Source organism: Pelobates fuscus, chromosome 3, assembly GCF_036172605.1.
Source record: "Pelobates fuscus isolate aPelFus1 chromosome 3, aPelFus1.pri, whole genome shotgun sequence".
Lineage (NCBI taxonomy): Eukaryota > Metazoa > Chordata > Amphibia > Anura > Pelobatidae > Pelobates > Pelobates fuscus.
The window spans coordinates 295,932,469-296,072,085 of NC_086319.1; the positions used below are offsets into that span (position 1 = coordinate 295,932,469).

The window sequence follows — 139,617 nt, forward strand, 5'->3', positions numbered from 1 at the left end:
TTTAAAAAGGGATTCAAAATTTGTGATTTTGGGGTAAAGATGTCTCCTGTACGTTTGGTCACTTTGTGTACTAGGGAGTGGCCTACTTTGGTTGCGGCATGGCCGCCACGTGGCAGTTTGGATCCAACTCTGGTACAGCGCTTACACGTGGCTGTATCAGGTAGGCCTGAACTTTACGGCCAGTTTCCTTATATTGACTGTTGGAGACAGGCCGTAAATGACTCGCCAAAATGGCTCCGGACATGCCACGAGGAGCAGTGTCGCCTCATGGTAGCTAGGACTTGTTCGTCCACTAGGACTGGTGTTAGGCCCATTTTGGACACGCCCCCTGAGTCCGAGATCCCTTTGCCGCCCCCTTACTTTCCGTTAAGAGGAAGTGACGCAAATACAGGAAGTCCTGCAACCCTTCCCTCACTACCCCCATCCACTTCCGCCTCCTCCTCCAGTACAGGATCCACCCCCCCTCGTACTAAATCTCCCCTTCCGGAACCAGATAGACCAACCCCCATTAAAAATGAATATCCTGATTTGGCGCCACTTCAGACTTCCGGTCAAGCTTCATCTAGCTCGGCCCGAAGTGTTCTATTTACCACCTTTTCCCAAAACCAAACTCCCACATCCCCACACCCTATTTCTCCCCGACTGGAACCTATGACTGACGCCCCTCCACGTAGCCCCATACAGACCCGACAGTTGACCGGTGCCCAACAATTAAGACACTATCAGATGCCTCTTCGTCTGAATCCCGGGTCAGCCTATATCGATGCCGCAGGCCAAATGGCACATGCTGACCCTGTCTTCGTATATGTCCCCTTCACTACAACCGATCTTTTAAACTGGAAGACCCACAATTCCTCGTATACTGAGAAACCACAAGCTATGACTGATCTGTTCACCTCAATAGTACAGACACATAACCCGACATGGGCTGATTGCCAGCAGTTATTAATGACTTTATTTAACAATGAGGAAAGGACAAGAATAAATCAAGCAGCCATTAAAGCATTAGAAGATAAAGCCCGTACTTTGAACCAAGCTAATCCATCAGCATGGGCCGCAACACATTATCCCAACACCGATCCCGATTGGAACGTAAATGGTGCTGATATGGTTCAACTCAGAGCCTATAGAGACGCTATAATTGCTGGCATGAAAGCCGGAGGAAAAAAGGCTATTAACATGTCGAAGACAGTTGAGGTGATTCAGAAAAGTGATGAAGCGCCCAGTGTCTTTTATGACCGATTATTGGAGGCGTACCGCTTGTACACCCCCTTTAATCCGGAAGACGCAGACAATTCCCGAATGGTGAACTCCGCCTTTGTCAGCCAAGCTTACGGAGATATTAAGCGCAAGCTACAAAAGTTAGAAGGGTTTGCAGGTATGTCAATCACCCAACTAATGGAGGTAGCTAATAAGGTTTATATGAATAGGGAAACAGAAAGCAAGAAAGAGGAGGAGCGCAAGATGCGTAAAAAGGCTGATATGCTAGCGGTAGCGATCGCAGGCGTAGATAGACGGGGCCCAGATAGAGGCGATAGTAGATGGAATGAGGAACCTCTAAGTAAAAATCAGTGCGCTTACTGTAGGGAAGAAGGGCATTGGAGAAATGAGTGTCCGCGAAGGGAACAGTCTGAGAGAGACAGACCTAGGACAGGTTATGGAAACTTTAGAGGCAGAGCGAGAGGTAGAGGAGGCCCCGGAGGGAGTAATGGTTATAGAGGGAGTAATGGGAACAGAGGAAGTGTTAGGGAAGACAGGTATATTCCAGCAGCGCAAAGGTCCCGCGATAGAGAAGGTAGGGACTTCGTAGGATTGGCTGACACGGTCATGGAGGACTATTGATACCGACCGGGCTCCATCCCCCTTGGTCGAGCGGAGCCTATGGTCGATGTATCAATAGGGGGGAAAAGGAGTGCGTTCATGATCGACACTGGTGCTGAACATTCAGTGGTGACTAATCTGGTTGCTCCTCCATCTGGAAGGACTATTACTGTGATAGGAGCAACTGGAAGAAGTGCTGAAAAACCGGTTCTTAAAAGTCGACTCTGTACATTGGGAGGCCACGTAGTAAAACATCAATTCCTTTATATGCCTGAATGTCCAGTCCAATTGCTGGGACGTGATATGCTATCCAAGTTACAAGCGCAGATTACGTTCCTACCAAATGGAACAACATCTTTAAAGTTTAATGGACCTTCAGGTATCATGACTTTATCCGTACCAAAGGAAGAAGAGTGGCGACTTTATACAGTGTTGACTAGCCAAAACCCTAGGAGTGATGAGACATTATTTAACATACCAGGAGTTTGGGCAGAGAACAACCCACCAGGACTGGCCCGCAATATTCCACCTATAAAAATTGAACTGAAACATGGGGTTTATCCAGTGAGCCTAAGACAATATCACATCCCGCAGAAGGCTAAGAAGAACATCCAATCCTATCTGGATAAGTTCATACGGTATGGTATCCTAAAATTCTGTACTTCCCCCTGGAACACCCCATTGCTGCCTGTTCAAAAGCCCGGTACAGATGAGTATCGACCTGTGCAGGACTTAAGAGCAGTCAATGATGCGGTTGTTAGCATACATCCAGTTGTACCCAATCCATATAACCTGCTTGCTTTAATTCCGGGCGGGGCTACTTACTTTACAGTCTTAGACCTCAAAGATGCCTTCTTTTGCCTCCGAATTGCCGCAGAAAGTCAATGTATTTTCGCTTTCCAATGGGAGAACGCTGTAACAGGCTCAAAACGCCAAATGACTTGGACAAGACTGCCCCAAGGGTTTAAAAATTCACCTACCCTATTTGGTTCAGCCCTAAGTCAAGATCTACTGGATTTCGAGTCCATCCCAGGAGAGTGTGTATTGTTACAATATGTAGATGACTTGTTGATAGCAGCAGTTACAAAAGAAATCTGTCAGCAAGCAACGCACGATCTACTACACATTCTCTGGAAGGCAGGATACAAGGTGTCTAGAAAGAAGGCTCAGTTGTGTTTGCCAACTGTCAAGTATCTGGGATTCCATATCTCTGAAGGTCAAAGAATTATGGGGCCAGAGAGAAAAGAAGCTGTCTGCCAAATACCAATACCCAAGAATAGAAGACAAGTGCGAGAATTCTTGGGGGCAGCAGGCTTCTGTAGGATATGGATTCCCAGCTATGCGATACTGGCAAAACCTCTGTACGCAGCTATCAAAGGTACAGAGCACGACCCCTTCCTATGGACCCAAGAACAGCAAACGGCATTTGAAGATGTGAAGAAGGCTTTGATGAGTGCCCCAGCATTAGGTCTACCTGATCACACACGACCATTCTACTTATATGTACACGAGCAAAGAAGAATGGCTGTGGGAGTATTGACACAGTACTTGGGATCATGGCAAAGACCTGTTGCCTACATGTCTAAGCAATTGGATGCAGTGGCCAGCGGACTTCCACCTTGTCTAAGAGCCGTAGCTGCAGCCGCCCTGCTAGTAGCTGAAGCCGATAAACTCACTCTGGGTCAAGAACTTTATGTACGAGTCCCACATGCAGTACAGACGTTGTTGGATTACAAAGGAAATCATTGGTTTAGTAATAGCCGTATGACCAAGTATCAAGCAATGTTGTGTGAAAACCCAAGAGTGCATTTAGAGACTGTAAACACCTTAAATCCAGCTACCCTTTTGCCACAACCTACTGAAAGTCAACATGATTGTTTGGAAGTAATGGATGAAGTATTCTCAAGTAGACCAGATCTTCGTGATTTTCCCATCCAGAACCCCGATGTTCAATATTATACCGACGGCAGTAGTTATGTGAAAGAAGGGATCCGCTATGCAGGATATGCAGTGACAACAATAGACAAGGTGATAGAAGCTCGGCCACTGGCGAAAGGAACATCAGCACAAAAGGCAGAATTGATAGCACTGACACGAGCATTACAATTGGCTGAAGGTTTAAGAGTAAATATCTATACGGACTCTAAGTATGCGTTTTTAACCACTCATGCCCACGGAGCTTTGTATAAAGAAAGAGGACTACTGAATTCAGAAGGCAAAGAAATCAAATACGCAGCTGAAATCCTACAACTATTGGAAGCAGTGTGGGAGCCGAAAGAAGTCGGTATTATTCATTGTCGAGCGCATCTGAGAGGAGATGGTGATGTAACCAAAGGAAATCGGATGGCAGATAGTGCAGCTAAGCGTGCTGCTGAATCAGGAAGACAGGAGTATGTGGGGCATATAGCTGCTCTTATACCAACTCCACTGTCCCAATGGACTCCAGTTTATACAGCTCAAGAAGAGGAGTGGTTAAAGACTGAACCGGGAAAGTATCTGGAGAACAAGTGGTATCAGCTAGAAGATGGAAGAATAGTTATACCAGCATCACTAGCGGTAGAAATTGTCCAAAATTATCATAACGGGACACATTCTGGGAGAGACAGTACTGAAGAATCTCTTAGAAAACATTTCTATATACCAAGATTGTCCAACCTGACTCAGGCCATTGTACGAAGATGTGTAACGTGTGCTAAAAATAATGCAAGACAAGGACCAGTAAAGCCACCAGGAGTCCAGTTTATGGGGGGACTCCCCATGTCCGATCTACAAATAGACTTTACAGTGATGCCTAAATCGGGTGGACATCGTTACCTGCTGGTAATTGTGTGCACCTATTCAGGCTGGGTAGAAGCATGTCCTACTCGTACAGAGAAAGCAGGAGAAGTTGTGAGATTCCTGCTACGAGAAATAATACCCCGATATGGACTACCCTGTTCTATAGGATCGGACAATGGTCCAGCTTTTGTTCATCAGTGCCTACAACAACTGACTCATATGCTTGGTATAAAGTGGAGGCTTCATACTGCATATAGACCCCAGAGTTCTGGTAAGGTAGAGAGAATGAATAGAACTATAAAGAACCAGTTGGCTAAAATGTGTCAGGAAACCCAACTTAAGTGGAACGTTCTCTTACCCATAGCTTTATTGCGAATCCGCAGTACCCCTACCAGAAGGATGGGCCTCTCTCCTTTTGAAATCATGTATGGGCGACCACCTCCCGTACTTGGTAACTTAAGGGGGGACTTGAGTCAGTTGGGAGAAGGAATTACCCGGCAGCAGGTTGTAGAGTTGGGTAAGACTATGGAGGAGGTACAGAAATGGGTACAAGATAGATTACCTGTGAATATTTATCCCCCTGTTCATAGTTATCATCCAGGAGATCAAGTGTGGATTAAAGAGTGGAATAATGTGCCGTTAGGGCCCAAGTGGAGAGGTCCTTATGTTGTTCTTTTGTCTACCCCTACAGCGATAAAAGTAGCAGAAGTGACTCCGTGGATACATCACTCCAGGGTTAAACCAGCAGCAGTCGATTCTTGGCAAGTTACAGCAGATCCAGAGAATCCCTGCAAGATCCGGTTAAAACGCACTACTCAGTCGGAGTAACGAGGAATTGTGTGGATTACAAATTTTATTGTTACAGGGAGTGAGTGTTTTAGACGGCCATAATAAAGCCTGTCCGCTCACCAACACATAGTATATAAGTCAGGAAAGTCTCGAAGGGACACCTGTGAAGACGAGCAGAACTCCATTCCCTGCAGCCCTCACATCCTGGAAGCTGAGGCGCCATCGCACGGACGAAGACTGAGGATGACGGCGAAAGATGTGCTTTTGATAGTGTTTATTTATATGTGTTTTTATATTCAGGAAGGTAGAGGTACCGACACTCCTAGCTGTGAGGTGTGCATTAAGACTACGAGAACAGGTAACCATATTTCCCAAACCCTAATCTGGCATTCACAATACGAGTGTAAAGGAGATGTATCGAGATGTAGATACTTAAATATAGACTATAGTGTGTGCCATTTAGGAGTAGGAGAACCTAAGTGCTTCAGTCCGGAGTATCAACCTCGTACAATTTGGTTGACTCTCAGGAATGGAGATCCTCAGGGGACCCTAATTAATAAGACGGTATTAGAATCCGTACATTCTTCGGGTGTTCTGCTATTTGATGCGTGTAAAGCGATATCGAGTGGTAGAAAGCCGTGGAATGTATGTGGGGATCTTAGATGGGAGAGGACGTATGGGTCTAACGATAAATACATTTGTCCCAGTAGCAAAAATAAATATGTGAGTCCTAGATGCCCAAATAAAGACTATAACTTTTGTCCATATTGGTCTTGTGTGGGGTGGGCGACTTGGGGACAGACAGTAGACAAAGACATGATAGTGACTAAGTTGCCGACTAGCCCATATTGTAAGTCTATGGAATGTAATCCCATCCATATACTTATAAATAACCCCGACAAGTTCTTAGACAAATATGGCAATTTATTTGGGTTTCAAATATACGGGACGGGTTTAGATCCTGGGACATTATTGTTTATAGGGATAGAGACTGATACGGTATCCTCCCAGACTCATCAAGTATACCATTCCTTTTATGAAGAGATGAGTATAGATAATAAGATCCCCCATAATGCTAAAAACCTGTTCATCGATTTAGCCGAAAGTATTGCCGGTAGTCTTAATGTTACCAACTGCTATGTGTGTGGAGGTACTAACATGGGAGACCAATGGCCTTGGGAAGCAAAGGAGGTAATGTCCGGTTCTGAGGCAGTTGACCAATTAATATCTACACAAGCCGATTATCATATGAGTGTTAGAGGTAAATCTGAGTGGAGATTAAAGACCTCCATCATAGGTTATGTTTGCATAGCAAGGAAAGGAATAATGTATAATACTTCTGTAGGAGAATTAACTTGTCTAGGGCAAAAAGCTTATGATGATGATACAAAGAATACAACTTGGTGGTCGGCTTCAAATGTCTCAGAACCATCTAACCCGTTTGCTAGATACGCCAATTTAAAGGATGTGTGGTTTGATCTATCCATCACATCAACCTGGAGAGCCCCAGCAAATTTGTACTGGATCTGTGGTAAGAAGGCCTATTCGGAGTTGCCACAGGACTGGGAAGGGGCATGTGTGTTGGGTATGCTCAAACCATCCTTCTTCTTGTTACCGATTGAAACAGGTGAGACTTTAGGTGTTAAAGTGTATGATGTGAATCATAGGAAGAAAAGGGGACCCATAGAGATAGGTACCTGGGAAGATAATGAATGGCCTCCCCAGCGTATCATAGATTATTATGGGCCAGCCACGTGGGCTGAGGATGGTACCTTTGGTTACAGAACCCCTATTTATATGCTCAACCGTATTATAAGATTACAGGCGGTGGTTGAGATTATCACTAATGAGACATCACAGGCGCTCAATCTTCTAGCGAAGCATAACACCAGGATGAGGACAGCAGTCTACCAAAATAGATTAGCCTTGGATTACCTTTTGGCAGTAGAGGGAGGTGTATGTGGGAAGTTTAACCTGAGCAATTGCTGTCTTCAAATAGATGACGAAGGGCAAGCAATAGCTGAGCTTACTAGCCATATGGTTAAACTAGCGCATGTGCCTACTCAGGTATGGAAAGGGTATAATCCAAGTAGTTGGTTTGGTAGCTGGTATGAGTGGTTTGGAGGGCTTAAGGCAGTGGTAGGAGGAGTCCTACTAATTTTAATGTTGTGTCTACTCCTGCCGTGTCTTATACCCTTAGTAGTTAGGTCTGTGCAAAGCCTGATAGGAAGTATAGCAGAGAGGAAGGCTGCTGCACAGATAATGGCGATTTATAAGTATAAGGCTTTAGATCAGGGAGAACTTATGCAGGAAGATGAGTGTTAAAAAGATTCACATCATAAGATAAGTCTGGTCTGGTTCAAGGTAACTTGCGGTGTAAGCAAACCAAGGTTAAGTGATGCCTCAAGTAATTGTAAAATATCAAGAGGCATCAAAGGGGGGAATGTGGTGGAATCTCGGTAAAAATAAATTTAGTAGGCCGAGATTACCACGTGGCATGTGTACGTGCATATGCTGACGTATCGATCAGTTGGTTGCACGAGGCAAGATACGATCAGTAGTGTACGGAGCATGTGCAAGAATACAGGATATAGTATTCCCCCTCCTCCATTGTGCTGGACAAGCCATGCGGTCAAACAGGAAGTTAATTCTTATTTGTGTTGATTGGTCAAGGGAATGTGCGGGTGGAGCTTAATATGGGAGGAGTTATGTGCCTATATAAGGAGCCTGCACTATTGTCCGGGGCTCAGACTTTGCTGTATTTTGGTGACGCTAGTCCCTCTGAGTCCCGATCGGTGATCCAATAAAGAATCTCTTCCTTCCTGAAGAAACCTGTGTCCATCTCTCTGTGCTTGGCTTCCGTCAGTTTCTCCGGTATCATTTTAGACGGCATATATTTTATACGTCACTAAGCCTGTGGACCCAGGTTCTGTTTTGTTTCCTAGCAGTCTTAGCATGTTATAAGGTTCATTTAGAGGCTTTCTTATGCAGATTGTAAATCATCACTGTCTGCCACTTCGTTTCCTGGCACAGGACAGTCGCTACCAGATATATACCTACAGCCACAAAGGTTGCCCCCCGCATAGAGGAAAATATAGGTACATAATTTGTCCACCCATGTTGCGGCAGAGAAGAGGCCCACCTTAAGTGCCTTCTCCTAGAAAGGCCTTTCCTGCTGACATAGAACAAAACTCACCTGTATAGATACACACCAGCATAATCGTAATCATATTTCATAAATAACCACTGACTTGTTTAAAATTTTTAATCATATTTTATAACTAACTACTGACTAGTTTAAAATGTTCACTATAAATGAAAACTGTGCAGCGATTATTGTAATTTTGATATTTGTGCCACGACATTGTTTCCTATGTACACTTGCTAGATGTTTATCTCGGCGATCGTGGCCACCTCTATGTGTCTGTATATTTTCTGCACATCACAAATAAATAATAAAAAAAAAAAAAACTAACAGTATTATGACATTCACAGCTAAAATGTCAGACGGAAATACAAATTTTTTTAAAAATCTTATTTTTCAATTTTTTTTAAAATTTTATTCATAACGAATTAAGTTCCATATATGAATAGTTAATGATAAATTAAAGCCCTGTTTCTCCTGAACAAAATGATATATAATAAGTGTGGGTGCATATAATATGAAAGAGGGGAACTACGGGTGAACAGACATATAGCGCAAATTCTAGTTTTTGTTTACGTTTTGTTTTGATCAGAACGTGCACTATTGACTCCGTCCTGAAGGGGTTAAACATATTTTGTTTTTTGGGGGGGGGGAGTGTGGGGGTGGGGTTTCTAAAGAATGCCAATAGTGCATTATTGTAAGAGTGGACGGGAAGCTGTAGAAACCCTTTAAACCAGGGCTGTCCAACCTGCGGCCCCCCAGATGTTGCTGAACTACAATTCCCATGATTCCCTGGCTATCTGTTTCATTGAAAGAATCATGGGAGTTGTAGTTTGGCAACATCTGGGGGGCTGCAGGTTGGACAGGTCTGCTTTAAACCACATTAAATATTTTTTAATGCCTAGGGTGTTTTCTTTGACTCCGACCTCTCATGTCCAGCCTATCGCCAAATCCTGTCGCTTCGATCTCAAAAACATTGCGCACATCTGCCCTTACGTAACGCCAGATGCGGCTAAGGTGCCGGTCCATGCCACTGTCCTTTCTTGCCTTGACTACTGCAATCTGCTTCTCAGTGGTCTTGCATGCTCCCAACTTGCCCCATTACTGTCTATAATGAATGCGGCGGCAAGGCTCATTTTCCGGGCCACCCGGACCTCACCCCTCTGTCAGTCCCTGCATTGGCTTCCCGTAAGATATATAGCTCAATATAAGTCTGGTTCTTGCTTTCAAATCTCTACATAATGTTACTCCCACCCAAGTATCCTCCCTAATGAGTGGTGTATTTTGGATATGTGCTGCCCTAGGCATGTCAAAATTCGGGCACCCCCCTACCTGTTTAAGACAAACACGCAGTTTGACTGACAGACACACTCTGACACACCCATTCACTGACAGGCAAACACTCTCAGATTCACATACAGTGACATACATTCACTGACGGACACACACACTCACTCGGACACACAGTGACAGACATGCACACATTCACTGACATACACACTGATACTGATACATTCACACAGTTACAAAAGTATTATATATATTTTTAAAATATTAATGTTAACCCCTTAAAGGGACACTGCAGGCACCCAGACCACTTCTGCTCATTGGAGTGGTCTGGGTGCCAACTCCCACTACCCTTAACCCTGCAACTGTAAATATTGCAGACAGCCACTAGAGGTCACTTCCTGGGTTCTAGCACAGGTTTCCTGTGCTAGAGCGTCGCTGGACGTCCTCACGCTGTGTGAGGACCTCCAGCGTCGCTCAAAACCCCATAGGAAAGCATTGAAATGATTTTTCAATGCTTTCCTATGGGGAGACGTAATGCGCATGCGCGGCATTTCCGCGCATGCGCATTAGGTCACCTCGGCCGGTGAGCGAGATTAGTCTCGCCCACCGACCGACGTAATCACTAGGAGGAGCGTCGCGGAGGCGGAGACAGCGGCGAGGGACATCACCGCTGTCCCAGGTAAGTGACTGAAGGGGTTTTCACCCCTTCAGTAACCAGGAATTGCGGGGTGGGAGGGAGAGGGACCCTCCAGTGCCAGAAAAACGGATCGTTTTTCTGGCACTGGAGTTTCCCTTTAAGGACACATGACGTGTTACATGTCATGATTCCCTTTTATTCCAGAAGTTTGGTCCTTAAGGGGTTAATCCACCCAGCATCTCTACCTTGGGGAGAGCTGGAGTGCATTATTCCCTGGCGTCCATTGGAGCTGTCTGGCTGGGCTGGTGGTCTGGCTGGGCTTGCAGGCGTGGCAGCGAGGGAGCTGTAATCCTCCTGCTCAGCTCCCTCACCGCTCAGTGATGCCGGGAGCCGGGTGACATCATATCCCGGCTCCCATCATCACTGTGGGGCACGAGGGAGCCAAGCAGGAAGAGCTCAGTGGGCTCATTCGCGCCCGCCCCCCAGGAGCACTGGAAACATTTCAAAGCCTCGGGAGGCCCTGAGGTGGCCAGCGGGCCAGCTCTTAGGCACCCCATGAAAGAGGCGAACAGGTAATCTGCCAGGGCGCTTATGGGGCATTTTTATTGCCGCCCAAGGCAAATGCCTTGTTAGACTCGTGGGAAATGCAGCCCGGTCCCTAATACACAAGTATGTCCTGTCTAGACCCTACCCTCTGCCGAAGACCTGCCGAAGTCCCAAAGCGCACACAGCCACCAAACATGTATGACATGATATTTTATTATGACAGAACACAACTATTTACACACACGGACTCATGCATACACCTTGACACACAGATACAGTCACTGACATATACACATACCCTCACAGATACGGACACTGACACACATACAAGGCATAACAATTTGATCTGCAGTCACCCTTAGCTTACCTTGTGTCCTGGCTGAGGCTGATGGGAGTGAGCATGATATGCTCACTGCAGCTTCCTCCCTCCCTGTTTATCACTTCATCATAGTCGGCAGATACTGCAATAAATTAAGGGCATTTAGCATATATTAAGAACCTCCCTCCCCCTGAATATTATTTCTGAGCAGAGGCCCAGCCGGGTGCCTGGCTCTTTAAGAGCCAGACTCCGCTCCTGCTCAGAAATAATAGCCATGTGGGGGAATAACACAAACAATCTGATATATATATAGTATGTCAGATTGTGTGTGATTACCATGATATTGTTTAACACTTGAGGGTGTCAGGGAGACAATCTACAAATACAGGAGCATTCCTGACCTACCGGGACACTTGGGATGTCTGCATGTTTGTTAGTCCACCCATCGTAAAGCGCTACGGAATTTGTTGGCGCTTACATAAATATAATAATAATAATATAAATCAGCCTGTGTAAATAAGATACATTGTTCTACAGGACATAATATTTTCGTTGCATAAATTATCAGTAAGTCGTCACCTCACGTTTGTCAGAACAGCCTTGGCCACACTGAAAACCCTAAAGTAAAAGTGTCCCTCCTTGTCCATTTGACTATTAAACCATTGAATAAAACGTTGAGAATCACCTTTAACCCCGTAAGGACCAAACTTCTGAAATAAAAGGGAATCATGACATGTCACACATGTCGTGTGTCCTTAAGGGGTTAATTAGCATTAATCATTTTACCCAATACTCTGATGTCTTTTAAATATTAGGGACTTTCTTTGAAACCCTTATTAGCTGGCACTGCATAGCTGCCAATGGTTTCACAATGGACATGCAATCCTGAGCCTCTCCTGTGACATGGTGGCTATTGCCAGTCTATCAGTGTCTCTGTGTACACAGGGCTTTATACTGAGACCACCGTCCACCTGCGTGACGTCACACTCCCGCCGAAAGGTGTGCCTGAACTGTTGGGAAAACTTCCCAGAGGAAGTTCCGCCCCCTAAACTTTACCACTCTGACGATTGGCTGAGAGTCGGCTCGTCTAAACGCAGAGAGCAAGCGGATTGGTTGAGGGGATAGGAGCGGCTCAGCGCTGAGGGCAACACTGGGAGAAAGTGCGAGTAAAGCTGGCGGAGTGAGACGAGTGAAAGGCACTGCTTGGCATGTGCCAGTGACACCCGGGGGGAGGCCACCATGAAGAGCTTGAAATCCAGGCTGAAGAAACATGAAGTTAATATCACAGTGAGTGCTGGCAGGGGAGAGAATGGGAGACAGGGGGAGCTGTATGGCTCAATCAGGGTGCACTGGGGAAAGAGCTGGGTGCAGGCATGGGGTTTGTACTGGGGGGACTATTGGGGTGCAGGCATGGGGTGTGTACTGGGGGGACTATTGGGGTGTGTACTGGGGGGACTATTGGGGTGTGTACTGGGGGGACTATTGGGGTGCAGGCATGGGGTTTGTACTGGGGGGACTATTGGGGTGCAGGCATGGGGTGTGTACTGGGGGGACTATTGGGGTGCAGGCATGGGGTGTGTACTGGGGGGACTATTGGGGTGCAGGCATGGGGTTTGTACTGGGGGGACTATTGGGGTGCAGGCATGGGGTTTGTACTGGGGGGACTATTGGGGTGCAGGCATGGGGTGTGTACTGGGGGACTATTGGGGTGCAGGCATGGGGTGTGTACTGGGGGACTATTGGGGTGCAGGCATGGGGTGTGTACTGGGGGGACTATTGGGGTGCAGGCATGGGGTGTGTACTGGGGGGGACTATTGGGGTGCAGGCATGGGGTGTGTACTGGGGGGGACTATTGGGGTGCAGGCATGGGGTGTGTACTGGGGGGACTATTGGGGTGCAGGCATGGGGTGTGTACTGGGGGGGACTATTGGGGTGCAGGCATGGGGTGTGTACTGGGGGGGACTATTGGGGTGCAGGCATGGGGTGTGTACTGGGGGGGACTATTGGGGTGCAGGCATGGGGTGTGTACTGGGGGGGACTATTGGGGTGCAGGCATGGGGTGTGTACTGGGGGGGACTATTGGGGTGCAGGCATGGGGTGTGTACTGGGGGGGACTATTGGGGTGCAGGCATGGGGTGTGTACTGGGGTGACTATTGGGGTGCAGGCATGGGGTGTGTACTGGGGTGACTATTGGGGTGCAGGCATGGGGTGTGTACTGGGGTGACTATTGGGGTGCAGGCATGGGGTGTGTACTGGGGTGACTATTGGGGTGCAGGCATGGGGTGTGTACTGGGGTGACTATTGGGGTGCAGGCATGGGGTGTGTACTGGGGTGACTATTGGGTGCAGGCATGGGGTGTGTACTGGGGGGACTATTGGGTGCAGGCATGGGGTGTGTACTGGGGGGACTATTGGGGTGTGTACTGGGGGGACTATTGGGGTGCAGGCATGGGGTGTGTACTGGGGGGACTATTGGGGTGTGTACTGGGGGGACTATTGGGGTGCAGGCATGGGGTGTGTACTGGGGGGACTATTGGGGTGCAGGCATGGGGTGTGTACTATGGGCATCATAACCACTATAATGAACTAAAAACCAAATAAGAGTTACTTGCGCACCATGCTTTAAAGCATTATCCTGTTAGTAAGCAGCCATCTGACATGTGATATTTTCCGTGCCACAGGGGATCTGTCATCATGTGTTGAATTAGGGTCTTCACAACCACAGTCCCATTGCTGCATGCATTTCATTCTTTGCTATAGCCTTTACAGAGCAGGTTTAAATCCAGGAACTGTTTATCTATTCTTTTTATCTCCAGGTGCTATATATTACGCCCCACCTCCCCCTTGCAGTGTTTGTCTCTTTCCAACATATTACTCAGGGACAGTGAAATTCAATTGTACTTCCCACTCCCCTGACTTTATTGATCTGGTGTCATGGTGTGTGCTGTTGTAAATAGTTGAATGTTTTGCATTTAATATATTTTTCACTAATCTCTTTAAATCTGCTCTGATGTTGGGGCAAAGTTTTACTTTTTATTTCTTGGAAAACCAGTTTCACATGTGTAAATGTAATTCCATGAAAAATGATACTCCATGCCTTTTCAAGCTCCCTGCTCATATAGCTGCGGGTATGGGAGTGTAGAAAGGAAAACATTTTGATTGATGGAATAGATATGGTAAAAATATTCTCAAACCTTTAAAGCAAGTACACAATGATGGCACATTATAGAACAATGTTTTTTTTTTTTTTGTTTTTTCTCCTCACTATTATAGTAATTTAATCTTTATTCGGTAGAAAATGCGATGATTTATTCGTAAAATATACATTGTTCATCATAAGTGTCAGACATCACATTATTCTTGTTTTCTTTTCACACAGAAAATGCCTGCGCTCTTTGAAATGCAGTAAATTGTGTGTATTTTTTAATATACTGCGTCAGGGTTCAATTTAAAACATTGGATACGCAAACTGCAAGGTGAGGAAGGTTTTGAACATTAACTGAAAAAAGGAGAAACAATGCTGTGCAGGAATTTTAAAATCACTTTGTGATAGCCGAGTTTACAGCATGTCTTCTGTGTACTTCTTTTTTTTTTTCACAAAAAGATTCTTTTGATTTAAGACATTTTGATATCATCCATATAACATTATTATTATTATTATTATTATTATTATTTTTTTTTTTTCTGTAACACCTGTTAGTGATGCCACTGTAGGGCAATGGAGGCATAGTTACAGATGTGCTTTTTCTTAATGTGTCCTCCCCTGCAACATACCATCAACATACTTGACGGTGACAGGCCTGCTTTCATCTTCATAGCTTCTAACTCTAGGAGAAACGTAGGTTAAAGCATATCTTGAGTTGTTTTTCAAGTCCTGCCACTTCTTCATTAATGCTCCAGGCTGTACCATTCAATATTCTTCCAAAAACAGACAGGTTAGGTAGGGGTCCATCTTGTAAACAAACGACCTTATGGATATAGAATCTCCTCTGCCACCGGCTTTTTTTTTTGCTAACTAGTCAAGTCCCCCACTTTTTGTCCATGTAAAATGATTAATTGTAAAATATTACCCTTGTTTGTATATGTAACCTAATAACATCGTATTGTTTCCATATCCTACGGAGGAGGTCTATGTAGGAGGGAGGAGACCCCTCTATCTATGAAAGCCAAATAGATTTCCTTTTGTTGATATGTTTTTTTTTCCTCTCTCTGAACAGAAATTTCCAGCCTGCGCCTATATATTTTTTCCCATTGCATTCCTAGCTGATAACTTACCTAAACAAATGACTCTTAGGATAATTTCCTCTATATTTATTAGTTATAGAGTGCTGTAAAACTTTTATTCATACTATAACACGCTCTATTAATGTTGACTAAGATATTAGAATGGAAGACTTTTTTTTTTTTTTTTTTTTTAAACGGTTTCCTTAACCTTTTTTTTTTTTTTTTCTCCTTCAGTGGTAGGCCATGTTCGTCACTCCAGATGTTGTTCACTACACCTCCCCTGATGCTTTGCCACCAACATTATGGCTTTAAGAGCATTATGGGAGATGTAGTCCACAACATCTGGACTGTTGAAGGTTGCATACCTCTGTTCTACTTCTTTGCTTTCTTCTTCTTCACAGTTCTTATCTAACCAGAGAGAAACAGACCTTTTGACTACAGGAAGATTTGTTATTCAATAATTATGCAATCATTTTTGCTCATTTTGTTGTGGTCTATTCAAGCAACATACCTTGCCAACATGTATAGTAACCTTATTTTCTATGGTCACATGTATTTTCCCCATCTGTCCATATATGAGTGTCAGCTATGTAGGACTCCTCTTTCTTTAGAGAGGTTCACATCCTGCAGCACCAGTTAGGTATTTGCTGCCTGTGACGAAGTGCCCTTCGCCACTTGTTCTTGGAGAGGACTGATGGCTAGCCTTTTACCATGTGACTATAGCCCCTGGGATGTATGGCCCTTTAAAAGCCCTTTTTGGGCATATTGAACTTTAATACACTGTTGCTGCCCCTTTAAAATATATGGGAACAGCTTTGCACTTTTGAAGTGGCACTTCGGATACAGTCGAAGTAGTCGGACATACGAACATGTGGCGGCGGCCATTTTAATTTAGTCGAACGCGGTCAGTGTTTTTTTGCCGTCGAGTTCATGGAACTCAAATCAGATACACGACGGCACAAACACCGCTGACTTCTTACCTTCTCTGGAACTTAAACACTTCAACGGAAATCGAGTGCGTTCAACTATTCGAACGCCATGTTAACATTGGATATTTGCACGAACGGCCCCCGTTTGTTACTGGAGGCCGCCATATAGTAGCGGTAGGGGTTCCCCCGAAGAAGGCGCCGGGTAACCGGACGGATCCATGCCTCCGTTTCTCTTAGCGCTTGCCTGTAGAGTTGTCTTCGGGAGCTCAGCTTCCCCCAGAGGTAAGCGCTGAACCTCTTGGCTGTCAGGCCCCGCCCCCCAGTGGTCACTATTTTTAAACTTCATTAAATAAAATTACATTTTTTAAAGACTGGTGAGCAGCCATTTCGTTTTGGATACTGTGTCATATAAAGCTCTGGTTGATGCGCCCGGCAGTGAAGCGGTTAAAGCGTGAGTGCAGGGGTTTTTTGTGTGTGTATGTGTGTGTGTGTATGTATGTATGTATGTATGTATGTATATATATATATATATATATATATATACATACGAGCCATCTCATTTGGATACATAATACAAAAAATCATGTACTCCGTATCAATCTCCGTATCCCTTTAAAGTCTAAAGGACTCACAATGTATCATGAGGAAATCTTCAAATGTGGTTTATGGTTGCCCTTCCCTTCTCGTGACTATAACAGAAGCGGTGGGCTTAACTGCATAATTTGTTAGATTCTGAGAAATACAAGGCTCTGCTTATCTTGGAGTCCATATGTTTTTTAAATGATCTCATGACTTGGATGTTCTAACTAGCTGGAATTGAATTAGAGACACAACTTTCAGTCTGAAGAAGCAAGCTCCCTCTGCACAATCACTTTAACTCTCCTTCCACCAGCTCGCCATATATCTTCTTTAAATTCTGTCTGAAAAAGGATTTGAGCAGTATCATCGTTTACAATAAAAAGGCAGTAACAGCAGTGCTATATAAAACGTAAATGGGGAGATGTAAGGTTTAAAATATTTAAAGCAAAATCCCATGTATACTTCCTGTTCCCATTAACAGCAAGAACGATCTAGTACAGTGAATTAAATCTTTTATTTTTTATTTTTTATTATTTCTTGGTCACATACTGTATTAGAATTGGTACTGTACTTAAAGGGACACTATAGTCACCCAGACCAGTTCAGCTCAAGAAGTGGTCTGGGTGCCAGGTCCCTCAGCTTTTAACCCTTCAGATACAAACATCGCAGTTTCAGAGAAACTGCTGTGTTTACATTTGGGGTTAATCCAGCCTCTAGTGGCTGTCGTCCGGACAGCCACTAGAGGTGCATCTGCCACGCTGGAGGCATATTATGCGTCCATAGGAAAGCATTTGCACTTTGAATGCATGCTGCACTTGCCACGCATGCGCATTCGGCTCCGCTGACGTCGGCGGGGGAGGAGAGGTCACCAGCGCCGAGGGAGCCCGACGCTGGATAAAGGTAAACTGCTGAATGGGTTTTAGCCCGCACCCTCAGGGCACTATTGTGTCAGGAAAACTGCTTTGTTTTCCTGACACTTTAGTGATCCTTTAAATAATAACTCCAAGCACCATGACCACTTAAGTGTTTTGAAGTGCTCATGGTGCTTGGCGTCTAATTTCAATTTGAAATGTTGCACATACTGAGGTATCTGAGGTTGCGGACATGTTGTAACTCCACATCCAGCAGCGTCACTAGTCGGCACGGAACAAGCTTTCCTGGCTGACTTATGATAATTCTATGCATATTAGGCATCTGTTGTCAGCACGCATAGCAGGTTGGCGACACTGTCTGTAGCAGCACAGACCCCTCCTGCCATGCTGTGTCCTTCTCTCACCCCTTCTTTCTCCAGTGAAGGAGGTAACATCACTGCAGGAGGACTGGGCTGCAGGAAAAACTTGGGACACCATATGAAAATTTGTAGGTAAAATAGAACTGTTGCAAGCAAAAAGGTAACCGTTCTGCTTTAAGGCTCAATTCAGGGTTATTCACTGATGTCCGAATGGAGCATTATCCGGGTATTGTCAACGGTATTTAACAATGTCTGAATTCTGCACTTCTGGCACTGAATAAGCTAGAATTATATAAGAAATTTTGCCTGCTGAACGAAAGGCATCAAAGCTTAAAATCCATAAACTGTTATCTTTTATTTTGTTATTTTTTACTTTATTTATTGCTTTTGCATCTTCCCAGTTCAGGTTAAAATATAAATACATGATGCTAATATCTGGGCAATTTGGAGTTTAACAACAGGATCCTTTAATTTGTAGATGTGCATAAAAAGTAAAATCCTATCCCTGCACATGGCAAGCAGAGTCTTTTCTAAAATTGTACTCCGCAATAGCATTTCTGATCTTTACAATGCTGAAAAACTGCTGCCTCGCTTCATAATTTATCTGTTTATTTCTGAGAATCTGAAGGCTGTGGTACCTCATGTATCACTCCTTGTTTTCACATTTTTCTTTCTATTAGAAACGGAAATCTTTTAGATAGAAAAGTCAATTTTGAATTTATGATTCAGAAAACGGCTTGTTTTTAAGTATGCACACAGTATAGAAAGTGTTGAGATTCATAATGTACAGTATTTGAAAGTTATAAGAAGTTGCTTTGTGTATATGTAAAAAGTATTTTGCACATGGATAGCCATGTGATCTGGCCCTGAGAATTGACTTGTTCTTCATGTCTGCTTGGGCAAGCTACAGAGCACCTTTTAGAGTTGTATCACTAGTTTATGGGAAAATGCTGTAGGGAAGGTAACTGGATAGATTTCAATCTTATTCTTGTACAGGTGCTGGTTGCTGATATATGTTCTCGGGCTGGGAAATCCATAACTCTGTCATCAGGTTGGTTGTCTGTTTAATAGGATTATGTAATAAAAAAAATAAAACATTAAGATATGTAAAGGAATAATATTGTATACAGTTTCATCCTATTAAATTATGTGGTTCAGCAATTTAGGGTTTAAACCTAGGAAACGTATAATTACAGCAGAAATGGATAGACGTGTGAAATGGCTTTCCTATAGTAGAAGAAATTGTTCTACAAAAATGCTTGTGGAAATGTAAAATACTAATTATGAGCCTACTGAGTAGGAAGTAAGTTGAAAAAGACACTCCAAGCACCACAGTCATGTATGCTTATTTTTTTTATTTTCCCTCCCATTAACCCTTGCCCACTCATCATATGAAATTAATGGAAGTACTAAGTTATGTTACCAGGGGTCAAGTCCTGGGGGGAAAAAAAATTACACTCGTATGCATATATAAACGCGTGCACACAGACAGACAGAAGCACAGACATACTCACACTCACACAGTGGTGTATTTTAATTTTGTGCTGCCCTAGGCATGACTAAACCTGAGCACATCCCTAACCTAAATTGACCACCCCTTCCTGTCAAGGGTGCACCTCTTCCTGATTAAGAACCCACCCCTTCCTCTTTAGACTCCACCTTTTCATGCTCCTTAAAAAAAAAACAAAAAAACTATCGTGCCAGGAAAACAATTCCCTATAGTGGTCCTCCTCCCCCACTCGACACTGAAGGGGATAACATCCTATGGGTTTTTAGCAGATGCTGGATGTCCTCATGCACAGCGTGAGGACGGCCAGCATCAGTTAGGCGACTTTTGGGTCACCGAACCACCCGAAAGTCCCTCTAGTGGGACAGCCACTAGAGGTGGAGTTACCCATCAAGGTAATTATTGCAGTTTCTGAGAACCTGCAATAATTACACTTGCAGGTTTAAGGGGATTGGGACACCGCACCCAGACCACTTCAATGAGCTGAAGTTGTCTGGGTGCCTAAAGTGTCCCTTTAAGCACACACATCCACTGACGGTAACACACTCATTGACAGAGACACAAAGAAACATTGACACACACACACACGCACTAATAGACAAACAGACTCTCACTGATTTTGACACACTCACAAACATACACATGCATACACTAACAGAAGCACACACACACACACACACACACACACACACGAACAGACATATATACAAATTATTATTATTATTATTAGAATTAACATTTCCCACCCAGCCTCCCTACCTTTTGGGAAAGCTGACATGGATGGGTCCAGTGGGGCTGCAGTGAGGCATGTTCTCCCTGCTCTGCTCCCTCACGGGCTGTTTACTGCTCCCGGCATCAGCAAACGACGTCTGATAGGTACACAGGCACCCGCCGGGGGGTCCATCAGGTGACCCCCCCCCATGACAGGGGGAACACAGGATGCCATTTGGGGGCAGCATTTTTTTTTCCCGCCCCATGGTTGGTGCCTTCAGGGGGGAACGGCGTTCCTGCTGTGAAAAAAGTGCAGGAACGCCGTTCCCACGCATTCCTGCAGGACTCGAGCCCTGTGTTACACTATGAATAATTGGCATCACATCGAGATGTGCAAATAAAATGATTCTTTATTGAAACCACATATTTCTCGATTCACAGTAAAAAAAAAAGCGTATTTTTTTTGTTTTGTTTTTTGCTGTGAGCCAGGCCATACGTGCTTTCAATAAAGAATTGTTTTATTTGTACATCATCGCTGAGATGCCCGTTTTTCATATTGCGTGGCCCTTCAGAGGAATGGAGGTCCACGAGTTATCTCTGAGTCCGGCACAGATTTTCTACTAATTTGGAAGTACGATGTAGTCTGTGCACACCCACGTACACCTTTTTTGTGAAACTGTCTGTGTGCACATATTTCCCAACCTGTGGACTGCACCTGCGTGTGGATGCAGTTCCTTCCCTCTTAAGACTTGAGGAGAGTACGACAAAGAAGTTTGTGCATGTTAAACCGCACAAGTTGTACAGATCTTGGACCACAAAGAGGAAGTAAAAAGCACTTTTGATGTTATGGCCTGAGGGAAAACTAAATTATTTTGCTCATTTACATTTGTGATTGTTTTACAGCACAAGCACTTTGTTTCACATTTTATAATAACTTGCATAATTTGCTAATGGTAGGCTGTAATTATTGATCATTTATTTATATTGTGTTAAGCATTTTTAGCAGAACTTGGTACTCCTAGTATAATACAGTTGTATAACTCCTTTGTTTGACAAACAAGCAGATACAATGGCTTTTAAAAGCCCTGCATCTAAGCATACAAATCTCCATAGCGGGACACTATAGGTACCTGAACAAATACAGCTTAATGTAGTTGTTCTGGTAGGTTTAGTCTGTCCCTGCAGGCTTTTTGCTGTAAACACTTTTTGCTGTTTACATTGCTTCCTAAGGACACCTCTAGTGGTCGTCACTCAGACTTCCACTAGAGTTGCTTCCTGGGTCAGTACTGCACAATGTGGAGATGCTGATTGGTGCAATGTTTTTGTTGTGCATGCACAATAGCCTCTCGATGCTCTCAGCAAAGAAGGCGGATCAGCTGAGGGACTAGCATGGGCAGGCCTGTGCGGTGATGGGGGGGGGGGGGGGGAGGGGGGAGGAGAGAAAGGGTATGTTTTCTACTTATTTAGGGGGTGGGCAAGGGGGTCCAGGAAGCTAAATTGTATATTTAACACTACAGGGTCAGGAATACACATTTGTATTTCTGATCCTATATTGTTCCTTTAAGAGATACCAGGTACAGATAATCAGTATTTTATATTAATCTCACAAATTCTAACAGGGTTATTCACTAAAGTGAGCATTTCAAAGTGAATTTCAAATTTAAGTTAAGAGTAGCTGATCTGAAAGCAAAGCTGACTGAGAATGTATCTAGTTTGGCTCTTTTAACTTCACTTTGTATTCACTCTGAATTCTCACTTTAGTAAATTACACTGCAAGTAATGATTTTTGATTTCTGGAATGTCTTTATAATTGGCAGTTTCTGGATCCTACAGTCCGATAAAGTGTAAGCACCCAGGTCTGCCTGTTTTTAATCCTCTATCTCTGCTTGCTGAGTGCTGACTCCCACATCAAGCAGGAGCGCTGCATGCTTTAGATTCCAGCTACAGGGTGTGTATGTGGGGGTTGTGTCCATTATTCTTTCTAATATATTTAACTTATCCTTTTCTGGAGAATATTTTTTTAGGAAAGATGAAATTCCCATACAGATAATAACATTAGGGGCCCACTGCAGGTTACCTGCGCGTTAATGGATATGTCTGTGCAGCCCTCCATTACTGTTGTGTGGGTGATTAATCTCAGGAATGTCTATATTCTTAGCATTACCTTCTTTAAAGAATGACTAGAAAGCCTGGTGAAGCCTCTGTGTAATTCTTGCTAAGAATTAAAGTTGTGGAAAGCCAAAACGTGACAAAGCTTCTTGCGAATTTACTGTTCTGATACAGTGTAGAACAGTTAACCAAGGGATAGCTTTTAGTCTGTTTGTTATTGAACTTGATAAATATGGGGATTATATATAGTTTGTAGGGCTGTTGGTTATTCTTGGTGTGTTATTTGTGCTATAAAAAATTGCAAATGCAGGTACCAATGTATATTATCTAGAGCAAGCGTGCCCAAAAGGTAGTTCGACAGATGTTTTAAAACTGTTTCCTCTCCTGCAACTGTCAAAAATAACCTACTAAGTTCTCAGTGATTTACTTTTAGTGCAACCTATTTCATTACCCCTACTTATACCCTTTGTGTCACTATACCCCACTCCCTCTAGCATGTAAGCACATTGAGGGCCCTCAACCCCTCTGTTCCTGTGCGCCCATTTGTCTGGTTACAATTACGTGTCTGTTAGTCCACCCATTGTACAGCACTACGGAATTTGCTGGAGCTGTATAAATAAAAAAAGAATGATAATTATGCTTTTGTTATTCCAAAGGCATGCAAAGCATCAATGGAGTTGTAGTTCTACAAGATCTGGGGATCTACCTTTTGGGCACCCCTAATCTAGAGGCCTTCTTGTAACCAGTGAGTATGTTACTCCCAGACTACACTCCCATTGCCTTTTGCATGTGCCTACTACTCATCCTGGGCTGATAAGAGAACTATTTTAGGTGAACACAGGGTAGCAGCAGAGTCTGCTCATTATTGCATTGCAATAATGCATTGGACTTTTTCATCCCTTTTAAGGGAATGAGATCTATTGAAGACAGACCTGTACACTGATTTAACAGTGTATAAAACCCTTTATTTATTTTTTGTTATGGTGAACATATTTTACCCCAAATCATCAGCAGAGATTAAGTACCTAATCAAAATATGACCACCACTTCTGTTGTCTCTGCTCTTTTCCTGATAAACATGCCCGCTCCTTTCCTGATAAACATGCCCCCTCCCTTTCACTTTCTGCACCCTGAAAGTACTCCGTGTGTGCAGGTATCAGCCCTAGCTGTGAAAGGTCACCTGGTATTGTAGTGAGGCTAAAATCACGTTTGCTCAAATCTCCCGGATTGATCGCTACAGTGTGCCACCCTCAGAGTATTGATTGCCAGGGGATGTGCCATCACTTTTTAGTTCTGCAAGTTGAAAACATGCCAGCTTATTGAAAAGGCATTTACCTAACAGGGATACTGACAGATTATTTTGCTGCGAGCAGCATGACCCGGGCCTGCTTTTTCTGCCATGACCTCTGCATGGCTGGCTCTTGCTGTGAGTTAATCACAATTTTTACAGGTATATATTAGAATACAGATCTCGTTTTACATTGTGTGTGGATGTTGTAATGTACTTCCTGCAGGTGGTATGATTGCAGCACCAAACTATCCCATCCTGTCTATTCATTTCTGAAATGCCTGGTTGGCATTCTGTGCTGTGGGTGACATCAGTTCCAAAGTATTCCACATTCAGCAGACAGAACCCGATCTGAAGGATTAGATGTTGCCATTCTATAAGTTACCAAGGGTGAACATTACAAGCTCATAAATCTAAGTTCTGTGTTTCATGTTACTTTTACATTTGGGCATTGTGATGTCTGCAATGTTACAGGCTTCTCAGATAATTATTTCCAATCTCTGGTATCTACCCTTGTAGTGCCCTATTCCATTGCATGTACATCATTTTCTTTTTGAACATTTCAGCCCCTAAACCAAAGTATGCTATTTTTTTTACCAAGAGGTGAAGAAAGGACCTAGTGTGGATTGAATTATTTTTCATTAACGTTCTGTTCTTTACAGCTGTACTTTAAACAACATCTTTTACATTTCACTTCTACATTCTGATACCAATTATTGCTAGCAAAGGCATAGAATTTGTATTGTAGTAAATAACAACAAAATAAATCCTTTCAGCTGTCAATCATTTCTTGTCATAGGAGTTAATGGCAAGATTGATTGACTGCTAGGTGTATGCAGTAAGGAGAACCCTTCTTTAGATGGATCTTCTGATTACCATAACTTTTGAATCTGCTACTGTGCAGATACAGCAAATTCCATGAGTAGCAATGATTCACTTCTCCACCCAAAGTGCTCACTCATACTGATCACGCAACAAGCATGAACAAACTGGCTTTGCCAGTAAGACTCACATCTCACATTTTGTACCAAGTCACAGTATAAACAGAACGTCCATCAATTTTATGATGATCACCTATTTATTAAAGGAAAAAGTAGTCGTAGGAATGCAAATTTAATCTATACTTGTCTGGGTATATACCTTTTTTTTTTATGAATCCACAAGTGTAAGATGATCATGAAGGAAGAGATGGCTCTCGAATAACAGCTCTCTGCATAAGAGCTATCCAACACTGGATCTAGTATCTGTCATGAGTTTCTGGCAGTCACCAGTTAGCAAAATGGATGATAAATCTATGAAAAAGGTGTCTAGTTTTGTTGGGTGTATTAATCTTTAGCAAGGTATATAAAACCGTATCCGTTATCACAGTCCGAGACTAATGTATACCTAAGAATCGCATAGGGTGAATTGAATGGTATTAAAGATTATTTTTTTATTTTTTATTAAAATGTTTTAATTAAATAATACTGCTGTACAACTCGCTTTAGAAGAATGGGGTGGATAGGGACTCCTCCATACAGGGGGTTTTGAGCTGTAGAATGGTTGGACTAGTGTATTTCCTGTAGGAATATGTTGGGATTAGTTTAGCAAGGTGGGTCACCTTTTCAGGGGAATTTAATTCCTCCATAGTTTTAGGTTGACACGTTGGGTTATTTGGCATCTGGTAAGGGGCAAAGTTTTGTGCATCCCAGAAAGGTAATAACAATTACCGAAGAGTATTGATGAATGTGTTTCGGTTCTGGACCTAAGCAGTGTATCCATTTGAGCGTTGGAAGTGACACTTATGGAAAGCCAAGGGTTTGGACAGCCACTCCGATACGAATTTAAAAAGGGATTTAAACATCAAATTGGCTTTACAATCCCCATTCCAGTGAGCTGTGTGCTTCTTGAAAGACTCACTGTTGGCTTATATCAGTAAATGGTTGCTTGTTGGGACAAGTCTGTTGTGAGAAAAGGCGACTGCTGCATTGCGGATATGGCTGAATATATACATAACTAGCCAGGTCTCCAGAGATGGAGAGAAAACCAATGAATATATTATTTCAGCTACACTTGCTTTGAAGGAAGGTTAACATGAAAATGTCACTTGTGTTGAGCTTGCGTGAATGTCTTTAAAAAGAATGCCTCACAAAGAAATGTTTTGTTGCCTTTTTTGCCTAGGACCATTATCCAGGTCCTGCATCTGGACATGCATGTGACAGGTGCTGTTTAATTGTGCTCTCATTCTATTTTCTACCTGTATGGCCAGCCCAGTATATTGCTGTCATTTCCTGAACCTTGCCATGTAAAACTGTTATACTACTAAAATAAAATGATTAGTTTTTTCTTTGTTCTGTATAATATTCATATTTATTTATTTTGTTTTCTCCCAAAAACCCTTATGGCTTATGTTATATAATGTTAGCTATCGGATAACAGAGGGTGTGTGGAAACAGCCAGGTTTTTGTGTGACTCCCTTATTTCAGTGTTTGTGTTTTAGACCTCTCTCCTTCTCTGTTCCTGTGAAGTTTGGGATTCAGCCAGTTGAACTGTACAGGGTCACTGTGACACATGCTGGCAGGCATTCTCTTTGTTTGATGGGGTGGTGGAGGGACGCTGTGATAGAATGCGTGTATCCTCCCCCTCTGCATGGAAAGGAAGAGGCGCTAGATGGTTATCTGAAGGGAGATTCTCTTTCAATTGTTTCATGTGTTTATCCATCTATCCCTACTGCTTTGCAGTTCCATCTTTCCTGCCAAAATAAATCTGTCCATCTGTCTCTGGTTAACTGTATTTTTAAAGCGTGTTTAGAGGCTTTGCTGTTTCAGCAGTACTGAGGAAACCATGAATAAGGAGTATGGTCCATCTTATTAAAAGAAAACTACAATTTATAGATAAATATATAATTCCGTCTTTAAAATGCACACCCCGGAGTCATTTAATTGCTGTCTTAACCTGCCCCCAGTGCAACCAGCCATCATTGTTGTCCAGACATAAGCTAAAGGGAAAAGGTCATGCAGCGTTAGCCAAGCCTCAGCAAATTGCTGGTGGGCTGGAGAGAGATTTATTTATTTATTATTTTTTCTTTCTTTTTCTTTTTTTCCTCAACTGCTGTATATTTGGGATCAGGCTCAAACTTGCACTAAGGCCACTTGGGTACTGTGGGTCTATTCACAAAATGCTTAATTGTATCTAAACAAGGCTGAAGACCAGTCAGTTGTCATAAATTACCTTATTTTAGCAATTTGTTCAATTTACAAAAAGCTAATTCTGTTATTTTCTGCCACATTTGCCCTTCCATTTGACCATCGTTTGGCCATCTGTTAATGACTAAATCAGCCATGTCATGTGAATATTTTCCTGAAATTAAGAAATAGTGGAATTGCCTTTAATTTGATTCTTCCAATTTCCCTCATGGAGTTATCATACTGTATCTAATTCAGAGGTGAGCTCAAATGGTTTGTATTTAAAAGGAACACTCCAAGCTCCATAACTACAGCATGCGGTATGTGATCAGGTGATGAAGTACTGCAGGGCTTCACTCAGGAAAGCCAACAGAAGCTCCTGCTTCGGACCTTCCGTCTCTCCGATGGAATTAGTTAGTGACACAGAGCCACACCTGGCTTACAGGTAAACTTTTTGACTCCTTACAGTGGGTGGGTGCCAAGATACTCTGAGAGCACTGTAACGTTTTGCTAATGTGTACTTGAGGTTTGCAGCCTTCCTGATTTTGGGCAGGAAACAATAGATTCTTAAAAGTGAACCTATTATGACAGATTCACTTTTACTGATCTCTCCTTAAGCAGTGCATATGTCTTTTATCATAGTGACAAATTGTATCAATGCTTTAGGGAATGTTGACATACTACACGCAACCAGTCCAACGCTGCTGCCGCCAATGGGGTTTCGTAGATGCTTTGCTTGAATGTCACTCACCCCTGCCAGTATGTTTGGATCAAGAGTAGGATTGTCCTGTTTATGGTAGTGTTCCCAATAAGGTCATTTATGCAGGTGACTGGTGAGAGCAAGGCATGAATGTGCTTTTGTTTCAAAACCGTTTGATATCGGATTATAGACGCGGTGGCACGCTGGAGTGGTATTTAGAAATTAACTTTAACCCCCTTAAGGACCAAACTTTTGGATTAAAGGGAAATCATGACATGTCACACATGTCATGTGTCCTTAAGGGGTTAAAGGGACACTGTAGGCACCAAGACCACTTCATCTCATTGAAATGGTCTGGATGCAGTGGTCCTTTTTAGTTTTAAGCCTGCAAAGTAAAATATTGTAGGTTTTTAGAAACTGGAATGTTAACATTGCAGAGTCAAGTCCACTCATACTGACAACCACTAGAGGAACTGCTGCACTGTTGAAGTGACACAGAAGCTCTCATATCAATGCAGTGATTCCATGCTTTCCTATGGAGATGCTTAGATGTGCGCGTGTTGCTGTCTGCGCATGTGCATCAGGTCCCCTCTATGTGGATTACGGAGTTGGACCATCCTTCATTACATTGCGGGAGGCGAAGAGATGAGCAGTGCCGAGGGAGCCTTTCCACTGGAAAGTGTAAGTGTGTAAAACAAACTTATTTTTTTTACGTTTGTTTGTTTTACATATTGTGTACATGTGAGTTGAGTCTTGCTCTGGGTAAATGCTTGTAGTTCCAGACTGTAAGGAGCCTTGTAACGTTAAACAGGACTATGTTGGCCTTGAATTCTATGAATCTATATCTGTAGCAGAGTGTACATGTAGCCGTCCTGGAATTCTTTGAGTTTTAGTTATATTTAAATATCTGTATCATTATATATATATTTTTTTTTTTACTACTAAAAAGCAAGGTGCAAAACACACCAGTACACAGCTAAATATGCCACAGTGTCATACCTCATGTTCTGAATGGCAAGTGGTTGTAAGAAAAAGTTACACAAATCTGTAATGGCTATATACTAGTATAAAGCATATAAAATCAATTACACAGCAGATCAGAATGAGTGAATTTTCACACAATAAAAGCATTGTCAATATGCACTCAATGGCAGCTTTATTATGTGCACCTTTCGAATACTGGGCAGGACTCCCATTTATCCCTGAATAGCCTGAGTTCTTCATGATATTAATTCAACAGTGTTTTAAATATTCCTCAGTGAATCTGGTCCATGTTTAGATAACATTGTTCACTGGCTGCAAATTTGTTGGCTGCATATTCATGCATCAAATCAACCATTTCACCACATCTTAGAGGTTCTCTACTACTAGATTAATATGTTGATGGTGGAGGACATTGTGTATATTGATGTGCATTGAACTCGCTGTCATGCTGGTATGTTGTCATGCTACAAGCAGCCATTAGAGGTTTGGTAGACTGTAGACCAAGAGAGGTTGCACATACTGATCAACAATACTTGAGCTGTATTCTTTCCATGAATGCTGTATGCATTCAAACCACGCTTACGTTCTAGTAAGGTGCCCAAACTATGCAAATAAAATATTCCTCAAACTATTATTCCACCACAAAGTACTGGTCTACAGATTCTTATTTACGAGAAAATCTGACCCTACAAGCTGAATGCTGCAGCAGAGATTGAGATACGTCTGGCCAGGAAGTTTTTCCTATTTTCCTGTTAGCTGACAGGAATGGAGATCGGTGTGGTCTAATGTTACTGGAGCCCACAGCTTTCCAAACTGTGTGGTGTGACACATTAGTGTGTTAGCTACACATTCTAAGTGTGTTGTGAGGAGGTGTCCGTTCGGATGGGGAGCGGTCACTCCATATAGGGTGGCTGAGCAGATGGACTGTGCTAGAGGAGCTTCTGTTTCACCTACCCAGTCTGACAGGAAGCACAGGGGGGGACGGACGACAAAAGAGAGGCACAGGAGAGGAGGAGGCACAAAGACACACAGGGGCTGAGTGGGGTCAAATAGACACACAGAGGGGCTGAGTGGGGTCAAATAGACACACAGAGGGGCTGAGTGGGGTCAAATAGACACACAGAGGGGCTGAGTGGGGTCAAAGAGACACACAGAGGGGCTGAGTGGGGTCAAAGAGACACACAGAGGGGCTGAGTGGGGTCAAAGAGACACACAGAGGGGCTGAGTGGGGTCAAAGAGACACACAGAGGGGCTGAGTGGGGTCAAAGAGACACACAGAGGGGCTGAGTGGGGTCAAAGAGACACACAGAGGGGCTGAGTGGGGTCAAAGAGACACACAGAGGGGCTGAGTGGGGTCAAAGAGACACACAGAGGGGCTGAGTGGGGTCAAAGAGACACACAGAGGGGCTGAGTGGGGTCAAAGAGACACACAGAGGGGCTGAGTGGGGTCAAAGAGACACACAGAGGGGCTGAGTGGGGTCAAAGAGACACACAGAGGGGCTGAGTGGGGTCAAAGAGACACACAGAGGGGCTGAGTGGGGACAAAGAGACACACAGAGGGGCTGAGTGGGGACAAAGGTGCGCACACAGAGGGGTTTGGGTGGGACAAGGGGACGCACACAGAGGGGTTTGGGTGGGACAAGGGGACACACTGAGGGGGGGGACTAAGACACACTGAGGGTGGGAAAAGAAACATGCAAAGGGGTTGGGGGAGAAATAGGACCGCCTGCCAGCCACTCAAGTCTGCCCGCTACAGCAACCAGTCAAAGCAGCCAGCACCAGTAAATACTTATGCTGGGTGTGTTATATTAGTATATTGTGAATAGGGGCCAGCATGTTAGGAAGACAGTCGAAGGATCACACATGTATTGCGCATGTGGAATCCGGTCAAAACTGATGATTCTGTCTCACTTCTGGTGACGTGGCTGCAACTGAAGTAATGTGTTAAAAAAATAGAACGCTGTCTTGACCGCCGCCGTGCCATGAAATGATGCATGTCTGGGAAGTGTCATCATCCTGAAAAGTCTGGAAAGCTCTGCTGTAGCCCATTCACTCCAGTGTTTGATATGTTGTGTTTGATGATCTTCTGCCCATGATTGTTGTAACTCATTCTTCTTATAGTTAGTGCCATTGTCCTGACATCTTGAACCTATCTGTTGATTCTCAACAGGCCCCTGTTAACAAGGTGTTTCTGTTCTCAGAACCCGCTTACTGAAGTGATTCCATTTATTTATTCCCCTTTGTACCATTCTCTGTAAACCTTTTGAGATACTTGAAAAATTCATATGGTTGGCTGTTTCTTATTGAAACCACTTCAGGTGTCCTCATGTTTCCCTTCTGGTGTGTGATTTGAACAACTGAACAATTTGTGCACGGAATCCTTGACATATGATTGACTGATTAGATATTTGCTTTAATGAACAAATATACCTAAGTGTCAGCTGAGTGCAGTATTCTTATAAAAGAGCACACATACAAACAAAGCCCTGTGCAATCTTTAGATTAGATACTCTTCACGTTTATATAGGTTCCCTTAAAGGGCTACTACCATTAGATAGCTCGTGCCAGAGCACATATTGGTATGTAAACTTACAATGTAATACAAGATTGTAGGTTTTTGGTTTGGTGACGTGGGTGTGTTGCTTATTCAACGTTTAGGATCTGAATCCAACGCACAGATAGTTTTACCCATCTGGTACTCCTCAGCAAGTTCCTAGGGTAGGGCAATATCAGGCTACCATTGATAAAGTTGTGATAGGATTAGCTGGTAACAAGTATGTTTCTCTTCAACTTTTACACATGACGACATAACCATATACTTACGTTTTGCCACACTTGTTTGTGAATTTAGCATAAAGATTAAACTAAAAGGGCAGATTTTTTTTTTGATATTGTGTGTTCTGTTTGGTGACTCGTTTTTCATAACACAAATCCCTTTAAGGTTAAAGGGAAAACTAGTGTTCGCAATACAAAGCTGTATTCATAACACTATAGTGTCCCACTGCCCCCACGTGGCACTCAAAGGGTTAAAAAGCTCTTTAGACACTAACCTTATTCCATTGTCTGACATTGTCTCCACCACCTCTGACGTCATTATAAGGAAGAATCTAAAGTGCATGTGAAGTGAGTGCCACACACATTAGGCCTTCCCCATAGGAAAGCATTGAATCAATGCTTTCCAACGGTAATTTCGAAGACACTGGATGTCCTCATGCAAAGTTAAACTCTGTGAAGCAGTCTTTACACAGCAATGGAAACACTGCAGTTTCTCTAAAACTGTGATGTTTTCAATTGCACAGCTGAGGGGACAGGGTCACTTCACCCAGACCACGTCAATGAAATAGTCTGGGTATCTATAGTGTCCCTTTAAGATTTTATTGAAGTTTGGCTAATATGTAACGCCTTAATGACTGGTTGTGGTATGTGGAATATAAATGTTCAGACAACTCATGGTTTCGTTTACTTGCTGAGCAAATGTTTGCAGGTTTTAAACTCTTAGTAGATATCAGAGTACAGTCTTTTTGGTTCTTTAGATTGTAGTTATACCTGTGAGTGTGGAACCATCACAAATTCAATGAGTAACTACAGCAGCTAGAAACTAGTATGCTTCTGTGTAAGGGAGAGCTAGGACTGAGAAATAGTGAAACATCTGAGGAAGGTTGTTCTGCATGAAACACAAGTGCATTGTTTGGGATCCAGGTCCTTCTGTTGCTTTCTTCAAAAGTTTGAAATGTTTTGTAATATATAGTTCCACTATCATGCTTGTTTGTTAAATCTGGTCCATGCGTTCCTATTTGTCTTGACCACAGTAGTAGAAGGTTCTAATCCACATATCATGGTCCTTGGTGGCTGGTGTTAATGGTGGAGGACACCATAGGTAGCTATCAAGATACGAAATTTCTGTTTTGAAATCAAAAATGATTTCCCCATCTGTTTTGGCACAAATGAAAAGGGCTTCAAAATGTTTGTGGGTAAGATTTGTCATGTGTTTTGTTTAGTTTTTTCTTCCGACCTAGATTATGATATTGTGTAAGAATCCGCGAGGTCATTTTGTAGTGCTTTGCAATTTTTTTGCAACCTACACTTTCCTGCAAAAGTGCCCTCCTCCAGGCCACTGAGATGGTGGGAGGGTGTACATACATGGTTGGGGAACTGACTGTAGGTAAGGGAGAGCAGATTGCAATTAAGTGCAAAGCGAAAGCAGATTGCTTTTGTAATATTGTTTTTAAGGTATCTGTGCTTGTCAAAAGAAAATCACGATGGTTCTTATCAGATCAAATCTCCCTGTAATTCAAACAGGGAGGTGCTCATTGATTTAAATGTGTGCATTATGTGAGGTTATTTTACACTATGGCTATTTAGCACAAGGATGAACCGTGATTGAAATGTATATTTTCCTCTCTACTCAACTGCCCAATTATAGAGCATCTGTGGTTTGATGTTGATGACTTGGGCTTGTCTGAATATCTTCTGAGTGCTTCGAGACACTTTCCGCAGCCTGAATCCTCTTGTGACCACTAGATGGGGATGCAGGCGAACATAATGTTAAAATAGGGAGTCCTTTGATTTTGGTTAATATTTTCCTCATCTAGACTTATCTCGAATTCGTCATTTGTGATTACAGTTTGGGTTTAAAAAAGAACATCTGACAACGCTTTAGAAGTCTATTACAATCTTGGCAGATAGGACTCTATAGACTTAAAATCATGGGTTTATTTGGGATTCAGTCTTCAAATGAGAAAAAATTAAATAAAACAAATTCAATGGTAGATTCCTCTTACGCATGAAGTGTATTCAAAAATAGCAGAGAACGTTTTACTGGTTGTGTACAATGAAGTAATTTTACGAAAAGTTACCATACAGATATGATTTTAAGTCTATAGAGTCCTATCTGCCAAGATTGTAATAGACTTCTAAAGCGATGTCAGATGTGCTTTCTTAAACCCAAACTGTAATCACAAATGACGAATTCGAGATAAGTCTAGATGAGGAAAATATTAACCAAAATATAATATATACATTCCTAAACTCTACACACACCAGTCAAGCCAAAAGACTTGCTTTTCCCACTGAAATTTCACTACAGCAAGGGATTCTGGGTAGGTGTATGCAAATGTGCTTAACAAAGAACCAAATTTTTGCCTCATGATTCCACTTTATACATGGATTCCTTTGAGTCAGGGCCGGCGCTACCTGTAAGGCGACCTAGGCAGCCGCCTAGGGCGCACCTTAGCAGGGGTCACCGGATCCCTGTGCCCGGAGTCCCCGCTGCGGCTCCTCATGCTGTGCCGCCTGAGCGTTTTAGCAAGCCCCAGGAGGCGCAGAACTGCTGTATGGAGGGCGGCCAGGTTTGAGTGACAGGCAGGAGGGAGGCGCAGAGCGCTCCCTCCTGCCGGTCTCTCAATGTAGCGTGGCCGGGCGGCGCGGGACAGGAACCTCTGTTTCCTGTACCCGGCCGCCGGCGGACTGACTCTATATATCTCCAGGGGGCTGCACTCACTTGAACATGCAGCACCCCATTAATGCATGTTCAGGTGAGTAAAAAAAAAACAAATATGAACGCTAACTTTGGCAAGCGTTTGTGGCTACTACAAAAGACTGGACATACCTCATTTTGAATACCCTGGGCTGTCTACATTTGACAATGGTATGCCATGAGGGGTTAATTCACATTCCTGGGCTACCATATGGTCTCAAAAGGCATCATAGACCCAGCAAACCAATCTGGCAAACTGAATTGGGCAAGCCCTATATTGACCATGTAACTTTCCAAAACACCATAAAACCTGTACATGGCGGGTATTGTTATACTCTTAAGAATTCGCTGAACACAAATATGAGTGTTTAACCCCTTAAGCACTGAGTAAAATGTACACATTGTGATCAAATCATAATTTGGAATTTGACTATATGTCTGTTCAACCGTAATTCGAATCTTTCATATTAAGTGCACCCACACTTATTATATATCATTTTATTCAGGGGAAACAGGGCTTTCATTAACATCAAATATTTAGGTATGAAACATAATTTTAATATGAATAAAATATAAAAAAAGGTTTTAGTTCTACGTGACATTTTAACTGTCAATGTCATAATACTGTTTGCTTTTACTGCAATAAAATACACATATTTGTATTCAGCGATGTCTGACGTGTAAAACAGTACCCCCTATGTACAGGTTTTATGGTGTTTTGGGAAGTTACAGGGACAAATATAGCATGTTAAATTTTTCAGTTTTTTCACATTGACATTTGCCAGATTGGTTACATGTGCTCCATACGATAGATTTTCTGCTCTGAATAAACTTCTTCCATAATGTAGAATGTTTCAACCCCCCCCCCCCCCCAAACCTTCTCTGTAATCATATGCAATGCACACTGCAGCCTTGCTTTCTACTTATGTATTCAGTAGATTCTGATCTGTCATATGTTCACTGACCTGTCAAAAAAGAACTGAATGTTCATGTAGGAAAATTGGTGAAGAGACCAAACCATGGGCCATATTTAGTGAGATTATCATGTCACTTGCTACGGTAAGGTTTTTATGATTCTTTCTATTGACATTGATGTTAATTATAGATTATTGTCCGCATGGTGGGGGGTCTTGACCCAACACAAAATAAGTTTAGCATCCCAGACAGTTCTCTTTGGGACTGTGGGTGGGAATTCTCTTCCTGCCTGCCAGACGCTTAAGGCAATTAATAATAAACATTGAAAGAAACCGACCTGTAGTATTTTTTATAATAAAATACTTGCAGGTGAGTAAATAATCTGCTTGGATGCCGAATTTCTCGGAGACTATCCCCTTCAGTCTCAAAAACCAAAACAATGTATGACACAAAGAAAAGAAATATATGAAACTAGACTTCTTCATGGCCTCATAGTGTTCACAAAACAAACATTGAAAGTCATAAATAAAACTTCTTAAACAGAATAAACACATTTAAGTTACAATTTCAAATTGTTTCTGACCATCTGAGCCATTGCCTCTTACTTGTTTCAGTAATATCCAGTAACAGGCTGTCACGTGTCAATGTATATACCTGTAAAACCTAAGCAGGAGCCCCTGGTCTGCCACTTTCTGTACCTGACATTTCTGAGCAGGGTCTGAATCTCCGGTCTGTTTGTACCTGTAGTATCTGGCTAGGCCATCCTCGCCTGCCACTGGCTGTACCTGTATTATCTAAGCAGGTGGCCCACACCTGTCACTTGCTGTACCTGTATTTTCTCAGCAGGTGGCCCTCACCTGTCCATGGTGATACCTGTATTATTTCAGCTGGTGGCCCTCACCTGTCCATGGTGATACCTGTATTATTTCAGCTGGTGGCCCTCACCTGTCCATGGTGATACCTGTATTATTTTAGCAGGTGGCCCTCACCTGTCCATGGTGATACCTGTATTATTTCAGCAGGTGGCCCTCACCTGTCCATGGTGATACCTGTATTATTTCAGCAGGTGGCCCTCACCTGTCCATGGTGATACCTGTATTATTTCAGCAGGTGACCCTCACCTGTCCATGGTGATACCTGTATTATTTCAGCTGGTGGCCCTCACCTGTCCATGGTGATACCTGTATTATTTCAGCAGGTGGCCCTCACCTGTCCATGGTGATACCTGTATTATTTTAGCAGGTGGCCCTCACCTGTCCATGGTGATACCTGTATTATTTCAGCAGGTGACCCTCACCTGTCCATGGTGATACCTGTATTATTTCAGCAGGTGGCCCTCACCTGTCCATGGTGATACCTGTATTATTTCAGCTGGTGGCCCTCACCTGTCCATGGTGATACCTGTATTATTTTAGCAGGTGGCCCTCACCTGTCCATGGTGATACCTGTATTATTTCAGCAGGTGGCCCTCACCTGTCCATGGTGATACCTGTATTATTTCAGCAGGTGGCCCTCACCTGTCCATGGTGATACCTGTATTATTTCAGCAGGTGACCCTCACCTGTCCATGGTGATACCTGTATTATTTCAGCTGGTGGCCCTCACCTGTCCATGGTGATACCTGTATTATTTTAGCAGGTGGCCCTCACCTGTCCATGGTGATACCTGTATTATTTCAGCAGGTGGCCCTCACCTGTCCATGGTGATACCTGTATTATTTCAGCAGGTGGCCCTCACCTGTCCATGGTGATACCTGTATTATTTCAGCAGGTGACCCTCACCTGTCCATGGTGATACCTGTATTATTTCAGCTGGTGGCCCTCACCTGTCCATGGTGATACCTGTATTATTTCAGCAGGTGGCCCTCACCTGTCCATGGTGATACCTGTATTATTTTAGCAGGTGGCCCTCACCTGTCCATGGTGATACCTGTATTATTTCAGCAGGTGACCCTCACCTGTCCATGGTGATACCTGTATTATTTCAGCAGGTGGCCCTCACCTGTCCATGGTGATACCTGTATTATTTCAGCTGGTGGCCCTCACCTGTCCATGGTGATACCTGTATTATTTTAGCAGGTGGCCCTCACCTGTCCATGGTGATACCTGTATTATTTCAGCAGGTGGCCCTCACCTGTCCATGGTGATACCTGTATTATTTCAGCAGGTGGCCCTCACCTGTCCATGGTGATACCTGTATTATTTCAGCAGGTGACCCTCACCTGTCCATGGTGATACCTGTATTATTTCAGCAGGTGGCCCTCACCTGTCCATGGCGGTACCTGTACTATTTCAGCAGGTGGCCCTCATTTGTTGTCTTTTTGAGAAGAGTGGTGTAAAAATGAAACTTGCGATAAATTCCCAACCTATTTTGTATATTATATCTACATGCAGGAAGGTAGCAGTCTCACATGGCCTTGATTTAATAAGCGTTCCGATTAATTCAGTATAGTTAGAAAATCTTTATACAAAAGTAATACCGTAATTAAAGTCTCTGGGAATTTTGTAGCTAAATCATTTTGGGAAAAATGTTTTCAAAAAATATTGAATCATTTGGAGACCTCCTATAATAAGATAGAGCTGAAAAGAAGTAACACCTCACCTGGTTAACATACATTTCTCTTTTAAAGCTAAATTCCTTCTCTAACAGTTGTGCAGAATGCCAAGTAAAGACTTGCAAATGGGTAGCCACTCTGAAATCCAATGAAGCAACACGGTTTTAGCATTTTATTAGTGTATTTGCCATATTTTTTGCAGCCTGTGCTTAATCTCTGTAATTTAGTAGTGGTTCTGTTTGCTAAAGTCTGAGTTGTTGACATTTTTGTAACACCATTGTCAAAAAATGACAAGGCTGTCATGTGTCCTACTTTGATCTTCCATTTCAAATTCCTCAGCTGTTTTGACGCGTGGGGATTGTCAGCATGACCCTGATCTTGGTTCACTGTTGGAAATCACTATGACAGTATCCAGCTAAGTGCTATTTAAGTTGTGGGGACATAACAGAAGTCCTGATTAATGTATATTTATAACCATTTGTACTTCTTGTATATAGTAGTAGGGATGCACCGAAATTTCGTCCGCCAACATTTTCGGCCGAAAATGGGCCTATCCCATTTCGGCCGATTAATGTGTCAAATTTGCAGAAAAAATATTTTTTGTACTGCATAGTTTAACATACATGCTTGCATTGACAATTCAGATAATTATATATCAGGATGAAAGGTCGTAATAAGATGAAAAGTAAAGAATACTGCACTATGGGACAGGGGAGGGGTTGAAAGAACATTATGGGACAGGGGAGGGGGGAAAGAACATTATGGGACGGGGGAAGAAAACTAAAAAAGAGGGAGGGGGGAGAGGAACATTAAGGGGGGGCACTAAGGTACAGGGAAGGGAAAAGGAACACCGTGGTAGGGTGGACCACTAAAAGTGAAGGGAAGTTTTTCATATTAGATTCATTAAAAAAAATAATCTAATTTTAATAAAATTATAGAAAAAAACTATTTTAAAATCAAATGGGGGGGGGGGGAGAAATAGTAGTTTGTGGGCAAGGGCATCTTGAATTTTCATTTTGGTGCATCCCTATATAGTATGTACACATTTGTAAAATACATTCACAAGACCGCTGAATGCTTTGAAAAAAATGTCATTCCTTGTTTCTGTAGGTTTTTAAGCAATTATCTGCTTGAATGGCACAAGCTAAGTTATGAAAGAGCCAGTTCCCCAAGAAGATAAAAAGAATGGTCCATCCACAGTTGCACAAGCACACATTTTTCCAAACTTATTTAAGATCTGTCATACGTTTAGACAAATGAGGCTACATGTTCATGGTGTCTTCCGAACAAAGATCTTGCAACCAGGAACCAGAGCTTCTACTAAAGCCAGATGTGTACTAGTGTGTCCAAGGAGTGTGCTAGATATGGATTTTTCTTTCAGTGAGAGAATATTTATGTTGATTCATATTTATCTACAGTAATTGGTGTAGAAAAGTGATGTATACTGTATGCAGATTGCATAAAATGAGACCACTGTTTACTATACTCATTTTAGTTTGTTTGCAGCAAGAACATAATTTTCATTATACTTTCTGTAATGACCTAGGTTTTCCACAGGAGGGCGTGTACGTCCATAGAATGGGGAATAGCACTAATATTGTAGCCAATTGGGACTCTGAATGTTGACTTTACGGTGTCAGTTTTTCAAAATTAATTTATTTATTGATTTTTATTTATTACTAGGTGTCATTCAGTGGTGTATCCTGGTTTTGTGCTGCCCTAGGCAGGACCCCCCCATGCGCCACCCCCACCCAACCCTCCCCCCCCCCCGCCCCACATTCTAAATACACACACACACACACACACACACACACACACACACACACACACACACACACACACACACATTCACTGACAGATACGCATACACTAGCTAACAGAAACACACACTCAGTAACAGACAAACGCACTCAGTAACAGACAAACGCACTCAGTAACAGACAAACGCACTCAGTAACAGACAAACGCACTCAGTAACAGACAAACGCACTCAGTAACAGACAAACGCACTCAGTAACAGACAAACGCACTCAGTAACAGACAAACGCACTCAGTAACAGACAAACGCACTCAGTAACAGACAAACGCACTCAGTAACAGACAAACGCACTCAGTAACAGACAAACGCACTCAGTAACAGACAAACGCACTCAGTAACAGACAAACGCACTCAGTAACAGACAAACGCACTCAGTAACAGACAAACGCACTCAGTAACAGACAAACGCACTCAGTAACAGACAAACGCACTCAGTAACAGACAAACGCACTCAGTAACAGACAAACGCACTCAGTAACAGACAAACGCACTCAGTAACAGACAAACGCACTCAGTAACAGACAAACGCACTCAGTAACAGACAAACGCACTCAGTAACAGACGCGCGCACTCACTGGCAGGCGCGCGCACTCACTGGCAGGCGCGCGCACTCACTGGCAGGCGCGCGCACGCACGCACACACAGACTAACAGACGCGCGCGCACACGCACGCGCGCACACACACACAGACTAACAGACGCGCGCACACACGCACACGCGCGCACACACACACAGACTAACAGACGCACACACGCACGCGCACACACACACACACACTAACAGACGCGCGCACACACGCCCGCGCACACACACACAGACTAACAGACGCGCGCACGCACGCACGCACACACACACACACAGACTAACAGGCGCGCGCGCACACGCACGCACACACACACACACACAGACTAACAGGCGCGCGCGCACACGCACGCGCACACACACAGACTAACAGACGCGCGCGCACACACACACACACAGACTAACAGACGCGCGCACACACACACACACACACAGACTAACAGACGCGCGCACACACACACACACACAGACTAACAGACGCGCGCACACACACACACAGACTAACAGACGCGCGCACACACACACACACAGACTAACAGACGCGCGCGCGCACACACACACACACAGACTAACAGACGCGCGCGCGCACACACACACACTAACAGACGCGCGCGCGCACACACACACACACAGACTAACAGACGCGCGCGCACACACACACACAGACTAACAGACGCGCGCACACACACACACACACAGACTAACAGACGCGCGCACACACACACACAGACTAACAGACGCGCGCACACACACACACACAGACTAACAGACGCGCGCGCACACACACACACACACAGACTAACAGACGCGCGCGCGCACACACACACACACAGACTAACAGACGCGCGCGCGCGCGCACACACACACAGACTAACAGACGCGCGCACACACACACAGACTAACAGACGCGCGCGCGCACACACACACAGACTAACAGACGCGCGCGCGCGCACACACAGACTAACAGGCGCGCGCGCACACACACACAGACTAACAGACGCGCGCGCACACACACACAGACTAACAGACGCGCGCGCACACACACACAGACTAACAGGCGCGCGCACACACACACAGACTAACAGACGCGCGCGCGCGCGCACACACAGACTAACAGACGCGCGCGCGCGCGCACACACAGACTAACAGACGCGCGCGCGCGCGCGCACACACAGACTAACAGACGCGCGCGCGCGCGCACACACAGACTAACAGACGCGCGCGCACACACAGACTAACAGACGCGCGCGCACACACACACAGACTAACAGACGTGCGCGCACACACACACACACAGACTAACAGGCGCGCGCGCGCACACACGCGCACACACACACAGACTAACAGACGCGCGTGCGCACACACACAGACTAACAGACGCGCGCGCGCACACACACACACACACACAGACTAACAGGCGCGCGCGCACACACACACACACAGACTAACAGGCGCGCGCGCACACACACACACAGACTAACAGACGCACACACACACACACACACAGACTAACAGACGCGCGCGCGCGCGCACACACACACACACACTAACAGACGCGCGCGCACACACACACACACTGACGGGCGCTCTCTCTCTCTCTCGGACGGGCTCTCACCCACCCACATTAACATGTTTTTGTAAAATTAATTTAAACACCCCCCCAGCCTCCTTACCTTTGGGAATGCTGGGAGGGGTTGTCTCTGCAGAGGTGTGTTTCCCTGGTGGTCCAGTGGCTGCTGGGCGGTCGGGCGGCGCGGGCGGGCGGCGAGGGAGCACTTTCTCTGAGCTGTCTGCTCAGCTCCCTCGCGCGCCGCCCGCAGAGTGAGGCTGGAAGGCGTAGCCGGAATATGACGTCCCGCCCAGCATGTCTGTTAGCTGCGAGGCTAACAAGGCATTTGCCCTGGGCATTTGGGGGCGGCGTTTTTTGCAGCCCCCTGGAAAATGCCGCCCAAGGCAAATGCCTTGTTTGCCTCGCGGCTAATACGCCCCTGGTGTAATTACCCACTTGCGTCAGCTGTCCCATAATGACCTCTTATGTTCTTTAACCCCTTAAGGACACATGACATGTGTGACATGTCATGATTCCCTTTTATTCCAGAAGTTTGGTCCTTAAGGGGTTAAAGGGTGCCAACTCCCACCACCCTTAACCCTGCAAGTGTAATTATTACATTTTTTATAAACTGCAATAATTACCTTGCAGGGTGAAGTCCTCCTCTAGTGGCTGTCTTATCAGACACCCACTAGAGGGACTTTCGTGTTCTTAGAATAAAAAGTTTTAAACGATGCTGGACGTCCTCACGCTATGCATGAGGACCTCCAGCGTCGCCAGAATCCCCATAGGAAAGCATTGAACAATGCTTTTACTATGGGAAGGTCTAATGCGCGCGTCCATTGCTGCGCATGCGCATTAGGACTCCCCTGATATCGGTGGGGGAGGAGCATGGGCGGAACCTTACCCAGCGCCGACAGACATCGGCGCTGGATTCAGGTAAGTCACTGAAGGGGTTTTGACCCCATTCAGCAACATGGAATGGGGGTGGGAGGCAGGGGGACACTGCAGGAAAATGGATATGTTTTCCTGGCACTGGAGAGTCCCTTTTAAGCTTTTTTCTTTTTTGCTGGTTGTATGAAAGGAACATGGCTAAGGGGCAGATTCCTGATGCTTGTGTTTATTCATTCAATTGTTTATCAGTTTCTAAACCGTGCATCGTAAAATACACTTCCATATGGGATATGTTAATTGAAGATTAATCCTTTAATCGAATCTTTAACAAGGTTACGTAGCTTTCGATCTATCAATTACGTAGATTTAACACCTTTAGGACCAGTGACAATCTGCCATCATAACTATCTGTTCTTAAAGGAGCCAGTTCCAAAATGGAATTCACTCCATAACTTACTGTAGGGCTGTATAGAGCTGACAGACAAAAAAAAAAGTAAACGCTAAACATTCTATTTTGGCATATGGTATATAGGGGCATGTGTAAAATCAAAATGGTAATAATTCTCTAAGTGTATTTTCCCAAGATAGATACATATGAATAATTACTATTTAAAAGATGGATACTTTGGTATATTAGCTGCTCTATACCCCCCCACCCCCCTTCCATGAAATTGATTTCATGAACTCCCTTTTCCATAACCCAAGAGACTGAGGGGCACAAAATGGGCATTTATCCAACCAGCAACCGTTTTAAAGTCAGCTCCTGGTAAACAATGAGTCTTTAGAAATGCAACGCTTATCTTTTGTATATAACATAAAAGGCCCATGTGACTGAACTCCGTAGGCCTCTTCTGGGGGTTCTTGGTTTAAACACAGTGGCCACTGACTACAAAAATATAGAATTTCTCAGCTCTACAAAAGAAAGATCCTGTGATGTTAATTGTGGTTTATAAAGGACTATAGAACCTTAATGTGGAATCTTCACTGTTTTATGTATGTTTTATATTTTTTATTTGAAAAGTTAACTGTAGGCTGCGTCAATTCAAAAATGTCTTGGTCTGTCTGAGATTTGTGGAGTTCCCAGGCAACGGCTATCTCCATGATTTCAGCTTTTTATTGGATATTGGTATGCCAGCACAGGGACTTGTGAGACAGATTCATACGGTTTCTGAAACCCATACCTTGTTTCCAAACTTACATTTCATTACAGGAACACTATAGTAACCCAGACCACTTCATCTCAATGAAATGATCTCCGTGAAGAGTACCTGTCCCCTTAACCCTTCAATGTAAACATTGCAGATCTTGAGAAACTGCAGGGTTAACTCCTCCCCTGTTAACTTCTGCGGCACAGACGGTAAAACTCCGTTACATGACGCGGATGACCCATAGGAAAGCTTTGACTCAGTGCTTTTTGAACGAGAATTTTGAATGCGTGTGCGGCAATTGATGCACAGTAGATCCGAAATGGGTTAAACCCCGCTGGAGGAGGCAGAGCCTCCTCTGTAAGTTCAGCTGGGGGAGGAGAGGTCAGCAGTGTCGAGGGAGCCTTGGCGCTGGAATAATTTTGTATCGTACTTTTTTGGGTTTGGTTTTGGTTTTGTTTTTTTGCTCCGATGGGGTGGGACAGTTATTTGGACAGATTTGTGTTCCTTTAACAAGAGAAGGCAGAATTGAAATGGTGGGAGCAGCAAACAGAAACTGCTGTCTGAAACTATAACTTCTACTGATTTTGGGCAGACCAGATCATGGAAATCTGGGCAGTGGCCTGAACCGATTTGTCCCTTTACTGTATAGTGCCTGTAAAAACTGTATTTGGCCGAATAATAGATCACAGGTTATCTCAAGCACATTGTGTTTGAAATCATCACTACCTACCCATTAAAACTTAGCTCCATCCAAAGTTCTCCTTTCTTCAATCAGCACTTGGAGGAACTATAATCATGTTGTCCATAATTGTAGATTATGCTAGCTTAAGTGTACCTATAATCTTAATTTTATTAATGACATGAGGCTTCATATTCTCATAAGTCACTCTTTACTAGAACTCCAAACCGCATATTAACACCAAGAAAAACAACCAATCAGAAAAAAGTTAGGTACTATAAAACTCCCCTCCCCACACATAACTTCCTTTTTTAAAGCTGCGACAAAAACAGAACAAAAGGCAGAAAAAATAATGTAGAGAAAAAAAGTCCTAGATACAATGAATATAACAACGTCCTCCATCCAAGAAGAAATGTCAAACCTGGCAGCACCGACTGACTGTAAACTGAAACGAGAGAAAACCGAATCGAAAGGGTTGGTTAGATAATGAAATGTACTCTGAACAAAAAATGTAGGCACCCAGTGCAACAACCAGAATACCGTAATATACAAAGATCCCAACCCTTCCGTAGGAAGCGGACACACAAACAAGTGACGGGTAGCAGAGACAACAAGCAGAGTTGCATACGTACCTGATTAACCCAAACTTATGAAAGTTAACCAACAAGGGAGGGATAAGAATGGGAGGGAAATATTCGCCTCCGGTCATTAATAAAATTAAGATTATAGGTACACTAAAGATAGCATAATGTATAATTTTACAACCTGACAGAAGGCTTCATATTTGCTGTTTTAACGCTCAGCCAACAAATCGAATGTTTGTTTCGCTGGTACCTAATCCGGGAGATAACTAGAGCAATCCCGAACCTTCCAATTGCGAGAAGTGACAGCAGATCGATCGATGAAGATACCAGTCGTCGGTGTTCCTCAAATTACGGAAAAAAACAATCCACTGTTAGATCCGCTGTACGTGGGAAGTTGCGACCTGGTTCCTAGAAGACTGTCCATGAACTGCAAAGCCAACATATTTTCCATTCTCCTGCAGGTGCAAAATTCCGAAGATCATTGGCAGGTTTGGACCCGCGAGAAAAACTGCCACCAGGTCTCGACCCTTGATGTGGAAGGTGGCTCCTCCGATTTGCCAGGATCACCAGGTGATGTGGTCGTGCAAGCAACCCTCCAACCTCAAGCTACGTGTCAGAGTCCACAACCAATTCTGTAACAGGACCGAATAGAGTCTTTCCGTTCCCTTATGGCCTACGAAGCAAGTTGTCTCATCTGAGAATGGATCTACTACGCTGGCAAGAGTGCAGGGGAAAAACTAGTCGCATACTAGATGTCTCCAGTACTCCAATTGGATTGCGGAACCTGCAACTGTGGTAGTTGAAGTACTCCCAAGTGAGCGTCTAATCAGGGTCCCAAAAACTGTATATGTGTGGCGAAACGAGGATCAACTACTCTGGGAGATTGTAAAGCCTTGAAATACAAAAATGAGGGGAACGTAAGTAGAGGTTGAGATTTCCGTCCGAAGGCATCCACATCGAAGAGCGATAAGCGGTCCAGATCCACGGGGTAATTGGAACCTCCATAAATGAAGAAGAGCCGTCACTGTGGAACTCAAAGGAGTTGAATGTGAGTCGAAGAGTAGGTTGGAAAAACAGAATCTGGCCATGTTGAGCGGGTCTGGGTCAGGATGTCCTTCCGTGGGACTGTCGACTGTATAGGGAGAGAGCGGAGTAACCCGAATGACTGCATGAACAATCCCGCTGCAGTCCAGCCCTGCCAAAAAACCTGTGGAGGGATTGATAGTATGCATGTCACACCGAAGATAGGGTATAATTGAGTGAGGCATCTAGATCCCTGTGTTTGTGACTTTCTGAAGAATGTTATTCTCAAGAGTAGGTCATAGGCCAAGGGACCCAGGTCTTTGAACTTTTAGCGTGTATATAGAATGTATAGTCCATTCACCAATGATGGCTGAATCCAGGGAATAGATATTGCGAAAAAAGGGAGCTTCAACCGCCCGAAGCAGGGACTGTGCCCGGGTTTCGAGAACGTCGAACCGGATCTGAGCCAGACACAGGTCGTGAGAAATACTCCAGCAGGAGGTCGCATCCCAACTTTGTGACATCTGTGTAGGATTCGGTCGAAGAGGGCTTCCCCCATAGAGTCCAAGCAGCCATCCTTGTTGGTGCCTGAATAGGTGGGTGAGATTGAAAGATCAATCCAGGACAGCCCTGTGAGGGGATTTGTGTACAGAGGGAGGGTCCTCCACATCTGAATCGTGTTCTCTGGGTACGTTCGCAGAGGAGTAGAGGTCGCACTGCAATATATCCCAAGATTACTAATGACTAGGGAACTCAAAGCCGACCCGGGACTCTGGTCTTTCCATGTGCCCAGTGCGTGCGGTGTATCTGCAGACCGGGTTGTGGGTTTTCCCCATTCCCGCCATTCGAGTGAGGCAGTGCATGTCTGCTCTTTGGAGGCATCAAAATCTCTTGCTTCCTTTGATATGAGAAACTGAATGAGGAGTTTGTCTCCAATGGTGTGAATAATAAAAGCAGTGTCCGGTTGCCTGCTCGATACAATGCAGATTATACCATAACATACACACCTGCAATAACTGGGGCTCACCCATTATCAGTACAACCTCCAGGAGTATGTCCAGTAGTGAGGTATAGGGGCACCAAAAAAGTGGGCCAATCATAGGAGCTGTACCAGAGACAGCCAGTTCAAACAGCCCATACCCTGTCCAATAAGGCATCAGGGAAAGTGTAAATATGGTGGGAGGGTCTCCCCCAGTAATACCTCAGTTGGTATATCCCTAGTGGGGATACAGTGGCACAGACCAAGCCACTTCAATCCCCCCTCCTGCCGCACTGTGCAGCACTGCACCAGGAAGCACCTCCAATGGCCATCTGAGGAGTAGTCACTAGAGGTGAACCTAGGCTTTAATGTAAACACTGCCTTTTCTCTAAAAAGACTGTTTACGGCAAAATGCCTGCAGATACGGACTATACTCACCAGAACAAATACTGTGAGCTGTAGCTATATAGTGTCCCTTTAACATTGCTGTGACTAATGCGTACCTTTAAGTGTTCCTGCGCATCTGTCTACATGTATGAGGAAGCGACAGGAACAGACTTGTGACCTTTCTCCACTATAAATATGTCATCCTTGCTGGGGGTATGTAGGATGCTTGTGGGGAAGCATTTGAAGTACTCCCAGCACTGTGCCTTACTTCACTGAGTTCTGTTGGCTGATAGCCAGAGATTAACCCCTCCTCTGCTGGAGGTGTAAAGCCAGGGGTGTCATCAGCCAACCCAGAGCTAGAGTGCGTAATGTTAAATCTGCGCAACGTTTGTTCCACAGAAAGTCAGCCGGTGGCTGAGAACAAAAAAGTAATGATAATACAGGCACTCAAGTTCAATGCAGTGGGCAGATTTATTGGAGCAGAATCAAACAACGTTTCGACCCAGAAGAGGGCCTTTGTCAAGCTTGACAAAAGGCCCTGTTGTGGGCCGAAATGTTGTTTTGGTTCTGCTCCAATAAATCTGCCCACTGGACTGAACTTGAGTGCCTGTATTATCATTACTTTTTTGCAAATTACATTGTGAGGATTGACCAACAAAAATAGTGGCTGAGAACAGTCTGCTGACTCTCTCAACCAATAAATGTCGACCACCGTGCCTCCCAGCTTCTTTAACTCTGCAGGAGCTAGAAGCCTGTTACTGGACCATGACAAAGCATTGGAGTAGTATGGGGACACAGCTAATCTGTTTGCCCCATTACTGGGCAACTGGGCAAGGGAACTCCTGCCATTATAACCATTACAGTGGGCTATGGTATTATAATGCTTGAAGTAACCCTTCAGTGACCTGTTTGAGGCCAATATAAGAGGTAGTTTTCAAATGGCACTGATGATCCTTCATATACAGTGGCACACTGGCTGTAGCTCACCTTCCAACTGGAACTGGCTAGTGGGACAGTGGTAATAGTGTACTGTACACTGATATCTGTACACTGATTTTATATATATATATATATATATATTTATTTTTTCTTGTTTTCCTCCAATGTATGCCTGTATTCTGAATATAAATGTACAGCCGTATTTATCTGTATATCTGAGTGCCGAGCAGTTCTGTGCAGTCTTAGATTAGGAGCAGAGGAAATGCTTGCTTGCTATTTCCTGGCTCTTTGTATTTGTAATAAAGGCATGGAATGATTCATTGTTTTAAGCTAGGCTAAGCGAGACCTATCCCTTCTTATAGTGCTGGTATCTGCTCCCTTTTCTCTAGGAAAATGCCATTTATTCTCTGTCTGCTCGCTAGGATTGCCATCCATAGGTTCTGTTACTCCTATCACTAAATGCCAACTCCTGTGTAACAGAAAAAGAAGCATCAACAGGTCTTCAATAAGGAATCACAGTAATGTCTACTCCAATAAGTTTAGAAAAAGGAAATTGTATTTTCAGAATGGTAAAAGGAAAGTTGAAAAACTGCTAATATATTGATGTTACGAAAAAACTTAAATCCAGTGAAATGCTTATTATATCAAGCTGATATTCCTGAATGTACTTTGTATTCCTAGTTTGTCCCCCTCCATCTCTCATTAGTCTCTCCAGATTCTTTTGATGCTTCTTGTATGGGGGACGTTGGAGAGGGGGGGGGGGGGGTCCATTACCTCATTGCTCCCATGGACAATGCTGCTACAATTACAGCTCTGATATGACTTCTTTCTCATTGAAATTCTGCTGCGAAAGGATTTCCACATATCCTCTGCCTGTGTATGTGTTTTTTCTTTTCATTGTCTTTTTAATAGAGGATTTTGTGTTTGTGTGTGTGTGTGTGTGTGTGTGTGTGTGTGTGTGTTTATTTTTTTGTTTGTTTTTTCCTGAGGAGGAATGGTGATAATGTGTACATATTTACAGTAAAGCCCTCCGTTATTTATTTGTAAATCTGAGTTGTGTTAACACGTTCTTGTGATAAAACTAGTGATTAGTGACCGTTATGATCTGTCCTCCTATATAAAATAGCAAGGGCCTAAAAAAAGAATCAGTAGCAAAACTGCACCTTTTTTACACCACATCTTTCACTGTCCTGTATATTAGATCATCCTTCTATGCAATGTGAGCACTGAGGCTTCAAAGCTGCCATTCTTTGCTATTAAGTATAAAGATCCTTCTGAGGTCTTTGTACATGCCATGCAGGATTATAATAGGAAGAATAGAATGAAGGTGCTATGCTTAATGCTTGAAATTGCATCACTCTTTATACAGCTCTTTAATGTGAACGTTCTTTACTCCCTCTTAGACAAGTTATGCTACTTTTTTTAGTCTTTCTATCATTTTTCCTGTAACAGTATTAAAATATTAACTCTTGCTGGTTACATTGTACATAACCTATCCCCATAGTACATTAAACTAGGATGTTTTAATAGTTGTGGAATTCGACATCATTGTGTCAAAGTCTGTGAATTTTTCCTGCTTATATTATGTTTGTAATTGCAAGTGTACAGACCTATTCTGTATGCTAGCACAATGCATTCCAGACATGCCTGAATTCAGTTCAGGTGTAGTCTAAGACCTTCTACCTGAGTGGTTAACGGCTGCATTGTTTGGATTGCTCGTGCCACATTCAAGGGATTTTAATTAAGGCTGATGTATTGAGGGTCCATGGTGATCAGTCAGTCTGCCTGTAGTATGAAGGACCTGTGCTGCAGATATAGCTATATATGGATTTCTCAAGTTGTCATTATTGGTATTTATATAGCGCCAACTTATTCCGCAGCGCTTTATAACATTATGAAAGGGGGCAGATTTTTCGATAAATGAGATTTACAAAATGCTACAGAAACCATAAGTAGATGAGGACTCTGCCCAAACGAGCTTACAGTCACGTCAAATATATAGATCAGCAAGTATCCAATCTTTATTAACAATTTGATTTATCATTTTACAATAAATGTTAAAGCTTCCCTGTGATTAGGAAACATTGGCAGCTTCTGCCACACATGTCACTTTTTTTATGTTTACTAACCTGCAATGGCTAATTTTACATTTGTAATAATGGCTGGTTCCTCTCATTGCCATACCAGACATAGAAATGTTGGCTGTTGTGTTTGTCTGGCATGAACCACTGGTAAGCTGTCCAGTGGATTCTTCTGAGCCAGCCTGTATTAGATTAATCACTGCAGCACTCATCACAATGATGCACTTTTGTAATATTTTACCATTGAAGGCAATGGTATCTGAAGCTCATAAACTGGTTCCTGTAGAATGCTGTTGCCAAGGAAGCAGGATGAATATATACTACTTATTATTATTACTATTATTCCTTCTACTTCCTGGCAGGTGCTAGCAGATAGCTTGAGAGGTGTCTGCTACACATTCTGAATATTGTAAATACTCCTAATTGTTATTCTAATGCTCCCTGCCCTAAATTATAAAGCTGACTGGCTCAGTGCATGGGAATGCAGAGCATGAGCATGTGTGTACGGATCCTGCTCACTATCTCAGCTGTTAACCTCCTCCTCGGCAAAAAATAGAGTTGCCCTCCCTCTGGGAAAGAGGCCAGAGACGCTGTGTTTACAAGGGGAGTGATTTGGGAGAAGCTACTATTCGTTTGAGGAGCAGAAAAGCAGAACCTCAGAGAGAGAGAGAACAGAGCATCACAGTGGGGGTGGGGGGTTGGTTAGGAGCTCAACTTCAGAGAGGAACAGAGGCAGCAGAAGAGCCATGGCTTTAGCATGTTAGGGCTCCTTAGTCGAAGGGCAGGTGATGGACGTCCCTTTTTGGGGGAGATGGCTTTCAGCATGCCATTCATGATGCCCCAGTCTGTGGTGGCATTGATGGGCACTGGTGCTGGCACTCTTGATTCTCCTTAATGTGTGTTGTGTGTGTGTGTGCGCGCTGTGGATATTGGTGGAGCTAAAATGACCCGTTGGTTTACCTGTTCTTCTAAACGCACAGTAAGTTTGTTTTATGGCATCCACTGATCTTCTTTCAGTATAAAGCAGTAGGCGAAAAACTCTGGGGAAACAATAGTTTTGAACTTTGTTTAGCGTTGCATCCATTATAGTCATAAAAACCATTTTCACTCCTTTTTTATTGCTTCTGTGTATTCTGCGACTTATGTTATTATTAGTCTTGCCTTCATTCTGTTCCAGAACACATTAATATACAGTGATTTGTACTCTTGCTTTTCTCTCTCTCTCAGCTTTATTCACCAAACTAGGAATTGTTTGGATCGTATTGTGGAATGGCAAAGATTAGGCTACATTTTAGTCAGCTGATTAGTCTCAGATTAGTCAATGAACCAACTTTATCTCTCTATATCTTAATTCCCCTTACTCAGTTCTTGTTTTCTCTTAAGCTGTTTTTCTTCACTATCTATCCTGTTTTGTTCCCAGGATTCCATCAGTGTGTTTTGGGTCTCTGTTTGCAGCTTATGCCTTGGTGTTATTTCGCTTTAGGACGTCCATTCTCTCCTCTTCAACATTCCAATGTTTCACCCGCCACATTCACATCCTTGCTCTGACTTATGTCATCATTCATCCATCTATACAACGAGATTAACTGTCTGTTACTAGGTGTGCTCTGGCACTGGCATACAGTTCAACCTGTTATATGCTCACCTGGTTTTACCTTCCCCATGCTATGCACATGGTTTGGTGTACATTAATACGTCTGATGTACCATTATGCTCTTATTAATCGCACAATTCACTGCACTATCTTTAAACCTGTTGTGTTGTTATATAAAAAAATATCTATTTGTGTGTTTTTTTGTCTTTGTTTATTTTACATGGATTTAAAACATGGATTCTCTCTAAAATCAGTTAGTTATGATGGGCATGATCAGTTTCAGACTAAGATGTAATTGCCATGTTCTGTGCATTGAAAGAGCTGGACTAAGATTCTGGGCACTTGAGCAGACTCTTTCTAGAAGATTTGCATGGTGGATCATTAAATGGTTAATACAGCATAGGTTACAATGCTCCAAGTTCAGCATCTGGACTTCATCATTTGTTTTCTCTCTCTTTTTTTTTTTTTGTTAACAGCAAACCTTTGATTGGAGTAAATATGATGACCGGCTGATGAGAGCAGCAGAACGAGGAGATGTAGAGAAGATTTCAGCCACCCTTGCCAAAAAGGGTGTAAATCCCAGCAAGCTGGACCTGGAGGGCCGTTCAGCGTGAGTTTACTGCTACAACTGTATTACTAATCTTAACCTTTTGGAAAAAACTGTAGTCCCTTCCACCTGTGCGTGAGCACTGACATTATTATTATTATTTATATAGCACCAGCAAATTCCGTAGCGCTGTACAATGGGATTAACATACAAGTATTTGTAAGACGAAAGACAAACATTGTATCTCTAAGCACGGGGGGCTCTATACAGGATCAAGCAGGAGTAGCCAACAGGTAGCACTCAAGCAGTTGCTGAACTACACCTCCCACGATCATCCACCAACATCTGTCCAGTCAAATCCTGAAAGAGGTGCTTCTGAGTTGTAGTTCAATTGCTGCAGAACAATAAAATTAGGTGCAATTGTTTTTTGCTTTGCATTCAAATGGTATTACCAAAATGTTATATATTTTTATTTTCCTTAAAGAAAAACTGTAGATGATACACATTTATTTATTGTGCTAGGTTTATGTAAATAAGCACTGATGTCACGTTTCATTCATGCAAAGTCAAGAAGTGAATGCATAGTCAGAAGCCATTGGTGGTCTTCTCCTCCCCCCCCCTCCCCCCAAGATTTATCTGCTTGTATGGTGCTGTTTGATTTAGGGGATAGCTGGTGCTTCCTATGTCTCATATTAGTTGTTTTTAATTCAAAATGAATGTAGATTCAATATAAATCTTTTATAAAGAATCTCTATGAAGTGGCACAGACACTGTAGAGTTTTTTTTCTATACAAATTACTAATGCGTCTCTTTGGTGTATTTGCATGTAAGTAGCTATATTGTTATCAATCAAATTTAGAAATCACCAATGAATTCTACAGTTCTAGGATTCTTTGTAATTGATGTACAAAATAACAATGACAGAGACAGGAGTTGGTGAGATTTAAGACTTACTATACATGTATGTCGCCATGGCACATTCTTATTTATAGATGATTCTGGGAAGAGGGAGGTGAGGAATTGTTGTGGCAAGCTAAAACCACACAAGTACAGCCAAGGGGAAGTATACCTTTTAAGCGGCATGACTTATTGCTGCAGCAATTTCTTCAAATAACTACAGTTCTCAAACACTGTAAGCATGGAGACAGAAACCATTCTTACATGCTTGGAGCTTCCTTTAAGGGAGATTCATACGTGTTAAGAACTTTCTCCATATTACTTATCGCACAAAGTTCTTTAATGAATGTTGGTGCAAAAAGTGGCATGGGACTGGATGCAAGAGAGGGGGCGTGTGGGTAACTCAGTCAAGATCGCTTCCTAGCTCTCCTCTGGAACACAGGAGTGCTTCAGGCCCTAGCCGCAGCTTGACTGGGGTCTCTCCGTCGCTTCCCACCCTGGAACAGGGTCCTGGGTACAGATTTAAGTGATTAAGCTCTCCTGCAGAGAGTATAGCTGATCCACCCAAACACTAGTCCAGACTAAGTGAAGGGTGTAAAGGAACTGGTTTATAATGGCTAAGTTGCCTGCTTTTATACACAGCCCCCAGCAGGGGGTCTCCACACAATTCAAGCCCCTCCCAAAGATCTCTGTGCCTGGGAGATAATTGCGTTAAAGAGAGGTAAGCTCATTATCTCCCAAGAACAGAGAGGCAGACCTAAAAATACCCCAAAACATCATGAAAATATATAATAACCCCACAAATAATACATCGCCAAGTAGCTCTGAACCAAGTAGCTCTGAAATAGGGCTTAGATCCATGCAGTGTAAGGGAAACGCCACCATGTTAAAGTTCTGAGCGGCCGCACATGTGGTCCTATGCCCAAAACAGATCCAGGCCGTTTGGTGCTTTGGCAGGTCAACTATCAGGAGCTCCTGCGGCCGCAATACAGGGTGCTCCGTCTGGCTCTTAGGTAGCGTTTGTTCCCCTTAGTTTCAGGCACCTTTCCTCCAAAAGCGATACCCTGGCAGATTTTTTAAACCGCGAACCATGTTGTCCAGGAACCGCACGGTCACCTCATGCCGAAAACCATTCGTGGCTAAGTCCCGCTGAGGTGACCCGGAACCCACGAAGTCCTCATGCCGAAATTAGTTAGAGCGGTCGCGGCTAAATACCGCTGGGACTGTTCATGGGTTTAGTTCACAGCCGCCAGAGCGAGAGCTTTCAGTTCCATTCGCATGAAGGGAAAGTGCCGAAGCTACTAATGGCAGATGGGGAGGTTTAACTCCCGAAAAGGGTCTTTGTAAATGGACCATAATCATTGGGTAGGAGGCTAGTTTAGCAGGCTCCTCCAGGAGCTCGTGCTACAGGGGGTGAGCAAAGTGATCTCTCCTTAGTGTTCAGTACAAATGCTGCTTTTCCTCTTTTACAAAGTTGTTGGGTCTGTAATTCTTACTTTGTACGCTAAATAGCTTGCTACATATGCAATTTGCAAGTTTCTTTCATCTTTACTTATGTTATAATGCTACTTATATCATTTTATTTATTTCACTTTATGTAATCTGATTCAAAGAATTTTGCTTTGATCCTGCTTTCTCGAATATCAACCTTCAAAAGTTACCTTCAAGCCACATTGTAATCTATGTATCTTGTATTGATTAATTCATACATTTTACTGTAATTGTGCCTTGCAAGGGAGGACCTTGCCCATAAAGGTGAGAGAATGAATGGGTTATACAAAAGCATATTTCTATAAAGTTTGTACTAAAATATGTTCTCTTTTACTATTCAGGTTCCACATCGTAGCTTCAAAAGGTCACCTGGAGTGTCTGAATGCAATCCTGTTACATGGGGTGGATCTCACAGCCCCAGATGCTGCTGGTATGTAGGTGGGAAGCACATGTGCAATATGAAGTGTTGTTAAAGGAAATTAAATAACCTGTCAACACTCTTTGGCATAGAGAACATGCAGGTGTGTTTATTTAGAGAAGCATGTGGGTGCGAAATAACATCGCCCTTTTGTATTAATTACTTGCTAATTAAAAAAAATCAAAACTATAATCATCAGCACTTAGCAGTATTTGTATGCAATAAAAGTGTATAGTAAAAGTCTATAACTCGGGTTGGTAGGTTTTCTTGCAGTCGTTAATCTCTGATGAGTAAGAAACATCAAAAGAAATACCAGCTGTTTTGCGTGTATGTGTATATGTAATTGTATTTATTATTATTTGGTAGATGTTCGCACTTTTGCAAGTCTTGTTGGAGGAGAAACACACCTTTTTGATTATTAAGTTATTTAATTGTTTATTTGCTATTCCAGGTTATTAACCAAAGTGTGAATTGTCAAGAATGTTTTGTGAAATTCACTTTAAATTTATGACCATTCACACTTTATCGTGTATCACTCTATATATCACACACTTGTACGTAGATTCTGCACACCATCATATTTGAGTGAGGTTCACCCTATAACATAGAGTCAATACTGGCCATATCCTACAGTGATCGCGCCAGGATTGAGAGCAAGCTTTATTAAACGAACTCCCCGACATTCCAGCTTTATTAATAAATGTATTTACGTAAAAGATTGGAGTGTCCTTTAATTGCAGTCTACAGTAGCAGATTTTTCTAAGTTTTCCCCCAGTGGATGTTGTATTACCTGTACATGCTCTAAAAACTCTTTCTGGGTGAGAATGGCTTGATCAAGGTCACACAGTGGCACACCTACACTCACAATGTGATATGTAAACAGATTTCCTTTTAGCTTACATTCACCTGTTTAAATTGAAATTCTAAAATATAAAATAATAATAAACAGGAGCACATAGGAGGGACATCGCTTACCTCTCTGTAATCAGCAGTTTGGGAAATAAACATCCCTGTTCACAATATTGTGAACCAAGCTAATAAGCAGCAGAAGTATGGCTAATCCAGCAGTTTCACACATTGAATGTGATGAGAGGGGCTGAAGTACTTATCCCATAAAACCCTGTCCAGCTTATAGAATGATATCCGACCCCATACAACAGAATGAAAGACTTTTGACGCCAGCTGTAGCCTTAACACATTTAAAACCTGTACTGTGTGTTTTTATTTTATTTTATATATTTAACTTTCACGCTCTCCATTTAGTTTAACTTTAATACCTTCAGTGATTCCAGAATTAAGTAATGTGCATTTACTGTTTTTTATTTCCAAATAACCATATTTTTGCTGGACACAATATATTTAGCGTTTTATACAGATCAATTCTAGGACGGCATTCCAGATGTGGTGCGGTCACCACGGATACAGATGCAGATTTATTTTATTCTGAAACTTTACCCAAGCATTGTTGATTTTATATAACAGTTTAGTTATACTTTGATGTGTTTTCTCTCAGGTCGGAATGCTCTGCATCTGTCTGCAAAGTACGGTCACTCCTTGTGTCTGCAGAAACTGCTACAGGTTAGTGGGATGTTTGCACTGGATCTATTTGATTTATTCTTTCAAATGATTACTAGCAAAAATGCATCATAACAGGTGCTCACATTGAAAGGACACTGCTGGACCAAATTCCCACTGTTTTGTGCAATAAAACAAAATATACAAAAATTGTGAATGGGCCACCAACATATATACAGTCAATGCTCAAGTGATTTTTTTTTGATTTTTTTTTAAGTGACGTGTAAAATAAATACTAACAGGGTTATTTACCAAACTGAAAATTTCTGTGAATTCAACATGAATTTCAAATTTAAGGACAAAAATAGCACATTTGAAAAATTCTGCAAAATTCCCAGTAATTCTCACTTTAGTGGATATCCCTGTCAGTATAGAGCTGCCCCATGCTATTCCACATGCCAGATACACAGCTTATACCCATCTCAAATAGTCCTGGATGTTGGAAGCAAGAATAGTCTATTCCAATGCCCTCCTCTGTGCTTGCCTGGCCCTCCCAGTGATACGTTTCTCATCATTGCTTTTTTGGATTCTTGTTGACTTCTACCTCGATTCCCATTTTATATCCCCTCAAAGGACCTACAATTTATCTTACCGATTTAACCCTTTTGTCCCTTCCTATTATAACATCTTTGATTTTTGCAGTACTTCATAACACTGTAGCTTTTAAAAGACCATACAATACATTTAATGTCTTCAACAATACATTAACTTGAAGCTCCTTTTGTTGTTTCTCTCCAGTTCAATTGCCCCACAGAGAATGTGGATCTCCAAGGCAGAACTGCTCTCCATGATGCAGGTGAGAACGCAGAAAGTTCCATGGTGGTTCCATGGTGGTTCTGTGTTTTTAAAAGAAGGGCTGGGCTTTGAGCCCCCATATTCCTTAATGAGAACCTGATGGAATGCATAGTCCTGCAAGAGTTCCACTGTCATAGCTATATATATATATAATAATATAATAGGTGTTCACCTCATCATTTTTAACCCCTTAAAGCGGCACTGTCATGCCGAACTTACCTTTCCTCAATCTCTTCCTCTTCTCCCCCTCTCTCAGGATCTGTTATTCTTTTCTTCCTGTCTTCTTTAGTTTTCTTTAAAATCATAAGACAAAGTAGGGACTCTGTCTTATGGAGGATTCCTCCGCTTGACCAGCTCTGACCAGCGGAGGAGCAAAGTGTGCTTCATTTCCGCTGGTCAGAGCAATTTTCCCATGATCCCTAGCTTTCCTCCCAGTTCCCACAATGCTTCCTGTCAGTATTGCCGAAAGTCCTGTCACTTAGACAGAACTGCCGAATTGCATCCTAACAGAATGAGCACTGTTTCTCCATTGGTGTTAGGATGCAATTCGGCACTTTGTTCGGATCGGAATTTCATTCAAATGAATGAAACTCCGATCCTATTCATTGCTGTGGCTGCATCTTGCAGCCGCTTAGTAGATAACTCCCTAATTCCCACGGTATCAGGGAGCTATCTACTAAAAGGCTGAAAGACCTAAATTGGTCTTTCAGCCAAATTTACTAACACCAAGTAAAAATGACTTGGTATTAGTAAATAATATGCCCCTACTCGCTATACCGCGAGTAGGGGCATGTCTAGTAAGCAGTGAGCAGCCTGTGGCTGCTCACTGTAGAAAAAAAATAAAAAAAATATTGCCCCCCACCCCTAAATGACGGGTGGGGGCCGTAAAGTAAAATAAGGGAGGGAGACCTATTGTCCCCCCCCCGGCCCCCAACCCTGAGCGGTGGGTGGGGGCCATAAAGATAATGAGGGGGGGGGGACCTACTGTCCTCCCCCCCGGCCCCCACCCCTGGGCGGCGGGTGGGGGCCATAATAGTAGTAGGGGGGGGGGGACCTACTGTCCTCCCCCCCGGCCCCCACCCCTGGCCGGCGGGTGGGGGCCATAATAGTAATAAGGGGGGGGGACCTCCTGTCCTCCCCCCTGGCCCCCACCCCTGGGCGGCGGGTGGGGGCCATAATGGTAATAAGAGGGGGGGGGGACCTACTGTCCTCCCCCCTGGCCCCCACCCCTGGGCGGCGGGTGGGGGCCATAATAGTAGTAGGGGGGGGGGGACCTACTGTCCTCCCCCCCGGCCCCCACCCCTGGCCGGCGGGTGGGGGCCATAATAGTAATACGGGGTGGGGGGGGGACCTACTGTCCTCCCCCCCCAGGCCCCCACCCCTGGGCGGCGGGTGGGGGCCATAATAGTAGTAGGGGGGGGGACCTACTGTCCTCCCCCCCCCCCCCCGGCCCCCACCCCTGGCCGGCGGGTGGGGACCATAATGGTAATAAGAGGGGGGGGACCTACTGTCCTCCCCCCCCGGCCCCCACCCCTGGGCGGCGGGTTGGGGCCATCATAGTAATAAGAGGGGGGGGACCTACTGTCCTCCCCCCCGGCCCCCACCCCTGGGCGGCGGGTGGGGGCACTAAGTAAATTCCCCCCCCCCCCCCCCCCATCAAGGTGACTAGGGGTGCCCAAGCCCCTAGTCACCCACCCCCCACCCAAATAAAAAATGCCCCTACCTACCCCCCTCACCCTAAAAAATAGTGAGGGGGGAATAAAATTGCTAACCTGTAAAGTAAAATTAAACTTACCATTCGACGTCTTCTTTTTTCTAAAATCTTCATTTTTCAGCCCCAAAAAAGGCCAAATAAAAAACCATCATAGCCGTCGAACTAAAAATAAAATAAAAAACCCGAGCGCAAAAAAAAAAACCCGACGAAAGAGAAAAAACCCGAGCGCACAAAAAAAATAATCCATCTTCACCCATGGAGGGCTCCGCGCAGACTGAGCTCCGCAGGGCGGGGCAAGGCTTATAAAGCCTTGCCCCGCCCTGCAATTAGCCTAAGAACACTCTGATTGGTGGGTTTAAGCCAATCAGAGTGCTCTTTGTCATTTTACAAGCGTGGGAAAGTTCTTTGGAATTTTCCCACGCTTGTAAAATGTCACAGAGCACTGTGATTGGATGGCTTGAAATCCATCCAATCACAGTGCTCTGTGTCATTTTACAAGCGTGGGAAAGTTCTTTGGAATTTTCCCACGCTTGTAAAATGACACAGAGCACTGTGATTGGATGGCTTGAAATCCATCCAATCACAGTGCTCTGTGTCATTTTACAAGCGTGGGAAAGTTCTTTGGAATTTGGGGGCCGGGGGGGGGGGGGGGGGGGGGGGACAGTAGGTCCCCCCCCCCCCTATTACTATTATGGCCCCCACCCGCCGCCGAGGGGTGGGGGCCTGAGGGGAGGACAGTAGGTCCCCCCTCATTCCCATTATGGCCCCCACCCGCCGTCCAGGGGTGGGGGCCGGCGGGGGAGGACAGTAGGCCCCCCGTCCCCCCCTTATTACCCTTTTTTTTTTTTACAGTGAGCAGCCACAGGCTGCTCACTGTTTAGTGGACATGCCCCTACTCGCGATATAGCGAGTAGGGGCATTGGGGAGATTTTAATCTCCCTTGTGCTATTATGGGGGTCATATTGACCCCCATAGAGTGAGGTGGGGGCATGGGGGGCTTAGGAAGTGGCGAGGAGCACTGCTCCCTGCCGCTTCTATAGTTACATATTACAAGGAGGGAGCTGCACGCCGGTAGCTCCCTCCTTGTAATAAACCGAACAAACAAACGAACACTGATACACAGTGTTAGTTTGTTCGTCTGATTTTTTCTATTCATTCATTCGTCTGTCTGATGAATGAATGAATAGGTGAAATTCCCGTTCGCATGTCCAGATGTTTCACTGGGCATGTGCGGGAATCTCAGGGCTATCTAGTGTGGGTAGATGACGTGTCCCACAGGGACTTCACCTACCCACACAAAGATGGCGGCGCCCTGAATATAGATCGGGGCAGAAAATAAAGAATAAAAAATAGGTAATGTGGGGGGCATAGGGGCATTTGGGGATGACTAGGGGGTCGATTGGATGTAGTTGAGGCGGGAGGGGGGTTAAAAAAAAAACGGAATTCGGCATGACAGTGCCGCTTTAAGGACACATGACGTGTGTGACACGTCATGATTCCCTTTTATTCCAGAAGTTTGGTCCTTAAGGGGTTAAAGGTATTCAAGATTTTACGTTTATATTATTGTCAAAAATATTGGTTATATCTCATAACTGGCTGTTTCTCTCTCGCTCTCTCTCTCTCTCAGCGATGTCTGATTGTTGCTCCTGTGTGCACCTTCTCTGTGACCATGGAGCGTGTGTTAATGCAAAAGATGGGGTAAGAAATAGCTTCTCCTTATGCAATTCTCTTCAGACCTGTTAAAATTGTGTTCTCTTCCTTTCCGTTTCCCCTCTCTCCCTCCATACATACCTTTCCTGTCCACCAACACACATTGTTTCTTGTCTTTTTGCCCTATATGCTCCATGTCCTTTTCACACACTTCAATCCAGATCTTTATTTCTACCTAACACCTCTGTCTGCTCTGCAGGATGGAGGGACTCCCCTGTCTTTGGCCACTCAGATGTGTCATCCAGCGATCTGCCAGCTCTTAATTGAGAAAGGAGCTGAGGTAAATGCCAGAGACAAGCAGCACAGGTACGTTAAATAGTGAATGTGTACATTTAATTTGTACATTGGGATACCTGTATATAGTGTGCCCTTCTGATAGTGTGTGTTTGTTTTGCACAGAACTCCTTTGATGCTGGGATGTGAGTATGGGTGTAAGGAGTCTGTGGAGGTACTGCTGCGGGTTGGAGCAGATGTTGGGATGGTGGACTCCCTTGGCCGTGATTGTGCTTATTATGCCCGCATTGGAGACAATATGGAAATTCTGTCTCTAATCCGAACTGCAATGGAGAGCTCCCCACGAGGTAAGTGTCTATCTGTGCTCTGTATCTTTCTACCTTATAGCCACTTCTGGTCTACACCTTCTAAATCGAGTTCACAAGGTGAACAATATCTCTGGTTTTCATAAAGCCTGATGGGAGTTGTGGTCTTAATCTATGTAGCTTTCCCCCTTTTTGCAAGGTGATAACTTTGAATTCTGATTTCTGTGTATCTATATGCAGGGCCAGAACATCTGAGGAGCGGTGTGTATAAGCGCACGGTAAGTTTGGGTTAATTGACATTATTAACGGTTTGTATATGCTGGCAACCTGTCTATTAGCAGCTGTCCTTCATAGGACTACTCTGGCCTCCCTCATTGAAATCTACCCATGCATTTACAATTACAGCACTCGCTCTCAGGGTGTGCTGATACTGACTCTAGTATAATGACTCTGTTCACATCTACACCTGTAAAACTACTAGAACCAAACAGAGCATGGACACCAGGTAGATAGGGTAGAGCACTGATTCCAAGAAGAGGGAACTCCGGGCCCATTCCCACCTTCAGTATTAAAAGTACAGAAAGATATACGAAAGATAAATTAGGATAAATACATGAAAATTTTATTTTTTATGGAATGATTTCTGGACTTCCATTCAAAAGCAATGGGAGAATCAGGACTGGCTGAGGGATCACAGCTTTTATGGTTTTCTGCCTACATTACTGCAAAAGTATTGTCTCCAAGGAATTTGCTGGTAATGAAGGGACATTTAAGTGTGTTTTTAGATCTACAAAAAGTTTTCCTCTTAATGAATATTAACATTTAATTCAGTTTTTCACTAATTGCAATTAAACAGGAAATGAAAGAAAAGTATTTTTGCGTCTTGAAGTTCTGCTCTCCCCTCAATACGAGAGAAGATAAAGTGCTTTCCTGAATGTCTTCGCACACATTGAATGTAATATGTAAAAGTCCACTGCCCAGCACTGAATGTATGAAGACACATCTAGACCTCTAGATTAAAGGTTATGGTTTATTAACTAAACGCCAAATAATCGTGAATTGCAAAGCTGCGATTATTCTTTGTCTATTTTAGTCTAAATTTTGTAGTATGGTTTTCGGCTCACTTCTGTGTTTAATGAAAAAACTTGGTCTGAGAACCTTAAAATCTAATTTCTAATGATAAAACGTGCTGTTAACTAGTTTTATTTTTAAGAGGAATAAATGAGTAATGTATATCCCTTACCATGCTACATAAATGTCATCTAGAATACTGTGTGTATAAAATAACAGATTACCGCTACCCTTATAGGTTTATGTCACTTTGTGTTCTATATAATGATGTAAAAAAAACTCATCCATTTTCTTCTACACAGAAACAGGTGAGACAGAATTCAAAGTCAGAACCCAGTACAAAATCAAAGGAACAAGGGCAGGTAAGTTGTGTCCATCCTCTGAAACTGGAGCTGGTTGAGTACAGATCTGTTCTATGCAGACACTTTCCCCCACTATTTTGCACAGGATTTGGAAGTAGAGAATGAGGATCTTCGGGATAAACTGCTGAAGCTTCAACATGAGCAGCGTGTTCTAAACGAAAAAGTTGGGGGATTGCATATGCAGCTCAGTCAGGTACAGATCTGTGTGATGCTTGTCCCATTGGGGGTTCTGGGTGACAAGTAAACTGCTTGAATCAACCATCTGGTCTGTGTGGATGACTCTTAAAGGTACACTATAGCATTAGGAATTCAATATTCCTAACACTATGTATATCCCATGTCTTAAGTAAAAACATTTTTTTAAAAAAGACATACTTATATTTCTTTTAGTCTTTGTCAAGCTGCTTTCCTTGCCAGTCCCACCTTCTTGACTGGGATTGTCAATCTGGGGGATTTCAGCCAATCCACTGTTCCTCCATTGGAAAGCATGAAGGCTAGTGCACATGCACGTCAAAAAATTAAAATGCACCAATCAACCTCTCTTCATAGAGTTGCATTGATTCCATGCAGGGTGTGGATATGCTGAACGTCTGTCCTGCAAAGGCTGCAGAGTCAAACTCAGAAAGCCCTCTAGTGGCTGTGAGAGTGACCATCACTAGAGGTGGACTTGGGCAGCAATGTGAGCACTGCCTTTCTTTTCAGAAAATTCACTGTTTACACTGCTGGGCCACCAAGGATGACTATATATATTTATAGTAGTTCTCGTGACTAAAGGATAAGTGATGATTATTATTATTATTTTTATATATATAGCAACAAAATGTGTGGTTTTATATAATCTAACGTGTATATTTAAAAAATTGGAGAAAATCCACATGTAAACCACTCCATTTTCAGTTCCATCTTGCTGCTCCATGGGTCAACAGCTATCCATCTGTTTTTTTGTTTTTTTACGACTGGATGGAACTTTGCAGAGAAATCGCAGATAGAAGCCTTTTTGTTTCTGACAGTGATCCATTGCAGTGCAGGGTGATAATGTATGTAAATAAACTACAGCAGGACAGAATCCGATCATAAAATGTTTGGTAGCAGTAAGATGGAGTTTGAAAAAGGATTTTCTCCAGTTTTTCAATATACATTGTTTAAAATAATAAATAAATAAATCGTATTGCATAAAAACTTTTTTTTATGACGGTTATCCTTTAACTCACTTTTGTCTATAGAGGTCTTACCAGGCTCCTCCCTCCAGTGTCTCCGTGTTTACAGGCAGGGGGATTCCCCTGCCTGCAGGATCCAACTGCTCAGGGGCTGGGCTCTCAGTAACATGGAGGGAGCCCAGCGAGCAGTAACTTCATTTACAGTTGGGGGGGGCACAGTCTGATCTAGGGGGGTGCATGGCCCCCCCTTAGTGACGCCACTGCTGGGCCCAGACAAGATGGCGGCACAGACACGGCCTACTACAAAACGCTTGCAAATCAAGCCTCCCAGGCACACATGGGAGTTCTATGACCAGATCTGCGCCAGCCTCTGGGCCAAGCTCCATGCCCAGAAATGGTCATTCAGGAGGGCGATGAGAGAGGTGGAAGCTTGGATCCGCCCGGCAACCCGGCGATACCTCAGCGGGAATGCCCTGAGCACCCCCAGAGCAGCTCTCGGACAGCGCCAGAGGACAGCACGGCGGGAAACAGCACAAGGTACTGGGGCCCCAGCAAGTGCATCCCCACGCCTCAGAGAGGGACCCGCCAACACGCACGGCTCACCAGCACCTCAGCGTCCCCAACAACCCTCACCCAGCAAGGCGCAACTCCGCACCTGAAAGCTTGTGGCATCGGCAGTAACGGTGACCGGGAGGCAGTGAGGCTTGATACCAGCGGGAGACACAGGCGGGGTTCCCCTCCACAGCACACGAAAGGGAGGATGCTGATCCAGGAGGCCCACACAACGCGCCAACAGCCTAGCAGAACAGGCGTCGGCTGACAACGGAAGACTCTGCAGACTGAGGCCTAGACACCTCTACCAGGCACTGAAAGGCTCCTACACAACTACACAGACTCTCGGTACACTGCAATATATTGCCTTGTTGACCCCTCTCTATCTGGACACTCATGTGTACTCTGGACTGGCTGTAGGCTGGGTGTAGGGATTTAAAAGGAGTCATCCTTCTACCCTGAGCTTCTTGGCACAGCATACACCATACTAATTTTGTTATGTTTTGTTATGTTTAGTCTACTAATTAATTTTTGCTTAAGGTGCAAGATAGGCATTTACCCTACTAGCTTTCTATACTAGCCTCTCAATTTGTCAATCTCACCGTTAGACTTTTGAGGCGAAAATAGCGCACTAAGCGCAAAATACCTATGTATAACCATAAGCGCAACTACTACAATTAGCGACCCTACCCTAGCAGGTTTTTCCATATAAGCGAACCGTTTCACATCAAACAGGTACACAGGCATTAGCTAAACAAAATAACTAGCGCTGTACCGCACTACCTGTAATATATATATATATATATATATATATTGGTACTACTACAGCTCACGCACGAACCAACCCTGTTTGTAAACATATATACTTACATGTAAATTGATGATTTAATGTTATGTTAATTGAGCCTGATAAAATACAAAAATTGTGCCAGTTAATCGTACACACTCCGCATGTTAAGCGTGGGAAAAGCCTGAGGACTGCTTTCGGGGCACCTCAAGCATGCCTGTATTATATACGTGCACTACAAAAATAAAGGATTAAAAAAAAAGAGGTCTTACCAGATTGATTGACACATGATTGATTTATGTGTTTCAAATGACACCTGGAATTCTAAGGATTGCTGAATCTGTGGAAAACCCATTGGTCTTTTTCAGGCAGCTGAGTCGTACTTAATGCATGTCTAGTGTGGTCTGTTTTATAAAATCTCCGAGGAGATCTACTTTTTCAGCAACCTAGTAATAGGATGTGGGCGTGTCTCTTAACGAAGTCTTGTTTTTTTGTGGTCATTCTGGTCTTATTGATGCTTGGGAGAAGTTGTGTGTGGACACAAGTCATTTGTTAACTTTTACTCTGCTTATGGGAAAATGCTGTGATCCTGATGTTGGAAACTCACAGACCTAATTATTGACTTTGGTTACAGGAACAGATGATGTCAGATGACCTTGAGAATGAGGTAAGAATTTTCCTCCTGGATGTTGAATGTAAAGGAAATGGTTATATCCTCTGGTGGGAAGGCTAAACCTCTATACACATATATTGCTGTCACTGAAATACTTTCTCATTCCACTGACCCAAACAGAGAGAGGAGTTCAAAGCACTGCTCGAAGCGAAAGAAAAAGAATTGGAGGAAAGTCTGAAAACAATGGAAAATCTTAGAGGAAAAGTTAGGTATTATGAGGTAAGAATCCATCTGAATGGTTAAATAAAGGGTGGAAAGGAAGGGAGTTAGAGATCTAGTAGTGCTTGGTGCAAACAGTAGACTTGAACTGAACTTGGGGAAAAGGGTATTAAAAAAAGGAAGGGTGGCTTTTGGTAAAGGAAACATTTCTGATTTCTGTATTAGAGTGAATATTCATTTTGATTTAAATGTTTTAATCGGGAAAAGAATGGAGAGAAAGTAGTAACAGAGTGACATTTCAGAGAGGGACCCTGATCGTCCCAGTAACAATTAGTGCTGTTTTACATTGTTGAGCTCAGAGCATTTTACAATTCCAGATCTTTCTTTGCAGCAGAAGAACAGTTCTGTCCCAAGCAGCCCATCCACTGGTAAGTATGAATAAGAGCATTAAAAAAAAAAACCTTGTAAAGGCTTCTTCCAGTCATCAAACAAAGTATTTTTAACTTTCTTTCCTACAAGGTAAAGAAGACTTTGTAATGAAGCAGGTTCCTCTTCTTAGTGCAAATCCCCAGGTAATGAGTGATGGGGAACATGGGGGACTGGGCTTGTTCTCATGTAATCAGGTGTACATTACATCTGTTGGCGGTTTAGAAAATAGCTCTATTTCTACTTGAAGTGAGGGTTTAGTGAATATATATCCACGTTGATACCCTGTCTGCCCCTTCTGCCTCTAAGGTTCTTTCACACACATCCCCCTTTGATCTCTTACAATCCAGCCAATTCCCTACTCCCCGTGATGGACACTCTGCTGTCCTGTTATTTACCTACCTCTGCTCTACATCTGGCTTTACTTGCAACCCTTTTCCCATTTATATATAGCAAAAGGAGAAACTTTAAATAAAAAAGTGCACACCTATGTGAAAGAAGGTATGAATAACCTACACAATATAATACAGGTGGTCCTCGTTTTGCGACCTACTTGTTTTATGACGGCTCGCACTTGCGACCAGCTCTCTCGCGGGGTGGTAAGTGCGAGCTGTCGTGGAAATTAGAGGGATTCCCTGCTCTTGTGTGTTCGTCTATGTTCGGTGAAATGTCCCTGAACACTTGTTAAGTGAATAAGCATCTTGGGTTTTCACTGATTTGAACAACTTTTTGGAAATCTCATTTTAAATAATTTTTGTTAAAAGACCCCATTTGTTAAACCTGTGTAACTATTTTGTTTTACAAGATAACTTTAAGAAACTGTTTGGAAGTATATTTTTGTGGATTGTTTAGATCTAATCTACTTTTTGTGGATTTTGTATCTTTTATTAAGCTTGTAGCTCACCTGCCGGCCAGGTCTCAGCTGCGGCCTTTGGAGCTGCCTGGGGAAACTGTGGATCAGCGCCAGGAGTTGGATACAGTACGCAGATACTATGAAGCGGCAAGGGAAGAGACTATGAGATTGCAACAGGAACTGTCCAGAAGATCATCTGAGTGCCTTGCGCTAGCCTCCGAGAGAGATCGTTCTAAAGCAGAGTCTGATCAGCAGATAAGACAGCTGGAAGAAGCCCTCCGCGATGTGCAGAAAAGAATGCTAGACTCTGAAAGTAAAGTAAAGCAAATGCAATCACATTTCCTGGCATTAAAAGACCACCTGACACAAGAAGCTCTAAGTGGAAGTGCCCGAGCGGAGGACTTGAATGAGCAACTGAGAGACATAAAAAGCAAGTATGAAGGCGCGTCTGCTGAGGTGGGAAAACTGCGAAATCAGCTTCGTCATAATGAGCTTCTGGTACAGGAACTACGGAGGGAGGATTCACGCTTGCGTAAGGAAAATCGGAGGTTGCAAGATGAGCTGGCGGTGTGTGAAGAAGATAGAGAGAGAGCAGAACGTAGAGCAAAGGAAGCCATGGAGCAAGTTGGTCTTTCAGTCACTGCAGAGAAATTTGAAAATATGAGATGCCTTTTGACCAACGAGGTAAATGAGAAATCTCGAAGTTTAACAGAGGCTGAACGCGAGCTGACTCTGATACGAGAGAAGCTGGATAGTAGCCAAGGTGAAAAGAAAAGATCAGACAGTAAGTGGGAGCTAATGATAAAGGAGTTAGAGGAGGTGAAAATTAGGAATATCAGCCTGGCCCGGGAAGCAGAGAAGTTACGGACTGAGAAAGTTCTTCTGCAGAGGCAAGTTGAGGATCTGATGGGACAAATGAGAAACCAACATGTACCTGCACAGCTTCATGCAGAGACAAAAAGAGCTTGTGAGGAAACCATAGCTCGACTGAGCCAGAGTCTGTCTGATTCTGAACAGAGTCTGCGAAAGGCTGAGCTGGAACAAAAACAGTTGCAGGAAGAAAAAAAAACACTTCGAGAAGATATAATGCGACTGCAGGCATCTAGCATCCCTCGGGAGGAGCATGATAAGATGCTGCAGGACATGCAGTCAAAAATTACACAACTGGAAATGCTGCTTAGTGAGGCACTTAGGAAATGTGAGGAGATAGAAAGTAAAGCCCGCACATTCCAGTCTGAGAACACCAGCATGAAGGAAAGCCATGTGCCATTGACAACTCATCATCAGACCACCACCAAACTAACCACTGAGCTTGAGAAATGTAAAGCAGAATTGGCCACATTTAAGAAGCAAATTGAGAGTGGGACTGAAGAGCTAGCAGCTCTACGTGCACAGCTGGAAAAAGAGACTACTAAAAGGACAGCACTTCAAGCACAGTTAGAAAGTGAAACTATGGCACAGGCCGGATTGAAGTCAAAACTGGAATGTTCAGCAGCAAAGCAGGCAAAATTGCAGGAACTTGTGGATCGTAAAGCTGTAGAATGGACAGGATTGCAGATTCGGCTGGAGAAAGAGATTACCCAGAAGACAGATCTGCAGTCATTATTAAACAACCTGAAGGTGGAAGTGGACACAGAGTATGTTAAACTGAAGGATCATGAAGCAGTGGTGTCAGGGTTACAGAAACAGGTGGAACAGAAGCAGCAAGAATGGACCCAGACAAACGCAAAGTACCATAAAGCACAAGATGAGGTGCAGAAACTGCAGGCGGCTATTCAAGAACAGAGAGAAGAGCTGGACACACTTCATCAATGCATCACTGAGAAATATGCACCGTTAACCAGCATGGAGGAGAAGGAGCGTAACTTTCAGACCACGAGAATGGAGCTTGAATTAGAGTTGCAGGAACAGTGCCAAATTAGCAGTGAAACAAAAATTAAGCTTGATGAGCAGCAACAAGAGATGCAGAAGATGCAGAAAGAGTTGCACAGTGCAGAGTGTGCCTTAAACGAAGAGCGTGCCTCATGGAATCAGGAAAGGAATGCAATGCTAAGACAGCTAGAAGATCTGCAAAGCCATTTACAGGAGGCACAGAAGTCCCTTGCAGAGGCTAAGAATAAAGAGCGAGAACTGCAAGACGAATGTCAACAGGCTGCTAATAGGCTAAAGACATTGCAAGAAACTGTGAACAGTCAGTATGTTCCTATAGTACAGCATCGGGAGCTTCAAGACCTGCTCAGTAACACCAAGGCATCCTTTGAGGTTGAACTGAGAACCCAAGTTAACTTGTATGAGAATGTACAGGCTCAGGTTAAAAGGTTAGAGAAAGAACTGGAAATGATAAAAGGAAGCTCTATCACAGTGACTCTGCATGCTCAGGAGAAGGCAACATGGGAGAAAAACATGGTTGCAACACAACAGAAACTGCAGGAAAAGGAGGAAGCTGCACTTCTGATGGATCAGGAAGTTAAGAGGCTTAGGGAAGAAGTGCAGCAAGCCAAACATAGTCTGCGGGAGTTACAAATCTGCAAGGACAGGGAGAATTCTGACCACCAAACGGCAAAGTTAGGGTTAGAACAGGTAATTGCTCAGCTTGAGGAATCTTGCAGAATGCATGGAGAGGAATCCAGGAGGATGGCCAAAGACCTGCATGCAGCACAGGAACATAGTGAAAGGCTGCGGAAGAAGCACGGTGACATAGAACATGATATCGCTCAGCTGAAGTTGAAGTATGACCAGTCAATGAACACCGTAAAAGAACTGAAGGGACGCATACAATTGTCATCCAGAGACATGGAGGGCAAAGACAAAGAGGTAAATTGAATGGCTGGCTGCAGGCGCTAACCTGTCATCACTTGTATTGCTGTACTCTCCTGTGCCTCTGGAATTTAGTTCTTGCGTTTTCCCATTGTGATTCTGCCTCTCCCTTTTGCCCTGTCTCATTTTTCTTCTATATCCATACTTCAATATCTCTGTCCATGCATCTAACCTGTATCCTCTCTGCATCTTTAAGATATGCACTCTCCACAATGATGTAGAGAAACTGAAACTGTCCTTGTGCCAGTTCACTGGTGGTCCTGGGAAGAACCAGTCTCTGGAGGCCTTGCAGACCCAGATCACAGCCCTACAGTGCCAACTGGATGTAAGTACTGTTATCCCTCTGTGTGCTACTCTTATACTGCCAATTTGTGGAGAGCAGTCATTGTTACTTCTCTAACACATGTCTATCACAAACCACTGCTCTGCTTTCTACATATCACTTACTGCTACTTTACTCTCCAAAAAGTATACTACACTTATCATGCTCTGGTGTTTTTGCCCAGTATAGTAAATCTTGTTACAATCAATTTTCACAGTAATATAATCTGCATTGGTTAGTTTTGGTTGTGTAATGCCTTTCTGGATCATTGCAGGACTCTCAACACCGACATCAAGAAATTATCTCCATCTACCGTGCACATTTGCTGAATGCTGTCCAGGTACTAGACCGTAGTCCTTAATCTGCATTAACTTCCAGAGTTTACACGTTGATGCTGTAGTATTTATATTTTGGTAACACCATTTTGTGTTGTTTACAGGGTCACATGGATGCTGATGTACAAGATGCCTTATTACAGATCATACACATGCGACAAGAGCTTGTCTGCTAATTTCTTAACTGCCATGTCTGTCAAGCGAGGAGAAAAATTTGTAACGCAAAAAAATGGAACTTAAGACTCGTACTCCGTATATATACAAACTTTAACCTACCGTACAGTCTACTATCGCCAGGAAACCATGACTCTTAAACCGTTAATACAGACCGGATACACTGGGTTGAAGAAAGAGCAACATGCATGAAAGAAACAAGTAAAAGTGTTGAGAGTGATATAAGTGAACAGGCAAATAATCTGTTGAGATGTGTATGTGGGATGGATAAAGGGTCATGATATGAGAGCCTGAAGAGGGGGGAAATGTAGAGGGAGAAGAACTTGGGATATGGTATGAAGATAATCTATGTTGTAGATGTAGAATGCGTGGGTGTAAACAAAAGGGTGTTCTGCCATAAAGCTTTACTGAAGGAGCTGGTATGTGAGATGGGAAGGGGGATGTGAAGAGGTGGCTTTTAAGAAGACTGTGAAGTTACAAGGCATCGGGAATGATGTGTAGAGGAAGAGAAGAAAGCGAACATGCAGGTGGAGAGGAAATGAAAGCTTGGAGGGAGTGGAGGAACATGTGAGGCAACAGAGAATTGACTTGGGAAGAATGTAGTATAGTAAGTCGGTTATGTGGAGCAGAGGAAGAGGAGTTGTAAAAGATAAGTGAACTATTGGTTAGAATGTGATGTGATAATGAGAAACTGAAGGAATGGGAAAGAGGAAAACAAGTTTGGAATAGACCCAGTTGGGTCAGACTCACTCAGAACATCTGTTATAAGGATCTAATCTGACTGCCGCGTGAACAGTGACTGGTTGAGTGACATTGATATTCTTTTTAATTGGAAAAATAGTTCAATGTAAATCTGTATTATTATTATTATTTTTTGGCCAATCGCAGGCTGGATATCTGATGTGAACAGTTACCATTTGGATTTCTGGATTAAATAAAAACATTTCTTCGTAGAGAGGTGGGAGAATCAGGGCAATTTACTGAGAGATTAGTGTCTGAAGAAATTGCTCGGTGAACCAGTGACTTTATTATTTAATATTCCAGAATTTTACTAGTAGTTGGCTATTGGCCATTGTGCTATGGGGTTGGGACCGCTAAGACACACATTAACCTGTAAAAAGCAAGAGATTTTATAATGATCGAGCTGGGAAGAGATTGGGATAGAGAGATTGAAATAATTAGAACAGAGATGCAAATGCAGGAAGAATTCCATGCGACTTTGTCACAAAGCGTAGTGACAGTGTTACAGGTTAGTGTGTCGTTAATTAAAATTAGTCCTTTTGTTTCTACATGGACTTGGCTGGCCAGGTTCAAAAGTTTTTACTTTTTGGTTCAAGTAACCATTTACACATTCAGATAGCAGTTTACAGTCACAGTAATTAGAGATAGAGATCTATATTTATATAAGTATATATATTTTGTATGGATATTTTGGATCGCTTATACTACCATGGGAAGGTCAGCAGGTCTGACGCGTTCCGTGGAAACTAACAAAGCAGCATGTACTCTTCGAGGTGCTGGGATGATATGCTATCCCAGTGCTATGGTATCTGCCTTCTAGTCCCAGTGATATTCGCTAGTTCCTCTATTGGAATGGAATATCTGTACATGGTAGCAGTTTGAGGGAGTTAGGCATTGTTTGAGCATAAGGCTATATATAGATTGCCTAGCCTTGATTACACTGTCTTTGAGCTTAATATGCAATAGAGGGTTGTGTACCCAGCCCATTTACTGAACTGGATTTATGTAAACTGCAATAAAGATTTACTTTACTCAGGTTGTCTGTCTTGTCACGTAATTGGTTGAAGCTTTCATTTCAAATATATATATATATATATATATATATTTAAGGGGTGTTTAATACTGACCATGGTTATAGATGTTTTTTGTTTGACATTGCTATGGTAATTGTCCCACTCACTTACGACATCACAAATTCAATCATGGCTGATTTTACAATACAAGCTGCACTAGGAGAAAAGATCAGATGCTCTGTATATTTTGAGTACACGAAAATCATTTCAGAATAAAACGATTTATGTCACACGATATCACATTGCCCCTGTTAACATGCACAACTCAGCAAGAGGAATCCTGAGCAGCCTGCCGAAAATGAGTGGTGGTCTTTCTGTATCCAAATCTCAAGTAGGAGATTCCACTGGCAGTATTACTTTATCTTCTGCCAATCCTGTATATATGATCCTTGGGTAACCATTATCTGCACACCAAACTGTTTGTGATTTAATATTTTGGTAGTTGTGTTTTTGTTTTTTCATAATATAATAGTAACTCACAAAATTATGCCCCGTGCTCAAACTTCTACAATGGCTCTTAAAGAATAAGCTCACCTCCCATGTCTTAGCCAATGAATAGACTGTAAATTCGCGTGTATGAAAAATGTCAGCATTCGGCAAACCGTGCCAGTCTTCTGTTGCGTAGAAAACATGGTTCTTGCATAACCCCTACTGTAAGTGGACTGGGGGGAGAACCTGAATATCAAACTATCTATCTTGCTGCTCAGGGTCCTGAATCACACTGGCTGCATAGAGTAGTACTTTAAAATATCAGAAAGACTGCACTCACCTAAACATGGATACATTATAAGGGTGCTGCTGGAACCAGTTAGCACAACATAGACAATCCAGGGCACGTACGCTCTTAACAGCAGCTTCAAAACTCTCTAAGTTATATAGTTTAAAAAAACTGACTTGGGTAATAAATAATGCGGGTTTAGTTATAGTATATGGTCATATATTGCATAAGCCTGCCACAACATCAATGTACCCTTTAAAAAAAAAAAAATCGGGTCCTATGAAGTTTAATTCCAGGACTAGGATTTGACAAAGATGGGTTACATTGATGTTGTTGCAAGCTTATGCAATGTATGATCATATACCTTAACTAAATCCCCATTATTTTAAACAAAAGGGGAAAAAAAAACTTACATTTTCTGAGTGTTGAAGCTGTGTTTAATATTAAATTAAATTAATATTTTAAGTATGGAATTGATGCTCTCTGAATTGGCCACCTTCTTACTATGGGGAAAATAAGTAAAGGACTTTGCAGCATCACACAACACTACATATACACAGCAATCTGCATTTATATCACACATGTATGGATCAATTCACAGTTTTGTAGTGTAAAAAAAAAAAAAAAAACCCTGTCAAAATAAATAACTTCCTGAATCTATAGAATATTGGATTGTGTATACGTTGCCAATGATTGTGTGTGTGTGTGTGTGTGTGTGTGTGTGCATCTGTATGCTAGCGTGTCTGTGGAGTCTATTCACATAACACCGAAAGGCATATGAATAGCAGCTGAAAGGAATTTGGTCATCATCATCACTTATATAGTGCCAACACATACTGCAGCGCTTTACAATTCTAGAATTGTCAATATTCTGTATGTAAAATATTCTCAGAGACAAAGGGGAAAAAAGGACTTGCTCAAACTAGCTTACAATCTACAATTAGGCAGTTTTAACATTTGGCTATTCACAAAATATTTTTTTTAAATCGGCCAAGTCTCCATATAATATGGAAGATTTGGCTATTTACAAACAACTGAATTGCAACCACATTGCTACCGAATTGGCTTAGTTCAGCTGTCCTGATGCCCTTGATCCAGACCAGAGAATTGCATCTATAACTCTAAACGGTCTAATCCTAACACCCCTGATGCTACCTTAACACTAAGGATACCCCAACCCTAAATTTCCCCCAACCCCCCCCTTCCCAAACCAAACTGGTCCATTAGTGGACCTTTTTTCTGTTTGTAGTGGGAAAACTCAGTTACAATTTGACTGCAAATGAAATGAAAGTGGCAGGAATCAATTTGGCTCAATTCAGTTAGAGAATGCAATGAACCACAGAGTAATTTTAATTACCAAAAGCGAGTTGAGCTGAATTCAGTATTTAGTGATAAGACCCCCATGTGTGCTAGTATGTGTATTTGTTTCCAATATATACTAGCATGTGATTTACTGCTTCAGTTTGTAGAAAGTTTGTGTCTGAGAGGTTTATAAGATGAAAGTGAATGCATAATTCTGTATGCATTTATAATTAATTAGATGTTTACAAGTGGCTAAGGGCAGCACAAAACCAGGATACACCACTGGCCTCGAGGCCTGTTTTGGCAGCACGAGGGGGATCTACACTGTATTAAGTAGGTGGTTTTAATGTTGTGGCTGATCATTTTAGATGGTCAATATTTTGCAGTTTTACACTGAACATAAATTAGTTGGAGTCAATATGTATCGCTACATACAGGGTTAGAGTATTTCGAGCGGAGCAGAATTTTTTATATTTTGCTGAAGCATTTTACCCATAACAAGTCTTGGCATTAAGCATTAAGTAGTACATGGCCATAGAGGATTTTTCCTCTGAAGTCTGACCACTCACTTTGTAATATAAGTGATATAACCTGTGTCTGAGGGTAGAGCCTGTGGCTGCAGCACTGTAGTGTTAGGCCTTTGGCTGAGGCTGCCACCATAATTTGATACTGCAGCCACAGACCCTATCCTCAAATGCAAGCCCTGAGAGAAAGAAGCAACTGGCCAGACAAACTACAGCCAACTAATTGCTATTCTTATGTGATCTAGAGACTAATATGTCAGACAGTTCTCATTCCACTATCTCCTTCTAGTCATATGGAGTGGTGGCTAATTATGGGACAGGTCTCCTGTCTGCTACTGAACTTACGTACGTGGTTCAGTTATTTTGATATTCTTTACTTCAGCTGTTTCTAAACTGGGGATACAAACCAGACGTTACACAACATCTGCTCACAGATATAGACATTACTCTGTATAATTGTATTTTGAAGACCATTTTGGGATGATGACTTGATATGTAGTGAGACATGGTGTATTATTCCACATGGTCCATTTGCATTTGGGATGTTAAATTGTTATCACTCCATCGCTTTTTTTCAGTCATTCATAGACGAGTGGGCTCCACTCCATATAACTGACGCCTTGTAAATACAGGCATGTTTTCTTAGGAAATTAAAACTGAATACAAGTATGTACAATTTGTCTTATATATGGTATTCTTTCTAGTAATGAGCCCTGATAACTGTATTAAACTTAATGATGTATCTAAACAATGGGAAAAGCTGTGCAACATCTTTATAATTAACCCAATTGGCACGAACTCTATTATACCTAGATGTCACTTAACACTTTCACTGAAAACAACAAAGTGCACCAATGGAATTAAAAAAAAAAAAAAAAAAAAGGAAATTTACCGTGTTGGGGGGGGGGGGGGTTAGAGTGGTTAGAGCCAGACCTCCTGGCTGAAGTCATAGTTAGTCTCACAACTATAAACATTTTTTTTTTTTTTTTTTTTTTAATAAAGTCTGTATTGAGACTTGTGTACAGAACCTGTGCAAGACTATTCAGCACCTTAGGCAAGACCCGCTACTTGCACCTCCCCCAAAACAAATCTTGTGGGTGTCTCTTTTTTTTCTGCCTCCTCTGTGTGTCTCCCCCCCCCCCGGTCCTTTGTCCCTTCCAGCCTCTTTGTGGTCTCGCCACTGTCTGTGTGGTCTCAACCGCCTCTCCCCCCTTTCCTCACCAGAGGTCTGACCAGAAGCTGTTTGGTGTTCCCTGATGACACTTCCTGTCTGCCCGGGCATTGCATTGTGACTGGGTGCTCCCCTCCTTCCAGTCACATGGAGACTGCGCTCCCGTCTCGGCTGGTGCACCATTTGCAGCTGCCTACTACACTTACCAGTTGCACTGGCCCTGCTTCTGTTCTTCAGAGGGCATGGCATCAAACTGCCCAATTGTGTCATGAGGACATGTCTGGTAGCCACTGGTATTGGTCTAATCCACTTAGTAATACAGCCAGCAATGTACACTGCTCAAAAAAATAAAGGGAACACTTAAACAACACAATGTAACTCCAAGTCAATCACACTTCTGTGAAATCAAACTGTCCACTTAGGAAGCAACACTGAGTGACAATCAATTTCACATGCTGTTGTGCAAATCAGATAGACAACAGGTGGAAATTATAGGCAATAAGCAAGAGACCCCAATAAAGGAGTGGTTCAGACCACTTTTCAGTTCCTATGCTTCCTGGCTGATGTTTTGGTCACTTTTGAATGCTGGCGGTGCTTTCACTCTAGTGGTAGCATGAGACGGAGTCTACAACCCACACAAGTGGCTCAGGCAGTGCAGCTCATCCAGGATGACACATCATAGCGAGCTGTGGCAAGAAGGTTTGCTGTGTCTGTCAGTGTAGTGTCCAGAGCATGGAGGCGCTATCAGGAGACGTAGAGGAGGCCGTAGGAGGGCAACAACCCAGCAGCAGGACCGCTACCTCTGCCTTTGTGCAAGGAGGAACAGGAGGAGCGCTGCAAAATGACCTCCAGCAGGCCACAAATGTGCAAGTGTCTGCTCAAACAGTTAGAAACAGAAACCCTCCTACATAGGGTCACTTGGCAGATATGGATTGACACCTGTCCTCAGAGACCCTGATACACACTGACACAGAGCAGAATAGGGACTGTCCCCCCTACATAGGGTCACTTGGCAGATATGGATTGACACCTGTCCTCAGAGACCCTGATACACACTGACACAGAGCAGAATAGGGACTGTTCCCCCTACATAGGGTCACTTGGCAGATATGGATTGACACCTGTCCTCAGGGACCCTGATACACACAGACACAGAGCAGAATAGGGACTGTCCCCCCTACATAGGGTCACTTGGCAGATATGGATTGACACCTGTCCGCAGAGACCCTGATACACACTGACACAGAGCAGAATAGGGACTGTTCCTCCTACATAGGGTCACCATTTTTAGCCCAAGGCAGCTCATCTCATCAGGCCTTTTTTAGTCGAATGTATCGCCCACTGTCAGTCCCTTCGGGATCCATCCCTCATTCATCTTAATAAAGGTGAGGTAATCTAGACTTTTTTGACCTAGGCGACTTCTCTTCTCAGTGACAATACCTCCTCCTGCACTGAAGGTCCTTTCTGACAGGACACTTGAAGCGGGGCAGGCCAGAAGTTCTATCGTAAATTGGGATAGCTCAGGCCACAGGTCAAGCCTGCACACCCAGTAGTCAAGGGGTTCATCGCTCCTCAGTGTCGATATCTGCAGTTAAGGCGAGGTAGTCTGCTACCTGTCGGTCGAGTCGTTCTCTGAGGGTGGATCCCGAAGGGCTGTGGCGATGCGTAGGACTTAAAAAGCTCTGCATGTCCTCCATCAACAACACGTCTTTAAAGCGTCCTGTCCTTGCCGGCGTGGTCGTGGGAGGAGGAGGATTACTTTAACCTCTTCCCTTGTTAGATTCCCGTTGTGCTTTGACATCACCCTTATACGCTGTCTAAAGCATACTTTTTAATTTATTTTGCAAATGCTGCATCCTTTCCGACTTGTTGTAATTTGGTAACATTTCAGCCACTTTCTGCTTATACCGGTGGTCTAGTAGCGGGGACACCCAGTACAGGTCGTTCTCCTTCAGCCTTTTTATACGAGGGTCCCTCAACAGGCACGACAGCATGAAAGACCCCATTTGCACAAGGTTGGATGCCGAGCTACTCATTTCCCGTTCCTCCTCCTCAGTGATCTCAATGAAGGTATGTTCTTCCCCCCAGCCACGTACAACACCACGGGTACCAGATAGGTGACAACGAGCACCCTGGGATGCCTGTTGTGGTTGGTCTTCCTCCTTCTCCTCAAAGCCACATTCCTCCTCTGACTCCTCTTCCTCACAATCCTCTTCCAGCGTTGCCGCAGGTCCAGCAAGCGATGCTGATAAGGCTGTTTCTGGTGGTGATGTGGAATTATTAAAAATCTTTATTGTACTTGTATTGAATTATTGTACTAACTCCATTTTAACTTTATACTGTGACTTCATCCTCCATTTTGTCCTCATAACCTGACTTCTTCAATCCTCCATTTTGTCCTCATGACTTAACTTGTTCATTTTAAAACTACATTACGTGACTGAACTTCTCAACCCAATTAATACAGTAGACAAAGACCGTGTTTCCTTCAAGGACAAGTACCAGGAGGTGCTGGCTACTCCTTAAGACTTGCTGGCTACTCCTTAAGAGCTTGTAAGATAGTATAGTTTGAAGGCCACAGAACACAGTAGTAATGAAATGTTCTATTCATAAGAGACCTTGCACCTGGACATAAAGCCTGATATCACTGACCGTGTAAAATGACGCTTAGGACCCCCTTGTCCCCCACCCGTGTCCAGAATAATCCCACCTCTGATGGGTGGGCACGGGACTAACCTCTTAATTTCACTAACCAATAGGTAAGACACTAACTCCGTCACTTAACAATTAATCCAATTGATGATGTTTATTTGCTGATATTCTAATAATCAATGATGACGCAAAATGCCTCTTAAAAGGGCCTGCGCGCCCGCTTTTACTTCACTTGCCAATAAACTTTCTCGAAGTTATTTTAACCTGAACCTCGTGTGTCAGACTTAATTACTTCAGCGTATATACGCAATTTAATTTTATTGATTTGGACAGGAACAGATAGACTTTAAACATTTTGGTTTACTTTCAAAAAGTACCATAACAACTTGGCGCCCAACGTGGGGCACCGGGCTATGTCTGGCCGGTGAGCCGTCCTAAGGAAGACAAGGGTGGACGGAGGAATCCAGGGGGAAGGAAGGGAGACTGATCACCTCCAGATACACGGTAGAGACTTCTGCAGAGCCACCGGTACGTTCCAGCCCCTTTGATTGACCCGTCCACGTGTCTGTGACTGCTTCCCGGGAGGACATCAAAGACAGGTAATATCTTGCCCGGTGTCTCGTTACTCACTTGTTTACCTGCATTTTAGTCTATCTGTTGCCTGGGTGTGTTTGAATTGTTTGCCTGTTTCCCCATTTTGAGATAAAGGGGGGGTGGACCTGCAGGGGATTTGCCTGGGGTTCTGTCTTGCTTGTTTTCCCCTTTTTGGGATAAAGGGGGGTGGACCTGAGGGAATTTGCCTGGGTCTTCGGTTTGTCTGCTTATCTATTTGTATTTTGCCCCTTTTTGGGATAAAGGGGGGGGTGGACCTGTGGATGTGTTCCTGGGGGTCTTCTGTTGCCCGTTTTACAGTCTAGCTAGCGTTTTGGTAACCCACAGCTTTGGCTGAGGGGAGTCCGGTTTTGGTAACCCACAGCTTCGGCTGAGGGGAGTCCGGTTTTGGTAACCCACAGCTTTGGCTGAGGGGAGTCCGGTTTTGGTAACCCACAGCTTCGGCTGAGGGGAGTCCGGTTTTGGTAACCCACAGCTTCGGCTGAGGGGAGTCCGGTTTTGGTAACCACAACCCTGAGCGCTGGGGTTTGTGGAATTCCAGTTTTCTGTTTTATTTGTGAGGGGGACTCTGTTTCCTGGGGGGATTCAAGTAGGCATTGCTTGTTTTCCGCATCACGTGGTAGTGAGACTTATAAAGTGGGTTTTATAGGGGCACTACGGGAGTGAGGATAGACGTGGCCACATTCTTGTGGACTGCAGAGTAGAGAGAGGCTGACGGAACTCGGACCGGTGTCAGTTGTTTTCCGTGGCCGCTGGTAGTGAGACTTACGAAAGTCGTTCTCCGAGCGGAGACACTACGGGGTTGAGGGAGGTGACTTTGGAGTAAGCACACGAGTAAAGGAAAGGGATTATTGTTGATTTCATTTGAACTGCGATGCATGCACTGTATTTCAATTGTATTGTTGTCTTGTTTGTCTAATTAGGAGTCTCATGAACTCCTGTGTCTGTCTCTAAGGATTTTCCTTGTCTTTCATCTTTTCTGTACTTCCTATATTATTATACTATCCACTCCCATTCCTCTTAAAAGAGAAGTGATTGGTCACACACTTCTCACCTCGCTCCAATCCGTGTCTACCACCCCGGGTAGGCGGATTCAGTGACTAGTCTACGTTTTGGGAAGACGCACCTGAGAAAGTCCCACGATTCTCGGGTGGCAGTCGAGCATTGTAGACGTTCTTGTTCAGTTTTCCTTCTCTCTCCCTATATCTAGGACGCTGGTATAGGGATAAAGGGATTATGGGACAGGATTTAGGCAAGCCCAGTAAGGGCTGGTTAGCATGTGATTTAGTCGAAGACAGAGAGGGTGAGGAAATGGTTAAAGGTGTTGAAAAGATTGCAAAAGTATGTAGAATTGCTGTACCGACATGTGGAAGATTGCAACCAGAAAGTTGGCGTAGATTACTGACAGAAAAGAAAGGCAAACTTACAGATAATGGTTTATTAAAGACTGCTGAAGCATGGTATAGAGTAGCGAAGGCTATTCAGCTAGAAGGTTGGGTTGAGGAAGAGATAAATCACAAAGGTGTGAAATTGTTTGTGTATCATAATAATTGTGTTGCTGGGGTCTATCCTCAGCCAGCGCCCAAAACCGGCGCCCAGGGAATGTCTATCCCCAAGGTTCAGTCAGCAATTAGTGATAGCCAGCTGACTATGTTCCCCACTCCCAATACCCATCCCATCACCTCCCCTGTCTGCCCGGTCCTGAATTCTGATGGATCTTTCTTTTCCCCTGCCCCATCTTTAACATTCCCATCATCCTCATCCATCCCTACGCTACCTGCTATACCTTCCCCTAACATTTCATCTGCCATTCCTGCCCTACACTCTCTCTCTGTTCATGACCCCCTCCTCTCTTCTTCCACCCAACTAACCACCTCTTCCGCCCTTGCCCCGGCTCCTCCCTCTACACCCACCCCTACCAATCCCTCTCCGTTCCCTCCCATCTCCACCCCAGCTCAATACCCCACCTCCTTCCCCTCCCCAGCCTGGCCCTACCCCTTCCCATATCCCATGGCCCTGCCCTATCCCGGATATCCACTCTCCACTCCCCAAGCCACGCCCCAGGTTCCGGTCATGCCCAGTCCGGCACAGTCTGTCCCGGATGTGCCCTCTTCTAACATGGCCACCACTTCTTCCCTTAACCCTAATGTAGTACCTTCTCCGGCCACCAATATGGCGGCCCCCAGTTCGGCCCTGATGCCGGTAATTCCCGGTGACTACCTATCCCCAGGTTATGACTCGCTAGCTACCCCTGCATCTGGGGCTCGTTCCCAACCACCAATCCTTTCACCTCATTCAGGCCCTGCTCCACGGAAAAAAGCCAATATCATAGAATTCGATGATGACGAGATGGACAGGGTGTCCCATGTCTCATCGGAGCTTGCCGCGGGAGCCCCAACTCATCGTTCTATCGATGACCCCTTTGGCCACAAGGGTCGAGGAGAACAAGCCCCTCCTAAATATGTTGCTTTCAATCCCACTCAAGCTAGTGCTCTAATGAAATCACTCCCTGACCCAGAAAAACAGCCTATGCCCTTCTACCGAGGGATAGTTCAAATTCAAAAGACTTATTCCGCAGCATGGCGTGATCTACTGAGCATTTGTGCTATTAAAGCAGGGGATGCATATTGGCCGAGCATGGCCCGACACCTCAGTACTAATCTACTCAGCAGTGATGTTGATTACCCCTCTGGAGTAACTTTTTGCACCCAACTAAGAGAATGGGCTAAGGACAAACTTGCGGATCAGGCTGCTGGCCTTACTGATGTTATTCAAGAAAAAGGAGAATCAGTGGAAAGGTTTCATGCAAGACTGTACCAAATGTTTACAGATTTGGGGTTTGATCTCACTGACAAGATTCATTCACAAATGTTATCCGGTGCGTTCGTCCAAGGTGTTAAAGACCCAATACGCAAGGGAATCATTGCTGCACGCCCCGAATATAAGGTTGTTCCCCTAGATACTTTACTCCTAGTTGCTAGGGGCCTAGAGTCTGTCCAGACCCTTAGAAGGCCAAATTCTGCTCCCCTCATGGTGGCACGCACTACCCCTATTCCCAAGGGTACCAGACCAGAGGAAGGTGTTTGTTTTAATTGTAAGGTCAAAGGGCATTTTAAGAGCGACTGCCCGGAACCCAAGAGAGAGCCAAGAAAGCCACACAGGCCTGCCCCGGCCCCTAAGACTGAGAAGGGGGTTCCAATAATTGAGGAACCAGATGACTAGGAAATTGGCAAGCCTGTGTCACTAACCCCTGTTATGGCAGTGTCTACAGGGGATAAGGGGGGGCCACTTGCTACAGTAACTTTGCCCATTGAAGGCCACCCTACCACATTTCTTGTTGACACAGGTGCAGCCCGTAGTGTTCTACGAGAACGAGACCTGCCAGACCCATCTTTCCTGTCCAATATTGATGTCTCTTGTGTTGGAGTGGATGGCCAGCCAAGACATAGCCCTCTAACAACCCCGCTACGAGTTGGCTCTAGCCTGCTCGCTCGCTTTGTAGTATCCTCCACATGCCCCATTAACCTGTTAGGTGCTGATGTCCTCTCACGCCTGCAAGCATCCATCACTTTTACCCCGGATGGGCAGGTAGAAATGTTTACACCCCTGTCTGTATCAGACACCTCAGCCCTATGCTCTTTGCCTCTGATGCTGCATTTAGAAAAGCCCCGTGAGGAGACAGCAGAATTAAGGTCCAATTTCCCAGAGGAATTAAAAACACAGGTGCCCGCAAAGTTATGGTCCTCAGGCCCAGAGGACATAGGTCACCTAAATGTTCCCCCTGTGGTGGTAAAGCTTATTCCAGGAGCTAAGTTACCAAGAAAACCACAATATCCATTAAAACCAGCACAGTCAGCTGCAATTTCTGTCCACATTAAGGCACTCTTGGAGAAGGGTGCCCTTGTCAAATGTAAATCTGAATGCAATACCCCGTTATTTCCTGTGAAAAAGAAAACTCCAAAGGGTGAACCAGAGAAGTACAGGATGGTCCAGGACCTCCGTGCTGTTAATGAAGCTACCGTCCTGGACACCCCTCTTGTACCAAATCCTCATACTCTGCTCTCTGGAGTCCCACCATCTGCACAATTCTTTACAGTTATTGACCTGGCCAATGCCTTTTTCAGTGTCCCACTGGACCCTTCCTGTCAATACCTGTTTGCTTTCACTCATGAAATGCAACAGTATACCTGGACTGTCATGCCCCAAGGGGCACAAAATTCACCAAGTCAATTTGCAAAGGCCATGGCCACCATCCTTGACCCATGGCAAGCCGAGCACCCAGAAGTTGTCCTGCTTCAGTATGTGGATGATTTGCTGCTCTGTGGAGATGACATACCCACTACCGAAGAGTGCTCAATTAGTCTGCTTTGTTATTTGGCAGAACAAGGATGCAAAGCTTCGCTCATCAAGCTACAGTTCTGCCAACCTTCAGTAATTTTCCTTGGACACTGCCTATCTCAAGGTACCAGACATCTTACTCGGGACCGGGTAAGAGCTGTGCTGGATATTCCGCCTCCAAGGACTTCTAAGTCTCTTCATGCCTTCCTAGGCCTCATTTCCTACTGCAGAGCATGGATCCCAGAAGCCTCTCTGCTCATGCAACCTCTCTATGACGCACTTAAGTCTGACCCTTTCTGTTTAACTAAAGAAGCTATGGACAATTTTAATGCTCTCAAACGAGCCATTGCTTCCGCTCCTGCCTTGGGCCTACCTGACTACTCCAAAGCTTTCAAATTGTTTGTCTCTGAAAGACAAGGCCACGCAACAGGAGTGCTCACCCAAACTAATGACTTAAGAGGCCGCCAGAGGCCTATTGGATATTTCTCATGTCAACTGGACATTGTGGCCAGAGGGACTCCTTCCTGTCTCAGGGCTGTTTTTGCTGCGAGAGAACTCATAGAGAAAACCTCAGACCTGGTCCTTGGCCACCCTCTGGTTGTTTTGGCCCCTCATGACATCTCTGCCATCATCAACCAAGTCCAGCTCAAGCACGTGTCTCCAGCCAGACACCTACGCTTACAGTGTCATCTTCTTTTGCCTGACAACATTTCCATCCAAAGATGTCAGGTACTTAATCCGTCCACTCTTCTTCCACTCCCTGAGGGGGGTATCTACTATGGATTTATCACGGATGAAACCTACATTCACCTGCTCTGTGGATGTATCAAGAAAGTCATGCATCCACATTTGACATTTTATGAAGGTGAAAAACCTCTCTGTGAAGGCCCAGATTACGCCTTCTGCACCATGTGGTACAAACCGAACATTACTCCTGAACCTTGCTATGAAGATGAGCTTTACCACCGGACCGATGTAAAGCTCACTGCACAAGACTTCTATTGTGACTCTGAAGGCAATAGCATGGTCTTGGTCCAACTACCTCAACAACTTAACTACCTTTACCGTCATTGGGATACTGCTATCCCACATATTCCTGTTACCAAGTTGAAGACAAAGTCATGGAATGACCTTGGGCCCATGGCAAAACTATGGGCCACCATGAATGAAGAACAGCTACAGGAAAATGGTATTGTCAAATACCCAACAACTGACCTTCTAGAAGCATGGCCACGCCATTTCCTGGAAAAGGAATTTCAAGATCTGGTCATAAAGAATGATTATGACCCAGAAACACCTCATGACTGTTTTGAACAGATGAAAATGGAAACAGTGCACTTACCAACTGTGCATGAGAACCCATTACCAGATCCGGATTTTACCCTGTTTGTGGACGGATCGAGATATGCCGATGAAGGTGGAACATATCACACAGGATATGCCGTAACCACAACAGATGAAGTTATTAAATCATCATCCTTACCACCAGCAATGTCTGCACAAGAAGCTGAATTACAGGCTCTGACTTCAGCCTGCAAAATTTCCGAAGGAAAACGTGCCAACATCTATACAGATTCAAGATATGCTCTAGGCGTGGCACATGACTTCGGCCTAATTTGGAAGACTAGAGGATTTCTTACCACCGCCGGTACACCAGTCAAACACAGCACTGCAATCAAGGAGCTAATGGATGCCCTCCTACTCCCCAAAGAAGTGGCCGTTTTGAAAGTAAAGGCCCATGGGAAATTGGATACAGATGAAGCAAAGGGCAACCATTTGGCTGATCAGGCTGCTAAGTTAGCGGCCAGGGATTTGCAGGAAGTGGATGAAGAAGTGTCCGGACAAGAAGAAGAAGTCCCTATTTTTGCCCTGCAAACTCTTCCTACTGATTTGCGAATTTTACAAGAACAGCAAGCTGCAGTCACTCCTGAAGAAATCCAGAAATGGAAAAGGAAAGGAGCTGTCCAAAAGGACGGAATATATTACAACAACTTCAAATTTTGTCTTCCCAGAAATTTGTATCCAGCAGTTGTCCAATGGGCACATGGGCCTGCACACCTGTCAAAGGAATTGATGGCCGCCCTCATACAGAAGTATTATGAAGCACCTGGAATCACAACATTGATCAATAGCTTCTGCAAGGCCTGTGTCATCTGTGCAAAATGCAATCCAGGAAGACCAATTAAGGTGCCTGCGAAACACCTGGCAAAGCCCATGTACCCCTTCCAACGAATTCAAATTGACCACATCCAAATGCCCAAGAGTGGGCCCCATGAATATGCACTAGTCATAGTGGACATGTTCTCAGGATGGCCAGAGGCATACCCAGTGGCCAATATCACTGCAAAAACAACCGCAAAGCGCCTACTTACAGATATTGTATGTAGATTCGGACTCCCAGAAGTTATTGAGAGTGATCAAGGCCCAGCCTTTACAGCAACTGTGACTAAAGAAATTTGGACTGCTCTAGGGGTGACTCTAGCCTTCCATACCCCTTACCACCCACAAAGTAGTGGTAAAGTGGAGCGCATGAATGGCACTCTAAAAACCAGAATGTTAAAAATGTCACAAGAAACAAAGATGCCCTGGCCAGAAAGCCTACCAATAGCTCTATTCAGTGTTAGGCACACACCTAGAGGGAAGCATTCACTGTCCCCATATGAGGTTCTATTTGGGACAGCACCCAGACTAGGTTGTTATTATCCGCAGCAGTTGCAACTCCAATCAGATGTTTTAGTAGACTATGTAACTGAACTTGCAAATGTCCTAAACAAAATACATGCCCAAGTTTTCTCTTCAATTCCAGATCCCGAATTGGATACAGGTTCCCATAACCTACTCCCCGGAGATTGGGTCCTGGTTAAGAAGTTTGTGCGGAAAAATACCCTAGAACCGAGATTTGACGGTCCATTCCAAGTTCTCCTGATTACCGCAACCTCCGTCAAATTGGCCGGTAGGCCAAATTGGATCCACGCTTCCCACTGCAAGAAATCTCCTGCCCCAGAGGAAGCGAATATCGCACAAACATGTATCTCTGGTACATCTTCTCCTTAATTAGCCTTATGAAGGCCCAGCAAGTAGCCATTACCAAAGACATTAGTGGGTACACCTTCTGGTATAATTCATCATGCACCCAGGTGGCTACTTATACCTTTGACTACTGTGATATTGTAGAATGCCCATTTCCCACACCACAAATCCAGAGCATCTATAGAGATATCCCTCATTCGAAAGACCCATATGTTTGTGTAGTTGACAAACAATGGGGGCACAATTGTGACCATTGGGGGGCGGCGGGATGGAATGCCGGGCCTGCCTGGGGTTACAAACCAAAAAGTGCCGTAGCTAAAGTAGATGATCATGGTAGATCGCTTCTCCAGAGAATGACTTTAAGAAAGCCTGGAGGGAGTACACCAATGAAATTAATTCTTAATATTGAGCATCCAAGCCCAACAGATGCAGACCAATATGTGATGGGAATGTATTGGAAAAAGGGTTCCTATAAAAAGTTAGGGCATTTCTACCTAAAAGATATGTGCAACTCTTCTGAGTGGCAAGGGGCCACCCATATGGTCCCTAACCCATTAAAACCTCATATCCAGACCTTTCAAGACATGATGGCCATTGCTAACCCCACTTTTGAAGATACCATGGCCGCTGAAACAGGTTTTAATGATGTAAATTTATGGTTAGAATGGATGAAATATAATGCTAATAAGCATAATAGAACCGCATGTTATGTGTGTGGAGGTGCCCGGCCTCACCTGGGTACCGTACCTTTAATCCTACCCGTAGATATAGAAGAATGTGTTTTAAGCCTTTTTGCCTATCACTATAATTTTAACAGGTCCATATGTATTGCATGGACAAAGGAGTATCCTCTTCTAGCCAAAGATGTCAAACCCCCTGATGGTATTACCGTATATAAAGGTAATTACACTTGCTATGCCATGTACGATGGTATTGGTAAATTTGTAGGTAACTTTTCCAAAGGCTATTGTGCTACATATAGAACTGTCCCTGTACGTTTGTTGCAACATCACACTAGGTCACTAGGGGACATTTATTGGTTGTGTGGGGATTTACAGCTAAGATCCAGAATGGACACAGAATGGTGGGGAGAGTGTACTTTGACTAAGGCCATTATGCCTATACATATTATTTCTGACACACACCTCAACACCCATGAGTTTAGCCACACTAAGGTTAAACGTGACGCCCCAGTGAAAGGAAGTTTTGATCCTCATGTATATATTGATGCCATTGGAGTGCCCAGGGGGGTGCCCAACGAGTTTAAAGCTAGGGATGAAGTTGCTGCAGGATTTGAATCAATTTTTACCATAGTTACCGCAAACAAGAATCTAAATTGGATAAATTACATTTATTATAATCAACAGCGTTTTGTCAATTACACCAGAGACGCCCTCCAGGGGTTGGCCGAACAGTTGCAGGCCACATCCCAAATGACTTTCCAGAATAGAATGGCCCTAGATATGATCTTAGCCGAAAAAGGAGGGGTTTGTAAGATTTTGCCCGACACTATGACATGTTGTACCTACATCCCAGAAAACACGGGCCCTAATGGTAAAGTCACACTAGCTATAGAAAAATTAAATGACTTGTCTGAAGAGCTAAAAAGGAATTCTGGGATAAAAGATCCCTGGGAAAGATGGTTTGGTTGGATGACAGGATGGCAAAAGGCTTTAATGCAGATTGGTATGGCTATACTAATTTTTCTTTTTATTTTTGCTCTTCTCTTTTGTTGTGTCCTCCCATGTCTGAGAAAATCCCTCATGAAGACTGTTGACCAAGCAGCACCCACTTTGACCCATCTCGAAGTTGATGACCAAGAATTCCAAGACATCAACTCACCCTGTCTGCCGCTGCAAACATTCCCTTTTGTCGATAAAGTGCAGGAATTCTAGGAAGGGACTAGCTCAGGGACAGCATCTGTCAGTGAATGGTAAAGGCCCCATGTGGAGAAGTGGTGGGTTAGCTGCCATGGGATACCCTTGGGTGTGAAGCGTTCGAGAGCCATACTGACGGATGGTTAGCCTATTAGGGTCAGATCTAGGGACAGCCTTGCACTTTGCATTAACATCTAGCTAGCAGCCACGGGGTTTCTGTGCCTTTGGGTTAACACGTCTTCTGATACTAACATAATAAAGTTTTATCTCTTAGAATCTAACATTTCATAGGGGGGACTGATGTGGAATTATTAAAAATCTTTATTGTACTTGTATTGAATTATTGTACTAACTCCATTTTAACTTTATACTGTGACTTCATCCTCCATTTTGTCCTCATAACCTGACTTCTTCAATCCTCCATTTTGTCCTCATGACTTAACTTGTTCATTTTAAAACTACATTACGTGACTGAACTTCTCAACCCAATTAATACAGTAGACAAAGACCGTGTTTCCTTCAAGGACAAGTACCAGGAGGTGCTGGCTACTCCTTAAGACTTGCTGGCTACTCCTTAAGAGCTTGTAAGATAGTATAGTTTGAAGGCCACAGAACACAGTAGTAATGAAATGTTCTATTCATAAGAGACCTTGCACCTGGACATAAAGCCTGATATCACTGACCGTGTAAAATGACGCTTAGGACCCCCTTGTCCCCCACCCGTGTCCAGAATAATCCCACCTCTGATGGGTGGGCACGGGACTAACCTCTTAATTTCACTAACCAATAGGTAAGACACTAACTCCGTCACTTAACAATTAATCCAATTGATGATGTTTATTTGCTGATATTCTAATAATCAATGATGACGCAAAATGCCTCTTAAAAGGGCCTGCGCGCCCGCTTTTACTTCACTTGCCAATAAACTTTCTCGAAGTTATTTTAACCTGAACCTCGTGTGTCAGACTTAATTACTTCAGCGTATATACGCAATTTAATTTTATTGATTTGGACAGGAACAGATAGACTTTAAACATTTTGGTTTACTTTCAAAAAGTACCATAACAGTGGTGATGGTGACCACAACTCTTCCTCTTCACGCTCATCTACGGCCTGATCCAGCACTCTTCGCAGGGCACGCTCCAGGAAGAAAACAAATGGTATGATGTCGATGATGGTGCCTTCGGTGCGACTGACTAGGTTTGTCACCTCCTCAAAAGGACGCATGAGCCTACAGGCATTGTGCATGAGCGTCCAGTAACGTGGCAAAAAAATTCCCAGCTCCCCAGAGGCTGTCCTAGCACCCCGGTCATACAAATATTCATTAACGGCTTTTTCTTCTTGGAGCAGGCGGTCGAACATTAGGAGTGTTGAATTCCAACTTGTCGGGCTGTCGCAAATCAAGCGCCTCACTGGCATGTTGTTTCGCCGCTGGATATCTGCAAAGTGCGCCATGGCTGTGTAGGAACGCCTGAAATGGCCACACACCTTCCTGGCCTGCTTCAGGACGTCCTGTAAGCCTCTGTACTTATGCACAAAGCGTTGTACGATCAGATTACACACATGTGTCAACTTGCCCAACTTCAATGCCGCCAACAAATTTGTTCCGTTGTCACAAACCACTTTGCCGATATCCAGTTGCTGCGGAGTCAGCCACTTTTCCACCTGTGCGTTCAGGGCGGACAGGAGTGCTTGTCCGGTGTGACTCTCTGCTTTCAAGGAAGTCAAACACAAGACGGCGTGACCCTGCCGTATCCAGGATGTGAAATAGTAGCTGGGGGGGTGCCGTTGATGTGGAGCAAGATGCAGCAGCAGAAGAGGACTCAGCCGAGGAGGAGGTTATGGAAGAGGATGGAGTAGAGGAGGTGGCAGCAGGCCTGCCTGCAAGTCATTGCGGTGTCACCAACTCCTCTGCAGAGCCACGCATTCCATGCTTGGCAGCCGTCAGCAGGTTTACCCAATGCGCAGTGTAGGTGATATACCTGCCCTGACCTTTGCAACACTGTGTGCCAGACATGCCATTACATGCCATTGCCTTTTGTGCAAAGAAATTTCGTCCGGGTACCTTCCACTGCGGTGTCCCAATAGCTACAAACTTTTTGAACGCCTCAGACTCCACCAGCTTGTATGGTAAAAGCTGGCGGGCTAAGAGTTCAGACAAGCCAGCTGTCAGACACTGGGCAAGGGGGTGACTTTCTGACATTGTTTTCTTACGCTCAAACATGTCCTTGACAGTGTCACGGTTCTCGCCGCGACTTTCAGTCTGCCAGACGAGGTCACCCCAGGAGTGCCCAGCAGGGGTTTTGAACCCTGGACTTTGGCTTCGTGAATCTTGCTCTTTTGCCACTGTGCTATCCAGCCATTCATAGTATTGCTGTAATAGGTGTCCTTGCCTTGTTCTAGCACTGGGAGCTGAACTTACCCGTGGCTACTCTAGCACACCTGTATGCCATATTAATTGGCTGTATATAAAAGCCTGTCACACCCTGGGAGGGGTGTCAGTTCATTGACTCTGGTTCCCTTGTTTGGTTCCTGTTTCTCCGTACCTGCGTTCCAGTGTTTCCGGTCTAATTCCGGCTTCTGACCTTGGCTTTCCTCCTGGACTTCTCTGATCTCTGGCTTCCCTGATTTTGGCTTCCCTTGACTACGCTTCTGCTAATCCCTACTGTACAGCGTCTTGGAGCACTTTTCCAGGAAAGTCCCCGTGCACAGACTCACAGGCCAGGTGGCGTCTTACCTGGTCACCCTGGTCTGTGTCTACTTTGCAAGGGTGAGCGTATAACTCTGCGAGCTGGACTCCCGATCAGGTAAGACTCATTACAGACAGACACCTGACTGTGGGCAGATGAGCGGGAACTGCTCAAGGCGAGAGACGGAGTGGCGGATGGTTGAGAGGGGGCAAGAAGGACAGCAGTGGTTGACGTGGCTGAAGATGCTGGATCAGGAGGAGGATGGCGGCTTTGCGTTTGTGTGCTGCTTGTACTCATGTGTTGATCCCATAGGCGTTTGTGATGTGCGATCTTGTGCCTACGCAAAGCAGTTGTACCTAGGTGGGTGTTGGACTTCCCACGACTCAGTTTCTTTTGGCACAGGTTGCAAATGGCATCGCTGTTGTCAGAGGCAGACACACAAAAAAAATGCCACACTGCTGAGCTCTGCAATTACGGCATTCTGGTGGTGGACACAGCATGCGTTGATTGGCGTGCTGTCGGGCTGACCCCGGGTGCCGATGCATGCTGTCTGACTGTGCCACTAGCTCCTTGTGACGACCTCCCCCTGCTTCCAACTTGTCTCCTCCTCCTCCTCTCTGCCTCCCCATCTGAACTTTCGCCCTGTTCTTCTTCTTGCCGAGCGGGCACCCACGTGACATCCATGGACGCATCGTCATCATCAACCGCTTCACTTGTATCTGACAACTCAGCAAAGGAAGCAGCAGCGGGTACAACATAATCATCATCACACCGTACATCCATGTGTGTAATGCTGCCTGCCTGAGACATATCCCTGTTATCTACATCCTCTGGCAATAATGGTTGCGCATCACTCATTTCTTCAAACGGATGTGTAAATAACTCCTCTGACATACCAAGTGAAGCGGCTGTGGTGCTAGTGTTGGTGGTGGCGGGTATCTTGAGAGGTGCCCGAAGCTAAGCTGGAGGAGGATGGTGCGTCAAGGTTCCGAGCGGAAGCTGTAGAAGATTGGGTGTCCTGTGTTAGCCAGTCAACTATGTCCTCAGAACTTTTCAAGTTCAGGGTACGCCACGTTCAGGGTACGCCACGTAGAATAATGCCCAGTTTTCAGAGGCCACCTCTGAAAACTGGGCATTATTCTAGGGCAAAAGGGAATCACAGCACCACGACCACGATGGCCCCTGCGGAGTGGCCTGCCTCTGCCTGTAATTTTTGGGGGGATTAGTGGTACTATGCGTGCAAGCTACTGTGAGACCAGATAGGAGTGGCACTGTGCAGTGGCAGAGGTTGGCAGAGTACACGCTGTAGGCCCGACACACCCGCTTGAAGACCACTAACTGCTATTCAATCTATAACAGTGAAAAAGGTTTTTTGGTTTTAAATGCACGCTATTGTGACACCAGATATGAGTGGCACTGTGCACACTGGCAGAGTACACGCTGTTGGCCTGACACACAGACGCTTGCAGACAACTAACTGCTAATTAATCTATTACAGTGAAAAAAATGTGTTTGTTTTTAAATGCAAGCTATTGTGACACCAGATATGAGTGTTGGCACTGGGCAAGTGGGCACAGTATCCACTGTGAGCCTGACACACAGACGCTTGCAGACAACTAACTGCTATTCAATCTATTACAGTGAAAAAAAAGTTTGTGGGTTTTTAAATGCACGCTATTGTGCCACCAGATATGAGTGGCACTGTGCACACTGGCAGAGTACACGCTGTTGGCCTGACACACAGACGCTTGCAGACAACTAACTGCTAATTAATCTATTACAGTGAAAAAAAAATTGTTTTTAAATGCAAGCTATTGTGACACCAGACATGAGTGGTGGCACTGGGCAAGTGGGCACAGTATCCACTGCGAGCCTGACACAGAAGCTGTCAGGCAACTGCAATTAGATTACACACAAAAAAAAAAAAGCAGACTGATGTTCTAGCCCTAAAAAGGGCTTTTTGGGGTGCTGTCCTTACAGCAGAGATCAGATGAGTCCTTCAGGACTGTAGTGGACACTGAATACCCTAGCCTAGCTATCAATTTCCCTATCAAATGAACAGCAGCTACACTTTCCCTCCTCTAAGCATGCAGCTTCAGAATGAATCTAAAATGGATGCTGTACAGGAGGTGGGAGGGTCTGGAAGGGATGGTCTGCTGACTGTGAGGCACAGGGTCAAAGTTTAGTCAATGATGACGAATAGGGGGCGGATCGAACCGTGCATGTGTTCGCCCGCCGTGGCGAACGCGAACACGCTATGTTCGCCAGGAACTATTCGTCGGCCAACAGTTCGGTGCATCACTAGTCAGCACATTCAACTATGTAAAGAACAAAGTATTTCAGAAGAATATTTAATTAATTCAGACCTAGGATGTGTTATTTTTGTGTTCCCTTTATTTTTTTGAGCAGTGTATTTAGCGCAAGCCTTTCCAGGGGGCACTTTCCAGGGGGCACCAAAAACTGCCACCCCAAACACCCAGGAGATGCCTTGTAAGCCTTGTTTTAAGTGGGCCGTCTGGCCACCTTTGGCCCTCCCCTCCCAAAGCAGGCGGCCAGTTGTATTACATGCGGGTGGTTAGGAGTACTGATCTGTGAGCTCCTCTTCCTCAGCTCCCTTGTGCTGCCAGGCGCATGGAATATGACGTCAGTCCAGCTCAGAAGCCCCACTGGACCTCCAATTATATAATCCACCGAGCTGTGTGAGTGTTGGGGGAATGTCTGTCTGTGTGTGTCTGTGAATGTGGGTCAGTGAGTGTGTTTGTTACTGAATATGTGTGTGTTACTGAATATGTGTGTCTGTTAGTGTGTGTTTGAGTGATTGTCTGTCAGTGAAAGTGTGTATTGGTTAAAAAGTGCATGTGCCAATGACGATCTGTCAGTGAGTGTATGTCAGTGCATGCATCAGTGAGGGCGTGTGCTTGTCAATCGAAGTGTGTGTTGGTCTTTAACAGTAAGAGGTGTGTCCTTGACAGGAAGGGGTGGGGCAAATTTAAATTGGGATGACAGCATATTGCCTGGGAGTGGAGGCATATATGGATACTTTCAAAATCCATACCAGATGTTAAGCATATATGTAGCTTTCAGAAAAGCTAAAAAAAGGCAAGAGACCCAACAGACAGTGGCGTACATACCAGGGTCGCAGGGGTCGCGGCTGCGACCGGGCCCGGCCCACCAGGGGGCCCGGCCGCCCTGCGACCCGGTATGTACCCACTGTGGCCAGCCTCTTCCCCTGGGGGGCCCAGGAGCCGGCCACCTCAGGGCCCCCAGAGGCTGGCCGTGGTATCACCGGGCTGGCGGGCGCGCGAGGGAGCACTTTCCCCTGAGTGCTCCCTCTTCAGCTCCCTCGCGCGCTGCACTGAAACCGGAGCCGGAAGATGACGTCATCTTCCGGCTCCGGTATCAGTACGCGGCGCGCGAGGGAGCTGAAGAAGGAGCACTCAGGGGAAAGTGCTCCCTCGCGCGCCCGCCAGCCAGATAACCCGCCCAGCAGCAGCACCACCACCACTGGACCCCAGGGAATCCCCTCAGCACTTCTAAAGGTAGGGAGGCTGGGGGGATTACATTTAAAAAAAAAGTGTGTGTGAGTGTTAGTGTGTGTGTGTGTGTTAGTGAGTGTGTGTGTTAGTGTGTGTGTGTGTGTTAGTGAGTGTGTGAGTGTGTTAGTGTGTGTTAGTGAGTGTGTGTGTAAGTGTGTGTGTAAGTGTGTGTGTAAGTGTGTTAATGAGTGTGTGTGTGTTAGTGAGTGTGTGTGTGTTAGTGAGTGTGTGTGTGAGTGTGTGTGTGTTAGTGAGTGTGTGTGTGTTAGTGAGTGTGTGTGTGAGTGTGTTAGTGAGTGTGTGTTAGTGTGTTAGAGAGTGTGAGTGTGTGTGTTAGAGAGTGTGTGTGTGTTAGAGAGTGTGTGTGTGTTAGAGAGTGTGTGTGTGTTAGAGAGTGTGTGTGTGTTAGAGAGTGTGTGTGTGTTAGAGAGTGAGTGTGTGTTAGTGTTAGTGAGTGTGTGTTAGTGTTAGTGAGTGTGTGTGTCTGTTAGTTTTAGTGAGTGTGTGTTAGTGTTAGAGTGTGTGTGTTACTGTGTGTGTGTGTTTTGTAAGTGAGTGAGTGTGTATGTCACTGAGTGTGTGTGTCTGTTAGCTAGTGTGTATGCGTCTGTTCATGAGTGTGTGTATGTCTTAAACACTTACCTTTCTCCAGCGCCGGACACCCTTGGCGCTGGGGATCTCTCAGCTCCGAATGCGCATGCAAACCGCCCATAGGAAAGCATTACTCAATGCTTTCCTATGGACGTTCAGCGTCTTCTCACTGTGATTTTCACAGTGAGAATCGCAGAAGCTCCTCTAGCGGCTGTCAATGAGACAGCCACTAGAGGCTGGATTAACCCTCAGTGAAACATAGCAGTTTTTTCTGAAACTGCTATGTTTTCAGCTGCAGGGTTAAAACTAGAGGGACCTGGCACCCAGACCACTTCATTGAGCTGATGTGTTCTGGGTGTCTGTAGTGGTCCTTTAAGTGTGTGTGCATCTGTATGCACTGGTGTACATACAGGGGTCGCAGCCCTGCAACCCCTGCGACCAGGTGCCCGCCGCCAAGTGTTGCGGCCCTGGCCCGCGCTGAGTAAGCGCGGGGGGGGGGGGGGGCCCGGATAAATTTTCGCACCGGGGCCCCATGGGTCGCGTGTACGCCACTGCCAACAGAGCATGCATATGATCAATAAATGGAAAAACCTAAATGTTTACAACAACCACCATGACTACTTCTACTTTTAGAATTGGTTATCGTGCTCGAGGTCTGTATGTGCAGCCTTTTTGCTCATATAGAGATATTTGCACTTGTTTTTTTGTCAATCTGTATTTTATTGAGGCATGGTAGTTAGGGTACAGAATAGAGAAAGGGAAGTGTGCATTTAGAATACAGTATAGGGTTCGCTAACAATGGTAACTAACATTTCCTGAGTATTCGTGCCTCTTTTTTTATATATTATGGTTCAACGTCTGCAGGCAAGCAAAACAGTAAATAGTATTAGCAGAGTCAAGCATGGTCTCGGCTAGCTAGTATTAGTGAGTGTTCCAGTAGCTGAAGGGTGATATAATTTGTCGCTTTAACTTTGTCGCTTTAACTTTAGACGCTTTTAACTTTAGTCGCTTATACATTCGTCGCTTATACATGTGTCGCTGTAACGTGTGTCGCTGTAACGTGTGTCGCTGTAACGTGTGTCGCTGTAACGTGTGTCGCTCTTAACATTTGTCGCTCTAACCTTGGTCGCTCTAACATTTGTCGCTCTATCTATTGTCGCTTAAACATTTGTCATATTATCGTCAAACTTTTTAGTAGCATCAGAGCTTAAAATAAAATAATAATTCTGGTCCAAGCTATGATGTAGCAGAGAGCGGTAAACAACGGTTATATCCAGTTACCAATAAAACAAAACAAAACAGAAAAAGGGAAATAGGGAAATACAAGCACAAAAATCATAATCATGCATGGCAGGTCAAAATGCTCGTTAGTTTCATAGTCCATACGGGACCGGTTGTCCACAGCCGCGGATCGGTAAGTCCATGGGACGCATGGTGAGACTGCCCTGCTACACAAGTGAGCCGTCAGCCTATGCCCTGGGTCGTGAAGCTTAGCGTGGGCAGGTGTGTATTCCGGGTGGTGCGGTCTCTGTGGGTGTTGGCGCGTGTTTGCATCTTTGTTGGGATCGCTGTCGGGTTTTGTGATGTCTCCAGCATGGATAGTTGTGCAAGCCGGTTTCCCCTTTCAGGCTGCGTAGTGGGTTGCAAATTAAGTCCGTTCTCTGGGGTCGACAATGCCCGCGTGTTCAGTGACTGCCACCGGTGCGTTGTATGTTGCTGTATGTGCCACCATGTCGGGGCGTTCTCCCTTGCCGGTGTCCGCCTCTGCAGCAGGTGGTTCCGACCACTTGTGGGTGAGTTCTCGCTGCTATGTTGGTGGGAGGTCAGGCCGATGTGCGTCCGCCTGTGTACTTGCCGGTTCTCTGGGGCCTTTGGCGTGATCCTGTAGCCATGTTCAGGTAGAGTGCTGGGCCTTGGGGCCTGTTTGGTTGGGTTCTTTGTCTGTGATAGGAGGCAGGTGTGTGTGCCTGGTTCGTGATCCCGCCGTGCCGGCCTTTGATGTTTGCGCGGCCTGGTGGCCGCCTGGAAGGCCAGAACTGGGTGTGCATAATGACGTCTGCGGGTGGTTGGTCTCAGCCACGAGGCCACTAATTGTGTAGCCCGCTGGTAGGTCACCCCCCTGTCCACCAATGTTGTGCAGAATTTCAGGCACAGCTGATCTAGGGCCACCAAAGGATGGAGTGCGGCATGGCTGACCGCTGGCTTTTTTCTGTGTCTTAGTTGGGCGGCCATTTTGGCTGGGCCTCAGGTGCCTCGTGCGTGTGCAAGTTGTGTGGTCTGGGTATCTCGCTCACCGTTTAGGTTTGCTTGGGTCAGACGTATTGTGTCCGTCGCTTGGTGGTACCGGGATATCCCTCACCGGCCAGGGGGGGTGAACGGGGTCTGGAGGGTTGCAGCATTTTCCCGCTGAGCTGTTGGCGCGGAGGTCGGCCGCCTCTCTCGCGCCTGCATAGGTTGGTAGGCCGCAATCCTATATCTGCCCTATGCTGCTTCTCCGAGCTCGGCGATCCGGCAAATTGAGTTTCGGGGGTCACCCCACTACTATGCTGTGTCGTTGTGGAAGGTTTGGTATGGTAGTTTTGGGGGAATGTCGCTTGTTAGCCGGTTTTCGCGGGAGCTCTGGTTGAGTGCGACCAGTCTGCTCGGCAGTCAGGCCCCGCCCCCCGATATTTGCACTTGTGTGTCGGAGGCTAGTTACTCCCCCAGCACAATTGACTTAGGCAGCCCAGAACTCTGTTCCAGTCTTCCAAAGTCAATATTGTACATATTTTACGTTTTTCTCCCTTTCAGGCAGCACAAGGGGAAAGGTTGATCTCCCCTCCCTGCCTTCCTATGCCCTCTGTTAAAGTAAGTCTTTAATATTCAGAATAGTTTTGTAGAACACTGTAATAAAGATCACTACAGATCCTCCCGAGGTTATTCACTAAAGTGAAAAGTTTAGACTGAAATATCAGAAGTGACAAATTCCCAAAGCCTATTTTTAGTATGGCTATTCTGACCCAAAATTTGAAACGTTTAATTTCCAGACAGCTCACACTTTAGTGAAAAGCCCTGTCATTTCTACTGTTTACATACCAGTAAAATAAAGTACATATGCAGACAATATTTGAGATGTAAAAAATTACTTTAAATAAATAACACACCGGTAAAGACAAGCTTGGATCATGAACATGAATTTGTTTGTTGGTCAGTGAAGTTCTTAAATATTTAGCTGATGTCAAGGGCCGAGATCAGCAATCTTTAGACTCTTCTTTCTTTGATCATAAAAGTTTTTTATACATTCACAACCTGTTTCTTCAGAGCTATTCTGACCACCCATGTAGCTCTGACACGTCCTGTAATCCAATTTTAAGTATTTATGTCACTTACTGACGGTTTAATGACAGCTCTGTCCCTTGACTGGTGCCATGAATGCAAATTCCAGGATAACGCTGCCTGCTGGGTCTCTGTTAGAAGAAAGGGATGTGAGGGACAGCTTATGTTTACCAATGTTCCTTGCAGAGGGCAAACACTGCAAGAATGAAACTATAGTACAGACACTACTTTTTTGCCTTCTGCTCAGGATGTAAATTTAACGTAAATGATTAGTTGGCATCTAAACAGCAACAATCCAAGAACTGCTCACTGTCTAATTTTACAGCCAATGTGTATCTAACCCTCTCCAGAGTATCCAATTACTACACATCTACAAAATAAGTTTATATAAATAATATAGTCCAAGTCAGATTAACGCTTCAGTCAATGAACTCTAAATGGGGTCATAGAGATCACTGTATAGAACACATTACATGGCAGACTAACTAATCACTGTTCTGGACCCTTATTTAGAGGAACAGTCCAAGCACAATAGCCACTGCAAATCAATGTGGTGCAGGAGTGTCCCTGCCCTTGTAAGAAGTCAAATCATTTTCGATAGGTTGCTTGGTACATTCCTGTTCATTAACATGAATATACAATAGACTAGTGACCATTATTATTTATAAAGCGCCAACAAATTCCGCAGCACTCTATAATGGATCCACTGAGACTGGAAGAAAGAGTTCTATGCAATAAGAACAAATTATTGGAATTCTCTACCTTAAAAGCTGGTCATATATACATATATATATATTTCAGTTTCTCAGAAGCAGCAGTAATTACCACTGTAGGGTTAAGGAATGAGCAGCAGTGGTCTGGGTGCCTACAGTGTCCATTTAGGCATGCAGCATTCATAGACAACCTGGACAAAAATGGCATAGACAGCCCTAAAGATAGAACTCCAACTTCCTAATAGACCGCTCTTGGGGACTTTCTTAACCCCTTAAGGACCAAACTTCTGGAATAAAAGGGAATCATGACATGTCACACATGTCATGTGTCCTTAAGGGGTTAAAGGTGAGGAATTTGAAATGGTTTGATTTGTAAGTTACTCTTATCGGGGAGAGTGAGTGCACGGTACGCTCTACACCAGGGGTGGGGAACCTTCGGCCCTCCAGATGTTTTGGACTACATCTCCCTTGATTCTTTGTCAGCATTATGGCTGTCAGAGCACTATGGGAAATGTAGTGCAGAACATCTGGAAGGCCGAAGGATCCCATCCCTGCTCTACACCATGAAATGAACAAGATAGTGTACAACAAATTAAAACTTAAATGAATACCAGTCACCAAAACAACTTTAGCTTAATGAAGCAGTTTAAGTGTACAGATCATGCACCTGCATTCTCACTGCTCAACTCTGCCATTTAGGAGTTAAATCACATAGGGGGCATAGGGGCTGATGGAGCTGCAGCTCCAGGCCCAGGCCCAGGCCCATTGATTTAAAAAAAAAAAAAAAGTTTTGTACTCTTAGGGATTCCACCTGGCTTTTATTTGATTGGCACAGCCAGTATTTGAGGCTGCCTGGCTGGTGCCAAAATTACAGTGATATTGGCAATACAAATGCTGGTATTTTTCTCAGTATAAACAAGAGATTACTATGCAATACCAGCACTGGCCAGTAGGGGTCACTGTGTGTGGAGACAGGCAGGTATAGGAAGTTCCAGCATATCCCTCCTTACCTATCTATACTTACTGATCTGCAGGGGTACAGCTACAGAGAGGCCAGACAGCAGCTTCCAGCCTGCAGAAGTAAGGGATGGGGGGACATTGGGAGACATTATAACACAGACACATGGGGACACAGTGTCTCTCGGTGTCCCCGGTGTCTCAGTGCCCCCTAGTCTCCCAGTGCCAGATTTAATTATACAAATTAGCAAGGCCGGTATGTTTTTCCAAGAAAGGTGGCAACCCTAACTACTTTTCACATACTCTTACTTAAGTATGGAAACTTAAGAGGGATGTATGGGAACAAACATTGTGTGGACTGGCTGACAATGAATATAGTTAAAGGGACACTATAGTCACCAGAACAACTACGGCTTATTGAATTTGTTCTGGTGAGTAGAATCATTAGCGTCAAGCTTTTTGCTGTAAACACTGTCTTTTCGGAGAAAATGCAGTCTTTACATTACAGCCTAGTGATAACTTCACTGGCCACTCCTTAGATGGCTGTTAGAGATGCTTCCTGGGTCATGGCTGCCTAAAATGCATCCAAACATTCAGTATCTCCTCCCTCTGCATGCAGACACTGAACTTTCCTCATAGAGATTCATTGATTCAATTCATCTCTATGAGGAGATGCTGATTGGCCAGAGCTGTGTTTGAATCATGCTGGCTCTTCCCCTGATCTGCCTCTTTGTCAGTCTCAGCCAATCCTACGGGGGAAGCACTGTGATTGGATCAGGCCACCACTTCTAATGATGTCAGCAGACTGCTTGTTTTTCCGAGTCTAACAGCATGCAGAGTTACAGTTTCAGGCTTGAATACAATAAGATGTTGCGATATTTATGGAGGCATGAGGGGCCCAGAGGGCTAGATGGTGGTGTTAACACTATAGGGTCATGAATTCATGTCTGTGTTCCTGACCCTATAGTGATCCTTTAACGTAATGCTGACTTTAGTCTCTCTAACACTGTGGCATGTTCCCTTTCTTCTACACTCACTACATACAGATTTTCTCTGTCCCAGACTATATACCAGGAGCTTCTGCCTGCTATTAAGAAAGTAAGGAGACAAGTGGACCAGCGAGTGCTAGGGGACAGTCCTTAGAAAGCGTTGAGCGAGCACATCATTAGATGCATTTATGCCAAGCTCAGGGTGCTGTCTGCATAGTATGCCCTTAGTTGGCCAGCTGCATGATTGGCAGGCAGCCTGACCTGCATTCATGCCAGGCTGGTCTTCTAATTCTTTGGGCAGACATGTCCCTTTTTCGCCCCTTTTGGCAGGTTACGTGATTTGTGTCAGTGGCACACCCTTTTACCGTGCCCATTGACTTCCTGCTTGACTGGACACTGCTGTTAGGGGGTTATGGATTTACTTGAAAGATGAAAACATAAATTAGTGAGAGATTAGCCTAGGGTATGTGTTTTTTTTTCTCTCCAGCACCATCTCCATCAGATACATGACGCTTGGGAGTGTTTCTGTTTTTGGTCGATATGATTCTGTAATTAGGCCCATCATAATTGTCAGCACCAGGCCCAATGGGTTCTTAATCTGGCCCTGGGTGCGGGTGTGTATTCTAAATTACTGTTTAGTAGATATACCTCCAGTGAATGCATGCATGCATGAATTTTTCAATGTATTCATTGAGGGTATACCTTAACAGAGCTCGCAAAGGCTGCAAACCCTCCCCTTTTTTTTCCCTGGAAGAGTAGGAAGGAATCCCACCTGGCTGTTTGATTGACAGCCAGGGGGGAGTTCCTTAGTCAATTTCTAAAATCAGCACTTTAAAAAACTGGAGTTAAACTAGGGTAAGCAAGCTGAAGTGCTTTTGGGATGTGGAGTAGTCCTTTAGTACAATGGTTCACAATTTTTTTTTTTTTTTTAACTTGAGTACCCCTTTGCAGCCCACTTCCATAAATTGCACCCCTCATATTTGCAAAAGGTTTGTTATTAATATAGTTGCAATTTAAAGTGTTGTGTTTTTTGTTTGCTTTTTTTTTAATGCCCCAGGCTCCCCCTGCATCTCACAGTGCAGATACAAAACACTGACACATACAAATGCACACTTACACCGATCTGTAAAATCACACAGACACAAAAACACACACATATATGCAGATGCACACAGATACATGGATTCACATATACAAACACTGACACATACAGTCACACATTGAATTGCAGACACAAATCAATACAATCACCTACATATAGACCCACAGATGCAAATACAGACACACAAATGCGACCATTGCCATACATGCAGATACACATACGACAGCACAGACAAAAAGATACAAACATTGCCACATATGCAGACACACAGATACAGGCAAAGACACACCGAAAACACATGCAGATACAAAAGATACAATCACTAACACACATACTGATACAGATTAAACATTGACAGACAAATAGATACACAAATGCACAGTCAGACTTACTGATACACTGATAAAAACCACTAACACACAGGTGGTTGTACAGACAAATAGATACAAAGATAGCCACACATGCAGACACAGATTCAGACATAAAGACACACAAATACTGATACAGACATACAGATACAAACACACTGACATACAAGTATACACATTGACAGACATACAGATATATATATATATATATATATATACACACTGACAGAAATACAGAGACACTGCCACACATACAGATAGGTGCAAGAAAAATTGACCAGGGGCCTACTGAGCGTTCCATTAGGTTTGGCACTAGCTGGATGGAATCAAAGAACAAAATGGACAATACTGATTTGTATAATCTGGAAACATATCCAACCAGCCCATTACAGAAGAGCAGGTAAGTAAATATTGGTGTGTGGTGGGGAGGGTTAAACATCACACAGAAAGGCCAGTGACTACACTATACAGACAGCCCAAATGTTATGTTATCTTACAATGAACTGTACAGAACCCAAGAAGCTAAAATGGTGCTTCTGTTCCTTTGAAGTTAGGCACCTTGTAAAGTGTATCAGAAGCAGTCATGCATATCTCCAGTCAGTAGATGGCACTAAAACACTATCAGGGTTGTAAACACTTAATTTAGACTTCTTACAGAAATGGCGTAAAAAGTCCCTTAATAAGGTGGCCCGAAGCAGGGGGGGGGGGAGAATCATTGATCACATTGTGAGTTTTTCACTAAATCGGGAATTGTAAACATTTGAGAAAAGGTAAATTATAGACATTAAACTACCCCCCCCCCCTCCAGTTCACCTATTGTGGCCTAAAATGTGCAGTCTCTTTCTAAATTACAATTAATTTCTTAACTAATTATTCTATAAAGTTAAAATTTTCACACAAAGTAAATCAGATTTTATTCCCTTAGTACTATTGAAAGCTAACATTTTACCTTATTTCCATTACCCCTTACACTTATACTGCTGGAAGCATCAAATCATGTTTCCAGTGCGGTGTTACATTTGCTGTAAGACATCTCTCCTACATACTACTGTTTGGGAAGAACATAACAGGTTAAAAGTCCAAACACTATGGTAAGTAATTAAAAAGAACTTAAAAAATCTGTTCTGTCCAAAGCTACTGCAATACATTATCTAGGCTGTAGCACTCACCAGAACCTGCCCCACCTCCCTTCTTCCCCTTGCATCTATTGCTTTCTTATGGTGAACTCAAACAGAAGACACGCCCAGGGGTGGGTTTCCATGATAACAGACGTGCAGAGCCTTCTTATCTGTGTGCATTGGCACTGACTGATCGAACAGGAGGGGTAATGCGCAGTTTAAGCTCTGATTTTAGAGAAATCTAGAAATTTGATTCTGTCTCATTTAAAGGGACACTCCAGGCACCCAGACCACTTCAGCCCATTGGAGTGGTCTGGGTGCCAACTCCCACTACTCTTAACCCTGCAGGTCTAATTATTGCAGTTTTTATAAACTGCAAAAATTACCTTGCAGGGTTAACTCCTCCTCTAGTGGCTGTCTACTAGACAGCCACTAGAGGGCACTTCCTGCTCTATAGCACAGAAAACCTGTGCTAGAGCATTGCTGGACATCTTCACGCTGTGTCAGGACCTCCAGCGTCGCTCAATTCCCCATAGGAAAGCATTAAAAAGCATGCGCATTAGGTCTCCTAGCCAGTGGGCAGGATCAGTCTCACCCACCGGCCGACATAATGACTGGGAGGAGTGGCGGCGAGCAGAAACCACCGCCGAGGGATACCGACGGCAGGGTCTCGGGTATGTCTGAAGGGGTTTTCATCCCTTCAGCAACCGGGGATGGGGGTGGGAGGGAGAGGGGACCTGCAGTGCCAGGAAAACTGATTTTCCTCACACTGGAGTTTCCCTTTAAGATAAAGTTGTATTTTGTCACAACAAGCTAAGCTTCCAGTTTGGCTACTCTGGCCTTAAATTTGAAATACACTTTGAAAACCTAACAATTCTTACTTTTCTAAATAATCCTGTCCGTTAGTAACCCTGGGTTGTCTGAACAAATACATAAATACAATATATACACACATATATACATATATACATATATACATATATACATATATATATATATATATATATATATAAAAAATACATAATACATATTTACCTCCATAAAACAGCATGCACACAGTTCTATAGCAGAAACCCACACAAAATGAATTGGGAGAGAAAAGTGCAGATCTCTCTCTTTTTTTTTTTTAATCAACACTAAAGCTTCCCAATAGATACAGAAACACATTAAACTGGTATGGTGGCACCTGATTTGAGAATCTTAGGGCACAGTGTCAGCTACTGTTTTTAATGAACATAGGCACGATATCTGTGGCATCAGTTTTATTGTATAGTTCAAACAAAATTTCTTGATTACCCACAGTAAAGATCAGAAGACTTCCCACAACAGATATTTAATTCTGGTGTCCGTAAGATGAGTGAAGTCTAGGAGCAGATCACAGTTTGTCCACAGCTATGCCCCCCACCCACCCACAAAAACAAAAAGTAAAATGTAAAAAAAAAACCAAAACAAATTTTTCTGACATTTCCAGTAAACACATCAAGTTTACAACATGCATAATTACATTTGCCCCCCTCACCGAGTGCCCTCTTCATTAAAATGTGTGAAATGTCTTCATCCTGGGGGCTTAGGGTATTTAGAATTCAGTACGAACAGTCATGCATTTCCAACAGTGACCTGTACAATGCAAACTCAGCAACACCACGCATGGTCATGAAAGACTTTTAAAGTTTATTCACAAATTTACTAAAACTAGCTTGTATAAAACAAACCAGTTACTAGATTCCACAGCAGGTTAGTTAGTATGGTATTCAGTTGCAATAGACAGGGCTCCGTGTTAAATATACTTGGTGTGTACACAAATGAAAAGCTTTGGTAAAGTGCATTGTTGCTACTAACAGACTAGCAGCAGTTTTCTAAATAACAGTATGACCAGAAATATATATATTTAAGATACTAAAAAATGTTCATGTTTAATGTAGAAAAAAAAAGCATATTAAAGTACAGTTCAATATCCCACTGTCCATAGATACTGATGACTTCATAAAATAGGAGTATAATTGTCAGCAGCATAACAGTTCAGACTGTCTAGCATTAAAAACATGAAAGTGTGAGCAGATACAGTAGAACGTTCGTCACGCAGGCCAGCTGTGCAATTTACACAGTGAGTCTCCTCACACTATATACAAATTGGCTCCGCAGAGGCTTCAGATGGTACGGGGAAGGGAAGAGTTCACAATATGGAGATCTTCAAGGTTTACGGCGTCTAGAAGAATATAAAAAACGCATTATAAACGAACCGACCTGTTACCTTTATATGTAATCCGATAACAAAAACTCTACAACTACAGAATTATTACACAGAATGACGACGGATAGAAACAGTTGAAGAGATGCCGTTTGACGAACATTTTCAATATTTAGGGGTGTCCTAGCTGCACGTGGCGATTTTAGAACGTGTATAATAGACACACATATAGCCACTGATGAATAATAAAATAATTTATTCCCTATATTGTGCTTTGAATTCCTAAATATTGACACATAATGTAAACAAATGCAAGGTTGTATTGGTTAAAATACAAGCCTTTAAGAATGTTTAACGGAATGAGAATTTCAACGCAAAGTTTATTTTCATAGCTAGATTACATATGAAAGGTCTTCTTATAGCAGGAATCAGGCTACATATGATTCTGTTCAGGCTTCCAACATAGAATTCTAGTATGGAGACTGGTTGTGTGAGTACACAAACTAGAGATGTGGGGAGTGACTGTGTGCACTAAGAAATAATTCCAAACCTCTTACTAAAAACTTAAAATTAATTGAAGTTGTCACTTACTTGGGTATTGCATGGTGCTGGTATCCAGCACCCAAATTCGATCCAGCCCTCATCTCCACAGCAACAGAACACTAGAGAGGAGGAAGATTTAAAAAATAAAATATAAAAAAAGTCAATGGTCCAGCCACCAAAAGCCTGAGAGATCATACCTTACAAGCACAGAATCCATATGCCAGAACCTGTAGCATGAGCAGCATAGATATCAAAATAGTGATCTTTATTTTGCTAGCTTACATGGAACACTCCATTAAATTGTATTTAACTATTGAGTAGATCAACAAGTGACAGAATCGAGACACACAAAGCATATCAACAAGCCTCATACCAAACAGTTTTACTTTATTAGACTACAGTAACCATACTGCAATCTGATTCAAGTTATTTACCACTGTGTCCCTATGAAGAAGGGATTAAAGCAAAACACAAAAATCCACACATTACTACTGAAACCATGCATAATTAACATGGGGTTATGGCGGTTTAAACAATACTCACGCACAGTTTAAAAAGTCCTAGCCAGATAGAGCATGGCCAATTTTCACATAAACACAGCATAGGTGGCCTTGGTCACTATGCATGTCTACCATGTTTGCACTTACTCTGGTTTCCACGTCTGTCCATTCTGATTCTGTTTCTTCCTGTTGAGGGTGTCTAGTTGGGGAGGATTTGCGTTTGCGACTGGAAGGAAAAAAACAAAACTAAAACATCAGATGGCATGCTTCAAGTGTGCTGAAGGAGAACCTGCAACAATCAGGACTGATTCAGGCATCTAAGTTAAGAGCTGACGATTAAAGTGACACTCCACATCCCTAGAGCACGCTCATTTGCGGAAAAGCTTTGTGTGTGAAGAGTGCATCCCATTTCTTTTTTTTTTTCATTTTGGAAAAAAGTGCAGAGTTCAATAGAAATTGACACTTTTAGAAAATTATACTGGTTACACACACCTGGCTTTTCAAGCAGACTACTGGTCATGTTACTTCCTGGTTTGTCTAGCTTAGTTGCACTGAACTCAAAAGGCAGCAATTGCTCAGAGCACCTGCCTTGGGAAGTCTGTGATTAGACAGGTCCAGAAAGTCTGGGCGGGATTTGAAGAGGCAGGTTTGCAAAGACAGCAGACAAGCAGCAGTTTTCACAAGTTGGTTTTAGATATAACCCCAATGAAAAAAAAAATGCATGTTTTCATTTGGTGTATATCTACTAAACAGTAATTTTGTATTTGGGTAGTGGAGTGTCCCTTTAACCATTGGACTAGGCTCTTGGCTCACCCGCTTCCTGGAGGAGATTCTTGCCGTAGTGTTTCAACATCTGTGAACTGGACTGATTGACCACCACCACGAGTTCGGAAGACATCACCCTATGAGAAGAAATTTGGAGAAGTCTAAGAAGCCTAATGAGGTAGGTGTTGGACCTCTTCCCCTACACCTCAGAGTGACCACCAAAATGTGACGAGAGACAGAATCCGCACAACACACACAATGACTCACATTGTAAAATGTATATTTCCATTAAGAAAAATTCACTACAGTAGACAAATGAAATACAAACATTGAATACAGAAGAGGATTTAGGGATAGTTCTGTTAAAACAATTTACTTCATACTGACATTTTGGAAAAATTTCTGCCAAATGTTAAACAGTATAAGGGAACCCTCTCCCACCAATACCCCATGACTATTACCTTAATGAGTTTAGTCTCAATCTCCCCATCCGAAGCCAGTTGCTGGTGTGTCAGCATATACTTGTCACACTTTGCCAGCGCTTTTTCACTGGCAACGGCAACTTTGATGGAGTTGGGGACATGGGGCTGCATGACTGTCTCAGTCTCCACGTTAGTGGGCGGTTTATGGTCTACCCATCTCTCCGCCCCGGCCGAACGAGAACGACGGTGCCTGGCATGCACCGGAGGAACATTCTAAGCAGAACCAGAGAGCAAATCAAGACAAACAAGTATAATCAATGAGTAATTAATTCCAGTGCAGGGACAAGAGCATTCAAAAGGCTTGATAAAAAGGGAATTCAATTGTGAAAAGTTTCACTTAATAAATGTGTTTCAGACAACTGATGTAGCCAAAAAAATAATTACATATTACACACACAAAACTAATAAATACGAGTAGGCAGGGTGCAAGAACAGGACAGACAAGCGACCATAAAACCTGGGCTATCGGAAGCTTAACAATGCCTGTCCTCAAGTAACCCACCACTTCTGGTTTCAGGGAGGTAAAGCTGGAACACTAATCCAGTGGTGGTAAATCTTGGCAACCCAGATGTTTCTCCATCACTAATATACAGTGTATAGAGGTGGCAGAGTATCATTGGAACTGTATTTGGCAAACATTTGGGGTGAAGATACCACCAATGGACCAACCCATATGCGGTCAATCACAATACTGACCGAATTCATGCATGGAGTGTACTTGAGAAGACACACTGAAAAACTGATCCAGTTCGAGCGCAAAAGCTTGGCAGTGGCAGCCTTTAAAAGTTTAATTCCGCAATATCCAATTAAAGGCATATAGCCAACGTTAAAGACTACACAGTTGCTGAAACATTATCAATCATGTATTTGGCCAGATCTAGTGAATGCTCGAGCCCAAAACAATTTGTATGAATTCAAATAAATATTTTGCAGACAGACAAGTTATCACATAAAGCAAAGCACCATGCACAGAATAACCCCAATTAAAGCAATTCCATATAAAATGAGCATTGGTCATAAGAAAGCAGAATCTAACAAGGATCTTAACATGCAAAGCAACTAATTTCCTTAATGCACACATCTACCCCTGTTGTAAAGGCAGAGGCTAGAGAATTATGTATTTGAGGACTGAAAACTGAAGATGTCAAAAAGCAATTTGTACAAAATAGTAGTTATAAATATTCATATCTGGTATATTTTATTTATTAGCAACAACACGGATGTTACACACAGAACTTTAAAGTTGCAGATTTCAACTGCAGCTCATCCAGAAGGTGTCAAGTCAAAACGCCAATTGAGTGGTATCGGCTCGGAATTTGTTCTACATACTGCAATGGAAGCGTTTTCAGACATTGCCTCACAGCATGTAGAAGTTTTATGTAGGAACTGACAACTTTACCCAAACTCCAGCACAAAAATACTGGAGAAGGGATTGTCTCTTCAGGGCTGTGATTCACTACACTGTTGCTGAACCCAGAAAAGGAGGCCATCAGAGCATTAAGACAGAGCTGTCCTTTAAAGGTATACTTCAAATACAAAGCTCCTTAGCTTGCTATAGTGCTTTAAGTGTCAAAAATGGGTCGTCGTCCCCCCATTTTACAAAATGTGCAGATTTCAATAGAAATTGTTACATCCCCCTGACTGTCAGATAACAGGTCCTGTTACTTCCTGGTTATTTTAAACATTTTGGCTTTAATCGGCACACCAGGAATATATACATTTAAGATTTGAAGCTTGCTCATTCTGTTCGAAAATGTGCAATTCACTTGACAATTTTCTACATCTCACAGTTTAGTTAGCAATGCCCTAAGTGTGTTAGGTAACTGCTTGCTCACTGTAAACTGATAACAATAGTGAGACTGAGATAGACCAATTTGTTGTGAAATCTCGGAATGCACAGCGTGAGGTTTTGAATATGCATTTTGTCTCGGAGTCTCATGGTTTAGAGACAAACTGCAGGTTTTAGAAATGTTGATTCTGTGAATTTTCAGCTATTACAGAAAACAAGTCTAAAATGTATTTTCTGCAGCATTTTGTTTGTTATCGAATGTACCAGTTAGAATAGAGCCAGCAATACCCTGAATATAAAAGCATGCGAATGGTGTTCTAATTGTGCATGTTTGTCATTGAAAGCATATTTGCAGTAACCATGCTGTCAGGGCAAATCATAACACTTGCATAGGGGACGGCAGAACCAGGACTGATTGAGCCTTGTTATTCCAAGTGTTTGGCACCTGCAGTAAGCTTACTAACCCTGCAACATTGCTCCTCTTCTATCTCTGCCTGCTGGCTGGACATAGCATATGGTGGAATGTTCTCTGCTGAATTCAACTTTCTAGCTGTATCTGGCTCCCGCCTCTTGCGGCTGGAGCACACGTTTCTCATGGGATCGTGCTGCGGAGTTTTCTTTTCCCACTGTGAGATGCAGGAAGCCACGGATAAACTTTCACAAGAGTTTGAGCGCCTGTGCAGCTGCAGCTCTGCAGGGGAAGGCTGACTGTAGAGTGACTAGGGAATAGGGAAACCAGTCAACCGGAGAGACCACAGAAGATTAATCCAAATACAATGAACACTTAACCCCACATTCCAACCAGCACTGCAAACACTCTCCTGATATGAGATTTCTCAATTACCAATTTGCTATGAGTACGATATCCACATTGGTGTATATATAGTCTATACCAGAGGTTCTCTCACAATTATTCCACATGGACACGGTCATGTCTTAGTGGCTGCATTGTAACTTAAACACGGTTTCTGGTGACATGGTGCTTGAGGGCAACGGATCATATACAAACTAACAGTTTACAAGACAAGTGTGACCTGTAAACCAGAGTGCAGATTTCATTGTTGACCGTAATCTCTACATCCCCTGAGGGACCAATGAAGTTGCCTGTCATCCACAAATCATGTTCAAATTCAAAACTATACAATGTCCAGGCAAAATCACCAGTAAGTGCATGGATTAAGATATACTTACCTAGCTTTCCAAAATGGGCAAAAGAGAAGTGTGCACAACCATATGTCAACCCACAACACCTAACGTATAGCATGTGTGTGTAGAGCAGATATTGTGGGGTGCTGGCCCATAAAAGGTTCATGGGTGAACAACATTTAATCAATTTCATAGCAGTTTGTCTCATGGATCGCATGTTAAATGGGTTATTGATTCAAGGTTTTTTGTACACATCTTATGTGTATGAAGCCTGTACTTCAAAGACTGTGCCCAATCATGAATTAAATATCTAATAAGGCCACATTGTGCCAGACGAAGCAACTATAACTTACAAAGTAGGCACTGACCTACGCCATGTGTTAACCCTTGAGTACAGAGCTAAACCAGCACACACATCATGCACAATAGACCAAAGCCCTTCTGGAGCTACATATTGTAGAACATCAACAGCAGCCAACTCCAGGACCAGGGGATCAATAGATTTGTACTTTTAAAATAAATTTCAGCTAGAAAATGGGAAGGAAAAGTCAGTAAACCTTCCATTCAATAGAAATAATATTTCTCAATGCTATTTTTTTTTTTAGGGTTCTAAAATAGTTCCTAGTGTGAACCATTTTACAAACGACAACCAGCTCATTACATAGCTGATCTTATTACAGGTTTCAAATTATGGTTTTTAGCCATACTGCCTACCTTTGGACAAGACGCAAAACATTAATGACCACAGAAAGGGGAAATGATGAATGCAAAAGCATGACGGTTTGCACAGACAATCCTCACCAGTGGTTAGCCACCATCACCCTCCACCCCCTCTAGACCATGTGACCATGAACATGCAGCAACACATCACAAGTGCCCACACCTGTCCCCACCATCATGCAGAACAGATAGAAAGTGTCACATACAGTTACAGGGGATGGAGAAATGGATCTTATTGGAACCTTTGGCTCTCGGTCTCTCTCTCGGGATGGCCGTTGGGGCTTCTCTCCTTTTGTTTCTGTTACAATTGCTTTGAGTTGCTTCAGTTTTTCATCTTTCACCCACAGCTTATTTTGCATCTCCAGCTGCTTGGCTGCCACACGTCGTTCCTGTAGAAGAATGGTGGCAAGTGGATTTCAGACACATGAACAAAAATAAGAAAACTATACAAAGAAACAATATATTGGGTTGTTGGCAATTGGAGATATCCAAATGAGAATTTTAAATAAAGGAGTGATATAGATGGCATTGGTATTGCACATAGAAAGAATAGAGCACAGGAAAGGCCCCATTAAAACAAAAGGCGCATAAAATTTCAATTACACATGGAACAGAACTGCATCAACTGTATGGAGAGAAAAAGAAAAGTGCCCAAAAATTCAACACACCCAAGAAGCAGGAAACTTCTCTCCTAGGAATTTCTTGCTTTCAAAGCACTATGGTGTATGTGGCAGCAAATTAATATGGCGTTGCATTGCAATTCTTTGTGGGGCATGGCTAGACGTTATCTAGTATATGGAGCTCCACACATACAACAGCCCTTTTGCCATGATATTCAAGAACATTTGCCGAGGAGCAAAGTACCCCACTCTGAGGGCTCCCACCTGCCTGATATAAGTTTAGTCTTTGACAGGTCGCAACTGCATTCCCAACCCAAGATGGTGCCCAGGAAATCACAAGCATTGAGATTCCTAGTGGTGCCCCATGGAGAAACAGTTGTGACTCTGTCGGATGCAAAGGACTTTGTGGATCTCCTGCGTAATCTAGGGGGAGGACGCTTTTTCCAATTGCAAAAATAAAAATATAGCTGGGCATAATGAAATGTTGATTAGAAAGTGTGAAACTCCTTTTCAAGAGAGTTTGACACGAGTTCCTGGAGGAGCCTGCTTGCCAGCCTCCTGCCTCCAGACTATGGACCATGTAAACTGTGATATAAAAGTCTCCGTTCGTGTAATTAGACTATATGGTTGTTCGCATGAACGCAACGGTGTTTGGTTGTTGAGTTCATGGAACTATTTTCGGATACTGAAACTCCCGAACACCGCTGGACTTCCATGATCGCCTGTGTATGGTTTTATAACCCTTAGGAAGACACCGTTCGGTGGAATCATTTGTCTAAATAAGGTGAACAAGCTCCCGTGAACTATGGATTCTGTGCGGTAATTTTTTTCACTTTTTTTAACCCCTTAAGGACCAAGCTTCTGGAATAAAAGGGAATCATGACATGTCACACATGTCATGTGTCCTTAAGGGGTTAAACTACCGAACTAGACTGACTGCAAGCCCTGATTCTCTGGAATGGTTTTGGGCATGGGACCATGTGTGCGGTCGGTCAAACAAATGACTTCCAGGAAATTCCTTAACAGATCTGGGTGATTTTTGGATATGTTGGTCACCCAGATCAGGAGCTGTAACTTTGTGGGGTTTTATGCATTTTTGGGGTACTTTTGGGGTGTTCAGGAAAAAGTTTTTTTTTCTGTGCTTGGAGATTAATGGATTAGATTAGTACAGTTCCTGATTATCTCCAAGGCACAGAGGAGGGATTATCTGATTTGGTTTGGCAGTGTCCTGGACCTAAGAGCCAATGTAATTGTGTATTTGTTTTTACTGTGGTTTATGCTCAGGTTCAGGGGGGAGTGCCCCTTGCATGGGGACATGCATATAAGGCCAGTTGTGACTGCCATTAAAGGTATTCCAGCTTGTACTCCCAGAACTATGTGTGTCTGGTTACTGGGAGGGGAAAGGGCTACTCATTAATCACTGTTCCAGTGTGGAGGATTCAATGGGGAAAGTCCTTGTAAGGACTAGAGCTCCCAGGACTGAGTGTCGTCCAGAGCGAATTCCCCCTTCGGCTCCAGGGCCCCAGTCAAGCCACTGCGACTGTGGGCAGAAGTGCTGCGGTTTGTCCCCTGATCCATCTAGGAAGCAGTCCTTGGCGGAGGTAGCCAGCCAGGGGTACAGGGAGCTCCGTTACAGAAAGTAAATGTGCCATCAAAAAACGAATGGTGGTAAAGATTTAAAAAAAAAAAAATATATATATATATATAAATAAAAACACTGTATTTTTAAAGCGGCATAGTCACATTGACTTTCGAAATTTCACTGAAATTGCAACTCTGACCAAATAAAACGTACTAAACACTAACCCGGAACTACTTTGTCTTAGTATTTTTCACTATAGTTGACAAAAATAGCAGAGCTTCCTTTTGTCAAGCCTTAAAGGACCACTCTAGTGCCAGGAAAAGAAACCCTCCCTCAGTGCTGGGGAAATCTCCCTCTTCCGACGTCAGTACTGAATGCGCATGCGTGGCAAGAGCCGCGCGCGCAATCAGTCCATAGGAAAGCATTTCTCAATGCTTTCCTATGGACGTCAGCGTCTTCTCACTGATTTTCACAGTGTCACTGTCACTGACATGGGGGAGGGGAAGGAAGACTGTCTATGGAGGATCTCTCTGCTCCACAAGATCCTTCATAGACCTGCATTTTAAGCATATGAAGTGCCAGGCATGATTCGTTAGCAAGTTTACAGTCTTAGTTTCATTTCACAGATTAAGTGTGTGAGAACACTTACACACTCCTTCTCCCATTTCAAAGCATTCTCGGATGCCATCCCCTGCAGTCGGACCTCCATTCTTCTTTTGTCTGAAAGCTGACGTTGCAGCTTCTGGCTTTGATTCTCCAGGTCATTCTGCAATGCACGTTTTTCATCTTCATAAATGGTGGTAGTCTTCTCCAGAATATCTATCTGCAAGAAAGACACATTCCAAATTTTTAAAAAAACACATAAATAGGGACAAGAGAAAACAAAACAAAAAACAAACAAACACACAACCATGCAGAAAGTTCATGCAGATGGCCTGCTCACCTTGTATTCAAGGGTTTTGATTTTTTTCTCCAATCGCTCAAGCTCAGATTTCTGGGATGTTATAAGCCTATCCTTCTCGGTCATTTTGCCTTGAACAAAGTTTTCCTTTGCAGAAACTGCCCCATTAGCATCTTGTAGAATTGCTCTGAATGAAGATACTGAATGAAGAACAAGTTTGAGTATACATGTCAATTCACCAAATGCAGGAAGTATATAGTGGTTATTACATTAATAAGTGGGTAGGAAGACGCTGGAAAGAATTAGAAAATCGTGTATAATCAATAACAAAATAATTTCAGAGATTAGAGGACCACTCTAGTGACAGGAAACAAACTTGTTTTCCTGGCACTATAGGGTCTTTAAAAGTCCCCCCCTCCTGCCGGGCTTAAGGGGTTAAACTCTTGCCTTTCTCTAGCGCCGGGGAACTCGCCTCCCTCTTCCGATGTCGGCGTTGAATGCGCATGTGCGCGCATTCAAACAGTCCATAGGAAAGCATTTCTCAATGCTTTCCTATGGACGTCAGCGTCTTCTCACTGATTTTCACAGTGAGAAGCAAGGAAGCGCATCTAGTGGCTGTCAATGAGACAGCCACTAGAGGCTGGATTAACCCAAATGTAAACATAGCAACTGAAACTACTATGTTTAGAGCTGCAGGGTTAACCCTAGATGGACCTGGCACCCAGACCCCTTCATTGAGCTGAAGTGGTCTGGGTGCCTATAGTGGTCCTTTAAGGAATTTCTAACACTGTTCACAGAGGAAGAAAAGCAAAATTACTTTGCCATCCAAGACAACCAAGGGCTGTTTTTCCTGTCCGTTCTGCCTCTTAAAAATAGCTAAAGGACCCAACATCTCACCATTTTTATTGAACTCCTCAGCCATCATCTGCCGGATCCTCCGTCGTTTCTCCAGGACCTCAATAAGGTGTGGAAGTGTATGCTCATCATTCAAATCCAGTAACTCACATGATGGGATTGGAGGAAAGCTTTGAATGAGCACATCCATCACAGACTGTTCCTCAGGCTCTGTTTGTGAAGAGTGATAAGATGAGTTGGAGGGCAAGGGTAACAACACCAACCACTTGTTACAGTTTAACACTTACCCCCAACTACTGGCCCACCACGCTCCTCCAGTCTGCGAGAAAGCTCCTCCTTAAATGCCTGGTTTCTATAACGCCGCCCTGGAGTCAAACCACAGATTGGTTTATCGACAGGTCTGGCAACTTCAACCTCCTGTGTCATCTCGGCAAACCGCATCACTTGCTGTGACAAGAAGTGACATATATGCATGAGTTCAAAGATTGTCTTTACAAGACAATGTAGGTCTCAATTTCTCAACGGACTCACCAAACTCTCCTCATGATCATCAGCCTTTGGATTGACACACACTATCATGCGAACTTTGCCTTCTCCATCAAAGTAGTTCTTGAAAAGATGAGTCAACTTGGAATCTCTGTAGGGAACCATCTGTGGGGTAGATGATAATTTTTTTTGCTTTTCTTCCCAAAAGAAAACTGACAAATACACCATTGACATTTCACATATCCTAGTCAAATGATAGCAAAACATTCACAGGACAGTGTTTGTGTGCTGTGTTTCCTAGAATGCCTAATGAGTAGTGCCAATAAATTGGCATTGCTGCGCTAAACATACCTTTTTTCGGCTTGGCAGCATTGATGCTTAAAGATGACAAACTATATAACATGCAAAGGACTAAACGTTGAACACCAGTCAGAAAAGCTACAACAAGCAGCCCAGCTTGCAATTATGAAACGGTCTTACCTTGTTTGTTCCATAAATTTGGTTCTCTCGAAGAATTTCTATACATGTCCTTAATGTCATCAGTGACTGATTGATGTTACCTGTGGACGAGATACCATTTTATAGGTCATGCCATTTTGTAATGTGTGGAATCGATGGTATTTTAGCACAAGAATAGATCAGGGATTTAACTGGCAAAACTGGTACCTGCTTCTCGCAGTCTGTTACCCTCAGCCTTGGTGCGATTTGTTCTTTCACTTCCAGCCAAGTCCACAAGTGATAGCTGACTTACAGTAATCTGTTCCTTTTCCTAATCACCACAAAGATAAAACCTCATGGTTATATAACAGGAATCAAAAAAATAAACGTTCATAAAAACGACTGAACAACTTTCAATCCTGGACGCGGGTATATATATATACATTTATCCATCTCATAACTTTTGATGAATTTTCATATGAGCAAGTCTTTCTTTAAATTGGGGGATGGTGGTAGAACCAAAACCTACCTAAACACAGACTCAGCACTGGGAGACACTGAACTAGTATCAAAGCAGGAAGTCTGGTATTTTCTTTTCATACCACAATGTATATTGTACTGTTTTCAATATACTTGCGACTACTTTTATGTGAGACATTTTATTCAATTTTAAATTTTCATTGCACACCAAACTATACAAAATAAGCAAAGTAATGATGAGTATGTTTTAGAGTCATGGCCACCAACTCAAATACTCTGCTTCTAGACATGGAATCCAGCAGATTGAATGAGCACTTGTTACCTGAAGTACATTGTCTCCATCTGCATCAAGTGGGGCCTGTGCCAGTTTAATCATGAAGACACTGTGTGAGCGACTGGACTCGCGGTTTAACTGTGTGTTTGCTATTCTTCTCTTTTTCTGACCTGAAACAACAAGTGTGGTTAAAGCTTACACCAAGATGCATCAAAATATACATTGCAACCAAACACTGTCTGCTAATTAGAAGGACGCACTCACAGATTTCACAGCAGAATCATTACATGCTGTATACACTGATAGTATTTGGTATTCTGGGACTAATCCAAATGCCAGGGATGAAGCTTTATTAATAGTCCAAATATTACAATATAGAGTTTCTAGGAATAATCTAGACCAGGTGTAAAAGAACTTTCGGGACTCCAGTTGTTGTGGACTACATTTCCAATAAAGCTAATGCAGCAATAATACTGGCAAAGCACCAGGAGAGATTTAGTCAACATCTGGAGTATCAAAAGTTGCCCACTTCTGCTCTAGGCAGCATAGCCATGCCATATTATTCAAGTGGTTATAGTCTATGATAAGATCCCTCCAGTCTTAGGCTTTAGTGTTCTCTCAAGGGGAGCTTGTAGTCGACTTACAAGCCTTGTCAGTAATCTGGAAAGGACACTCCTCAGCTACCTATGAGCTATCAATGAATTAGTAAGGCAATACTGATGTAAAGGGACATCCACAATAAATTACAGAGCCAGTGTTTGGATTTGCAGATGTGGCTCCCCAACAGTGAGTGCTTGCAAGTACCTCTACATCAGCATGTTAGGAATGCAGGTGTCACTCATAATGCCCGAGTGACAGTGCTTGAACGCAGACCTACAATCATCAGCTTTAAAGCCCTATTTTGAGAGAACTGAAGTCTAAGACATCAGGACTCTTATCAAATACCATAACCACTTCAACGAGATACAAGTTGCTGTGGCGCCTAATGCATCCCTATAAAAAGTTTAGGAAAGCAAAGTTTTGTGGAATCTAGAAAATCTGGCTAGGAAGATACCTTAAACAATCCCCTCTTTGTAAATAAATCTGTTTAATGTGCATATACATCTGCATTCTGTTTACAGACACTTCTGGTTTGCCATGTGAAATTCCATATAATTTGACTAAAGATTGAGTTAGAAGACCATCGGGCGAAAAATGTTCTCCCCCATGTTCATATTAAGGCGAGTGTTAAAACACATCAACACTTTGCACAGTACTCCAAGGAAACATCACAATATTTAATCTATCCCTATTCTAAGTCTATTCATTTTTGGTATCTGGCTAGCACAATAAATAAATAGATTTCCCAAAGAGACCAAGTCACCCACACATTTATGCATAGGAGAACCACCCATAACAGACTATTAGAAGTTATACGCTCACCTTTCCAGAAGACATCAAATGCCTCTTCTGTAGACTTCACCTCCACCTCTGTGCACCCAGCTATATACATGTTGTGATTCTGGTCTTCACGTAGATTCTTAGATTGTGGTGGTCTGCAAACAGAGTAGCTTATGCTGAAGTCAGATTGTATGACAAGCTATATTCAGTATGAAGTTACTAACTAAACAGAAGCATTAGGCGTAAAGAAGGCCAACATGCAACACAAGGCAAAAAGTCTAAAAACAGTTATGGTGTATAAGAGAACATAGAAATGATGGCACAGGGCAACCTACAACATCAAGCACAGGGCTTAGGGAAAAGTACAAACTGTACAACATACATAAACTCTGCGTTCTTCCCGGGGGTGTTCCACCTGACAAAGGAATAGGAACAGGTTATAATCTCTACATTGCATTGCATCACATTGGTGCATTGTAGTGAACAGAACCCGTACTGAACTATAATGGAGCCTGACAAAATCGGATCTGAAGTAAGTATAACAAATATCACATATTAGAGTGGATTTATCACAAAATCAGAAACACTAGTTCCTTTTGCCAATAAACCTCTACCAATGCAGACAAGAAGGAAGAGAACAAGATGAAAAAAAGGAAGACAATTGATTTTACAACTAGACATATCCATATTAAGAAAATAGGACTTTCAACCCCAAATTGTAGGCTCCACGTTAAACTCCTGCACAGTTAAGAGATCAGATTCACTGGAAAATGATCAAAACATCTTTAAGAGTACGTTTTGTCTGCATTACACAAACGCAGCAGGATAGACATAGATAATATTGGCTGAAAGTACACACACAACTCATTCACAAGTACATACACAGTCTGTATGTTGATATACTAGTGTAACGTGTGTGTGTGTGTGTATGTGTGTATACTTTCTAACATCTATACAGCAAGATATTAGATACCAGGATTTAAAGAATGAAAGTGCAAAGTCAGGAGATCCAATGTAATATCCCCTTTAGGAAACTTCAAATCTGCTATACATGTCTAATCACTGAAGAATTTTGGCAAAGTGAACCAAGCATTGTGATTGGCTAGAAGCATGGGTATCAGTTGACAACATGAGATGAAATTCTAATATTTTTTTTTAGTGTTCTGTTTAGGTAGAATGCTAGTATATTGCTTTGGGATATGATTACTATTTGAAGAGAGGGTCTTTATGGTTTTTAGAATGGGCCCATGATTTTACTACTCAGACTTAGTTAAGTGAACAGAGGCACAAGGCATATCACCTGCCATCACTCAGCACACTGATGCCACTTATACCCTCAGCAGACCAGTGATGAGAAGAGGGGGAAGCAACAGGCAGATCACCATGGTTCAAAGGAATACTCCAAGCAACTTAACCACTATAGTCTGCTAGCCACCTCCCCAGTGTAAGCAGTCAAATCGTTTTAGCATAACCCCTACCTGAATACTGTTGGGCAGCCACACTGCTTATAGAATTCTCAAACAATATTAGTCGGATGCTGATGTTTGAACATTCAGCTAGCACTGTTAGCCAATGAATAGTCAATAAATTAAAATTTAATGTATTGCTCAGACATTCACAACTTACGCCAATATACTCCTGGCATAACCACTACAACCATCTATGGGATTTTTTCCCCCTCATTACATGGCTACTTTGCAAATTAATTTTCTTAAAATATATTCATTAAGTTGTTTTGAGTTAGAGTTTTGAGTTTAAAAAGGAAATGTGGTTGATACATTTCTGTGAACAAGCTCTATGTGAAAAAGAAATCTCTCTTAAACGAGTTGTAAGGCATTTTGATGTGTGCGAGTGAGAAGATGCTGCGTCACATGTCTATGCATGTAAATTCTAAAATAGATCAAACAAAAAAGAAGAAGTAGTAACAATGTAATGGGTTCACGTGGAACACTGCTCACTTTGGCTTGATTGGGTCTATAGGAGTCTCTTCCAGGAGGTCATAGATGTAATTGTTGTAGATCTCAATGTAGGATACAAAAACACTGTATACACTGTCTTCATCCACCTCTTCAACTTTGCAATGATCCTGAATGTTTATCATGTCAGCAAATTCAGGTTCGATCCTCTGCCTGTGGATAACATACGTCATTCAATAAAAAATACAGGCCAAGACTAAATTACTTACAAGAAGAGAGCTGAACTTACCGGTTTAGAGGCGTTCTACTGATCTGTGTTGGTGCATCACGTTTTTGTCTTTCCAACAAAGCATCCACATTACTCTGTATATCCATGCCATTTCTATCATCTGTCTTAAAAACCTACAGATCACAGGGGGGTTGTTTTAATGCCAGCTTTATGGACAGGTAAGCCTAGTATACACAATTTTGAAAAGGTGTTTTGTATGAAATACTAATTATTTTCAGGAAGGGAATCATTTGAATAGAGAGTTACACACCACAAATAAATAACACACCAAACCACAATAAAGGCCCCAACATCAACCCAGAAACTAAAAATATGCCACCACATCTGGCCATGTTCTTTAACCTATTCACATAAGGTCGAGAGCACAAAGAAAGGAACCAGGCAACACTAGATTTAAATAAGCTACAGAAGTTACAAAACGTACAACAGATGGGGGAAAATGAAGAGGGGAAATTAAACACAAAACAAGAAAACAAAAAAACCAAAGAAACATGAATTAAACGAAAACAATGAAAGCGGTATCTCTAAATACAGTAGATACACCAATAATGGAGATAGAAGGTTGCAGACAGAATGAATACTTACATATCGCTTTGCTTGGAAGTTACTAATACTGTTAAAGATCATATCCAGACATCGTGGCAGGAGTCCTCCATCCCCAGGAGACCCAGTCATTGTGTGAGTCTTGCCACTTCCTGTCACCCCATATGTGAAAAGTAGCCCTAGGTGACAAAACAGGAATTTGAGATTGAAAAATTATTTAAACAAAAAAAAACACCCAACTAAACTAAAGCAATGCTTGTGAGCAGTCACACACATACCATTTTTGCCATGAATTATATCTTCCACCAGAGGTTTTGAGACAACATCAAAAAGGTCCTTTTGAGTCACCTGAATTCCAAATACTTGTTTAAAGGAATATTGTGTCTGAAACAAGCACAATGGTTGACAGGGTCATAAAACGCAGCAGGATAGACATATTGATAATAATATTGGCTACATTGTTGACAAAACTGTAAATTAGGAACGATTGTTTCAGGAACCATGGGTTACTGTATGCAATACAGTAATTCCAGGATCAGCTAAAAGTGGTCACTTACCTCTTTATATTCCCCATTACGGTTAGCCTTAAAGCCATCTGGAGGATGCAGCCGCAATGTGGTTTCATTAATAACTTCAATACAGCATTCTTGATCAGGTGGGAAGAGAGGTCGCACTCTACAATAAACCTGAGAAGAGATGTGTGAATGTTATTTTCCTGTGTATATTCTGGCAATCTATTTCAGCCAAGATAGTTGCCTAGTAAGGGCTATCTTGGGAGTCTAGCTAAAACACACATGGCTTCTCTACAAAAACATGAGCAGGCTGGTCATCTTATCCACCCCACAGAGAACACAAAAACATTAATAGATAAAGACAGAACACCATTCTGAACAGGTTTACATTTTATTTTCTGAACAGGTGTACATCCAAAGTAGACTATAGGACATTCTGAAAAAGTTAGCAAAGTCCATTGTATGTGATATGATACGCCAAATATTTGCCATTTATACGGTAAATATCAGATTAATGTAATGATGCTTGTACATATTTATAACCTTATTTGGTTTTGGTTTTTTTAAAGCACGTTTATTAGCTTGGAAAAGTGGAATTGAGGGGCATCACATTTTTACCAAAGTAAAATCTCCACATAAGTAATCTCACCCCCACTGGATCTTTCTGGTCCGAGTTAGATGGTTTTTTGTGAGGCGGTCTCCTTGGAGTTTTAGTCCGGCTAGAAGAAAAATAAAAAAAATGCATTCGGTGGAGAAAGAGGTGATCCAAAATCATTTAAAAAAAAAAATCATAAGCTAAAGTAATATTTGCCTCAATGAAAGATTTCGCTCTCCTCCCCCTCCCCCCCACCCCATTATCACATAGTTCACTTGCGTGTGCAGCAATTTTCCTATAACTGTATATGGTAACATAACCAGTACAAACCTTATCCAAATAAGTCACCTGATAATAGTGAACAAGCTTTTATTGTCCTGAGGCAGGAAGTTGCTCCTGGGTACACAGAGGAATGGAGCACAAGACTGTGCATCTGTTTAAACACTTTCATAAAGAAACTCATTAAAAAAATAAAAATAAACTCACATCAATCTGCCAAGAACTAAAGGGAAGGAGACATGACAATGTGAGGAGGGAGATCTTTAAAGGAAAACTATATGCACCCAAACCACTTCATCTCATTGAAGTGGTCTGGGTGCAGTGCCCTGTCCCCCCTAGTCCTGTAACGTAAAACATTGCAATGTTAGAGAATCTGCAATGTTTACATTGTAGTACTAAGCCCGCCTGTAGTGGTTGTCCAACAGACAGCCACTAGAGGTGCTTCCTGGAGTTTCACAGAGTGACTCTGTGAAACGATGCTAAACATCCTCTTGGTCTGCATGAGGACATCCAGAGTCAAGGAAGGCATTGAGGCAATGCTTTCTTATTGGTGATGGTCACGCAAATGCACATTGGGCTACCCATCATCTGATATCAAAGGAGGCGGAGCAGAACCCTGCGCAGAGGGACATCGATGCTGGAAGAGGGTTAATGAATAAAAGGTTTATTTAACCCTTTACAATGCCCGATTTAGGAGGGGACAGACGAACACATTAGTGTTAGAAATACATCTTTGTGTATAAAATGAAAGTGCTGCTTAACCTCAAAAAGTTTAATGTTAAAAATAAAATAAAAGTGGCAAGAATATCTGGCAGCAAGCAATATTATTAACAAATGTACAGATTCACATTTTAACTGTGTATGTCCCACAAAGCACCAGACATTTCTACCCATACCAAGAAAAGGCATCTCAATCTGATCTATGGAGACTAGCAACAACATCACCCCACTGTCCAAAAGCAAAACTGCTTAGTAATATAACCCCAATGAAAACAAGAATGCATTCAATAGAGGTATTTTTTTTAAAACCGCATGCAAAAGTTGCAGATCCACAGAAGACACTTGTGCTTTAGGCGTCTGGAATGTCCCTTTATTGTACAGCACGCTAATATTTTGTATGGGCAGAGAAGTGAAGCTTCCTTCTCTGCCACCTAAGGAGAAGGGGGGCCAGCTTGTAGCTTTAGTAACTTTTGCATACCACTGCAGATTTATGCAACTGTATGCAGAGAGACAGGAAAACTCTTTGCACCACAGGCTCTGCAATGAGCATACAGGGTGGACGTAGAGTCCCTTTACCCTAAAAGGTAAAAAAAAGATGCATCAAATTTCTAAAGGTACATTGTGTCTTGTAGTATCAGCAGTTTCTATAACACTAGTTCAAGGGAGGGATCAGGTTTCAATAGATACCGTTTGCTTCCAATCAACATATACAAAGCCATAACAATATAGATAAATGTCTCCAAGTGAAACTATACACCACTGGTAGACTGCGTTGAACTAAATACCAACTGCAGTGACTAGAAACTAAAATAACCGATTATGGTATACAATTTCAAATTCCACTAGTCACGGTTTAGTTAATTTAGCAAAAACTTTGTATTTGGTTCCAAATTCACCATTTAATGAATAAATCTGTTTTTCATGTGTTTGAAGCTCCCTCTACCCGGTGTTAATCTTTAAAGAATTACTCTTAAAAGGGACACTATAGTCACCAGAACAACTACAGCTTAAAGGGACACTGTAAGCACCCAGACCACTTCAACTAATTGAAGAGTTCTAGGTGACTACAGTGTAGGGTGTAATTGTCCATTTTGCACCTAGTGCTGCAATGTAAACAAATATTGCAGTTCCATAGAAAGTGCAATGTTTACATTGCAGCTCTAAGTCTGCCCTCGGTGGCTGTCTACCAGAAAGCCACTAGAGGGTTTCCTGAATTGAAAAAGGGCTTTGGTCAGTTATCCGACGCTGAACGTTCTCACGCTCTGCATGAGGACATTCAGCGTCAGATTTTTTTCCCTATAGAAAAGTATTGATTCAATGCTTCCTATGGGGAGGTCTAATGCACGTGGCATTTGCTGCACATGCGCATTAGACCCTGCTCGCTGCGGGACAAAGTAGGGGGTGGAGCCGTGACCCAGCACCGGGATAAGGCAAGTAAATAAATGGCTTTAACCCTTTATTTACCGTGGAGAAGGGGTGAGAGGAGTCAGGGTGAGCGGTAGTGCTAGTATTACTGGCACTACAGTATCCATTTAATGTAGTTATTCTGGTGTCTACATGAAAATGCCTGCAGGGACAGGATATAAACAATGCCTTTTCAGAGGAAGTGTAGTATTTACATTACTGCCTAGAGACACCTCCAGTGGTGTTAAAAATAAGATTTCAACTTATTTAAATTGAAGTAAAGCAAGGGGTGCTGGTAGGCTAAACAGTGTTTTTAACACTATAGGATCAGTAATACACGTTGGTATTCCTGTCCCTATAATGTCCTTTTAAGGAATGTTAAAGCGGCACTGTCATGCCGAACTTACCTTTCCCCAATCGATTCCTCTTCTCTCCCTCTCTCAGGATCTGTTCTTCATTTCTTCCTGTCTGCTCTAGTTTTCTTTAAAACATAAGACAAAGTAGGGACTATTTCTCTTCTGGAGGTTTCCTACGCCATGACCAGCGGGGGAGCAAAGTGTGCTTCGTTTCCAGGGTCTGAGCAATTTTCCCACAATGCTTCCTTTCAGTATTGCCGAACGTCTTGTCACTTAGACAGAACGTCCTAACAGAATGAGAACCGTTTCTCCATTCGTGTTAGGACGCAATTCGGGAGTTTGTTCGTATCGGAAATTCATTCGAATGAATGAAACTCAGATCCTATTCATTGCCTCGGCTGCATCTTTAGATAACTCCCTAATTCCCACGGTATTAGGGAGCTAACAAAAGGCTGAAAGACCTCAATTTGTCTTTCAGCCACATTTACTAATACTAAGTAAAGATTACTTAGTATTAGTAAATTTAGCCCCTACTCGCTATACCGCGAGTAGGGGCATGTCTAGTAAACAGTGAGCAGCCAGTGGCTCCCCAAGCCCCTAGTCAGCCCCCCTCACAGCGCTATCTAGTGTGGGCAGATGACGTGTCCCACATGGACTTCATCTACCCACACAAAGATGGCGGCGCCCTGAATATAGATCGGAGCAGAAAATAAAGTAAAAAAAATAGGTAATATGGGGGGCTTAGGGCCATTTAGGGGTGACTAAGGGGTCAGTTCGATGTGGTGGAGCCGGGAGGGGGGTTAAAACACAAAACAGGATTCGGCCATGACAGTGCCGCTTTAAGTGGTCAGGAAACCTTGAGTCCGTAAGTTAATATAGATTTTAACCCATTGACTGTTGGAAGTTGTAACTCTACCTCTGGCAGCTTCATTAGCCAGTCCAGAACAAGCGTTACCATTCATTGGCTGAGAGCAGTCAGCTGATGCTCTCAGCCAATGAATGGCCGACAAAAAAGGGCAACTGGCTTCAGAAGTCAGATGTTGCAAATCTGCTTGAGAAGATTAGGCTCCAGTGGTTGACCCAGGTAAAATCCGTAAGACCGTTATAGAGACTCTCCAGTGCCAGGAAAACAAATCTGTTTTCCTGGCACTGCAGGTTCCTGCAGTGCCCCCCTCCCTCCATCCCATATTGCTGGAAGAGTTAAAACCCCTTCAGTGACTTACCTGAATCCAGCGCCGATGTCCCTCGGCGCTTGGTCAGGCTCCGCCCACGCCGTCAGCGGTGAACTAATGCGCATCCGCTGCAATGGCATCAGGGTATTCCTACTATCACAACCACTACAGCAGGCAAACAAAATTGTGCTGGGGCTGCTTACATTCACATCATCGCTGTTTGTTTTAAGGTCCAACCAAATGCTTCTCATAAGAAAAAATAAAAACCGCATTGTTGGACCTAGGGAAAATGTTTGCCAAGCATCGCAATCCACCAAATTCTGATAGAGAAAGACACGGAAGTGAAAACCGTGGGAAGTGTGCAGGAAGAGAAAGACTCGGAGGGAGTACATTGGGCACTGCATTAGATTGTGTGCACGAACCACGCGCGCACACACAGTTCTAAAGACTGGCAGGCTCATAGCGCTACCTTCAAGTAAAGAAGCAAAATTAGGTCTGTCACCATTATGCACTGATGACAAAAAAAAATTTGAACACAGGATTAACATAACTCAGTCCAGAACAGTTTCAAACTAACTAAATACATGTGTGCTGGCCATCCATGTGGCTACACTCCTTCAGAAAAATGAGAATATCTCTGTATAGGAATCGGTTTAGGCTGAAACTCTGCACATACACACTGCTTGCACCATGGTCACTTCTAAAGCACCATCCTCCCCTAGCAGGTAATTTCTGCTCCTGGCGCTTCATCACTGCAGTACGCTCGCATGAGCATTAATGTCAATGGAGGGTCCCTTGTGATTGAAGAGACAATTTCCCTGCAGCCGTCACTGGTGATTGGCTAGGGGGTTGACACTTGACGTCGGTCGCTCCGCCCAGCGTTAAGAAGTGTCCGGCAAAGGAAAAATACAGAGACATAGTGCATATGAGTATTTCATAGTAATTATATGCTTATACTAATTTTTCAGATGGGGGAGTGGGTCACAATGACACTTTAAAAATAAAACACCCATTTTCATACATTCTGTCAGGCATTAAACAAGTCTCAAGTTCAAATTTCTGAAAATCCACCAATACTGAGAAGTTAAATTACAGACACTTCTAGCAAATTAACAGCATGGCTGGACTGCATACAGAGTAGGTTTTAAAAACACAACTTCAGCAGCATCTCCTTAAAGGATAATAAATCCTATTTATCAGACAACACCTTCTGCATTTTTTCTAAAATCAGTTTGCAAAAGATACAGACCTGGCCTTTGCAGCTCTCCCCTCTTTCCCCAGGGAGATGCTATGGTGCACAATTGCAATTTCCCTATGCAGTAAGACAACTCAATGAAGAACACCACAGACACGTCACAATTGCCTGCACATTCCTTGGTACATGCAATTCAGGAGTAGAGTATGAGATGTATCGTTACAGAATGTGCTTGTGTCTTTTTCAAACCCGAGCTCGCAATGCATTTAGGGATTAAATTGCTTACTCCACCCAACAGGGTCAACACATTCCTGAACTCAGACAGGCTGCCTGCTGCCAAACAAAACATCTAACAGGCCTCCCAAGACAGAAACACAGGTTTGATTTAGCATGTTACCAGACCACTGCTACACCCTCACTCCTCCATCAAGTAAAATGTGTTGAATCAATTGCTAAACCATCCAACCTGTTAGCATTTAATTTCAATGTCTCAAGGGCTAGCCTGAACCCTTGCACCAGTGGGGTTACTCGCTAAAACCTTTAGCAAATACTTACATGGCAAAAAATATTTGGGTGTTTAGTGAATAAGCATGGGCATCGTCATTTTGTGTGCAGTGCAGGCATGTTCTACTTACCCGATGCTGTCCCACGCAGACATCGATCTTCAGCTCTTGGCACTTCATCCATAAGGAGCCCACGTCAGTGCTGTACTCTCGCACACCAATATCTATGGAAGTTCGTGGGATACAGCGGGAGCCTCCAAAGACATTACCCAACAATGAATGAGATAATGCATTAAGTAGTCCCTATTTTGTCTTATAATATAATATAACTGCACTGGAATTTCAATGAAATTCCAACAATCTTTATGAGCAATTCCTAAAGATTTTATCTTTATGAAATACGCACTTTTTTGTGGGGTGACAAAGCTGCTTTAAAAGGAATGCTCCAAGCACCATAGCCACTACAGTTTGTCAGGTGCCACTCCTCGCCACCTTCTTTACATCCAGTGGTGAGCCAGAAGCGCTCTATCAGAGCTAAGATTGGCGGTGGATGGCTTTGCCCTTTGCCTGAGAGTGACATTGCAGGACTTCGCTCCATAAAGAGGACAAGCTCCTGCTTTAGAGCTTTCTTCTCCAGCTCTCCACAGGAAATAAAGATGACAGAGCAGCCCTGAGCTGACCTCAGGTAAGCAATCAAACTACTGCAGTGGTTATGGTGCTTGGAGTGTTCATTTAAAACAAAATGTTATAAAATCTGCAATGTAGTGTATATAACATGTTTGGGAGTGGTTTTATTTAAAAATAAAACAAACAATAAGTTTCCTCAACATTTACAGCTGCATTAATCATGTCAGTAGTCCATGACGCTTTAAGTGCGTTCTGGCATCTCCATCTTTGAATAGAGCTGTACATTAGACTGCATGCATGACACCATGAGGGATATATTGTCAATGTACACATTACAATTACAACATGAAAAGAAATTTGCTGTGGCTGACATACAATATAAATAAAAAAGGCTAAAAATTAAATAAAAAAACACCAACTACTTATAGCCAACTTTCAGTTCACTTTTCGTTTTACAAAAAAATAATGGCAACTCCCCTTTAAGCTTCCCCAAATTACACTTATCCAGACTGGTGACAAAAGGAACAGATATTCCTTTTACAAAACCTATATGTGGCAGTTTAATAAGATACAAACAACACGCAGAAGTACACAGACAGCAATTTAGCCATACAATAACAAACGTACCAAATTCTCTGTTTGAAGTCAGTCTAATCAAGGAAGAGACACAGAACTTGTCGCAACACTCAACACCAAAACCACTACATCTCAAATGTGTACTTGCAAAATAAAGGAGCCAATGAAGCTCCATGATAGCACCAGATTAAAGGCAACTTGTTTTCACTGTAACAGGGTGGGACCAATAACAATAGCTTTATAAACAAGTGTATTGATTTAGATTGGAGGCAGGAGAATTATTTGAAATAGAGTGCTCCTGAGCTGCTCTCCGCTGAACGCATTAAAGGACCACTATAGGCACCCAGACCACTTCAGCTCAATGAAGTGGTCTGGGTGCCAGGTCCATCTAGGGTTAACCCTGCCTGCGGTAAACATAGCAGTTTCAGCGAAACTGCTATGTTTACATATGGGTTAATCCAGCCTCTAGTGTCTTATTGACAGCCTCTAGAGGCGCTTCCACGATTCTTACTGTGATTTTCATTCAGAATGCTTTCCTATGGACTGACTGCGCGTGCGGCTCTTGCCGTGCATGCGGCGGAAGAGGAAGGAGAGTCCCCAGCGCCGAGGGAGTCTGGCGCTGGAGAAAGGTAAGTGATTAACCCCTTCCTCCCCCTAGAGCCCAGCAGGAGGGGGACCTATTAACACTAATTGAAGCCTCAGACCAACACAAGAACAAGTGATTAGCACCATCTTCTAAAGTTTGTGGTTAAATGGTTTTTAACCATTTAAGGCAGTGATGGGGAACCTTTGGCCCTCCAGATGTTGTGGACTACATCTCCCTTGATGCTTTGCCAGCGTTATGGTTGCAAGAGCATTATGGGAGATGTAGTCCAAAACATCTGAAGGGCCAAAGGTTCCCAATCCCTGATTTAAGGCAAGACAATGCCCTAAAACTCCTCCCACAATAACCTTATTGCAATAAAGTGGTTATGGTATGTGGAGTGTCCATTTAAAGTAACACTAAGTACAATAACCACTTCAGACTATGACACCTTTAAAGGAACACTTTAGTGTTAAGAATACTAAGATGTTCACGTACCCGACTCCAGCATCAACATCCCTTGGCACTGTGGCAATTTCCACATCCTCCGTCAGCCGATGCGGGGGACCTCATGTACACATGTGCGTATTAGGCCATACACATAGGAAAGCATTGACTCAATGCTTTCCTTTGGAGTTTTTCTTAATGCTGGATGTCCTAACACAGAGCATGAGGACGTACAGTGTCATTTCACAGAATTAAATTCTGGTAGACAGCCACTTGAGACAGTTTGAGTACTTCAATGTAAACATTGCAGTTTCTCTAAAACTGCAATGCTTTACACTTCAGGAATAAGAGGGATGGGGACACTGTACCCAGACCATTTCATTGAGATGAAGTAATCTGGGTGCATATAGTGTCCTTTTTAACAAGTAACCCCTTTTAAGAACAGCTTCACGTTGCCACTCCTTCTGCACCCTGAAGCCAGCCTTGTATGAGTTAGCGCAGGGTAGCTTTTGGCTGCAGAAGAGGCGGTGATGGGTGCCTGTCAATAGTGCTCGGTCAGTCTTCCCTTATAAGGTTAAATAATTTTCAAACGTTCTGGTGCCCATCTGTGTTTCCCCATATCTCTCAGCCTTTCACTGGCCACCGATTGTGAAGAAAGCTTTAGAGAAACATACATACTTCAATGAGATGAAGTTATGAGGGCTGGAGTGTTCCTTTAAGCAACACAAAGTAGGTCCCTTATCTAGGGTTAGATGTAGTGGTTATGGTGCCAAGAAAATCCACCATCCTCCCAGAGTAAGCAGCCAAACCGTTTAAGAACTGGCTTCACAAGGGGAAGCAACCAGCTAAAAAAAAAAAAAAATTTAAATAAATCATACACTTCATGTTTGACCAAAAGAGGTTACGGTACCAATAAACACTGTGACATAAGCAAGGTTAAAAGCAGACCTTGGCACAATATTGGGTAAACATTGCACTGGACCCAAGTATTGCCCTCCTGCACCCAGGGTGAGCAGCACACACAGAATGAACTAATACACCGCAAAGCAAGGATTAAACACTGCCCAGTACGGAGCTTCATGCTGATAGGCACAGGGTCAGATTAGGGTGCAGCGTTTTAGCTCACGGCACAAGGTCACACCTCACCCCTCTGTCAGTCCTTTCATTGGCTTCCTGTATGCTATAGGAGTCAATTCAAGGTACTAATTCACACCTATAAAGCACTGAACAACTCTAGCCCCTCTTATATCTCCTCACAGATCTCCGCTCTGCCCGTGACCACCTCCTGTCCGTTGTCCGCACCTGTACGGCCAACTCACGCTTGCAGGACTTCTCGCGGACGCTCCCTTCCTATGGAATAGCCTGCCTACCTCCATCAGACTCTCCCCTAGTCTTGCATCTTTTAAGAAGTGCGTTAAAACTCATCTCTTTAGGAAAGCTTATGGCTTCCCAGAGTAACCTCTACCTCACATACCTGTCTCTTGCTCTCTCCTAAAGGGCAACCCACCTTATTTGACTGCAAACTCCTGTCCTAATGTGTTTTACACCCCACCTCCTATAGAATGTAAGCTCGATTGAGCAGGGTCCTCTTCAACCTATTGTTCCCGTAAGTTTATTTGTAATTGTCCTATTTATAGTTAAATCCCCTCTCATAATATTGTAAAGCGCTACGAAATCTGTTGGCGCTATATAAATGGCAATAATAATAATTATAATAATAATAATAATAATAATAATAATGTGTCCGATTATCAGGGCACAGGTTATAAGATTATCAGTGGGTCAGATTGGGATACACTGTCAGATTATTACGGTGCAGGGGGGGTCAGATTATTACGGTGCAGGGGGGGTCAGATTATTACGGTGCAGGGGGGGTCAGATTATTACGGTGCAGGGGGGGTCAGATTATTACGGTGCAGGGGGGTCAGATTATTACGGTGCAGGGGGGGTCAGATTGGGGCACAGTGTCAGATTATCAGGGTGCGGGTGTCAGGTTATTACGGTGCGGGGGGGGGTCATTAAGGTGCGGGGGGGGCTCTGCACACTGACCGGAACCCGGGCTCAAGCTTTCAGTTTCCGACTTACGCGGTTTTCATGATGTGGTCACTCGGCTCCTGGCTCCGCTCTGTTAACGCACTCCGGGACAGTAAATCCCCCTCAGTCGGATTCCTGATTTCAGGATCTTACAGTCATCTGCTCAGACCTGGAACTTCCGCTTCCCGCGCATTGTATCTTTCAAATTCAGCCAATCACAGCACTCACTGACGTCATCGCGCGTGCAACCACCAAGCGTCCACATAGAGAATTGACGTACAAACGGGTTTGCAGTGGATAGAGCGCCATCTGGTGCTTGGAGGCCTAGTTTAAAGGCCCAATAAAGGCACATAGACTGCTCCATCTGCTTTAGGTTTAACCCTGCAATGTAAACCATTGGCATTTTGTAGAAACTGCATTGCTTCCATTGCAGGGTTTAAAGGGAAACTCCAGTGCCAGGAAAACAATCTGTTTTCCTGGCACTGCAGGTTCCCTCTCCCTCCCACCCCCCAATCCCCGGTTACTGAAGGGGTGAAAACCCCTTCAGTCACTTACCTGAGGCAGCGACGATGTCCCTCGTCGCTGTCTCCTCCTTCGTGCCGCTCCTCCTACTGATTCCGTCGGCCGAGACTGATCCCGCCAACCGGCCGGGGAGACCTAATGCGCATTTGCGGCCCCAGCCAAGCAGGATATTACTTACCTCAAAATCCTACTCCGAAGACACAACAAAGATCTACCGCGACGCATCACATCTCAAGATGGGGGCGAGACAAACTGCGCACTTTGCTCCGAAGGACACGCAAGAAAGCACCGGAGCGCTCTGACTTGGGGTTTCACACTCAGATGAGGGTCCTGGAGATATCTCAACTATGGTCATGTACCTCAACCTGCCGAACCCCAACTAAGCAAGGATGCCTGTCCATTTCTAAGTTCTAAGACTCTGATTTGCACTGGACCGGTATAGGTTAGCTTGACCTCCTGGACTGCATGTGGAAGCACTCTCAGCCCTCCATTCTACCATCTGCCCATTAATTATGATGTGGAATCTCACACATATAGTTTAAATCCCACTGTCTGCTCTCTAGCCTGACTCTTACCTACTTAATCAAAGGCTCCCTTTCCTACTAAGTAGCCTGTTAGGTGTCTCCTGGGGAATACAAGCTGTTAGTTCTACTGTTATAAGCTTACATTTTATTACTAAGACCAACCAAGCAGTCAGTCGTACTATTCAGTGCTCCTATCCACTGACAACTTTAGTATCAGCAAGTTTACACCCTATTCCAAATTATTATGCAAATTATATTTTTCTCATTTACCTAAATAATTGATGTAAATAACAGTCAGCATAATTCTCATGTTATCAACTATTAAGAGTACAATTCAAATTTTATTGAACAAACCTCCTAATGATAACAGTATTTTTTTTAAACATAAAAAACTTACAATGCACTGTTCCAAATTATTACGCACAGTAAGTTTCAAAACACTTTATAGATTGTAAAGAACTGAAAATTGTCATTTGTTGTGTTTGCAGCACATTTACTGAAATCAAAAGCTATTTCAATCAAACTTATAACAACATTTTAACTTTTTAAACATTTTAACAGGTCACGTTACATTTTAACATAGCAGCTTCACAAGTCTTGCATCCATTGAACTTGTGAGTTTTTGGACAGTTTCTGCTCAAATTTGGTTGCAAGATGTCAGAATAGCCTCCCAAAGCTGCCGTTTGGATGTAAACTGCCTCCCACCCTCAGGATGGAGGTCACACCATGACTTTCTCTCCTTTTATCCCCATAGCAGCCATTGATGCAGAGGTATTCTTTGCAGCATGAGATGGTGCATTGTTATGCATGAAAATGATGTTATTACGGAAAGCATAGTTCTTCCTTCTGTACCAGGGAAGAAAGTGGTCAGTCAGAAACTCCACATACTTTGCAGAGGTCATCTTTACACCTTCGGGGACCCAAAAGAGGCCGACCAGATCTCTTCCCATGATTCCGGCCCAAAACATGACTCCACAACCGCCTTGCTGACGTTGCAGCCTTGTTGGAACAGGGTGGCCGTCCACCAACCATCCATCTGGACCATCCAGGGTTGCACGGCACTCATCAGTGAACAGGACTGTTTGAAAATTAGTCTTCATGTATTTTTTCTGCCCAATGCAGCCGTTTCTGCTTGTGAGCATTGGTTAGTGGTGGCCGAATAGAAGGTTTATGCACAGTTGCAAGACTCTGGAGGACTCTACACCTTGATGTCTGTGGGACTCCAGAGGCACCAGCAGCTTCAAATATCTGTTTGCTGCTATGTAATGGTATTTTAGCAGCTGCTCTCTTGATCCGATGCATGGATCTGGCAGAAATCTTCCTCAATGTGCCTTTATCTGCACAAACCCGTCTGTGCTCTGAATGAGCGACAAATCTCTTAATAGTGCAATGATCACGCTTACGTTTTCGTTAAATATCTAATGTTTTCATACCTCGTACAAGGCATTGAACTATTTCACTCTTTTCGTCAGCAGAGAGATCCTTTTTCTTCCCCATATTGCATGAAAATGGTGCTCTGCTTAATAATGTGGAACACCCTCCTTTAGTAGTTTTTCCTTAAATTGGGCTCACCTGGCAATCTAATTATCACAGGTATCCGAGATTGTTTTCAGTGTTCAAAAGAGCCCTGAGACACAAGGCCATCCATGAGTTAAACTGAAAAACAAAATATTTAATCTCTGTGACACGTAAATAGAATTTACATAATAATTTGGAACAGGGTGTATTACACTTAAAAATGTGCACCCCTCTAACTCTGTGTTTTCCCCTGATATAACAGCATACCTTATCTTTTACCTCAAGCAATGCATAACTAGCAAGTTTAATTTTTATTTTCTCAAATTTTCTCAAAATACATTACTCTAACCATATCTCAAACTTACACCATAAAACAAAATGTCAGTTTACACAACCTTTTACTATTGCTCATACATACTAATCTTCCGACATAACTAGCATTATCCTGTGCATTAATTTAAAAAATGTGCAACTCAATCTTATGTCATGATAATGTCATCGTTGAAATGTCTGTTATTGCTTTTGTGGCATCGCGGACATGTTTGTACTTCCTTTGGCACAGCAAAAATAAAGTGTTTTTTTTTTTAAAAAAAGCTTGGAACTCTGTTCTGGCCTGCCTAATGTTAATTTGGTGCATGTTTTATGTCTGACATCAGCACACTGGTAGCAGATGTAAAAATCTTTTCCCTTGCTGGCACAGCACATGTAAGGGGAAAATTGCTCCTGCCTGCCTCCTTCCTTTGGAGAAATATATATATATATATTGTTGTGGACATGAAATATTATCCTAATTTTTAATCAGTAAAATGTCTATTTACTTTATATAGTTCTTGATCAGCATTTATTACACTTTGTGATTTACCTAAAAATGGCCGCTAGGGCCAGGGAGTTTTCCCTTAGTCATCAAATAACACCCTCACTAACAAGATGGCGCTGGAATCTGGGGAAGACCCGCAAGATGCCAGTGACATCACACCCGGTAGGATGAGCAATGAATCAACCACTTAACCCCTAACCAATTATTGATGTATAAATCAATGTTATCTCTGACAAAGCTTATGATGTAATTTTGCTTTATAAGGGGCATGCTACCCCCTCTAAAAAACATTCCTCAAGTTTTTCATTAACCTGAAACTCGTGTCCGGTGTGAATTACTTCAGGGAGCGTGCACGCACTGTTTCTTTAATTTGGCCCGGGGCAGATACACAAAATAATCAATTTATTGATTGATTTCCACTTCATATTTATTTCAATTTTTTTATCCCTACCTTCTCCTCCTCCCCACTTCCTCCCTTTCCTTGCCAGCTCAGAGTGCGCGCACCCTTACACAGCATGTATTCACCAGGGCCAGCAACACATGAGGCACATGTAAAATAGCAGCTGAGTGCTCTCCACGAACGCCGATCCAGCCTACAAATCCTACACACTGTTATGACCACGACACCAATATCTTGCAGCGTCTCGACAACCTGTTCAACAGCTTCTGGGAGAAGCTTTGGAAACGCACACAGCCAGCCAAGATAAGGCGGCATGACTCCCTGGAAGCGGGTGAGAAGGGTCACGGGCAGCCAGGAGAGAGGGGGCCACCCTCGGGCACAGCACAGACCAACCACCAACACCCACTCACCCTAGCCCACCCAAGCTGAAGGCCGCCCCGAAAGCATCAACCACACAGGCAGCAGCCCGATTTCACAAGCAGCAGCTCACCATCAGGCCTCTCGCCACCCCCACAAGAGGGGGATACTCAGGCACTGCAAGCCAATGAGTTGGTGGCCAGGAGATGTGGGCCTATACACCAGCCTGGGGCTAGAGGGACACCCTCACTCACACTCAAGCAACAGCAACTCCCCGCGACCAGCCAGGGGGCTTCAGCTACCTTCCAACAGAAGGAATCGGCTGAGAGAGGCGACCACTCAAGGACTCTCTTATGACCCGCATACTCTCTCCACCGGGTTCCTGTGCATATGTCACAGCTATGATGCCTTGCATATTTTTGTTTAATTTGGTTTACTATTGTTTAACTTTGTTTACTGCATTTAGGGTCTGGTGTGTCTCCCCCATACCTTACTTAACGCTCGGGACCGCAGGGACTTGTAGTCACTAACGTAGCCAGTTATAGCTAGCAATTAGCCCTTACCAGCATGGCCTGCTCTCGACGAGCCATATTCGCAGACTGGATAGAAAAATGCATTTTAGTCGACAGCACTAGGCTACCACAACCAGCATGTTCAAGCAAACTTAATTCCCCTAACAATACTCGACATATTCACTTCACTTAACGTACAAGCAGTTTGGGATTAATCAATAATTGTTTGTCTAACTTTGACATAACTGTATAATCAGATGACCAAGCTTGCAATTCATATATTTTTCCCTCTTTGTCACTCCTCTGATTATTTCTCCTGCTTTAACTATTGTAAAAATGTGCATGTCATACTTCCTACCCCAGTGTATTACATGATATTAAGCCTGACGTAGACATGTGCCATTCGTTTCGGTCCGAATATGAATTCGGACGATTTTCGGACAATTCGGACATTTGGGTACTTCCGAATGTCCGAATTGCCGAAGTGACGAATTGCCGAGGTCCCGAAGTTCCGAAATTACCGAATTTCCGAAGTGCCGAAGTTCCGAAGCACAGTATTGCCTAAGTACTAATATACTTACCCAGTGAAAGAAGAAGAATGTTACATTGTAGACAATTTTAAATAAAAAGCATATAAACATAGCCAGGATTCAGCTGTAAGCATTTGCAACAATCAAGTAAGATACATTCATATAAAATGTAAGTTACTTGGCCAGTCAATGTAATGACAGGAATGAATAAGTAGATAACTCCCTAATTCCCACGGTATTAGGGAGCTATCTACTAAAAGGCTGAAAAACCTAAATTGGTCTTTTAGCCAAATTTACTAATACTAAGAGGCGGGGCCGGGCCGCCGAGCCGAGCGGCAGCCATCCATGCCGGCTCCGGCTCTGAGCTGCTTAAATATGCTTAAATATACCAAAATATTCAAAAATAAGACACCAAAAGCATACCTGGAGTAAGGGAGAGGCACAGGAGCAAAACGCAGGGACACCTGCTAAGCCACAGCCGCGCAACCCGAGTAACCGGAGCAAGCTGAGCCCATGAGGCCTACACGCACACGGCAACGGCAGGAGCCACGAGACCAGATGGCTGAGAGAGAGAGAGGGGAAACCGGACCCGGCCCCGCTTCCCCCCCCTCGGGCCGGCGGGGGTGATCCCGGCCCACGAGTCAAATCTCCGGAGACTGGAGGCAGTAGTGCTGCAGTGCGGGGAGCTCACCCGCACGCCAAGATGGCCGCTGAAAGCACACGCCGCAAGGAGGGAAGCGAGGTTGCCTGGACCCCCGGTGTGACAAATCCCACGGCTGGACCCCTCCAGGC

At 43.6% G+C, this 139,617-nt stretch overlaps 2 protein-coding genes across 10 annotated transcripts; one reads left to right on the top strand and one right to left on the bottom strand.

The window, feature by feature from the left end:
• The first annotated feature begins 12,462 nt into the window (after nt 1-12,462).
• UACA (uveal autoantigen with coiled-coil domains and ankyrin repeats) lies at nt 12,463-73,105 on the top strand. Of its 3 annotated transcripts, none has more exons than XM_063448714.1 (19): nt 12,463-12,612; nt 52,431-52,564; nt 55,231-55,319; nt 56,821-56,885; nt 57,621-57,678; nt 61,019-61,089; nt 61,301-61,407; nt 61,501-61,682; nt 61,881-61,918; nt 63,014-63,073; nt 63,159-63,266; nt 66,204-66,236; nt 66,363-66,461; nt 66,793-66,829; nt 66,921-66,973; nt 67,720-70,494; nt 70,694-70,822; nt 71,094-71,159; nt 71,259-73,105. In XM_063448714.1, the coding sequence occupies exons 1-19, from the start codon at nt 12,565-12,567 to the stop codon at nt 71,328-71,330; spliced, it is 4,224 nt and encodes a 1,407-aa protein (XP_063304784.1). In that variant the 5' UTR covers nt 12,463-12,564; the 3' UTR covers nt 71,331-73,105. The 3 variants fall into 3 exon arrangements, with proteins under 3 accessions (XP_063304784.1, XP_063304785.1, XP_063304786.1); XM_063448715.1 differs by having other exon boundaries at nt 66,796-66,829; XM_063448716.1 differs by lacking the exon at nt 12,463-12,612 and adding an exon at nt 50,929-51,339.
• Nucleotides 73,106-106,396: 33,291 nt separating this feature from the next.
• Nucleotides 106,397-133,822, bottom strand: KIF23 (kinesin family member 23). 7 transcript variants are annotated; one of them, XM_063448726.1, is made up of 24 exons: nt 133,697-133,822; nt 123,804-123,873; nt 123,200-123,328; nt 122,921-123,026; nt 122,685-122,821; nt 122,100-122,212; nt 121,853-122,023; nt 120,277-120,309; nt 119,937-120,049; nt 118,563-118,684; nt 117,989-118,091; nt 117,803-117,882; nt 117,368-117,487; nt 117,124-117,283; nt 116,879-117,046; nt 116,024-116,181; nt 115,730-115,903; nt 113,085-113,267; nt 111,477-111,731; nt 109,203-109,436; nt 108,790-108,878; nt 108,124-108,202; nt 107,525-107,595; nt 106,397-106,951 (listed from the first exon to the last, which is right to left on the bottom strand). In XM_063448726.1, the coding sequence occupies exons 1-24, from the start codon at nt 133,705-133,707 to the stop codon at nt 106,936-106,938; spliced, it is 2,895 nt and encodes a 964-aa protein (XP_063304796.1). In that variant the 5' UTR covers nt 133,708-133,822; the 3' UTR covers nt 106,397-106,935. The 7 variants fall into 7 exon arrangements, with proteins under 7 accessions (XP_063304796.1, XP_063304797.1, XP_063304801.1 ...); XM_063448727.1 differs by lacking the exon at nt 120,277-120,309; XM_063448731.1 differs by lacking the exon at nt 111,477-111,731 and having other exon boundaries at nt 113,121-113,267.
• Between the last annotated feature and the right edge of the window lie 5,795 nt (nt 133,823-139,617).

Coding starts and splice junctions, on each gene's coding strand:
- UACA (XM_063448714.1), top strand. CDS start 12,565: ATGAAGAGCTTGAAATCCAGGCTGAAGAAACATGAAGTTAATATCACA. Junction 66,830..66,920: donor CCCAAGCAGCCCATCCACTG/GTAAGTATGAAT, acceptor CTTTCCTACAAG/GTAAAGAAGACTTTGTAATG. Junction 70,823..71,093: donor CCCTACAGTGCCAACTGGAT/GTAAGTACTGTT, acceptor GGATCATTGCAG/GACTCTCAACACCGACATCA.
- KIF23 (XM_063448726.1), bottom strand. Junction 115,904..116,023: donor TCAAAACCCTTGAATACAAG/GTGAGCAGGCCA, acceptor TCTTTCTTGCAG/ATAGATATTCTGGAGAAGAC. Junction 108,879..109,202: donor TTGAGACTAAACTCATTAAG/GTAATAGTCATG, acceptor TTCTTCTCATAG/GGTGATGTCTTCCGAACTCG.